Raw genomic sequence first — 139,746 nt, 5'->3', positions numbered from 1 at the left:
GAATCTCTCTTAAGCTGGTCTGTGTGGTCCCCCACGGGCTCATGCCAGCTTCTGTTCTGTAAGAGTACACTGAGACATAGAATCTGGGTGGCTTCCTGGGACCTCACAGTAAAAGGTCTTCCTAGTCCCAGGGTGCACCCAGCCAGGAGTGCTTGCCCTAGGCACTGGCAAATTCAGATCAAGAACAATGGGGTTCTAGAGGCCATGCTCCCTGAAGCCACCTGTTGGAGTGTCAGGGCTGAGACCATGCCCAGGCTTCAGAACGGCAGACAAATTGGCTTCAAGACTGATAGAGCCTCACCGTATCAGATTGGATACTGAACCCTATGTGGCCTGGGTCCTCATGAAGGCTGGCAGCAATACCTCTAGCCTTAAGGAAGCCTTCCCAGAAGGATCACTGGATCCCCACTAAGGCCAAGTTGTCCCCTGGACATCCAGTCAGCCCTCCATCCTTTGTAAAGGTTAGAGGACCTTGGGAAGGAGAGGGATAAGGGTTCCTTGAACTAGCTGCTAAGATAACCTGGAGAGGAGTAGGTGGGAGTAGAAGTCTATGTTCCCAGAAGGACGAGCTACTTGACCAACCAGTCAGGTATTCTGCCTCTACCTCCCCAGTATGTCTGGGAGGTGAGGTAACCTAGGCACAGAGACCTGCTTGGGAATCCCCCAACGTTCCAGGTGGGCTGGGGTAGACACATTGCCTAGCAAAAATCTGCCTAGTTGCTTCTCTGAAAGTCAAGACTCTAGCTTTCTTTCTGTCCATTATCCTTTAACTGGCTCTCTGACACAGTCCCAAGATCTTCAGACCCCTGACAGAATCCTAGCACAGCTGCTATGATTTTTCCTTCTGGGCCCTGTTAGCAGAAGCTCTACATGATGACCTTCTATGGGGAGGGAGAAATGCTTCTTCAGTACAGAGATATTCATGTCCCTGCACGGAATTCACTAGCTCCCGTGCAGCTGAGGGGAGCTCCAGTCCAGTCAGAACTCAGACACCCTACTGCCTCTTTTGCCAGCTGTTGGCAGCTGTCACCACCTGACGGCCCAAGGCCAGATGCCTGACGGCTGTTGCAGCAAAGAGCGGGGGTCAGGGGGCAGCTGCTTTGGGGCATGAGAGCCTCAGCCCCCTCTCACTTACCTCCACTCCTCGAACTTAAGGCTACTGCAGACCCAGGCTGAGATCTCATTTCTGGAGACTAGGCCTCCCGGGGCAGGGAAGCATGTGGATGTGGGTGGTCACATTACTTTTCTCACCCAGTGCTCACCCGTTCAGATTTAGGCAGCTGATGCAGCCGTCTATCAGTCTGTGCTGAGGTGAGCAACAAGGCGGGAAGCTACAGGAAGAAATCAAAGTGTTCTCACCCAGGGGATCCTGGATCTCCCAGGGCTATAATTCTCAGGCTTCTGTGCTGGCCACTGAGCACACTGTGCAGTATGCTACCTTGTTCCACACCAGACGAACTCCAGAGTAGAGATCTCTAAAGGAAACACCTTGCCTGAAGAAAATGCCTGGCTCACCCATCAGAGTGTAGGATCAACTACCTAGGTCTCTCCCTGTGCCCATCCTACATCCCTGGGCAGCCTGGGGCTTTGAGACCCTTCTCCCATCCTCTAGACACAATCGCTTCCAAATCCAGCAGCACTGGGATTGCAGGCAGTCTAAAAGGATGACCCAAAATTACAGGGCAGAGAGTTGCCTCTGTGTACCACGAGGAGGGGTAAGTAGTCTGGTGAGGACCCTCCTGTAGGCCTTCCATTTACATCAGAGACACTGATCAGGGACTCTCTCAGCAATCCTATCAGTAAGGTCCCAGGAGGAACCAGGGTCCCACAGCTCCCAGTCCTCAGAGGCTCTTTGGAACCCCAACTCCCAGTGGGCACAGGATGCTAGGCGGCTGGGCGTGGTCCTAGCTGAGGATTATAGGGCCAGAGAAGTAACCCTGGACACCAAGCACAGGCAGCCTCCAACTCAGGTATAGAGTTACATGCCAAGCCCGCCACCCAATACTGCCTGGGAGGCAAGGAGTAGCCTACTAGTTCTGGTGGGTTTCATGAGTACCATACTTCTCCTCATCAGCTGACCTGAGAGGCTCTGAGCCCAAGTGAGGATGAAGAAGGCTCATAGAGGCTTTTGATACCCAGATGGGGCTTTATGGGAGGAGAACATGGACAGCCACCTGAGCCCTGGTGGGTGGGGCCATGTCGGGGGAGCCCTATGGGATCAGACCCCTATGAAAAGCCAGTAATTTACAGTGACCAGAGAAGGCAGAGACAGGACAACTGAGAATGTGAGCATGGCCTGGCAGTGACCTTGCTTGGGTAAATGCTGACTGGGAAAGATGAAGAACTGGGGTTTGGCCCAAATATGAAACAGAAAGAGATCCCTGGCCTGCCATTGTATAAGGTGAGGCCATACAAGGTTCCACATAGGTTTCAGTCACTCAACGTTGTAATGGTTCTTGAGGGCCCCTGAGTGATTTGCAGGCTTACCAGGATCCCCCGGTGAAGGGACACTTATCTCCGAGTGGGAATTGTACAATGTTAGGCCTAGGTCCTAGGCTAGTCAGAGGGTCCAGAACTGGAACCAGATAAGCATCCTTTTCTGTTTCTCAGACCCTGTCTCCAGCTCTATTGGAAGCCCCTCCTCTTTAGATCAAGGGAACTCCTATGCAGGCTGGAGTTGCTGTCACAGGGAGACCACAGGGACCTCCCACTCTTTCTCTGAGGAGCCCTGATCACCAAGGATGGCTATCCTGCCCAAACTCAATACAGGGTCCTTGGATGCTGGCTCGGGCAACAGAGGAATCAAATAATCAGCCCGGTACTTGGTCAGTCCCAGCCATGGACTGAGGCAAGAAAAAGTCTCTCTTCAGAAAGAGACGGGTGAGGCCATAATATAAACTGTCAGCTCTGCGACTGGAGGGTGCTACAGAACACACCTGGGTCTTCAAGTAGCTGAGAGAGACCCTGGCTGCCATCCTGCATCTTTCCCCCCAATATCCCAGAAATCTCAGAAGGGGTCTACCAAGTTCTCCTAGACTTCATAACCACAGCTCTGGCACCACAAAGCTGGACTGAGATCCTTATTCTACTAGGACACAAGAAGCATTTGCATGGTATGCTACCATCAGCTGTGTGGGGTGGGGGGGAGCCGTGCCCCACACTGCAGCCTGCGTTACCTACCACACTCTGTCCCTGATGTCTGAAGGCCACCTTGGCTGCATACGGCCCTGCCTTGTGATGTCTGAGAGATCAGGGCAGCTCTTCTGAGCCCTGCCTGATCCTGGCCAAGTCTGTGTTGTGGTGGTATCTCTACCCTGTGCCTCCCTTCTATGTCACAGGTCCTCTGTAGCCATGTCCCAGTCCGGGAGCAAGGCTCTGATCTCTAGCCAGGTCCTCTGACTGCAGGGTGGGGCAGCCCGTGTCCCTCTCCTTTGTACTACCAAGCTACCCTGGGCATTAGCCCCTCCCTGCCCCCAGAGACAGCTGCAGGGCAGCTCATGGACATCCTTTGAAGCTGGAGGAGGGAGGGGTGTCACACCCAAGGGTGTCAGTCTGAGCCAACCTTTCAAGTTTGCCGGCTTTCCCAGTGAATCAGCTTATCACTGCCTAGATGGGTCAGATGAAGGCTGAGGCATGGCTGCCTACTGCATCCCTCACACACCCACCACTCACTGAGCCTCAACCAGGGCACTGAATCTCCTCTTACACAACTTCCCATCAGCAGCCGCTATGCCTGGCCTGGCCTGTGGGTCACCCCAAGGACAGCAGTATCCCCTCCTGACCTGGAAGTAGGGAAGGCTAGGGACATGTCCATGCGAGGAGTTTCCGCAGGAAGGGGTGAGCTATTTCAGCCCTCTCCTTGATTCCTGATCCAACATCCACGCTAGGATTTTGCCCCCAGCTTTCAGTAGCACACCACACTCAACACACCTCCATTCCCTCTAAGCCTGGGCCGTAGGAAGAGTCTGGGTGACGCAAGCTCTTCGGGAAGAAGTGGCCATGTGGACGGGTAGACAGGTGCCTCCTAGCTGTACAGCCAAGATTTAAAGCACCATATTTTGGACACTGTCGGGCTGCCCTCACGGGCACACAGGTCATTTATTCCTACCCGTGTGGCACAGCAGAGCCCTGGACCTGTGGGCAAGATAACGGTTTCCTCTTTGAAAATGTTAAAGCAACAGGGGCACAGAGTGGGGTGAACAGCACGCGCCTCTACAGATAGGAGCCAACTGCAGGTCTTGCCAGAGCTGAGCTGGGCATGTCCAGCACTCAGGAGGCAGAGGCAGGCAGATCTTTGTGAGTTCGAGGCTAACCTGATCTACAAAGCGAGTTCCTGGATAGTCAGAGCTATTACACACAGAGGAGAAATCCTGCCTGAAAAAAAAAACCAAAACCAAACAAACAAAATGACAAAAGAACTTCTATACATATCACCACAGGAGTAACTCAGAGAGCACTCAGCTGGAGTCCCAAGAACAGAGGTCACTGACCCTACCCCAGCTCTTACCAGCTTCCCTGCTAAGGCCACAAAAAAAAAAAAAAAAAAAGGAACAACAAAAGGTAGGTTCCCGCTAAGGGCAGGGGCATACACAGAACAGAAGTGATAACACTCAGCCAGATGTGCAGAGCGCCCCTCTGAACAGGCCCCAGAGTGGTGCAAACACACTTCACATCACCTGCTGCAGCCACTCCAGGTACATCATGAGGTTCAGAGATCTAAGGTCCCACAAGAAGACAAAGCCTAGAGAATCCCAAGCCTGAGGCCTGGGAAAGGCAAGGCAGGAGCTTCCCCAGAGAGAAGACACACAGGCACAGCATCAGCATGTGTGTACATGCAAGCTAACACACGTATGCACACACGCACACCAGTAAACATATGTTAAGTAGACACAGAAGAGAGCACATGCGGGTACTCATTGGCAAAAGCACACAGACCAGCCCCAGGTACAAACACCAGAATGAGAAAAAAGAGGCACTTTCTTGTTTAACAAAATAAATTAAATATATGAGGCTTCAGCCCAAACTCTATATAAAATTACAGAGGCCAGGCAACCATGGACAGTGAGGATACCCAATGTAACCACAAGGCTAGGCAGGTCCTAGGCCCCAGGGCAGGTCAGAGTTCCTGTGTCCCAGCCCTCCTTACATCATTATTAATATTATTTTACTTCTTAAATATAAATATTGAGGCCCTTCTCTCTAGCAAGGGGAGGGTGGCTCAAACCTCCAGGCATGGTCGCACTGCTCACCCCATCCAGGATGCTGGTAGGCAGACTCCTGGACACCCAGCTTACACGGAGGCAAAAGTAGCCACCAAGGCCAGGCAGGGGCACAGGTGGGCAGGGGTGGGGGGGAGTGGCCATGACCACTAAGACTTGAGGGAGATTCCTTCAACTAGCCATCGCTACATGTCACTGCAAAGTCACACGACAAATCCTCCTGAAGGCTTCTCAGGTTGTGTGTGCACATGAGCACACATTTGCATTTGTAAATGTATGTTCGTGGGTCTGGCTGACTGGGTGTATGTTCACCAGGCAGTACATACATCTATATGGCTGAATATGTGAGTACCTACCACAGGGCCCTAGGATACTCTCCCTCCACTGCTTTCGATCCTCCCAACCTGTTGCCTTGGCCCCCATATGCCTACCTCAGGGCACAGTGCTTGGAGATTCGCTGCATTTAGCACTGACAGTGGACATGCTGGCGCTGGTGAACCTTGCCCTCCACATGAGAGGGTATGTGTGCATGTGTGTGTGTGCGTGTGCGTGTGCACATCTGTATACAGCTTGGGGTACAACTTGGGGCCGGCAGTCGAGCCAGAGGCCAGGACGTGCTGGGGGGCCACGGCGGATCCGTGCTCCTCACACAGGCCCACAGCTAATGAGGACAGGTCTTTGTCCCCACCGCGGTCTCGGGATGTCCCTGGGGGACGATGTCCAGGCACAGGAAGCGCAGATGCAGGGGCGCATGGCTTCTTCTTGGCCTGGCAAAGCCAGAGCAGCACAGTGCCCAGGATAAAGACAGCACCAGCCGGGATACCAATCACCACAGGCCATGGCAGGCTGGTGGTTGAAGATGAAGGAGACACAGGAGGCCCTGGAGGTTTGGGGTCTGCAAGAGAGATAAAGGAGAGGAGTAGGCAAGGATGACCCCCGGGGAAGGGAGACCCCAGGACAGCCCAGACCAAGGACAGGGACTAAGAGTGAGCGTGGGGTGGGCAGCACGCACACACCTGGTAACACAGTGAGGAAGGCGCTACGGAAACTGTAGCCCATGGTGTTCGCACCCAGACAGATGTACATGCCAGCGTCGTCCTGGCGGGCCCGGGAGATGAGCAGCTTGTTGAGGTAGGAGCCGTCAGGCCGTGACCACACGTCACCGGTGGGCAACACCACAAACTTCTGGCCGCCCACATCAATGATGGAGTTGTGGCGGCCCTCGGAGCCGTACTCTACCCGCTTTAGCCACTGGATCACAGGCTTCACGTCACTGCGAACCTTGCACTGGAAGGATGTTGTCCCACCGAAGTCCACTGTTGTGTTCACAGGGTGCGTCCCCGTGAGCACGGGCTTGGAGCGGGTCCGCTCTATGGCAGGCACAAACAAACACGTCAGCAGAGTTCTAGGCACCACCACAGGCACCTTATCCTACCCCAGACCCCGGCACTCACGGATCACGTCCACTTTGTAGGTGGCATTGATGGCACCCGCCCGGTTGGATACACGGCACGTGTACTTGCCACTGTCTTCAGGCCTCAGGTTCTTCAAGCTCAGCGTCCACTTCTTCTTCCTGTGCTCACTGGCCTCTGGGCGCGTCAAGGTCTGGTCATCCTTCATCCACATGATGTCTGGCCGTGGGTGCCCACTTGCCACGCACTTGAGCCGCACGGAGCTTCCTACGGGCCGTGCGATCACTCGGCGCCTCATCTTGGAGGGCTGCGTGAAGCGAGGCCGTGCTGTGGGGCAGAGCAGCATCGAGGTCAGTGGGAAAGGGTATGTGAGGGGTGCCAAGAGGATGGCCACTGCCCTGTTCCAAGCACAGAGCCTCCCTGCCCCATACATACCCCACTGCTGGTTGGCTGGGTCCTCCTGGCCCCCGGAAGAGCCACCTGGTCCAGGGCTCTCCTTCCCTGGATTGACATCATCTGCAGAGAAACGTCATAGGGGGGTCAGGTGAAGGGTACAGGGGAGCCCCTTACTAGTGCCCAGCATGGCCTGGATGAGACAGCCCTAGAACCCAAGCAAAGGCCATGGACACACCCACATGTCCAGGATTCAGGGACAGCTGGGCAATGGCTGCCTGCCAGCTCCCTCACTGGGTGCAGGTGACCCTGATAGGCATGGTGGGACTGGAGAGCCGCCCCCCACCCTGGCTCCGGGGGGTCTGCAGGGCCTGGGAGGAGGGGGCCAGGCCCAGCCAGCAGCTGCAGTAACCCTAGCCCACATCAAGGGGCCGAGTGCTTGGTGCAGAGACGTGGCTTACATACCGCCTGGTCATCATCCTCTTTGAAAGGATGGGGGTAGGGAGGGTGGACAGCCGCAATATTCCCATTCCAAACCCTGAGAAGGCCTTGGGGCTTGTACTGGGCAGTGGATGGGGGGGCAGGGTGTGATAAGGAATGTCCTCCCCCCTTGTTGCCCTACGATAGCCGCCTCTTCCACTCAGCGTGGGACCAAGGACCAGGCTGTCCCAGGCCACCACCTTAGATCTCCACTGCAAAGAGAGTCATCCTGGCCCAGGGCCCCATACTAGGGAGCCCAGCAAAGAAGGTGGGCTGTGCCCGGCTACCAGTGTATGGAGGGTGTGTGACCAAAGACACCTGCCCATTCCCTACCGACTGGGAGCCAGGGACAGTAGGGAACAGAGGCCATTCATTTCTTGCGGCCCCTCTGAACTCTGAAATCTGAGTCTCAAAGTCATGGCTGCCAAGGCTGGCCCTGCCAAGTCCTCAGCCCACTCCACCCTACCCCACCCAGCAGCTCTTTAGTGGAACCACTGCCTGAGCTCCCCCTCCCCACGCCCTATCCATTTCGGCCACCTGGAAGGAAAGGCCTAAGGCTGGCCTGGTAGCAGGGGGGCCTAGGCTGCCCTCGGGCCCAGGCTATAAATACAGATAGGGAGGACCTCCTGGATCCTGTCTATGTCTAAGTGGCTTTGGTGCAGGTTGGACAAACAGGGTGGAAGGAAGAATCCAGGTGGTGTCCGCTGTATACCTTGTGCCCAGCCAACACCGGCCCCACCATAACCTCTGACTCGCGCACCAACTGACCCATAATGATGAGAGTGTAGTTGACGCTGAGGCTGCCAAAGCCGTTGGTGGCCTTGCACACATAAACACCCGCATCCTCGGCCTCCACCTCCTTCACCTTCAGCCCCTGGGGCAGCACACGGAAGCGGCTCCAGCCACTGTGGATTGTGCGGCCATCTTTGGTCCACATGGTCAACGGTGGCGGGTCCCCCTCCACCGGGCACTGTAGCCGAACCGTTCGGCCCAGGCGGGCCACCTGCCGTGGGACCACCTTGTCTGCCATCCTTGGGGGTCCTGCAGGAGTTAGAGGACTTGGTTGGAGAAACATGAGGGGAGCCGGGCGGTGGTGGCACACGCCTTTAATCCCGGCATTCGGGAGGCAGAGGCAGGTGGATCTCCGTGAATTCGAGGCTGGGCTGGACCGACAGCCTCCAAAACAATAGAGAAACCCTGTCTCATAAAACCAAAAAGAGAGACAGAGAGAGAGACAGAGAGAGAGAGAGAGAGAGAGAGAAAGAGAGAGAGAAAGAGAGAGAGAAACATGAGGGGAGGGGAACAAAGACTTGACACAGGTGCTGGGAACCCCACTGGACTCCACTAGGGAAGTCTGTTTGGTATGGCAGAGGAGGCCCCAAACACAAACCCTACTTCCCAACCACAGCAGTCCATGTACAACACGTCCCACTGTGTCAGGCCCAAGCACCCTGCTAGTGCATTACCATAGCAGACAACCTCCCTGGGAAGTTAGATGGATAGGCCAGAGGGGCCAGGACACAGCCAAAGTCAATAACACTTTTAAAATTTCAAACCAAGAAAACAGGGCCATTCCTTTGTCTCACCGGAGAGGACTACATGTTCCCTGGTCAGAAAGGAGGGGGCCACAGGAACAGCTCAGCAGGACGGGCTTTTGGCTAGTCTCTTTTTATGCACACACAGCCTCATACGATACCTTACGTTTCTATTGCCCACTGTGCAAGGGAGAGCCACCTTACACCTATTTGCAGATGGAAATGGGTCAGCAGGAGCAACCACCCAGGATAAACAGCCAGGTGTACATCTGTCGGCACTCACTGCCATATATATGCCCACTGGAGAGGGAAAGATGTGTGTGCGCCCATGCGTGAACTGGTTGTCCTGCTCGTGTGCTCCGTGTCTGAGTTCATGGTCAGAATCCGTTCTGGGCTGACAACCCGCCCCAGGGGCCCTGACCTGCCAAGCGGCTGGACCTCACAGGTACACAATCCCATGACAAGTGTTCCTGAGAACAAATGTCCAGAGGGTTGGGGCTCAGTCAGGTGCCTGGGATGCACAGGGTGAGCAAGGGCTAGGCACAGGCACTCAGTACCTTGCCTGGATTCCATTCAGGGGACCTGCTTCATAAAGACGAAGCCACTGTGTCCTGTCTATGTGGGTGATAGCCCCTAGGTCATATCTGGGAGGCAGTCTGTCCTTAACAGACAGGCTCCCAACAGGATGTTCACAGGAGAGGTCCATAGCAAAGGCTCAAGTCCCACGACCAAGACCATCCCAGAAAAGGCCAATTCCTGGGACCCGTAATTCTAATAATCAGAATCGCATTCCCAATCGCAGCAACCCACACCAAGCATCCTTCCCCTCAGCCTCGACCATCAAGGTATTTCTGGACCGGAGTGCAGGGACCGGAGTGTGACTGGGTGTAGCAGGCAGATGGTGACCACTTGGCTGGGAGGATGAGTACGGAATGCACAGAGCCTGCAGGTGTCGCAGAGATGTAGGGCTGCAGGAAAAGCACTCTCACGAGGGAGGGTGAACTGGTGGGAACCGTAGTTACTGCATCCACAGTCCCACATCCTACCTATATGTCACATCTCTAAACTGCTAGTGAGAGGTGTCTACCCAGGACATCAGTGAATTCCAGTGAGGACGGTCCTGGGCAGAGGACACAAGGTTAGCTGAGCACAATGGTACCAGCAGGCAGTCTGTGCAAGCTCAGTGGTGATGCTCCACAGGGTCTTGGGGCACACGGGCTTCTTACAGCCAGCTGGTACTTCCTCAGCATGCAATAACCCTAGCTATGTGGCCACCTTCAGCCCAGGAATGATTCTATGGATGTCTTCGCACTCCCAGAGGCTGCTTTCCAACTTCCTACGGTGCATCTACCTCTCAGGGCCTACCCTGAAGTACTAAGGTGGGTTCTAAGGAGGCAGAAGAATGGTCATCCCTAGGGAAGGGGGCCAGCTCTCCCAGTGAAACTCCTGTTCAATGGGGCAGGGAGTCATGGAGGAATAGGTCCTCCTACGCCTCTACTTGCACTTATAACCACATGGCACAAACCTTTCCCATTTGTCTGAGGCCCTCTTCTCCAAGCCCCATCCCCCCCTTCCACTTAGTTCCCCTCATCCCTGCCCTGGGCCTGAAGCTGCTACCAACTGAGATCTCAACATCAGCCCTCTTCCTCGTCTTCCTTCATGGAAATGGGCTGCCAGCCCATCTCTCCCATAATCTGTTCTGTCCACAGACCACCTCAGGCAGCAGGGCAAGGCAAGTACAGTTGTCTCAAGACTCTCCTCCTGCATCCAGTTTACAGTAATTAGAGGCTGCTGGGCCCTCAGCACATGGGCCTCCTGAGAGCCCTTCCCTATACCTTCATAGGTCGCAGCCCCATTTCCAAGAAAACTCTGCCGCCACCTGTCGCTGTCTGAAATCCCACCATTCACAGTGCCTCCCACACTTCAGGTCAACGAGAAGCTGGCCAAAGGCCTGCCTGGCCTGGTGGTCCCAACCAACCTGGTATCTGGGGCCTCCAAGCCCGACCTACACACGCAAGCATGTACATAAACATTCAGCTGCCTGTAGGTGTTTGGGGGCATACCTGGGGAATGCCCAATGACCAGGCTAATCTATCACCCTACACCACACAGGAAGATCTCCAGAGAAACCTAGCCTCACTATGCCTGCAAGAAGCATAACCCCTCCTGGCCTCAGACGGAGAAAGCAAAGCCTAGAAGATGAGGGTACTCAGAGGCAGGAGCCCTGCCATGACCACTGCTGAGGGACAGGGCTTAAGTGATCACCACATGGCCGGAAGCTTGGCCCTTGGAGCCTGCCTGCATATACTGCTGGGGGACAGGCTGGCGACAGACTGGCCGGAGGAGCCGGCCTTATCCTAAAGCAAACAATACCCTGCTAGCCCTGCCCCCAGCCTGGGTTCCAATGTACCCTACTGTGGGGTTAGGCCCCAAGGCTTGTTACAGAAATCCACATAAGGACCCTGCCCTCAGGAGAAAGCCCAGCCCCTAGAATTCTGGGAATTTGGGCGATGATATGGCCACCTTGGATCTATATTTAACTTAGGAAACACAGGCCCCTTTGTTCTACCTGGACAGCGATCCACTCTACCAGTGAGGAAACTAAGGACTTGAAAAAAGTCAAGGGCGGTGGGGGGCATCACTTCTCCACACTCTGCCTTAGGATAGCCACAGCGGGCAGGGGGGGAAGGGGGCTCAGTTCTGTGCAGAGGTTGGGGCCCAATGGCCATGCCTGAACTTCCAACAGGGCTGTCTGACCATCCCACCCAGGCTGGCTTCTTTAGGAATCCAAAGGATCTGAGAAAGCTTGGATCCTGATTGGATCCTGATGGCTGGAGGCTGGTGAACACAGGGAAATTGAAGGTGGATTTGTCCTTGCTCCTCTGATAGGTAACATGGAGACCAAACATTGGGGTTGGGGGATCGGCTCACAACCTGAAGACCGCAGGCCAAGGAGGAAGCTATTGGTCTCTCCACAACTTCTACGGCCAGGGCCATCAATGTCCATACCTCTAAAAAACCCACATAGTCCCAGCCAGGTCAAACTAAACATTAATCCAAGAGGGAACAACCTGGGGACTGTCTAAAGGAGACACGGTCTGTGTAGAAGTTCTTAGCCTGAAGGATGTGGTAGTCACTGTCAGGTCTAGATGCCAGGCTAGGGACCACAGCGGGAAATGCCTAAAAGGTCAGGCCCAGAGCCTGCGAAGTAGAACAGGCACAGCTGAAAGACAGGGTTCCAGGCCTGCCCACCTGAACTCCCCTCCTCAAAGGGCTAGTCTAGGCACCAGATAGCAACTGACCCAGGACAAAGTAAGAGTGTGACGTGTGAGAACCATCTGACCAGCTTAGGCCTAGTTTGGCCCTGGTGAGCCCTGCATGGCCCTAGGAATTTCCGGCCTGAAAGGAATTCTCTGGCCAGGCAGTGAGCTTGGCTATGGGGCTGGGTCAGCTAGCTCAGCTAATCTCTTCCTGGAGACGCAAAGTGGTTGAGTAGGGTACTCAAGAGTATAGTGTGATTAGCCTCAAATCACAGAGGGATGGAATAGGCTCACCTGGCCCTCTAGATTATCTTGCTCTAAGACCCTGGATGGGTTATAATAAGAGCCAACCCAGGTAGAGTCCCAAGGCACCTTTCCAGTGACAATGGGCCCACCAAGTAATGACTGGTACGACATGCCCCCATCAAGGCACTGCCCTGGCCCTGGGCTGTGAGGACATATATCCCACAATACTCACAGCTGGAATCCCAGGACAGGGACAGGCGAGAAATCCAGAGACAGTCCCCTAGGGCCGGCACATGCTAGGAGGCCAAAGCCCAGGAAATAGCAGAGATGCCCCTTCAAGAGAAAGAGCACAGTTGACAGTCGCAAGGCCCAACTTCCCATTAAGTGTTCAGGGCCAGGCTCTGTCTTGTCTTAGAGACCAAGATCCTTGAAGGTATATAACTGCATAGACACACACAGGCATACATGCACATTTGTGACCGATAACACACGGGCCCAGCGCTGGGAGAGGGCTAAGGCTTGGCAACAAACTGAAGGCACCCAAGGGCCACACCCATAGGCTCTGCAGCCAGATTGACAGGACCCAGGCAGGTGGCCGTCCTAGAAACCAGGCCATCGAGGCACCCCAAAAAGACATCATGCCCCAACAAACTACTTAGTGGAGCTAGCTTGCCTGTTGCCCAGCAGTGGCAATTAGGCAACCCAGCAGGATGTGGGGGACAGGGTTCTCTGGAGGCACAGCCTGGTCCCCTAGGTCTGTATCTCTCTCTCTGGAATACCTCAGCTGCCACATCCGTATATTGCTAGCTCCCAGACACTCCCTGACCCACTAAGACCACACATAGTAGCATGAGTATCATCAGTTAAGGTCACCACCCTATAGGAGCCACATACACACCGGCCATGGAAGGTAGCTTGCCTTAGGATCTACTGAGGGGGGCTCGCCTGGACGTCCAGCCCCTGACCCTCTTCTCACAAACACTACGAGCAATAGTCTAGCTTCAAGTTAGGGAAACCAGAGGGTTCCTGTCCCTAAACCAGGCCTGACTCTGATCCTGGAAGCCCCTGATAATCCCCCCAAAACTGTCAATGAGTCTATTTCCTGGACCCCAAGCTCCTGAGACAGGGGTCAAGTGTTAAGGCAACATGCCACCTAGCCCCTACAATGGCTGAAGGAATGTTGGGACAGCCTAAACCAAATAGTCTAGGCAAACCCATCCAAAATCCCACAGCACTGCTGACACAGAGACTTCTTATGGAGAGAGTTGAGGGTGTGAGGGCTCCCCATGGGGGCCAGTTGCCTGCAGCAATGTGTGGCACAGAGCCTAAGCCCAGATCACACTGCTACCACCAGAAGCTAAAAAGCAGCCTACAAGGAATATGGGGGCAGCTCAGTAGAAGGCTCTGGCCTATTGGCCCTGAACAAGAAACCCAAGTTCTCTGAGGGACACCCTGGACTGCTGTCAAGAGCTGGAATCTTCCCCTGCTGTCCAGCCCCACACCTGAGCCAGAACAGCACTTCTGGAGGCACCGCCAATTATCTCTCCGGGCCCTTGGCAGCCCAGACAAACCTCTCAGGAAATAAACTCCTGGTGGAACGTGGGGTTGCACTTCCTGTTCAGTGGGGAACCCTTGCTTTTAACAGCTGTCCAGCGGCGTGTCGCTTCTGTCTACCTCTCCTAGGGCTACCCAGCCCACACCCGCTCCGTGAGTCTACTCTGTCTGCACCTCAGCCTGAGGTTCTAGCCCCCCCCATTCCCAGGAACCCCTTGATCTCTTCCTCCTTGTGATATAGGCAGGAGTATTGGCCAGAAGAGCAAGTAGCAGGTAGAGGAGCGTGACAACGTAGTAAGGGGACAGGGACTTAGACACACCTATGCATTCTGAAGTCACACCACATTAAGGCAAAATGAGAGAGAAGAGGCCACCATGGGCCAGGCATCAGGCCCTGACTACACAGAGGGCAGGTGGCCAGTAGGGGGAGCAGGGCTGTTGGGCCATAGCCAACTGCCCCCGGCACTACCAGCAAAGACTGAGCCAAGGCCAGGAAAGCCAGCGACTAGAGGCCTCGGCTGGGGAAAAACCAACATTTCCCTAGTAAGGGCCACAGCGCAGTGCAGGCTGAGTGAAAGGCAACTCTGAGAGCCCGGCAGCCCATTGATCCTGCACAAAGGATAAAGGAGCCTGTGGACGGCATTTCCAGGCCTAGCCAAAGGCGACTTTGTTCACCGCTCCCTCCCCACCCCCAGGGGGACAGTGATTTATTTTCCCTTCCAGGAATAGGGGCCCCAGATGTGAATGGGAGGCTGGCCCACACCCCTACCTCACAGGGGCTAGGCCTGGCTCCTGAACACCCACCCACCTCACTCCAGCCACGCTCTGATCGATCGGCCCCTGAAGAAAAGAGGCCTCCTACAGCCTGGTTAGAAGCCAGGGTCAGCTCCACACAAACGGCCAGCCATCATCGCCCACAGCATCCCACATCCTGCTTCTCTGTAAGATTGCGGACACTAGGCTGCACTGGACAGCCATGGCAGGCACCCTAGCTGCCCATCAGGGCCAGCTCACTCCAAACACAAAGGTCGGGCACAAACGACAGGGGGTGAAACCTGTGCTGGCTGCTCACGTAGCTGATCCTGGAGCCACCCTCATAAAAGCTCCAAGGTGGCATCTCTCAGAAAGCACTACACTTACAGGTTTATCCCCGAGAACGGTATTCTGCTCTGAAACCTACATCCTCGCTGTGAGAAATACAACAGAGTAAACCAAAGTTTGTCTTTCTTCAAGTTTGGGGTGGGAGGGGGGAGAATATCTTAAGGCAAACTGAAGGTTGTGAAACTTAGGGCAAAGGGGAACTTTTAAAATATGATCCGAATCTAGAGATGTACGGATTCCAATAACTGTGACACCCCAGGGAAATGGCTTTCAAAACAGCCCAAACTCTACATGCAGTTCTCTGGCCCAACTTAGGATAGAAATTGGGCCTGCTCACGGAAGAGCCACTGGAGAAGGAATGCATTTGGAATAACTTTGCCCCTCCAGTCCAGATTGTGCCTGAAGGAAGAAGTCAGCATAATTCAGGAAACGCCATTCTTCCACCCCAACCACAGGGCCCTTGCCCTTGGAAGGCGGCTCTTTCCAGCTCCCTAGTGCTGGCCAGAGGCCTCCACTAGCACAGCCAGGGCCAGATATAAGGCTCAGTCCAAAGGCTGTCACCAAGGGAGACAGGGCAGAAGTGGTGGCCCCTCTAGGGCCATCAGCAAGAAGGTAGGGGGCTGCTTGCCCACTGTCACCCATCAACTAGCCTGAAGGTCCAGCCAGGGATCGTGGCAAAACAGAGGCCTTCAGAGCCTCCCTGGCTGACCAGCCAAAGAAGAGGCAGGTGCAGGGATGGGGGTTATCCAGATAAAAGAGCTATCAAAGGCTGGACCACCAATTGAGGGGGGGTGAAGAGACAACTCACTCAGCATGGCCCAAGTGCCTTCATGCCCAGGACACCGTCCAGCCCAGCTGTGCCTGGACAGCCCCCACCCTCCGGCCAGCCAGTCCCCAAGCAGAAGGGGGGGTGGTGTTATAGTGGCATAAGGCCCACCTGGGCCGCCGCCCGCGGCCCAACACCAAACGTGGCCATATAAGGCCAGGTTGGGCTCAGTGCGCCCGCGCTGGTGGCGGGGGGAGGAGATGCGAAGCCTGGGAGGACTGCTGGACAGAGCAAGGACAATCGTGAATGGTCAACACACCCAAAGGGCCCGCCTGGCCGTGAGTCCTGCCTAACCATAGAGGAGGCCAGCACCACGTCCCGTGACACCGGAACACGGTGGGCAAAAATCCATGGGCATGTATCACTCATCAGTTATGGATGCCCTTTGCCAGGGCTGGGTCTAAGGCAGAGCTCTCCACAGGACATCTGATGGGTAAGGCTGTCTCAAAGCTGTGGTGTGGTGTGGTGGACGCTACAACCAAGTGGGTGTGTGGCCCTGAGGTCGAATATCTTCATGCGTCTTTGTCAGAGACCAGCCCTCACTGGGCAGCGATGCCAGGTGTTCTAGGGACACCCCCCAGTCTCTACACCATGCTACCTGTAACAGACAAGCAAGGCAAGGCTCCAGGGCTGGGTCAGCTGAGGGATGGATCGGGGCGAGCTCCAATTGCCAAGATGTCACCAACGTTCTCTACATTCAGCTAGCCACCGTGTGAGCCTCTACAGGTTCCCAGGGACCCAACCAGGCATTCTGTGGCCAAAGAGTCCACTCTCCAAGAATCTACGGGGTGACCACCTGCCCTCCACCTAGATATGCACCTGAAAGTATGTGTATGCAAGACTATGAGAGTCCCTTGGAGGAGACCCAGGCAACGAGTTAAATGATTTGGGGGCCCTTTAGGTGAGGTACCAGCCAAGGAGGGTGAGCTGGGAGTACCAGAGCGTGAGCCGGGTAAACCTATGAGTGAGCTGGAGTCGTGTGAAGCAGTCAATACTTCGGGTTAAGGATCAGGAGTGGGAACCCGCTGCGATGGGGCAGACAAGGAGAAGAGGAGTGTGCCAGGCGGGCACTGTGGCAGGGTTCAGGGCTGGCGGGAAAGGGGCGGCGCTGCCGAGGCCAGAGCGCCAGACTGGGCGCCAGGACTCACCTCGCGCCGCCTCAGCCGACGGGAGGGCCCCCAGTAGCAACGGCGGCAGCAGCAGCAGCAGCGCCGGGCTCCCAGTCATCTCGCTGGTCGAACCTGGAGTAGGGGCGCGGTCACTGGGAGCTGAACTGGACGCCGCTCAGGGCTCAGGCCGACAAGACCCAGGTCGTGGCCGCAGAGCCGGGGTCCAGCCACCCTCGGCGCTGAGCTCCAGGCAAAGGAAGCGAGGCGCGTAGACGCTGAGCGTATCAAAGGCAGACAAAGGGTTTACACTAATTACCAGCCGCCCCCGCCGCCCCCTCTCCAAACACCGTCTGGATTCCTGGCGCTTGTAACTCCGGCCCTGCCCGCGGGACACACAACACCGAGCGGCCCCGCAGATAATCGCCTGCGCCATTAGCGGACAAATTTGCGCTGGGGGGGCCCACGTGGGGCGCGGGCGGGGGCGGGGCGCGGGGCAGGGCCGGGGCCCCACAGGAGCAGCTACGGCGCGAGCCCGGCCCCCACCCCGCAAAGTGATCGCGGCTCTGCCCTTCGCACCCCGCACTCCGACCCACTCCAGCCCTCCCTCCGGGGGTCGCGGACGTACAGCCCGGCTCACCTAGACAGGGATCGGCACGCGGGCGCGCGGCAGGCAGCAGGGTCAGGGCCGGGCCCGCGAGCAGCGCGCTGCGGTCATCGCTGCCTCGGGCGCCGCATCCCGCCCCCCGCGCCCCCGGGCCCGGCCTGGGCGGGGCGGCGCTACCTGGGCGCTGGCGGCTGGGGCCGGGCTGGGGCGCGGGGTGCGCTGTCCACTAGGATGAACGGCGGGGCTAGGCGCGGGCCTGGGTGAGGGGCGGCGGGGCGAGGGGCCCGGGGCGCCGCGCCGCGAGGCGTCCTTCCCTGCGGGGCTTTGTCAACTCTCCCGGAGCGAGCGCGGAGCAGCCGTGAGCTCCGCCCCGCACAACTTCCGGCCAATCTGCGAGCCCCAGTCCTCCCAGTGCCCCGCCCCTCCCCGAAACTTTGCTCCAATCCGCGCACGTGCCCACCAGGCTCGCAGCTTAACCCTCGCAGTGATTTCACCCTTCACACCAGCGGCTTCCCGGAGCGCGCTCAATCCTCCCGGCCTCGCCCGTGCCGTGTGCTCTGGGAACGCGCGGCCCCGCTAGCTTCGAGACCAGCTCGTGGCTGCGGAGCCCCCTCCGTACCCTCACCAGCCGGGCTGTACTCATTTCCCCTGGCTCCCAGAGCTGGCCGCTACTGCCCTGGTTCTGCACCCCAGGGAGGAAGAGAACTGGACAGCACAAAATACTACTTGGCTTTAAATCTTCGTCCCTTGGAGCTTTTGTGAGTAGAAAGGGCAGCTGAGCTGCTCTGGTTTGAGACAGAGGGAGGTGTCCTCTGCTGAAGTCCAAAGAGACCCTGACTTGAGCATCTAGTTTTACCTGGTGACCTTAGGAGTGCAGAGACAGTCCTACGACTTCTTTCTCTGCACCTCCCCTGCTCTGTGATAATCATTACTGGACGAGGGTAAATCAGCATACCCTTTTGTCTTTGCTGCTTGGCAGGTGTCTTGCTGCCCCCTGCACCCATCAGTCTGAAAAAAGACTGGTCAGTTACTCGTGATCACATGGGGTAAGAGAAACCATCTGATTCCCAGGCCCCACAAGCTCCCTCCAGCAGCAGAGGCAGCAGCAGCAGCTATGTGACCCATTCCCTGCATTCTCCGCCTTGAGTGACCCAACAGCCACCCCCACAGATGCCTGCCTACCCTCATTCACCAGCCCCAAAATTCATCAAAACATGGGTCACTCAATACAAAACCTATAATCATTTTCGGGGCCTTAGAAGCCTGGGAGCTACCCAACAGGTCCCAGGAGCACTCGGTTCCCCAAAAGGTCACTTCTATGCTCTGCTCTCAAAGACCCTGATCCAAATAGCCCCTCTTCTCTAAGTCCCCCCTTCCAGGAAGCCGTCCATAGGAAAAAAAATGGAACCGGGGAGTCCTTTAGTGTCCCTAGCTCCAAATTCTTTTTCTGGGCCTGATGGGCAAGTGGAGGTGAGCTTACCATGCTCCCTGTGCCTCCTCCGCTCCCCGCATAAAGGTCCAGAGACCCATCTAGTAATTCTATCTCACCTCCAAATCTCTGTTTCGGCAGAGCCCAAAGAAACTTCTCTGGGCTACCAGAGGACTTGGGCTGGCATTGGTGTCACAGACAGCATTTAAAACAGATGGGTAGAGTGGTCCTGGCTAGTCTGAGTAGGCCCTGGCTCCACAGAAAGTTTTGTGAGGAGGACCCATTGAAGCATGAAGAGCTCCAACAGGTGTGTTGCTGCCAAGGGCAGGTGTGTGTCAAGGTGGCTATGAAGTGTGGGGAGGTTAAACGCAGGAGGTGAGCCCAAGGGACCGGAAAATTGGGCAGTGGGGAGGAGTTACAGGAAGGTGCAGAGACCACAGGTTGGGTGAGGCTTTTTCAAAGACGTAGGTGTCAGAACAGGTGTGCCAGAAAGGGGAAACACTGCCCTTTGACTCCCTTCTGCTTCCTGGCTCCTGGCCCCTAATCCCCTGGTCACCGCCTCCAGCCCGAGTCCCCCTTCAATCTCACTATTCCCTGCTGGGAAGACTGCCCTCCCCTGCACCTGTTCCCGGTGGTCCGCCCAGGCTCTCCACTCCCTATCCCTGCCCGGCGCAAGAATACGCTGCCCCCTGGCGGATGTGACGGGTCCAGCGGTTCCCGAGGGAATTTAACCAACCCCTCCCCGCCACGTCCTGCTAGAGCCCACAGGGTGCCCATTCCTGCTGTCCGGAAACCGCAACGCAGCTCTGGAACCTGGCTCGCCTCGCTTCACTGCGTTTGGAACCCGAAACCAAAGTATACTGAGTGCAAGCCCTGCCCCTTTAAAAGTGAAACCTAGGCGGTTGGCGGTGTCCAGTAGGCAATCCGCTCTCCGTAGCATCACGGGTTTGAGTTTGTTTGTGGCATTTGCCAGCACAGATAAGTCCCCGCAGTCTCCAATTCTCTGTGGTCCTCATTCTCTGAGCCCTGGTAAGAACAGACTCGGTGATGGCCTAGAAACGTGGCTGAACAAGGTAGACAGTCAAGCCGTCTGTGAGGAGGGTCTCTTATCAGCTGCGTAGGCTGAAAAGTACACATGACCCCAAAAAGATCTGCAGGGAACTGAGATGTAGTGGGGATCAGATCTGCACTCTCACCTGAACCAATTAACAGTGGCAAGTGTGTGTGAAAGTCACTGAAGGCGTGAGACATGGATGCAAAGGAACACAGCACCTTTTGGAAGATGGTGGCCAACTACTGTCCTTCCTCATCACCCTCAGGCAGAGCCCAGATGAGACGCAGGTAGAAGGCAAGAAGACAAAATCCACAGAGCTCCAGAGACTTGGGAGAACTCCACCCAGCACAGAAGGCCTCCGGAGAGGAGCGAGAAGGCTAGGGAGGGAAATACCGGGAGAATAGAAACCACTAGGGGTTAGTCAGATACAGTGTCCACCGCCCAAGTCGGATCTCAAAGCTCAAGAGACAGCAAGAATAAAAAAATAAGCTTGCCTCAGCTGAAGTGGGGGAGGATCGTTCAGACCAAGTAGTTTTGCCCCCTCCTGATCTGTGAAGACAAGACCCAGAGGATCTCCCAGCTTCCAAGTAACCCAGCCGCATCCCCAGAAGCATGTGCAGAGATACAAAGACTCAGCATAACCCCAGATATCCCATAAAAACACGAAAAGAAATATAAAGTTATAACTCAGATGGAGAAGGTGGGGGCAGTCACTCATAATTGACCAGAAACAAAAGGTAGCCGAGTTAGAAAATAGAAACATTACATTCTGTGAGTATTTCTGTACTTTAGCTGCTGTAGGAAGCCAAGAGTGGTCAGTTATATAAGCGCAGGAGCCTGAGGAAGGAGGAAGGAGCATGAATTCTAGGCCAGCCTGGACCACAGTGTGTGTGTGTATGTGTGTGTGTGGGGGGGGCGCTACAGGGAATATGGAGATGTTGCATACAATAATGGGGGCGGGAGACTTGCAGCTGCAAATCCAATTTCTACACATGAAATCAAGTGCCCAGAATTAAGGTGATGGCTGTTGGCAAAAGCAAGGGTTACTGGACTTGAATGCAACAGAACTGTGCAAAGAAAACAGAGGAAGATGGCTGGGTAGAGTGGAAGAAGCATCAGGGGACGTCAGTAAATTCCAGTGGGAGGTACAAATAAAACTGGAATCTCTAGAAGAGAAAAGAAAAGACAAAAGAAAAAAATACCCTTAAGGAAAATGGCTAAAGGGGCCTGGAGAGATGGCTCAGCAGTTGGAAAGAATGTCTGTTCTTCCAGAGGGTTCAATTCCCAGCACCCACATGGTGGCTCACAACCATTTGTAGCTCCAGTCCCAGGGCTTCTGAGGCCCTCTTCTGGCCTTCTGGAGCACTAGGCACACATGTGGTGTACATACACATACATGCAAGCAAGATACCCATACACATAAACTAAAAGACAACTGTTTGAAGTAAGAAATAGCAATGCATTTAAAGCTTACATGAAAAAAAAGATTGTTTTTGTTTTTGAGACAGGATCTTGATCTGTAGCTCTGACCAGCCTGGAACTCACAAAAACAAAACAAAACAAAACAAAACAAAAAAAAAAAAACCTAAGCTGGCCTCAAACTCAGAGATCTGAATGCCTGCCTGCCTGCCTGCCTGCCTGCCTCTGCCTCCCAAGTACTGGGATTAAAGGAACACACCACCACCACACCCCACTTACATGAAAGTTTAAAATATATAATCACAACAGCACAAGCTCTGCAAAGAAAAATGGAAATGTAATGTTGTGATTATTTTCTGTTTATGAGGCAATATGCTGCTACTTGAAGCTAGACTGCAGCAGGCTAAAAACACGTACTAGGAAGCAGAGCTTGGTGACACCATTCTCTGCAGCTGTAGCTACTCCAGTGGCTGAAGCAGGAGAATGACTTGAGCTTAGGAGTTCAGACTGGGCCCTGGGCAATCTAAAAAAGTAAGTTTAGTATAAATTCTCTAAAGCATCAATGAATTACACACAATGAAGCAATACAGGAGAAAAGGGAGGGGGAAATCATCCCGAATAAGAAAGAATGAAGGAAAAAATTAAAAACCAAGATAGCAAATATACACCCAATTTTATCTATAATGACAGTAAATATAAATATTCTAAACATTTACAATAAAATACAGAGACTGTTCAGATTTGGGGAGGAGGGCTAATTATATGCAATCTAAAAAAACATTCTTTAAAGACACAAGTAGGTTTTAAAAAAAGACAAATCAAGCTAATTCTAGTCAAAAGAATCTGGACAAGTCAGAGTGGGTTGTAGAACAAAGAATATTGCCGGAGATCAGCAGGGCCATTCTATACAAATAAATTGGCATGAAACCCTAACAACAGGCAAACATCTCTGAAGCAAAAAGCTAATAGAACTAAGCAGAGAAATGGTCAAGTCTACAGTTACATCGAGAGACTGCAGCATTCCCCAAAGATATCTTGTGGTGATAGTCCTTAGATAAGATACCAACAACAATGTCAATTTATTTAGCATAATAATGTTTACCATTTGGGGACAAGGCACAAGTCTCAATATATTTAAAAGGTTTCAAATAATACAAAGCATGTCCTCTGATCCCAATGGAATTACTGCAGAAATCAACAACAGGGATGAGTGTCACTCAGTGGTAGAGCACTTATCCAATATGCATGAGTGAAAGGGGTAGGGAAATTTATAACAATACTGATTTAAAAAGTCCTTCAAATGAACCTGGAGGGATGGCAATATCATGCCACAGAAGTTACAGAATCACAACAGAAAAGTTGTAGAGAAAGTAGAGGAAACCAGAACATGATTCACTGGAAACAACAGCAAAATTGACAAAGAAAAACACAGAGGAAGGACAAAAGTTAACATATACAAACAGCCCTGCAGAAGCAATTACAAGAATAATAGAGAATAAAAATCATTTTATGTCAGTGGGTTTGACAACTCAAACAAAATGGATAGCTTCCTTGGAAGACAGAAACTACCAAAACTAACTCAAGAAAAAAATTTTAAGGTAACTTTAACAGTCCATGTGTATTAAATAACTGGAAGCTTTGATTAAAACCTTCACACACCCACACACACAAACACAGTAGGCAACATTCGTGTGCCCGTGCACACACACACACACACACACACACACACACACACACACAAAATGAAAACCTAGACCCCTTGAGAAACCACACCAGGCATTCAAGGAGGATGATAAGGTTCTACACATACTCCCAAATGTAAGAAAGGACACTAAGTCATGATCAGGAAAGGGTTCTTTTTCTACAGTTGCAAAACTGGCTGTACCTCCAAAAACCAGCCACTTCAGGAAAGCCACAGTAATGGCCACAAGGACACAGAGAAACACAAGACAGGTCAGCACACCTTCCTGACTCTCAGAATGGACACTTTCCAAGACTAAGGACAGAAAGGAATTTTTTTTTCGAGACAGGGTTTCTCTGTATTGTTTTGGAGGCTGTCTTGGAACTCGCTCTGTAGATCAGGCTGGCCTCAAACTCACAGAGATCCACCTGCCTCTGCCTCCCGAGTGCTGGGATTAAAGGCATGCACCACTAATGCCTGGCTCAGAAAGGAATTTCTCTGGCCTGGCAAAAGGTAGCTATCAAAGTAAAAATGTAAAGAAAAAATTATCATCCACCTCACACATAAGGGAAAGACCACTACTTTCCCTCAAGATGAGGCACTAGATGCTTACGTTCAGTCTTAACTTCTGTTCGTCCTTCACCTGTCGCCTTTACTCAGTGTACACCTGTGATCTCTTGCTAAGGAAAGGGGAGTATGAGTTTGAGGTCAACGTTGACTACATAGTAAGGCCTTAACTAAACAAAACAAAAAAGTGAGAGACCCAGATTGGAGGGAAGAAGTAGAACATTCCCTATTTGTAAAGGACAAAGATAACTGTGTGGACACTTCTGTGTCCACTACGACTTGTGTGTTCTTGGCAAGGTGGCAAGATAGAAGATCACGATATAAAGGTCCATCACAGTAGGAATAGCAAACTGATTGTCACATGTGCTGGCTGAGTGTGTAAATTTGGAGACGTTTAACAGGTTCCTGAAGAACTGAGCCTGAATCTAATGTATGCTCTGGCCATCATATACCCAGGCCCACACCTAACAGAAATGAATGTCCACAAAAGATATATACACAGATGTTCACAGCAGCTTTATTTCCAGCTGAAGTCAGGCAGTGTTGGGAAGCGGAGTCCCTGTGTGAAGGCCTTAAAAGGACAAGTGGCTGTGAGAGGCCATTGCATGAAGCTGTGACATCTAAGCTGGGTTGCAACCAAAACCCCAGGATGTTGGAGATGCTCAGCCATGAGGCATCTGCCAAGGAGAGTTGTGGGCAGGGACTGGAACCGTCTCTAAAAGAGATGTATGTTGCAGGCAGCAAAGTGTGGGAGGCTGTGCCATCTAAGCACTTTAAAACAAAAGTCCTGCTGGGCATTGGTGGCACACGCCCTTAGTCCCAGCACTCGGGAGGCAGAGGCAGGCAGATCTCTGTGAGTTCGAAGTCAGCCTGGTCTACAGAGTGAGTTCCAGGACAGCCTCCAAAACAATACAGAGAAACCCTGTCTCGAACCCCCCCCCAAAAAAAACAAATAAAACTAAAGTCCTAGGCACCAAACATGGAACTATAGGATTTATTGTTTTCCTTCCTGGGTTTCAATCTTACTTTGGTCTGGTATTTTCCCTCTATACCCCCATTCCTGCCCTTTGGAAGGTAATACATATTCCATTTCCTTGTATATTGGAATGTACATAATACATATGTGTATATAACGTAGTACTACTTTTTTAATTTTGAGATGGTGTTTCAGAAGACACTCCACTGGAGGCAGGTTTTTGAGAATTTCTGCCCTCACCCTACTTCCAGCTCACTCTGTCTGCTTTGTGTGTGTGGTTGAAGATTTGTGATCTCTGTTTCCTGCTCCAAGGACCATGTCTGCTTCTTACTGCTATGCCTTCCTGCCAGGGTGAACTTTTATCCCTCTGAAACTAAGCCAGAATAAATTCTTCCATAGATGCCTTGGTCATTGGCGTATTATCATAGCAACAGAAAAGTAACTAATACAGCACCCTGAACGAAAATGAGGACATGATTGCTCCAAGGTGTGGTTGAGGAGAAGAGTTTTATTGTAGATACGAGGGAGAGTTCAGACAGATGCATCTGGAAGGGTCCAAACTGAACAGGGCCATGAGTGAGGAGGAGCAAGGGAGGAAAGGAGATATGGCAGTCAGACCAAGAGAAGAACCAAGGACTGACTATGCCTGGCCATCAGGGCCAGAAGTGGCATTATGACATAGACCTTCTATCATTATTAGGTTTTGTCAACTTGACACTAGCTAGCATCATCTGTGAAGAGGAAACCTCAACTGAGGAATTGTCTCCATCAGACTGGCCTGTAGGCAAGTCTCAGGAACATTTTCTTGATTAATGATTGGTGTGAGGACCCAGCCCACTGTGGATAATGTCACCTCTGGACAAGTGGACCTGTCTAATATACGAGAGTAAATTGAGCAAGCCTGAAGAGCAAACTGGTAAGCTGTTTTCCTCAACAGTTCCTGCCTTAACTACCTAGGGCCTGAAATCTGTGGTGTGAGCCTGAGTACCTTCAGTGTTCAAAAGTCAGGATGAGTGACCTGGACAATACCCTACCTGCACATACTGTGGCTAGGAGGCTTGTGATACCCCCTTCATGATGTACACAGGGACAATCGTCAGTATACCAAATAGTATCCAAAGCCCTTTGGAAGCAACTACACCACAGGCATACAGCATGCCTTAGAGCTGGCTCTCGAATACAGGTATTACTCAAGCACTTCCACAACAATGTGCCTGCAGAAGTCTGTGGCACTGAAGGGACCAGTAAGATAAGACACCATGAACAAGATGAGAGAGCCTGAAATATTACCACAGAGTATAGGCTGCAGAGTGGACATGAGCCCACAGGACCCTTTGCCAGCACAAATGATCACAATGTTTTTCCAGGGCCTCATATTAATTGCTGACACAGAACCTAGAACAAGGGGGGCTAGGTCCCACCTGAAAGAGTACATTGGATAATGGGTCCAAGTGTCTGCAGTCCTGTCACCTGAAAAATAAGTGACCTACTTTCCAGTGAGGCTTAGGGACATCTGTCAGTGGGCCACGTTGACTTGTTCTGAAGACCACCCATGAGGCCCTTTTTTTAGTTTCCAGGACAGAGTGGGAGATTGAGAGGTCTTCCTCCAGATCCTCATAACCTGCCCCAAGGATATTAAATGTTGGAAGTTCACTGCATTATGACCATGTCAACACTCACTGTATCTGAGGACTGGCTGCCTGACACATCAGCTTCTCCTCCACTGGAAAGTGCTCTTTGTCTCATTAAGAGCAGTCTATTTTCCCATAATGGATGTCCACACACCTCAAGTTTTGTCTGTTGACATCATTCTTCCAAAATTAATGCAATCTTCTGGTCATACTCACTGGGTTTGGTGGGCAAGAAGTTACATGCCCTGAATGGGCTTAGTAAAGCATACTTCTAAGAGGTGGAAGATAAGCTCTGAAAAGCTCAGGATCTTCCTGAATGACCCCATGGCAGTGGGAAATGTCATACTTTATTTCAAGTGAGGGGTCATGGTGGTAATCACCCGTAAGCACTGGGGTGACCTGAGACTGAAGAGTCAGGGGTTCAAGGGCCCACAAAGGGATAAAAAGCACTACAGAAGGTCATTGTATGCCATTCACTCTGCCCACTTTTAAGAGGCACAAAGCCAGGGGAACTCTGAATTTGGATGTAGCCATTGCAGTATGTGCAAGCATTCCATTCAGACTTATTTCCTGGACAGTCGGTAATCCTAACTTGGAAAAGTTTGACAGCAGAGGCCTAGGCTGGGCTTCCATGGGCTGCTGGAGAGAAGGGAAATGTGCAGAATAGATTAAGGAGATGTGTGACCAGCAGGCCACCTGGAAGGGATGTAAGTAACTGTATCTTAGCACACCAGGGGCCGATACTGAAAGAGAGAGGGTTCTTCCAATGGCCAGGACCAAGGTGATATATCCAGCTTATTTTGAATAGTAAATGTATTCCTCACCCCCAAAGGCTTACATGTTAAACAATTAGTTTCCAGGCAGTGGTTCTGTTCCGAGAGATTCTAGAAACTTTAGGAGGTAGGGCCTAGTTGAACAAAGCAGATCAGTGAAGAAGTGTTTTTGAAGGTTACACTTACTTCTATCCTTACTTTGCTTCCTGTTCCCCATGAGGTGAACACCACCCCCAACACAAGTTGCCATCTTCATGATGTTCTGCCCAAGTGCATGGGACTAAGAAACAAGGCACTCAAAGTTTTCTGCAGCTATGGATGGCCCAAGGGTCCTCAACTACCCTTCAAGACCTTTGTGTGATCCACAGGATGCTGGCTTAGACAAGAATTACAGTTACAGGGTTATGTAGGCTTCCAGACAGATTTCAAAGGAAGAATTGGGAGGCCAGATAATATGTGGCAAAGCTGGGATAGTTTTATGTCAATTTGTCACAAGCTAGAGTCATTTGGGAAGAGGGCGCCTCAATTGAGAAAATGCCCTGACAAGATTGGCCTACGGGAAAAACCTGTGTTGCATTTTCTCAGTGGTTGAGGTTGGAGGGCCCAGGCCATTGTGAAAGGTGCCATCTTTTTGGCTGCTGGTCTTGGGGTGTAGAACATAGTCTGAGCAAGCCTTGGAATCAGTAAGCAGAACTTCTCTATGGCTTCTACATCAGTTCCTGCCTCCAGGTTCTGCCCTGACTTCTTTCGATGATAGACTGTAATGTGGAAATGTAAGTGAAATAAACTTTGTCCTACCCAAGTTGCTCATGCTCATCATGTTTAATTACAGTAATGGAAAACCTAAGACACCAGCCTTGGAGAAAGGTGATAGGGGGCTGTAAATGGCAGCACCACAAAGACAGAACTGCCTAGCACATTAGAGTTCAAATCATAATAACGTGCCCCAATTCTGGGAATGAACCTGCAGGGTTTTATGTTTGTCTTGCCATGTCTTGGTCTTGCTTCAGTTAAATCCTTCCTTGTCATTTACTTTCCTGTTGAGATGGAGATGTATACCCTGTGCAATTGTATTTCAGAAGGGCATAACTTTTTTTGATATTACAGAATCTCAAGGTAAGAGTTTGTCTTGAGTCTCAGAGAAGGAACTGCTGTGTGTGTACATAGTGCGACATGTGGTGCATTTGGGGGGAGTGATGTGTGTGTGTGTGTGTGTGTGTGTGTGTGTGTGTGTGTGTGTGTGTGTGTGTGTGTGTATAGACCAAAGGTCAATACTGAGTTATCTTCTCTATAGGTCTCTATTTGACTTTTCTTACTGAACCTGGAGCTTGCAGTTTCAGGAAGACTGGATGGCCAGTGAGCCCTGGCCTGTCTCTGTATCTCCTACCAGCACTGGGGTTAAAAGCATATATCACCATGCACAGTCTTTATATGAGTGCTAGATATCTGAACCCAAGTCTCATGATTGCACAGCAAGCGCTTTACCCACTGAGTCATCTTCCCAGTTCCAAATCTAAACTTTGAACAGTTGGGAAGAGGGAAGAAGGTGGACAAAGGTCACTCCATCTGGGCCCTCTGTGATGTTCATCCACGAAGGTAAACCCCAAGACTGAGGTAGAGGAAGATACCTTAAAAGGAAATGGGGGAGCAACAAGAGGAGCCCATAGTCAACTGACTAGCTAATGGCAGTCTAGCTCAACCTGGCTGACCCCATTCACCAGTCAGCACAGGCTCACCAGTCACAAGGAGCCAGTGACTCTCATGAGGCAGGGACATCCAGGTAGGTCACAGGGTCTGAGAAGGGGCCTGGCCGGGCCCAGTAGTCCAATGCTCGTACTCGATAGGAGCCAGAGACCATGGCTGTGTCTGCAGACACAAAAGCACATGTTTTCAGAAGTTCCTAAAACCTCGGACCCACCCGACATCATACTGTACTGAGGTCCAGCAGTACAACTTCCAAGGTCAGGGTTCTGGCGCACCTGGGCTATACACAAACAGGTTAAAAGTAGACGGCCTCCTGCTGATGGGCGCATACGCCTCACCCTTCTGGGAGAACTGGATCTCATATGTCCACAGGCACCTGGGAAGGGCTGGGTCAGTACTGAAGCTGGGACCAGGCAAACCCTGAGGGCCTATATGAGCAGGGTTAGGATGAACCCACAACCCTATACCCCTTAGATCCCTTCCTGGCACCTCTAAGGTCCCTGGGTATTCTCACAGTTGTGACAGGTCACAGTGAGGGGAGAACACTGGAGACTGCCACTGTAAACGATCTCCAACTCAGACACAAGTGGATCTGTGCAGGTGTGTGCAGAGCGCAGAGGCACATGGCAATGGAGGAGGAAGACGGAAGATCACAAGGGTAATGGCATAGGGGAGGATAACCACCCCCACTCACGCACTTGGAGCCCACATGCTCATCCGACCAGACCAGAACCAACTGCCCATGTGTCAGGGGCAGTGCACGGAGCCGGCTAACCTGTGAGGAGGGAGTATCTGTGAAGGGATGAAACCAGGCAGCCTCACGGGTAGGGTGGGAAGCTGCCACTTGCCTGCCCTGGTGGCTTTGAGGGGCGTGTGCATACATGCACCAGCAGAAGTGATGGCATAGAGAGCTTCCGGTGTAGAGTCAGGCGGCCCCCAGCAGGGAGGGGACGCGGTGCCTCAACCACCGGGTCCTGTGGACAAGGGAGGGGCATGTGGTTGGCAAACCTCCCCACAGACTAAGGAGCCCCTTCTCCCTCCCTCGCTACTGTCCCACAGACCTCCACCATGCGCATATGTCGGAATTGTTCTGCAGAAGGGAAGACTGGCTGGCCCATGTGCTGCCACTCATGGTAGGGGCTGCAGAGTTGATTGTCGAGGTAGTATACTACATAGACAAGCCCTGTGGACCCAGACACCATGGTTTACCTCCCTCTGCCCCACCCCTGCTGGGATGACAAACTCCTTCAGAATCCCACTCACCCAAGCCAGGGGGTACCCCACGAAGTTGAAGAGTCACGGGGATACTGCGGTTGAGGTGTGCATGGGTGTCATCACTAGCGTAGATCAGGACCGTGGTACGCCAGGCCTCTGAAGAGACTTCAGGGCGATGGGTGCTGGCCAGGACACCCACTGTGTGATTGCTGTCCAACACAGCCCCAGCCTGTGACACCTCTGCCCAGAGTTGTTCTCCATCTGCAGGCCAGGCAGAAGACTGGGGCTGTTAGCTTCCTCATTCCCAGCTCCTGGCTTCCTACACTACTGCCTGGCTCCCACTATTTGTATACTGGGAGGTCCTGCCATACTGTTCAGCCTACAGAATGGGAGGAGGAGATGGCGTAGAGGTTAGGAAAACAAGCCTAAGAGACCCACCCAGCAGCTAGAAGAAGTAAGTTTGTCCCTGCCCGGCATTTCCATGTTCACAAAGACCCTTCTATGCTGATCCTCACCCAGTCCGGGACATGCCAGGCTACCGTGGTATTCTCACACTGACCCCGCACATGCAGAAGCAGGGTCATTACTCACCCAACAGGGCCATCAGCCCCATGACTGTGAGGACTGGCTTTCGCAGGAGCTGCACATGGGGTGGGCAAGTATTGTTGACCTGAAAGCGGGCAGTAAGTGTACGCTGGGAGAAAGGGTGTGGGTGGTAGCTCAGGAAGGCATTGTCGTTGCTCAGGAGCTCATAGCGCATGGAGGAACTGCTATTGGCAAACAGCAGGTTCTGGTGTTGTGCGATGACCTGTGGACATCAGGGCAGTTGGGACCTGTACCTCTGGGCAACCTTTACTGTTCCCATCCCCCACCAGAGGGAAGGCAGGGACCCACCTTCACCACCAAGGCCGCATAAGTCACATCAGCTCTCCAAGGTTGTGGCAGTGACCAACCCACCAGAGGGTCTGCCTCGTCATTGTAAATAGGGGTGTCCTTGAACTCAGGGAAGAGCTGCTGGATCTGGTCCACAGCTGCCCTCTCCTGCTCCAGGATGTACATGGAGCTGCCTGCACCCTGCAGCCAGCCCATACCTCAGTGTAGGCTCAGCTCAGAGCAGGCACGGAGGGGGCGGGGGAATCACACATACCTTCTTGTGCAGGGAGATATAATCCAGACGCACGCCCACCTCGCCAGTGAAGAAGTTGGTTCCATTGGCACAGTGGTTCAGGAGGCTCCAGCACAGTGGTGACTTTGGCAGGGGGTGGAAGGAATCCCCAGGGCCACCCAGCCTCAACATGGGACTGGCATCGCGCAGCCCCTCAGAGCAGGCATCATAGTAGTTCAGGAAGCCTAGGGCAGAAGGGTCTTTAGGGCCTGGGGTTGTCAAGTTTCCCTCTCGTGCAGCCCACCCAGCGGGATCTGGAAAGAAACCCTACGCACCTTGTGTGGTCATGGACACATTGTCAAAGTCGTGGTGGTCTGGTTCGTTCCAAGTCTCGAAGTTCCACTTGGACACATGTGCCAGCCCATACCTACCTGCAGAGTGTCTGTGCTGTTACACTCAGGAAGCTCTACCTTTAGGACTGGGTTTTGGAGCCTACCTGGTGTCTCCTGGGAATTGGGCCCCATGGGTGGGATTTCATTTGATAGGGAGTTACCTGGTTCCCACCCCCATCAGGTGAATCCCTCACCTATCAGGCATCTCTGGCTGGGGTATGGGGATGTCTGCGACAGGGAAGACCATGAGGTGGCCAGGGTGATCGGGGCGGGGAGGAGGGCCTCCCTAGGACAGCCGCTGCAGCCACCGCCCACCCCACCCTACCCCCGCCCTGCCCCACCACCCGATTTCTCCCCCTATGCACCAATGTATCTCCTGGCCAAGAGAGAAACCAAGTCCTTCCATTCAAACACCTGCTGCTTGTCCTCAAAGTCCGTGAAGTGCCCAGAAGGACTGCCCATCAGCTCAAATCCTGAAACGCACAGGGGGTAGCTGCCCCACTACCCAACACACCAACCCCAGCAGGGCTACATCTCCCCAGTGCCCCCTTCAGTCAAGTGCTGAGATACCACTACCCACCCGGGACACAGAATGGCAGAAAACAGGGTCACTACTCACCGGGGAGGAGCTGGTTCTCCATGAGGAGGTCCAGGAATGCATCCAAGTGGGTGAAGTTGTACATCAGTCCCTGCCCAGATGGCTTTCTGTGGAGGGAAGGTCAGTACTGGAGAGAAGCAGTATTTCACCACACTCTTTTTTGTTTGTTTGTTTGTTTGTGTTTGTTTGTTTTTGTTTTTCGAGACAGGGTTTCTCTCTATTGCTTTGGAGGCTGTCCTAGAACTCACTCTGGAGACCAGGCTGGCCTCGAACTCACAGAGATCCGCCTGCCTCTGCCTCCCGAGTGCTGGGATTAAAGACGTGCGCCGCCAACGCCCGGCTTCACCACACTCTTGATCAGAACTAGGACCACGTTTAAGCATATAGGTGACCCCCACGTTCCCAGGGAGACCCAGGCTTCTAGATGGGCCTTCCCTTTGAAAAACAAAAACAGCACTGCGAAAAGTCTGTCACAGCATGTACAAGTCTGTACATACTATGTACAAGCGCGTGCACATAGAACCCCACACTAAGCCTTAAAGACACTGGATATTTGGGACTAGGGAAGCTTCTACCACTCATAGGGAAATATGAGTGTGTGTGTGTGTGTGTGTGTGTGTGTGTGTGTGTGTGTGTGTGTGTGCATGAAACCTTCAAGAGATCAAGTAGGGCCCAGGTCAGTCACCACACTGAGGTGGGAGGGACAGGGAGGTTTTATAGGAAAGGCGTAAGATAGGGATGGGGCAGGGAGGTGATGAGACATCTTAAAGACAGCTGACATGGGGACAGGGGTATGGGACAGCAGCCAAGCAGAGACTGTTAGACACGACCCTCATCCCCTACACTATCAGAGACCAAAACTCCAAATCTGACCCAACAGTCCCTTTCCCTGTCTCCATACTAAGAAACAACATGGATGGACAAGAAGACACAGGGCTTCCTCGATCCATACTGAGCCCTTTCTTATAAGGGCTCAGTTTCTGAGAGGCTGGATCTTTATCAAAACATCACAAGCCTGGCAAAGGGGAAACGTCAGAGCGAAAGGGGAAGATGACCAGGGAGAGGAAACCACTCGGAAGAGGTAATCAAAGATCTGCCAATCGATGGCATGAGCCTGTGATGAGACTATCTGTGGAATAAGCAAGCACAAAGGCCCTTAAATAGGAGCAAATTAATGGTGGCCAAGCAGTAAAGGCAGCTAGCTGGCCTGGAGCAGAATAAAGGTGCAGAGCCAGGAACGGGGTTACACGGGGGCTTGTGACCACATGAGGATGGGATATGACTTGGGTCACACAACTCAGCAAAATAGGAAACCTGTAAGGTGGTGATCAGAACAAAGGTCCTGGTGGTGGCTGATTGAGGTGGAAGCAGGAGACGTCAACAGGAATGAAATGAGTGATGCCAGGAGAGTGTCTACTGTCAGGTCTGAGGTGAGCTCAACAGGACAACTGCATGAATTTCAGCACACTGATGCTTGGGGCTGCCTCTGGCTTAAAGTTCTGGGGAAGGGATGCAGAGAAGACCTGAGGGCTGAATATGCAGCCTAGGTAGCTTGAAGGCACCAGCCAACAAGTACAAGGTGTCAGTCCTGCCAGGTTCTGAGAGTTTACTAAAGACACGTTGCCCCAGAGATATGTAACATGGCTCATAGGTTTATCTGGGGTGGGATGGTAGGTCAGAGACAGTTTCTACTGTGTGTGATAGAACCACCTCTACAAGAAGCGTCAATTCTAGGCACATCACATTGGCTACTGCCACCAAATTCAGGCCCTGCTTCTCCCAGTCTGCCCTCTGTGCCTGTTGTATGGGAGCCGCTGCCTAGAGCTACAAAACAAGACACGCTTGGCCCTTTCCCTTCCTACCCAAACGGTCAAGACCTGTTGCAAACAAACACAATCTAACAAGCACTTGGATAAAGATTAAACACATGTTCCAAAGTCCCAAGTTGTTGGGGTCAGTTAGAAGCTGTCACCAGCTCCCCGTTTTCACAGACCAGGCAGAGCAACAGGGCTGTTTCTGAGCTAGAGTCTTTCACATCAGAGATGTCCCAAGACTGCAACCTTGTATGGACCTGACTGTCTGCCTGATATCCCCGTCAGCCTCAATAGTGATGCCTGCCAGACCATCCAGATGCCCCCCATGCCCAGGAATCCTTTGTCCTCACTGGGAATTAGTTCCTTTCTGCCTGCTGCCTTGGAGGGTGATGGTGTTAAAGATCCTAAATTGGGGAGGGGACAAGTCAGTGAGGTGAAGTGTAGGGAAGTCTGCCATCTGCAGAGCGGCCTGAGCCATAGCCCAGCGGCTCCAAAGGTGCAGCCACACTAGCAAGGCCACACAAGGGCCCTTTCATTCTGGGCCTCCGCCCGCTAGAAGCGGAGCGCATGCGCTTAGAGGATGAGGCCCGCAGCGGCTGGTGAGTGCCTGGGTGAGAGCGGGGGAACCTGAGCCGGCTGGGAGGCGGAACGCACCTGCAGAGGTGTGCACCAGTACCCGGGCTGCACCAAGGTCGGTGCATGCAGCAGGCTTGGGAGGATCCGGGGAGAACACGGTCTGTGGACGCCGACTATGCAGAATGCCAAGCGGGATGGGGGTGGTGCGTGGAGCTCGGAAACGCTCAGAACCGGCTGAAGCCCCAGAAAGATGCGAGCCTCAGAAAGGTGCGAGCTCGGCCGAGTTTTGGGGCAAGACATTCTGTTTGGTCCATCATTTTCAACTGCTGGACAGGGTATAATGTTTTCTTCCCAAATAAAATGTATCCAAGATTTAAATGGTGGATTTAGAAACAAAAGAAGGAAATCACTGAGCCGCATAGGGAGACCTATGGGCCCCATACCCCCCTGCCCTCTATGTGTCCAGCAGCAAGCCAAGAATCCTGCAGCTCAGTGGGCACATTGGGACAGCGGGCCTGGTCACACCCATTGCAGCACCACCCTGAGCGCACAGAGCTGTAGAGGCAGAAGAATGAGTAGGGCAGGGAGCTGATGGCAAGTCATGGAAGACATGACTTCACCTACATTTCAATTGGCTGTGGACACCCGGCAGGCAGGGTGAGAGTGGAGGATGGGGGGTGTGAGGTAAGGCCCAATCCCTCCCACGCGGGGCAGTAGAGAAGGGAGGGACCATTCCTACAAGGTTTTCTTTGCTTCGAAGGGAAGGTGAATGGGCCTACCCTCTCCTTCACCCCAGCACCTCCGTCTTTACAGGTGCATCCATTCCGCAACTTCAGCTCTGCCTTTCTCAAAGATGTAGCAACAGCACATTCCCCAGGGGCCCCTCTGTGGACAACTGGGTAGGCTATCACTTTATGGCACCCCCAGTAACTATCCCCACCACCACTAAAGGAGCCTTTTATCTGACAAAAGAGGAGCTGCTCTGACTAGTCCCACCACACCCATTCATAACTGCTCCTGTAAACCACATTTCCCAACTGCTGTGCAAACAGTGGCTCAGGGCTTGTTGTAAGGGAAAAAGGAGGCCCAGTCCTACGAAGGTAGGGCATAACAAGTTAAGACCCTGGGGCCCTAAATAAGTTCTTCCAGGTACAGCACACCCACTTGGGGAGATAGGACAGCATCCAGGTGGGGATCCTGAGAACAAAGGCGGAGGAATATCTAACCCACAGAGCATCCAGCCCTGCCTAGTCTCACAGTCAAGGCTTCCCACTTTGCCCATCCCACCCACACTCCATTTTCATTTTACCCACAAGCAGGGTGTTGGCCAGGCCTGTGACGGCCAGAAACTGGACCGCCAGGCTTGCAGATGTCCCAAAGGAGTTGTCCAACCTGTGAACTGGAAGGGACTCTGAATTCTTATTGTCTCCTGACCTGGAGGAATGGAGTCTCAAGGTCCCAGCTGGTTCTGCAAGACAACTGTTGATCCCAAGCCCCTTCTCAAGAGCCTGGTGGATAAGAGCAGCAAAGGATACAGTTTCACTTTGTCCGGTCCTAAGGCAAACTGCCCACTGTGCGTGGGCCTGTGGAGACAGCACACCAGCCTAGCTGGGCCTTCCAGCCATAATGAAGGGACCATCTCCAGGATGGGAAGGTATCCGGGTTACAGCAGCCCACAGAAGAGAACTACTTACTCTCAAGCACGTGTGAGAGACTCGTTGTGGGTCTGAGGTTCTGACCAGCCTTACCGAACTTAGAGGCATTCCTTAAGTCTGAGGGCACTGCTTAACTGTGCTAATGTTAAGGGGCCATTTGTCTATAGGCAAATCCCATGTCCTGCAGAGGTACATGGGGGCCGAGTACCTGACCATGATCACAGGTGGTCAGTACCAGGAAGGAGAGGAAAAGAAGGCACGGGGGGGGGCAGGAACCGAGGCCAATCCAGGATCCCTGCCTCCAAGGGAAGAACACGCCTGTCTTGATGCTGACAGTCCTTGGGCTGTGTACAACGCAGGCGTGTGTTCACTCACTCAAGTATGCACACACAAGCAGTAGCCTTGTGCATATACCCCACACAGAGACATGGAACAGAGACTGAGCTTCAGCCTGCCCCAGTTACAACAGGCTCCATGAAGGTAGACACAAGAGAACCAGCATCTGGGTAGGTGGAGTCGGCTGTACATGACCCCAGAACCTCATAGATTAAGCGTTTTACTTGGATCCTCTGGGGACTCACACCCAAGCACCCTGCCTCACCACTCCTGTCCCCACCTCCTCTCTCTCCTAACGAGACAGAAGCTGTTGCACCTGGAGCACCCACCCCTTCTGCAGAGGGGTGTTTATCAGAGGCCCACATAACCATAATTATTTGTGAGCCTCTGATTATAGTACAACTCGCCGGATTAGCTCACCGGATTAGACGCTCAGGTAACACTCATTTGGCGGGAGAAACCCATGACTCAGCTATTTGAGGAGTAAATAATTTAACAGCAAGCCCAGCACATTATTCCCACAGGTCAGTCTCAGAAGTGCCTGCCAACCTTGTTCTCCGCCTGTTAACAGAAGTCAGAGTGATCGGAAGTTCAGCCCATTGCAGTCCCTGGATATCGCAAAGCCTACAGAACCAGCCAGGTGTCCCAGGTAAGAACCGTCCCTGTACCCAAACAACAGACCCCAGAAGATGTGGCTTACTGGGCAGAGGCAGGAACCTAGACTGCTATTTCTCTGGGGACTGCTCAGATACAAGGCAGGTGACACTTAAAGTCCCTCCTCCACACACACGAGCCCCTAAAGACGTGGGGTGAGCCCCGGAGTGTCCAGTGGCTCTTGTGTATCATTGTTCTCATGTTCCTCAAGAGCTAGGATGCCTGAGAGACCACGCTATCAGGGAAGCTGCTGTTCTAGTACCCAAGCCAGGCACAATGGGCTCCAACAGTCACCACCGTGTCCTGAGTCCCAAGGGAACAAGGACTGTTTGATTAATATTACAAACAAGTACTTTGGAACCTGTAAACAGGACCCAAGGTCACCACGTGGTCAGCATGGCCTGAGAACCAAGGCAAGGTCAGAAGGGGCTAGGGCAGCTAGGCCAAAGGTGGACATCCGTGGAGCAGTGGTTGAGCCTCTGAGAAGAGGCTCGGCACTCGGAGTAAGGGGCATACTAGTTCCGGAGCACACTGGTGCCTGGCAAGGCACCCTCTAAACCCATGGGGAAGGGTGTCACAGACCGGGGGCCCCAGCACACACAATATACAAGGCCTTCTGCCAACCGCCAGGCCCATGGTGTTCACAGAACAGGTGATGGCTTAGGAGAACTCGATGTGGAAGTGAGGTGACTGGCAAAGCCGCTTGCCAGACCAGATGGATGGAGCTCAAGCTCAGTCAAACATGCATCAGCCTCTCTTGTCCCTGGCCTGGGCATATGTGGGTGTCCTTGTCCCTTGTCTCGGTGGGTGACCTTCAGAATGCTCTAGATGGGCTGAATTAGGTAGACCACAGGGCACAGCTAGGGCTGAGGCTGGGTAGAATGGCTCCCTGAAGCACACTGCTGTCACGAGTACTCGTACCATAAAACTAGCTTTCGGAGCTCAAGGCTTCACATCCATCTACACAGAAAAGCGAGCCCTTGATGGAAGGACGACCTCTGATGTCTGGTGCCTGTGTCCGAGTGGACAAACACTCGCTGGGAAGCTGGCTCATAGGCTCCGAGAGCCTGAACTCCTAACCCATGCCCATTCTCCCTTGCAGGTTGGCCAAGGAGCCTGGGTGTGACAGGATGGATGCTTCTCCTGAGCCCCAACAGAAGGGTGGGACACTGGTGCTGGTCCGACGGCAGCCCCCTGTGTCCCAGGGCTTGCTGGAAACCCTGAAGGCCAGGATGAAGCAGAGCTGCACCTGCAGTACGCCGTGCGTTCAGGCTCTGGTGCAGAATCTGTTTCCTGTCACACACTGGCTGCCTCAGTACCGCCCTAAAGAGTACCTGGCGGGTGACGTGATGTCTGGTTTGGTCATCGGCATTATCCTGGTGCCACAGGCCATAGCCTACTCCCTGCTGGCTGGGCTGCAGCCCATCTATAGCCTCTATACTTCCTTCTTCGCCAACCTTATCTACTTCCTCATGGGCACCTCACGCCATGTTAACGTGGGCATCTTCAGTCTTCTGTGCCTCATGGTAGGTCAGGTGGTGGACCGAGAACTCCAGCTGGCGGGTTTCGACCCCTCCCAGGATTCTCTGGGGCCTAGGGACAATGGCAGCACCCTCAACAGCTCAACTGCAACTCCGGTGTTTGAGCTACAGGACTGCGGACGGGACTGCCATGCCATCCGAATCGCCACTGCCCTCACTCTGGTGACTGGGCTTTATCAGGTGAGGAGCTATCCGCATGGCAAGCAGGCTAGCCGGCTCGGTCTTTAGGGCACCTAAAGGCGCTTGCCATCGTCACCATGAGAAGCCTAGAGTCCTGTGGAGGAAGAATCCTTCAGACTCAGAGAGAAAACAGCACAGCAAGGGCAGAGGTGGAGCACAGGCCTAGGTACCAGAGGGACATAAGTCACAGAATGGAGGGATATGTGGGGCGTGGGGCTGGCCTGGCCAGCTGTGGTCTTAGTAGGGCCACTGGGCCAGATGTGGCCATGGTTCAGATAAGCTAGACTACAACCCCAACGTCCACCTTGGCTTTCTGACTTGGGCAGGACCCAGGAGTAGACACGCATTCCCCTGGCCTCCCCACACTTGGCGCTTTCCTGCTGACCTTGTCTTCCCTATCCCTCTTGTCTGCTCTGTGGCTGCTCAGGAGGGGTCTGGGTGGACAGAGCTGTGTGCTGCATACAAGGCACAGAGGAAGGACCTGCCTCCTTATGCCTACAGCCCCGATTCTGAAACCAAACCAAATTCCTGCATTCAGGGGAGTAAGCAAGGGCAGAAACCAGGCTCTGAGCTGTAACCCTAACCCTTTTGGGCTATATCGATGCTGGCTCCCGTCTCACGGCCTACAGAACTGACTTTACTTCCTCTACAGGTCCTCATGGGCGTCCTCCGGCTGGGCTTTGTGTCAACCTACCTCTCACAACCACTGCTTGACGGTTTTGCTATGGGAGCCTCCGTGACCATCCTGACTTCTCAGGCTAAACACCTCCTGGGTGTGCGGATCCCTCGGCACCAGGGCCCAGGCATGGTAATCCACACGTGGCTGAGCTTGCTGCACAGTGTGGGACAGGCCAATATCTGCGACGTGATCACCAGTGCCGTGTGCCTAGGAGTGCTGGTAGCAGCTAAGGAGCTCTCAGACCGCTACCGACGCTACCTGAAGGTGCCAGTACCCACAGAGCTCTTGGTCATTGTGGTGGCCACACTCGTATCCCACTTCGGACAGCTCCATACTCGGTTTGGCTCAAGTGTAGCTGGCAGCATTCCCACGGGTTTTGTGGCCCCGCAGGTACCGGACCCTAAGATAATGTGGCACGTGGCCCTGGACGCTGCGTCCCTAGCACTCGTGGGCTCAGCCTTCTCCATCTCGTTGGCAGAGATGTTTGCTCGCAGCCATGGCTACTCCGCCCGCGCCAACCAAGAGCTCCTCGCCGTGGGCTGCTGCAACGTGCTCCCCGCCTTCTTCCACTGTTTCGCCACGAGTGCGGCTCTGTCCAAAACCCTGGTGAAGACAGCCATTGGCTGCCAGACACAGCTGTCCAGCGTGGTCAGCGCCGCCGTGGTGCTGCTGGTGCTGCTGGTGCTGGCTCCGTTGTTTCACGATTTGCAACGGTGCGTGCTGGCTTGCATCATTGTCGTCAGCCTGCGTGGGGCACTGCGCAAGGTGAAGGACCTCCCACAGCTATGGCGGCTAAGCCCTGCCGACGCGCTGGTCTGGGTGGCTACTGCAGCCACCTGCGTGCTAGTCAGCACTGAAGCTGGGCTGCTAGCTGGGGTGTTCTTCTCGCTGCTCAGCTTGGCAGGCCGCACACAGCGTCCACGGGCTGCCCTTCTTGCCCGAATTGGAGACTCAACCTTCTATGAAGACGCTACTGAGTTTGAGGGCCTCCTGCCCCCACCTGAGGTGCGAGTGTTCCGTTTCACAGGCCCACTCTACTACGCCAACAAGGACTTCTTCCTGCGGTCACTCTACAGCCTCACGGGACTGGATGCGGGGCGTTCAGCCACCAGGAAGGAGAAGGGCCCCGAGGTAGGTGTTGATGGCCAGGATATGGGTTCAGTGAGCAGTGGGGCTGGGCTGGTGATACCCCTGGCATTTGGTTTCCACACAGTGGTCATTGACTGTGCACCGCTGCTGTTCCTGGACGTGGCTGGCATGGCCACACTGAAGGACCTGCAGAGAAACTACAGGGCCCTGGACATCACCCTGCTCCTGGCTTGCTGCAGTCCCTCAGTGAGAGACACACTGAGGAGAGGGGGCTTCCTTGGGGAAGACCAGGGAGCTGAGGATGAGCTGCTGTTTCCCAGTGTACACAGTGCTGTGGAGGCTGCACGAGCCCGCCGTGAGGAGCTGGTGGCTTCTGACTCCGCCTTCTAGCAGGACCAAGACCCATGCACACAAGCCAGCACTGAGCTCCTTTGCAGGAGTGATATGAAGGATGGAGTCATTATTAGAGAGATATACCCTTCGACCATCTCTGCCAGGGAACATCTAGCCAAGGAGTCCAAACATTCAGTGATTGACACCCCTCTACCTCTGAGACCACTGCTGCCTCCTGGTGCCTATTCAACCCTGGGGACGCGCGCGCGCGCGCGCGCGCACACACACACGATCCCTCAGCCAAGGCAGTGCCCAGTTGGATATTCTGTGCTACCCTCTTATCTGAAACAGAGTCCTGCTAATTGGGTGGCCCTCCAAGATGACAAAAGGACACTTTCCCTCCCCCCACCCCGCACTACCAGGTATCAGGTATGAACTGAACGTATCAGCCAAGGGGCGAGGGTCTGAATTTCCAAAAGGCCTTCTCAAGCCCGGTGCTCATCTTGGTTGGGCCCTTGCAAAGGCAGTCACCTGCCCCAGAGCAGATGGTCCAGTGTCACCGTCTATGGTGATATGACTGATATAACCCCAAGCTGACCTTCAGGCACTATGTCCCTACACAGCTTATACTGGTGACCACAATGTGACACAGGCATGGTGTAAAGCCAGGCACAGTAGATACCGACCCCATTCTGTACTCTAAGAAACCCTCAAAAGGAAACCACCTGTGCCCCATCCAGGGGCATAGCCAAGCCGACCTTCCCCTCCTCTTCCGCCCAATAGGATGCTTCTAATAGGAAGCAAAGTCCCAGCCCTGTGCCCTGCCTCGATGCTCCTTAACCCCACAGCCCAGCGCTGTACTCCACAGCTGGCCCGACAGGGTCGGATCCACCGACTCGGCATCTCTGTAAGACAGGCTCAGACCAGCAGCAGCTCCCAGGGCACCCACCTCAGCATCACCCACCTGGCTGTAATGAGATCCAGCAGCCAGTGTATCCGGACCTGTTCGATGCCACTGTGAGGGACGGCACCTATGTAGGCAAGGTTCAGTTGCTGGTCCCAACTAAGGTCGTACTGGTAAGCCTGGTCATGAGGCAGTGGGGGGCTGGGGACAGGACAAAGAAGTGCCGTGTTTATCCTATGCAGGGGCCTGCGTCAGACCAGGTTCTACACAGTTAGCCCGTGACTTCCAGGCCCTCGCAGAGGGTTAGTTAGTGTGTCTCTCCACATTCTATGATGAAGTAGCCCTTTCACCAGGGATGTTCTACAGCCTTGTCTTTGGAGGGTGGGCTTCAGCGGGACACAGTACTATACTCTAATAGGATTCCTGCCTGCCATAGAAGAGGATCTGCACATTCCTAGAGAGACTTGGAGGTATTCAGAAACCAAGTCTGGTCCAACACTCGAGATCAGGTCTTGGTACTTTGGGGGAGAGTCCTAGGTTCTGCCGAAGCACCAATCATGATCCTATAGCCTGGGTACCGTGCTCTTGATCCCTGGGAGCCATTCCAGGAAAGTAGAAAGCCCGTGCCACACCCTGAAGGAAGGAGTTTGGTCTTCACTCCTGAAGAGTCCAGGAATGATGGGCAGAGAGCCCAAAGGTGTGATGAGAGGAACCCAGGGGACAAGCAAGAGGCTCTCCTGGACTTGGCAAGAGCGTGTGGTGGGCCTCACCAGAAGCCGGTGCTCCTCCAAAAGGGCAGCAGAGGCCTCAGAGGGCGGGCTGCATCCACACGCACCAGGTATGGGGTCTCAGTCAGAGCCAAGGCCTCCGCCAAGAACGCAGCTAGAAACGCCAGCGTAGCGGAGAGGAGATGCGGGGGACGCATGGCTGAGGTGTCCCGGCGCTCCCGATCTGCAAATCTTTGGGTCCCGGTAGCAGCGGTTCCGCCTCCGGGTAGCGCCCCACGTGATCGCTCGCCGCCAGGCCCGGGAAGGACAGACCCCAGCACGCGCCGCCTCTTCCCCTAGCGAGTTCCGCCCAAGCCGCCGCGTCTCAGACGCTCCAAACGCCGAACCAACACTGGCAGTGCTTGGAAAAACCCTGGCCTTGAGCGTCTCCGTGAGGCCATTATTCTTGGCGATGTCCGGAAAGGTCTCTCTGGAGGCCGATCGGAGGTCTGAAAAGCAAATCAGACACAACTTGTGAGTCTCGTGAGGAGTGGAGGAAAAGAGCTGTACCAGAAGATGGCGCTGCGAGACTGCTCCAAGGATTGGGTTTGAGGAGAAAGTCCAGCGCTTGAGCAGAGTGGATCTATGCCTTTTCCTGAAATGGTGCTGCTGTAAGACAGGCGTGGTCGGAGACGCTTCTAGTGACAGCCAACGGTCAATCCTGGATGTCTGTGAAAGGCGGGGCTGATAGTGCAAGTCTTTAAGATTTGAATTGTAGCCCGGCGGTGGTGGCGCACGCCTTTAATCCCAGCACTCGGGAGGCAGAGGCAGGTGGATCTCTGTGAGTTCCAGGACAGCCTGGTCTACAAGAGCTAGTTCCAGGACAGCCTCCAAAACAATACAGAGAAACCCTGTCTCGAAAAGCCAAAAAAAAAAAAAAAAATAGTGATAGCATAGCATCAATGTTGGTCACTCACAACACCAAACAGAAGTGATTGGGATAGCCTGAACCACATAGCAAGATGCACTAAAAGATCCAAAAGACAAGTGGGGGTAAACATCACCCCGAGCATTCTAGAAACAACGCAAAGACAGGAAATACCCCAGAGAAAACTGCTAAAAGGTTGAGTGGAGCATTTTAAGTAACCTAAACTGTTGAAGTAACACTAAAGAGTCCAGGCTGGAACTAAAGAGGGAGCCAGCAGTGGGGGGGAGATTGTTTCAGACTAACCTTCCTTAGAACAACCAGTGAGGGCAGGATCCTTGGGGATCACAGCTTAGGAAATAGTTTCAATCATGGAAGTAGTGGCCAAGAAGCTGTGAAATTGGGACAGTCTTACGGTGGTTGTGGGACAGAAGCTGAGGGTCAGGCTCAGCACATTATAGGACTAAACTCTGAAAGTGAAGGTGATACAGAAACTGCATTGTCCTCCAGGAACTGAAGTTCAAATCTCCCCATGTCCCTGAGTGAGTGGAGGTTAGTATACTCCACCTGACAGAAGAGGACATATTCCCGCCACTCTAGGAAGCTCAAGCTAATGAACGCTAATGAATCAACAGTGTGTGATTAACTGGTGCTGGAATGGATCCTGGGTCAGGAAAAGATGATTAAGCTCACAGAAAATGTACTGTATGTTGCTCAATAAAATTCTGTCACTCGCAGTTCCAAGGTGGTTAAATGACTTGACTGCGTCACAGTGGGGATGGAGATGCATTTGTTCCTTTCAATTTGGGCTGACATATTTGGAGTCAAAGGATCTTTGTCCAAACGGCTCTGAAGTTCAAACCAAAGAGTAATAATATGAATATGCATAATACGTGAAGAAAAGCAAATTCAGCAAAAAAATGTTAATGATTGGTGGACCCAGGGTAAAAAACATATACCACCATCCTAACTTTTCTGTACATCTGAAAAAAAGTGTTATTGAGACAAGGTCTCCATATGTAACCCTGGCTGGGTTGGAACTTGCCATGTAGATCAGGCTGGCCTAGAACTTACAGGCATCTGTTTGCCTCTGCCCCCTGAGTGCTGAGATAAAAGTCATGTGCTACCATGCCTGGCATTATCATTACTAATATTAGTATTATTAGTATTATTAACTTTGAGACATGGTTTCTCTGTGTTGCCCTGGCTATCCTAGAACTCTATCTGTAGACCAGGCTGACCTCAAACTTAGAGATCCTGCCTCTGCCTTCCAGCTCATCCAGCTGCCTATTTCTTTATTTTACGTGTGTGTGTGTGTGTGTGTGTGTGTGTGTGTGTGTGTGTGTGTGAATGCCTGCATGTGTGTAGGTACACCATATACCTGCATGGTGTTCGTGGAGGCTAGAAGTGAGTGTCAGATGCCCAGGAACTAGAGTTAAAGGTAGTTGTGAGCCTCCAGGTGGGTGCTGGGACCTGAATCTGGGTCTTGTGCAAGAACACCAGGTTCTCTTAACCACTAAGTCATCTTTCCAGCTCCTTGGAATTTTCTCAACATACAAATGTTGAAGAAGGAGCCCGGCGTTGGTGGCGTATGCCTTTAATCCCAGCACTTGGGAGGCAGAGGCAGGTGGACCTCTGTGGGTTTGAGACCAGCCTGGTCTACAGAGTGAGTTCCAGGACAGGCTCCAAAAGCAATACAGAGAAACCCTGTCTCGAAAAACCAAAAAAATGTGAAGAAAATATAAAAACGACATGAAAACTTATCAAGTGGCACAATTTAAATTGGTCTCTTTTGTTGTGTGCACATCATAAAGGCAGCAGAACCTCACTGGATTAGATTAGCTACAAAGCAGATCCAGCTAAAGACAGGAGCAAGGAACTGGAAGATAGATCTGGGAGACAGTTCATACAGAAATACAGAAAAATATTAACAGAAACCACAGGACAGACTTGGAGAAAAGGTCTAATGGTATGATTGAGTTTGCAGCTGGAAACAAGGGGGAATAGAACATGTATAGTATTTGAAGGGGCCATAGTGATAACTTCCTAAAGTTTATTAAGAAATTCAGGGGCCAGGAAGATGGCTGAGTTAGTAAATTGACCTGAGTTTGAGCCCTGGTGGAAAATCTGAGTGTGGTGGCACATGCTGTTAATCACAGCACTGGGGGAGGGGAGGCGTGAATGGAGACAAGAGGATCCCTGGGGCTTGCTGACTAGCTAGTCTAGCAGAATTTGAGAGCTCTGCATTTGAGGGACCTTGTCTCAAAAAGCAGGCGGAGCTGGTGAGATAGCATAGTGGATGTGAACAGTAGCTGCCAATCCTGATGGCATGAGATCAATCTCTGGAATCTACATGGTAGAAAGAAAGAAGCGACTCCTGCAACCCTCTGGCCTCCACCTGCATGCTGCGGCACTCAGGTGATTCTACACATAAATACACAAAAAGTAAAATGCTAAAGAACACACAGGTGGAGGAAGACACCCAATACTGATCTCCATGGACACACATTTGTGCACGCACACACACGCGTGCACACACACACACACACACAGAGAATCAAGCTATCAGATTAAAAAACAAACCATTGTGTGGGCTGGAGTGGTACCTCATCAGTTAAGAGCACTGAGTGGCCAGCGGGGGTATAGCTCAGTGGTAGAGCATTTGACTGCAGTTAAGAGCACTGACTGCTCTTCCAGAGGACCTGGGTGTTATGGGATAACCTTTTTGCATACTGTGAAGATGTGTCACTCAGATTGGTTTAATAAAAAGCTGAACAGCCAATAGCTAAGGCAGGATTTCTGGGGTGCAGAGGACACTGGGAAGAAGGGCTGAGTCGCCAGCCGGATGCAGAGTGAGCAGAATGGGCAATACAGAGATGAGGTAATAAAGCCATGAGGAAGAAGGTAAATTAATATAAACGGGTTAATTTAAGTTATAAGAGCTAGTTAGAAACAAGCCTAAGCTATAAGCCAGGATTTCATAATTACTAATAAGTCTCCATGTCATGATTTGTGAGCTGGATGGTGGGACAGTAAAATCTGTCTACACCCAGGTTCAATTCCTAGCACTCATGCAGTGGCTCACAATAGTCTGTAAACTCCAGCTCCAGGGGATCCAACACTGTCTTCTGGCCTCCACAGGTACTGCACACACATGGTACACAGACATACACGCAGGCAAAACACCCAAACACATAAAGTAAACATAAATCTCAAAAAAATTAAATCACTATAAAGATCCTGGCATGGTGGTGTGTGTTTGTAATCTTAGCCCTCAGAAGCCTGAAGCAGGAGACTCACATCTTAACTGGGACTGTAGTTCAATGGTACAGGTGTTGCTTAGTATGTGCAAAGTCATATTCAGATCTCCAGCACCGGAAAAAAATTTAAACGGAGCTGTAAAGACCAAGAGGAAAAGGATGAAATAGAGCAACAAAACAATACTGGAAGCAGCCAAACGGAAATGAGCTAGTGTCCCAAAGATCCAAGCAATAAAATGAACACTGATTCTTCAACGACAGGACCTGAAGACTGAAAGCAAACTTTCTGAGTCCTGAAAGCAGACGTCTTAGCTTGCTTTCTTTTGCTGTGATAAAACATGCCGACCAAAAAGCAACCGGAGAGGAAAAGGTTTATGTGGCTTATGCTTCCCAATCACAGGTCATCGTTGACAGAAGTCAGGGCTGGGACTCCAGGCAGAGGCTATGATGGAAAGCTCTTATTGGCTTGATCTCCATGGCCACCTGCCCAGGGTTGTACCACCCACAGTGGGTTGAACCCAGCCACTCCAGCCACTAATCAAGAAAATGCCCCCACAGACTTGCCTACAGGCAAATTTGAGGGAGACATTTTCCCAATTGAGGATCCCTCTTCCCAGAAGAAACTAGCTTGTGTCACATTGACAAAAAAATTTAACTATCATGTAAGTAACTGGCAACTTAAAATTATAAGTTCGGCAAAAAAAAAATCCCAGTTGGGTGCTTTGATATATGCTTCAATTCTCAGACACTCAGGAGGTTGATGCAGGAAGATTGTTTGAGCCTAAGAATTTGAAGCCAGCCTGGGCAACATAGTGAGAAACATATCTATATGTCATACATAGTCACACAGATACTTTGAAAAGCAGAGGTTGAATGGAAACATTTTAGAGAAATTGTGAAAACAACTCCTGCCACCCATTTTTATTTTTTATATGCTGTTCTTCAAGAAGAAAGATAATGATCCCTAGTCAAATGCAGGAGAACCAGAAAGAATGGAAAGCAGGGTATAAAAGCTGCGTAAATCTGATGGATTGTGCCTGCAGAAAGCCATGGTGGTAGGAGTGTCTTATGGGGGCGTAAAGACGAATGTGTCTGGAGAGTTACACCGAATGGTAATAGCAGTGCAGGCAGCTGGAGAAGTAGGTATCAGTGTTGGACCTCCATTGCCATAGTGCAATTCTATATCGTCTGTGGTGAAGGGTATTTGCAGGCATAATTGCATTAGGATATTGAGACGTGAGATTATCCTAGATTATCCAGTGGGTCCCAGATGCAACCGTGTGCTTACACATCGAGGCAGCAGAAGATGTGACACAGAAGAGGGGGCCACGGTGGCCTGGGAAGATTGTCCTAAAGCTAAACCGAGACTCTTGTGCCAGGTATGGGGGTTCAGCAGGCGTGGGAGTGACACCCTGAAAGGAAAGAAGGTAAGATATTCTAGCAAGGCCTGGTACCGTGGCCTAATGACATGTATACACTTTTTTTGTGGGGGGAGAGTTTCGAGACAGGGTTTCTCCTTATTGTTTTGGAGGCTGTCCTGAAACTTGCTCTGTAGACCAGGCTGTCCTCAAACTCACAGAGATCCGCCTGCTTCTGCCTCCCCAGGGTTGGGATTAAAGGCGTGCGCCACCAACGCCTGGCAAGTATACACTTTCGATTTGTATTTGAGTACCCAGGGGGCAGATTTCCAGAGTTTTCCAGCCCAGCAGTGCATCATACATGTGAGGGTGGGGCCATGTGTCATTTGAGGGTATTGTGTCCTAAGAGACTGCTTAAAGAGTGGCTAGGTGTAGGCCCATCTGGTACTGGGAACATCCTGGCTGGGAGATGGATGTCATCAGTTCCTCTCTGAACACCATCACAGATTTTGGTCAGAGAGTTGCCAGCAATCCACCAGCTACCATTGCCATCCATTTCAATGAATACCAAGGGTCCCAACCAGGTAGTCTGAGATCTGAGGCAGAGATGTCATCTTACTAGCCTTTGGCAGGGAAGTGGACATGGGGAACTGTCTGCTTCAGGAAATAAACAGGCCAGAGAGTCCAGGTTTTGGCTCCATCCAGTCTTAGAGAAGCCTGGCTGTGGGCAGCAGAAGAGGGATAGGTTATTCCTTTAGGAATAAGTTTAGCTCATTCCTTTAGAAAGCTAACCTCCACTTTTTGTGTATCTTGCTTGTATTAACTGTATTTTCTTACTTTCTGTGTTCTAGATTGGCATTTGGGGCTTTGGTCCTAGATATACCAGTACAATGCCCCAAGGTGGCTAATTCCAGACAGCAAATGGAGTACTTTTGATAGGAAGACTAAACATTTCAAAGTGCAGACTCGCATCAAGTGGGCATTGTAAAGGGCAGCTTTTCCTTGCTAGCTGCTTTGGTTTATCCCCCACCAGTTGCCTGGGCTCTGCTGCTTTGTAGTCCCCAAATAAACACACAGGAGGCTATATTAGTTATGAAGCTGTTGGCCTTGCTTGTCTCTTACTGGCTAGCTCTGCTTTAAGTAATTACCCCATAATTGTTAATCTAAGTATTTCTCTTACCGGAGAATAGTTCCGGGCTCCTATCCCATGGCATTACATGTTGACTCTCCTGTGTTTCTCCTTCCCAGAGTCCTCATGGACTCCTAGTCCCTCCTATCTAGATTCCCTATTGGCCAGACAGTGCTTTATTGACAAATGCACAGGACTTCCCCCAACAGGGCATCCTTTCTCTAGACCCCAAGAGGGTGGACAACAGAACACGCCACAGAGCCCCAGTATGTTATGCCATGGAGTCCCAGTAGGTTGAGATATGAGATTATCCTAGATTATCCTATAGCCCCTATTTCACCCACTTATTCCTTGTGAACCCCAATAAAAGATTGGGCCATATTCCGCTGCTTCTATTCCAATTAAAACTGATGTTGCCAGAGCCTGCTTGGCATATCAGGATGCTTCCCTAAGGAAGTGTAAATTGTGGATCTTTCCAGATGGCTGTCTGCATGGATGCAAGCTCCTTGACTAGAACCTGCCTGGATTTGAAAGTGGATGCCTCTGCCTCCCAAGTGTGCAGCCTAGGGAATATTGCACACAACTGATGGAAGTACTCATTTTAATTTTAGAGTGCGTGTATGTAAAAAACCAGTTCAGGATTATTATGTTTTGAGACAGGGTCTCACTATGTAGCTCTCATTTCACTAGACCGTGCTGATCTTTCACTCACAGAGATTCCCCGGCCTCTGCCTCTCTCATGCTGGGATTAAAGGCGTGTGTCATCATGCCCAGCAATCTACTATTATTTTCTAAAGTGACTATAATGTACCCTGCCACCTCCTGTGCCATCCCAGCCATATTAGGGCATGGGCCATGCAGGCACAAAGATGGAATGCTTATGAGCTGTTATTCATAAAAGTAAAAATCTAAGCACAGTGGTGGTGGTGGTGGTGGTGGCACATGCCTTTAATCCAGGTACTCAAGAGGCAGAGGCATGCGGATATCTGACTTCAAGGCCAGCCTGGTCTACAGAGTGAGTTCCAGGACAGCCAGGGCTACACAGAGAAACCCTGTCTCAGAAAACAAAAGGTAAAAATCTGGTTATGAACCTGAGCTCATTGGCAGGGGAATAATCAACAGTACACACAGCGTCTACATAGAGACACCAGAGCTTACAGCACAATTCAATTTGCACTAGAATTAAAAAAAAAAAAAGCCAAGCGTTGGTGGCACACGCCTTTTTTGTTTGTTTGTTTTTTGAGACAGGGTTTCTCTGTGGCTTTGGACGCTGGCCTGGAACTAGCTCTTGTAGACCAGGCTGGTCTCGAACTCACAGAGATCCGCCTGCCTCTGCCTCCCGAGTGCTGGGATTAAAGGCGTGTGCCACCACTGCCCGGTCCGCTGCCTTTTCTTTTCTTTGCTCAGCCAGCCATCTGCCCTGTTGGTTTCCCTGCCTGGATTCTATTTATGAACTGTATTTACCTGGTCCTAGCTTCTCCATAGGCCATTGACTGTCCCTAGCCTGTTAATCGTTCAGTCTGTGGTCTGTCTTGTGTAGCAAGCTTCAGGAAGACATACTACCATCCCCAGTATCCTGGGCGTGCCCGGAGAGAGGAGTGCGTCCTGAAGCAATGGAGAATCAAGGCTCTCCCAGTTTCCCAGGGGTCTTCCCTCTGCCATTTGGGCATTCTTGAATTATCTTTTCTCCTAGGCAAGCAGAGCTCTTCAAAGTCAGGCATCCCCGTTGCGGTCTCAAGAGTTTCTGATTCATCTCCAGGCTTGTCTTCTGTGGTGGCTCTACCCTGGTGATGTTACCCTTCCCTGAAGGTTCTCTTGCCACCATCTCCTGCCCTTAATGCACTGACCCTGCAGGTCCCCACCGTGGTCACTGGGGACTGGGCTAGGGGTCAGGAGTTCCTTGGACCACTAGTAGGGTCTCCCCAAGTCCAAATCAGGGCAGACCTACAGAAGCAAGGCCCTTGAGAACCGCTGACATTGGGGGCAGAGCGACTGTAGGTCCAAAGTCACAGGCATTATCTGGACAGCACAAAACTGTGGTTACTGTGGGTGCCCTTCCCTTGCATGCAGGTCCTCAAAAGCCTGGGAACACACTGAAGGAGAGTCTTGCCATGGGATAAGGGAGCTTGTGAGAGCCCCGCTGAAGTTTCCAGCTAACTATGCATGTTCCCCTAGATTCTCTTCTGCAAAGGCCTCATATCCAGTATCCTGAGACCCTGTGGAAAACCTAGTCCATTCCTCGTTTTGCTTATGTGGCCTGGAGGGCGTCTTGAATCCTTGCGGACCACCTTGCCCCTCCGACTGGTGCAAAGGCCCCGCCTTCTGCAAGACGGCACCGCCCCTTTGGAGGCCCCAGCCAGTCTCCCCGTTCGGGCCCCGCCCACGCGAGCCTGCGCGTTTGGTAGCGCAATCGGAAGCCGGGAGCGGGCACCTCCGAGGGTCCTCTACACTGCCGATCTGGCTTTAGCGCGCAGCTGGAGCTGGAGCGGTCCGCTTGTGGATGGCGGCGGCAGCCGAGTCCGGGGCCCGGACCTGGCCGGGCAGCGGTTCCCCACGTCTCGGCAGCCCGGCTGGCAGCCCGGTTCTGGGAATCTCAGGCCGCGCACGCCCGGGGTCAGGGCCAGAGCGGACCGGCAGATCTATTGGCCCTGCAGCGCCCGGCCACAGCTTCCGCAAGGTGACACTCACCAAACCCACCTTCTGCCATCTCTGCTCGGACTTCATCTGGGGGCTAGCCGGCTTCCTGTGCGATGGTGAGAGTCCACCCTGCGTCCTGAGGCCGCTCCCAGCCTCCTCCCTGAGGCACTGCCCTGACCTTTGAGCCCTATCCCTCTTGGCAGTGGCCTTAGACAGTCTCTTGTTTGAAATGGACCTCCTAAGGAGGTGACGCCGGCTTTTAGAGGTAGGAAGGAAGGGTTTCCCGGGTCTGGCCCTCTTGGCCTGGGATCTCAGGATTTCCTAGGGGAAGGTGGAGACAGAGTCGCCATAGTGCAATGCTGTGATTGGAACTCAACGGGGTTGCAAGAGGCAAGGTGTGTTTGAATCAGTTGCTCGGCCTGGGCATAGAGATATGACGGTAGGACTGAAACCTTATGCAGTGGGAGTCCCACCGGTGTTCTGTGTCTGGCTTTCTAAGCGAAGGGGACACTAGGAATAGACAAACAGGGCTGGCCTGAGCCATGAGTCTTGGTCATTCTTGTCCCGAGTGCAGGCTGGTGCACAGAGGGACTAAAGGCTGCTCTGCTTAACTCAACTGCTTGAAGAGCCAGGCCCAACCTTCTTTACAGATGTGGCATGTCCCGACACAGCTCCCACCCAGCTGCCAAGCCGGCTGGGCAGGGCAGAGGATGGCACCCACCTCTTCCCCTGCTCCTCGGGTAATTCTGTGGCTGGCACTCTTAGTGTTTCTCCTCTTGCGAGGAGGCGGGCCCTGAGACCCACAACCCAAGTCTGTGAGGGGCATCTGGGCCTTTGACAGTGTGTCCTGACTAGGGACTGAGGTGCGACCAGTTAAGGGAGCATCTGTCCTGCTCAGGGAGACAAGCTTGTGCTCTGGGCAGGATCACCGAGGCCATAGCTCCTCACAGAGGAGTGTCTTCTAGTGGGGATGTCTAGTTGTCTCGGCACCTCAGCCTTACCAGTGACATAGAAGTGGTCACCTGGTCTTCTCTGTCAGATCAGAAATATTATGCTGCCTTGCTTGCCTTTCTGTAACATCAGAGCCCCACTGAGGTGAAGGCTGTGATGTGTGTGCTGACTTAGCTGCAAGTCTGAAGCTATACCCCAAGTCCTTCAAGGGTGCCATAGGCAGGGCTTCAGGTAGAAGGGTGGTGGTTCTCTGACTTACTTTATGCGTGAAAGTCACAGAAAGCAAAGCTTGCCAGCCTAAGTCTAATCTTGGTAGTGGAGGTAGGCCTACAGGTCAGAGGCTAGACTTAGGATTTCTGTAAAACTGAGAGATAATGAAAGCAGGCTTGAAGTCTAAGGAGAGACTCCTGATACCCCTTACAGATATGAACCCTGTGTAAGGAAGTCAGGAAACCCAAGCAAAATCTGGTGTATAGCAAGCCCTGGAGTCTAGTCCTCAGGCAAAGGTGAAAAGCCCCTTCTAGGCAGCACTGTGAGGAGTGGGCTGGGACCCCAGCAGATGTCCTCACAAAGGTATGGGCAGAGCCTTTCTACCTGCAGGAGCATGTAAGGTGTTCTGCACACAACAGACACTGCCTCAGCCCACAGAGGAGGCAGCAGACAGACAGTAACAATGTAGGGCGCCTGGGAAGACTCCTGGTGGGTCACACCACTTTCTCATCTGCTTTCCTCACCAGCTCTAGTCTCCTGGTAGTTTTCTCTGGAGCATCCCATGGGGAATTGCTATTTGTCTCCTCCTAGGATGGAGGTGTCTGGGGGGGCCTTAGCAGCTGGGACCCTCTGGATAGGTTCTGGCTCCTCAGGCTGCCTTAGTGATCACGTTCCTTTGTTTCTACAACCTCCTCCGCAACATCCCACCTGTGGAGTCCATCCCAGGTCCCCCATTCTCTTGTCCTCCCCTGGCACTGATAATGTTATACAGGCTTATATCCCCTCTTGTGCACCTCCAAGTTTGTATCACTGCTGAAGCTCTGTTTGGGCTGAGACCTGGAAACAAATGCCTCCCTCCCCAACCAGGTGTGGCTTTTAAGTCCCGAGCCCCTCCCACAGCTGTCTATGTACACTCTGCCTTTGGAGACTCATCTCTCTGCTCCTCTGTCGGCCTCAGAGACAAGGGAGTTCTGAGTCAGTGTGAGGGGCACGGGCCAATCCCAAGACAGCAGTGCACAGTCATGGTCTCACTGTGGCATCTGGCCCTTGGGCTCTTGAGGATGGTGTTACTGCCTGCTTCCATAACCATGGCGAGCGCGGCAACGGCATCCCTGCCACTGAGTGGCTCAGGGCTAGGGTACCACACTGACTGGCTCAGCTCAAGGACTTCCTCCACCGGCTCTGGCTGCCTGGCCTCTTTATGATGGGCTCCTAGGCCTGCTGTGGAATCCTGATGTCTTGATATGCTGACAAAAGGCTGAGTCTTAGGACCTCTCGCCTCCTTAGTGTGTGCATGGGTGGGGCTGCTTAGCGGGGTGGGCTGACTCACCGCTCTCTCCCTGCAGTCTGCAACTTCATGTCCCATGAGAAGTGCCTGAAGCAGGTGAAGACCCCGTGCACAAGCATCGCTCCAAGCCTAGTACGGGTGAGTGCGGGGGCGGGGGGAGGGGCAGTGCACATGGTAGGCTGAGTGGGGGGAGGGCAGTGCCCATGGCTCTCATGGGGCTTAGGTGCTGACCTCCAGCTGTCCTCTGCGTTGTCAGTTTAGCCACATCATAGTTAGGAAGCCAGGGGCAGAGTCCTGCTCACAGTCGGAAAGAGCCATTGATGAGTTGAGCACCCTGAGTGAATCTCTAGGGAGCTATATTGAGAAAAGTCAGTGTCATAGACAGGGCACACACTTGTCTATGGAACATTCTGAATGAGGAAGCCAGAGGAGCACAGATCAGAGGGCCAAGGTAAGAAGGTGGGTGCGGCTGCACAGGGGCCAAATGAGGGGTCCCGGAGGCTGGGTGCTTAGCTTGGGGGCCTGTGTGTACTCTCGGTGCTCTGGCTAGCGACACTGACCCGTGTCTTAAGTTGTTAACACTGGAAAATGGGTAAAGATCACAGGGGATCTCTGGATGTTTCTCACAGATGTGCATCAACCCTTAGAGGTTGTAAAACAAAAACAAAAACAAACAAAAAAATCTCAGAGCCTTGGAGTAGGTTTGGCGATTGACCTTCCTCCACAGGGAATGTAACGAGGCTCCTATGGGGCCCAGGGACTTCCTTTCTGTGAGTGACGGCAGTGGTGACAGCAGCATAGCGACACACACTTCAAACAGGTGGGCGTGGTGGACTCACTTTCCGTATCTGCATTCTCAAGGCCTGTCCACTCACTGGCAGCTCTGCTGCTCAGAGCTTGTACTTGTTCGCACTAGGCAGGCAGGTCCTGCCTCCCGGCAGTGGAGGAGACAAGTGAATTGGGGTGTGCTGAGGCACCGCAGTAAGAGAAGTCGGAGCTGGCAACTGTCCTTAACACTGCCATCCTTCTCTTAACATTGCTGCTTGATGGGTGCTTGATCACTAGGTGTGAGTACAAAAAAAAAAATCCAAGGATGCTGGCTGCTGTCATCTCGGGATGCTATGCTTGCCAGAATGGACCCTTGTGAACAAGTTGAGGCTATAGCTATCTAAAATGATCTCAGTGTTTTCTTATTTTTCACTTGAGAATTAAATGCTAGTATGATTTCAATATTCTCAGAGGATATAGGTAAAGAGAAAATAAAAACCATCTTCCATCCTGACATACATACTACCGTCTGGAGTGCAGTTTTTTTTTTGTTTTTTGTTTTTTTTTGTTCTTTAAGTCTTAAGACCTTACCCCTCCAATCTGCGTTCACTAGGAAGGCAGTTTACCGGCACATGCTCACCTCCAAGAGGGCAGATCTGGGGGGCGTTGGAAGCTCCTCTATCTAACAAGACAGGTGCCGGGTAGCTGACAGTCTTGCTGGACTATGGAGTAAGGAATGGATGTTAGGTATCCATTACCTGGAGGTGTGAAGTTACAGAGTCCTTTTTCTGCTCCCCTGTCCCACAGTCATCCGGCCTGGCCCCAGTCCAGGTCTCATGGTAGAACAGCTGGATTGAGGTAGTCGCTCTCCAGCAGGATCTGAGCGTCAGATCTGTGAAGGTGAAGGAGCAAAGGAGATGATCTCCCCTCTGTCCAAGCAGTTAACCAGCAGGTGATGCTGGGCCAGTTCACAGGGCTAGCAGAGAATAAGGGTACAGGACCAGGCAGGCCCAAATCTGAGTACTGCTCTGCCCCTATAGGTCCCTGTAGCCCACTGCTTTGGTTCCCTTGGGCTGTACAAGCGCAAGTTCTGCGTGGTCTGCCGCAAGAGCCTGGAAGTGCCTGCACTCCGCTGCGAAGGTACCGTTGGGCCCGTGGTCCCTTTTGGAACTGAGCCCATTGCTCAAGGGGGCCTGGTCTCTGCTGCCCTGGTTTGTCAAGTGCATGAGTAGTGGTCGTCCCAGGCTAACCTTGGGGGCCTACCAGGCAAGACGTAATCAGCCTAAAGGAAGCTGGTTCAGGATGGCGGGGGGTTGGGGCTGGAGCCAGCCCGAGCTAAGAGGTCAGTGAGGAGAGAGAGGGGTACGGCAAGAAGCCCCTAACCTTGCCCGCCCCCCCAGTGTGTGAGATGCACGTTCACCCCGACTGTGTGCCCTTCGCCTGCAGCGACTGTCGTCGGTGCCACCAGGATGGGCAGCAGGATTATGTGAGTGTACGAGAGCTGGGGGTAGGCGTGGTAGGGCTGCTGGGCTGGCCGAGCTTCTGACCGGCCCCCATCCCCAGGACACGTATCACCACCACTGGCGGGAGGGGAACCTGCCCTCTGGTGCGCGATGTGAGGTGTGCCGGAAGACTTGTGGCTCCTCCGATGTGCTGTCTGGCGTACGCTGCGAGTGGTGTGGTGTACAGGTGGGCGTGGGGATGGCATGGGTGGGTGGGTGGGGGGCCTTGGGCATGGGACAAAGAAAAAAGCGGGAGCCATCAGGTAGGGGTGGGCTGCGTGGCAGGACATATGATGGCGGGGAGTTCCTGTCTTTCAAATTGTCTACGTCCTTTTGCTTTCTGGGCTATGGAGTAGCACCTCTGGCTTTGTGCGCCATCTAGATGGGTGCTTGGCCTGGTAGGTGTGGCCAGCTTTCTGCCCCGGGGTGCCGGATTCATGCCTTTATCCTACCAGGCCCACTCGGTGTGCTCCGCAGCGCTCCCACCAGAGTGCACATTTGGGCGTCTGCGCTCCATGGTACTGCCTCCCTCGTGTGTGCGCCTGCTGTCCCGAAACTTCAGCAAGATGCACTGCTTCCGCATCCCCGAGACTGTCGCCCTGGAGCTTGGTGAGGCAGGGAGGTGGGGCTGGGGTGAACCCTGGCTAGGTCAGGTACTGAGTGCAGAGGGCTTTGTCTACCCTGCAGGTGACGGGGACGATGGCCTGGATGGAAGTGCTGCCACAGGTCTAGGCAGAGAGATGCTGACAGCTACGGAATCCAGTAGGTGCCCCCACTTAGTTCCCTCCCTCTTTCCCGGCCTGGTTCCAGTCCCCCAGGGTTCTTAGCCGCTCCCCTCTGGCCTAGCCAAACAGACCCTGAAGATCTTCGACGGCAACGACTCCATGAGGAGAAATCAGTTTCGACTGGTTACAGTTCCCCGCCTGGCTCGGAATGAGGAAGTGACGGTAAGAGTAAGCCTGTGCACAGAGGTGTGGTACACACTTCTGGAGACCTCTGCTTACCCGGCCCTCCATACCAGGTCCTCTGTGCACCTGGCCCCACGCGCTTGACTCTGCCCTCTGCAGGAGGCAGCACTTCGGGCCTACTATATCAACGAGGACCCTAGGGACTTCCAGCTGCAGGCGCTGCCCCTAACCATACTATCCGGCAATGCCCAGGCCCCGGGGAAGGCTGGGACCACTGAGGAAGAGGCTAGCAAAGGCTCTGGGCCCCGAGATTCCATGCCCGAGGCCTGGGTCATCAGGTCTCTGCCTCGTACCCAGGAGCTCTTGAAGATATACCCTGGCTGGCTCAAGTAAGACTCAACGCCGCACGGGGTTTGATGGGGGAAGGTTAGGGTGAAGACCCAAAGCCCAGACTTTGAGCCTGTCCCCCACAGGGTGGGTATGGCCTACGTGTCCATCCGTGTGAACTCAGAGAGTACAGCACGGTCAGTGGTTCAAGAGGTTCTCCCAATGCTTGGTCGACAGGTATGTACACTGTCCATTCCCAGCCCAGCTGTGGCATCCATCACCTGCCCAATGGGGCCAGGCTACTACTCCTGAATATCCTGTGGATATGGGGGTTCTGTCCTAGGCCTGATTTTGCCCATGCTGTATAGGTTGAGGATCAGGAGAGATTCCAGCTGATTGAGGTGCTCATGAGCAGCAGACAGGGTAAGCGGGCTGCATTTTTCAGATCCTTTTATGTAGTAGGTCTGGGTCTGATGCTCTGGGAGGCCTACGAGGACGCTGGGGCTAGACCATGCCCTTCTGATCGGTGCCACCTAGATCTGCTTGAATCCCCACATGCCCCAGAGGCTCAGAGCAGCTCTTTGTAGAAGGGAGTAACCCTTGCTGACATGTTTTGTCACTCAATCCTACAGTCCAAAGGACAGTGCTAATGGATGAGGAGCTTCTGCTAGACCGACTCTGGGACATCCGACAGGTCAGTGGGTACAGATAACACTTCTGGGAAACTTCCAGTCCTTAGCCATGGCCTATAGGAGAATGCCACCAAGGCTGTCCACTCACCTGCCACTTCACCAGAGGGACATTTATTTCTTCTCCTCCACAACCATCAACTGATACCCCTGGCTGGCAGTAACCTCTATATCATGTCACCTATGTCTAGCTGGGAGGCCTTGAATCTCAAGAACTATCCACGTTAGTTCCCTCACGAGCTAAGTGGGGTGATGGAGAAGTGTTGCTGGCAATGCTGCCCAGCATCCCCCATTCCTGTTCTTCCTATAGACATCTGTGCGCCAGGTGAGCCAGACGCGGTTCTACGTGGCTGAGAGCAGGGCCATGGCCCCACATGTCTCCCTGTTCGTGGGTGGCCTGCCACCTGGCTTGTGCCTCCAGGATTACAGCAACCTGCTGCATGAGGCCATGGCCACCAAAGGTGTGACCTTGGGCTATCCAGGGCTCTGGCTGGGAGAGGGTCCTGACTGGGCAGTGGGGCTGTGGTGCCAAATCTAAGTTCTCTTGCCTCTTCATGCACCATCTGAAGCCCGTGCTCAGTTCCTACCCCAGCCAATCCATTGCTGGTTTTTCCAAAGTCTATGCTTCTAGGGGGAGTCCCTGTACATTCAGGAGTCAAGGATCTTGTTTGGGAATAGGGCATGGGCTATTCCCAGAGGGCTGACCCTAATGGATGGGTCAGGGCTACTACTTGGGTGGGCTGTACTCTGTATATAGATGCCCTTAGAAGGGAGGTTGGTCCCAGATCGGGAGGTCAGGTCTAGGCTTCACTATGCCACTCTGACTGCAAACTGTCTATGCAGCTGCTGTGGTGTCTGTGAGTCACGTCTACTCCTTACAAGGTGAGCTGATGTCTGGTGGATGTTCCTGGAGTGGGGGTGGAAAAGCCTTCCTTTACCCCTTTCTCTAGATCCACATACCTGGAATCATCCCTTGGTTTTGTTTCCTGGTTCCCATCTTTTGTTTTTGTTACAATATGGCTGTTTTCTCCAATCTTTGTCCTTTCTGGGCCAGCATCTTTTACTGGGGAAGAACTTGCCATGTAAGCCCAGGATACTCAGAGATCATGCCGTGCTCATGGTATTAGATTTGGGTGTATGGTTGGTGAGGGAGATGAGCCTCTTTACCCATGGCTGGGTCCTGAATTCAGCCTGCCCTCTGTGGGAAGAGTAGTCCCTTACTGTGTATGCTACCTAGAATCAGCTGACATGAGCTGACTGTGGTCAGAGCTGTGGCTGGAACTGGTAGCTGAGGCTCTGCCTGGGTGCCTGGTTGGCAAGATACACAGGAGAGAGTTTGTGGGTGTGATACCTTGGGGGTGGATTTCATAGGGTAGACCCCGCCCTGAATGCCATTTTGGTAAGATGCACAATGCACACCCTTCCTTGGACCCCTGGGGGGCAGGATACACAGGATTCCTCACTGAGTACCTTGTGGATGCATAGGACACTCACCCTGACCTTTGGCCCACATGTGGCAGGTGCAGTAATTCTGGATGTCACCTGCTTCGCAGAGGCTGAGCGACTCTACATGCTGGCCAGGGACACAGCAGTGCATGGCCGGCCACTGACTGCATTAGTGCTTCCAGACGTGCTGGTAAGTTGTTAGAAAGAACTCTGTGACCAGCTTAATGCCCCAGGACCATGTCCTCATTGCCAGGTGGCTGGCACGTGCCACATTGGCCTACCTTATAGCAGCCCAAAAGGGACAAGGTTGACCAATTTACATCAGAGGGTCAGAGGTCAGAGAGTCAGTGCTTGTCCAAGGTTTCTGAATGAGTGAGACATGATGCTTAGGACCAAGGCTGGTGGGCTGGAGGGATGGCTCAGAGGTTAAGAACCACCAAGAGATCTGAGTTCAGTTCCCAGCAACCACTTGGTGTCTTACAACCACCTATAATGAGATCTGGTGCCCTCTTCTGGCCCGCAGGCATACATGCATGCAGAACACTGTACACAATAAATCAATCTTTTTGTTTGTTTTGAGACAGGGTTTCTCTGTGGCTTTGGAGGCTGTCCTGGAGCTAGCTCTTGTAGACCAGGCTTGTCTTGAATTCACAGAGATCTGCCTGCCTCTGCCTCCCCAGTGCTGGGATTAAAGGCGTGCACCACGAATGCCCGGTTATAAATAAATCTTAAAAAACAAACAAAAAAGAACCAAGGCTGGTTTCACATTAGTAATGGTGAACTTCTAACTTATTGGGATTGCCACAAGACACAGCTCCACCCCACTTAAGGCCAGAGTGTGCCTACATCCTGCCGGGCCCTGTCCTTTGAGTATGATGCTGACCCCAACATTTACTCAAGTGGCCGTGTGCCTAGGGTTATTTCTGGCCAGTAGGTGGAGCTCCTTGACTAGATACCACTCTTATGACCTGGTAATGGCTGGGAAGAGGTGTACCCAGAGGGCAGAGGAGTTGCATAGGAGTGCCCAAAGTATTTAAGCCTGGGCCCCACAAAGTACTCGCAGGGGTCCACAGCCTCCTTGTACCCTGAACCCTGATCTTGACTTCAGACTCAAGTCTAGGAGGAACAGAATTCAAGTGGAATGAGTTGGGGAGGCTGGCAGGCTCAGGCTGTGCCTACCAGTCCCTCCTGCCCACTGGTCCCGCCCTGGAAGTAGCTGTTACCAATGCCTCAGGATATAAGGCTCCCAGGATGTTTTACCAGGCACTGTCCTCCCTGGCGCTGTGGCAGAAGCACGAGGCCATACTTAGTTTCTGTTTTCTGTCAGCTGCCTGCCGTGGGGCAAGTGAGTAGCTATTGAGTGCAGGCAGCTCTGCCCATCCAGTGGTTATCCCATCTCAAGTGTTCCCTTGTCAGGCGTAATGCAGCCCCTGTGCTGATGCCCACCCTGTGTCTGTGCCTGGCTTGTATGTCTCCTGTTACCCAGCACCGCTGTGGGGACCTGAACAGCCTACTGTGTCTGGGGACTATCTCTTGGCATTATGTATGGGAAGACTGATTTTGTCCCCGTGACCAGCATGTAAACTTAGCCCTTTGGCTGCCATGTAGCAGGTGGGACATGGAAGCTGCTGATTTCCAAGGGGTGGGTATGTTGGTAGCTTTGCAAGGGCCACGCCTCACTCCAGCTGGCTGGTGGTGACAGGTGGGATCTATGGGTTTCCAACATGGACCCGTAGCTTCATGGCTAACAGGGTATGACTGGTTCCTTGACATATGTCATAGTGGATATGTCCCTGGCGTTTGTCCTTAGAGCGTCAAGCAGCTATGGTGGTGCTCTCAAGGGAAGAAATATTCTAAGAGGTCAGTAATGAGTTGAGATAAGTACGTGGTCTGCTTAGCCTCAGGGAGGACGATGGCTTTAGTAGGATTGGAAGCTGAGGCTGGACATGGTTGATCTCAACATAATTCAGCCCCCCACTTCTCAGCACACGAAGCTGCCTCCTGACTGCTGCCCCCTCCTCGTGTTTGTGAACCCAAAGAGTGGGGGCCTCAAGGGCCGAGAACTGCTCTGCAGTTTCCGGAAGCTACTGAATCCACACCAGGTCTTTGAGCTGACCAACGGGGGCCCTCTTCCTGGGTGAGTCTGGAGTTTTCTGGCATGTGGAAAGAGCAATCCCCACCTGTCTCTAGCTAGTCGGAACTCCAAATGGGACTGCTGGGATCATTAAATCCTCCATGTGGCCAGACATGGACATCGGAAAGGGAAAGGGCTGCCCAGGGCAAGCATGTGTGGCCAACAACTGGCCTGGGCAGCCAGGAGGTAGTGGCAGAGCAATGTCTCCCACACAGGTTCCACCTTTTCTCCCAGGTGCCCTGTTTTCGGGTACTGGTGTGTGGTGGAGATGGCACCGTGGGCTGGGTGCTCGCTGCCCTGGAGGAGACAAGGCGCCATCTGGCCTGCCCAGAGCCATCTGTGGCCATCCTGCCCCTGGGTACAGGTGGGCTTAGTCATCAACTTGAAGGATGGGGTCTCAGGGCTGTCCCTACTATGGGTTTTGCTGGAGGTTTATGGTGGTATGTGGATTATGCTAGCTTTCCTGTTTCCTAGGGAACGACCTTGGCCGGGTCCTCCGTTGGGGGGCAGGCTACAGTGGTGAGGACCCCTTCTCTGTGCTGGTGTCTGTGGATGAGGCTGATGCTGTGCTCATGGACCGCTGGACCATCCTGCTGGATGCTCATGAGACAGACAGTACGGAGAACAGTGTGGTAGACACGGAGCCCCCCAAGGTACCAGTGTGGCACCTGCTAGGATCTTACATTTGACTCCCCCTTTGCTGATGGGAATCTTTCCTCCTGAGGCAGAGCAGGACCTTGCCAACTCAAGCCTCTGGGATTGTGGGGTTCTGCCTTCTCTAGGGGTGCTGTGACATTTAAGCACGGGATTAGTAGGAAAGGGTATTGGTGACAACAGTTAGGGAATGCTGGCACTCGGGAGTGGCTGGCCAGCATCCTGGTTATGCCCTGTCTCCAGATTGTTCAGATGAATAACTACTGTGGCATTGGCATCGATGCGGAGCTCAGCCTAGACTTCCACCAGGCACGTGAGGAAGAGCCTGGCAAATTCACAAGCAGGTACCAGTAGGGCAGGGCCGGGGGACCAGGTCACTTACAGCAGCCAGCGGTTTTTACCTGGTAATGCAGGATGCCTACCTCCCCTGTGGCAGGTTCCACAACAAGGGCGTGTATGTGCGAGTCGGGCTGCAGAAGATCAGCCACTCTCGAAGCCTACACAAGGAGATCCGGCTGCAGGTGGAGCAGCAGGAGGTGGAGCTACCCAACATTGAGGGTCTCATCTTTATCAACATCCCCAGGTGCTGGGGCTGGGCTCTCAGAGACTCTGCAGTTTGGGCCAGGTGCTAGGTCTGTGTCTGGTCTGTGCTTAACTTTGTATTTTCATCTTTTGGGGGCAGCTGGGGCTCGGGGGCTGACCTGTGGGGCTCTGACAGCGACTCAAGGTTTGAGAAGCCGCGCATAGACGACGGGCTGTTGGAGGTGGTGGGTGTAACGGGTGTCATGCACATGGTGAGCACTCACTAGCAGGCTGGTGGGCAGGCCCTGTGGTACCCCTTGGGCCCCAGTAGCTAGCTCAGCTTTTGTCTTGTCCAGGGCCAGGTCCAGGGTGGGCTGCGCTCTGGAATCCGCATTGCCCAGGGCTCCTACTTCCGCGTTACGCTCCTCAAGGCTACTCCAGTACAAGTGGATGGTGAGCCCTGGGTTCAGGCCCCCGGGCACATGATCATCTCTGCTACTGCGCCTAAGGTATGTTGACAAGGCTCAGAGCAGAGGAAAGATGGATCAGGGTTAAGGCCACATTGGCCGATGCTATATAGGAGCTTTGGCCTTCTGAGACTCCAGGTGTCATGGAACAGCCAGCTCTTTGAAGCCATTGCCACTCTTTTGCGGAATAGAGCCAAGTATTCACTGGTCCAGAGCTACCACTTTTTTTTTTAAAGAATTATTTATTATATATACAGTGTTCTACCTACATGTATGCCTGCAGGCCATAAGAGGGCGCTAGATCTCATCATGGATGGTTGTGAGCCACCATGTGATTACTGGGAATTGAACTCAGTACCTCTGGAAGAGCAGCCAGTGCTCTTAACCTCTGAGCCATCTCTGCAGCCCCAGAGCTACCACTTTTTTTGGCGGGGGGAAGGGGGTTTCAAGACAGGGTTTCTCTGTATTGTTTTGGAGGCTATCCTGGAATTCACTCTGTAGACCAGGCTGGCCTGGAACTCACAGAGATCAGCCTGCCTCTGCCTCGCGAGTGCTGGAATTAAAGGCGTGCGCCACCAACGCCCGGCTTCAGAGCTACCACTTTTAATGTTACTCTAGCCCTCTGACCCTCCATCCCTACCTTGGAACAGGTCCACATGCTGAGGAAGGCCAAGCAGAAGCCCAGGAAGGCTGCCAACATCAGGGATACCCGAGTGGACACCTTGCCTGTTCCTGAGAGCAATCCTTAATAGAAAGAGGAGCCAGGATGAAGGGTCTCAATCACCCAGCCTTCCTTGTCTTTGGTTCTGTTCCAAGTCACACACATTGGCTGGCCAACAGATGGACTTAGCTGTACCACTGACCATAGCACCTTCATGGGTCTTGGGATGTTTCTATCCCTCATCCTTATCCAATGTCATGTGCAAACTTAGGAGCAGGTAGGTAATGGCCATTGTCAATTCTGCCACAGAACTGATCTATATGACATGGGCATGAGGCTCTGGCTAGCCTATCTTCTGCACAAGACTGGTCCTTATGGGGTAAGTGGAGCTGGTCCCATTAGTCACACTCCTTCCTTTGAAACCTCAGAGCCCCTTGGGCCCAACACTTCCTGATGCAGGCCATCCAGGTAGGCCCTCTGATCTTGTTTTGTGTTCTTTCAAAGCAGCTAGCCCTGTTAGGCCCTTGCCTAGCAGATACAGAATGCTGCTTGTTCCTCCTGTCCCTGTTGGGTGAGTGTGGCATCCTCAAGTCCCCAGGGATTGTCATGAGGCAGCCTTTTGGGCTGAAGATATTAGTTGCAAGGTCTTATCTAGCTGGTGGCCGTGAGCTGAAAAGCTGTACCTAGGGAGGGGAATCTTCGTCTACCCTGAGGCTAGTTTAGGTCACAGCTGGAGTATGTGCCAGGCCCTCAGTGTCCCTTCTCAGCCCTGGAGTAGACACTTAATGCCCAGAAGAGACCCGAACAGGGCAGGTGGTACCTGGTTGAGGAATGTGTAAATAACACCTGCTATTGTGGAGTGGCCAAAACTCCATTAGACTCAGCTTCTAGCACTTTATATACATGCTGTTTGCCAGCCTGCAGCCCTACCTTGTAGATGTAGAGCTTCTACTCTGGCTCCTGCACACACCAAGGCAGCTGTGATGGCCAGGCCTTGCTGGGGGCATCAGGGTCACAGAATGAGACAATGCTGTCTCTTTCATGCACCCAAGAATTCATCACACCTCAGACCCCAGAGGAATATGCCCCAAAACAAGCTGTCTAGCTAAGCCTGGTGGTACATGCCTGTAATCCATTTCTTGGGGGCTAAAGCAAGAGAAGAGCACGTTCAAGACCTGAGTGGGCTATAGAGCTAAAGCTGCTCTGGAAGAGTAAAAAGGGAAAAAGAGGGCTAGCCCTGGGTGGGAGAGGACCCGTGTGCAAAGTATCCTGTGATGCTTACCCACACAAACAAGTAAATAGGTCTTGAGCCTCCTGTCTGTTATCACTGGGCTTGCGCCACTTTCAGAAGTGGCTATGGAGTAAACCAAGGGGGGGGTCTACCTGGCTGGCAGCTTCATAGGGACCATTGTGCCACACCCCCTCACCTGCTTCTGCCAAAAGTGCATACAAGTGCGTCAGATAGCCATTTGTGTTCTCAGTATAGATGTTCCTCGTGTTTACATCATTCTCTGTGTTCAAAGAAATTGTGACGTAGTTTTTCACTTTTATTTCAATCTGGAGGAACTGTTTGTAAATTATGGTCAGTGTAGCATGTCCTCTGTATTTAAGTGAGACTGTCCTTTGTGGAGTGTGTCCTGTCTCTGTGTGTAATTTATCACTACCTGAATGTGAGCTAACTTATATCTGGGCCAAATACATTGTGGGCTTTGCTGTCCTGTAGCTGCCTCTTGTCTTTGTCCAACGCCTGGTATGGGAACTGGCAGATAAGCTGCCAGTCCCACCAGGGAGCTCTGTGACTCCTCAGCCGGACTCAATCGCCCGAAGCCTTTGAGCACAAGGGTGGCCTGTGTGGCCACACGCAGGTCACAGCAAGGAAAAGGGATGGTCTTCTCGTCTTGGCTGGGCACTACTGCCTCAAACAAGACCTTAGTGATGGCCCCATGCAGCTTAGTCAGGTTAGTCAGACAGGTAAATTCTTTTGGCAGTGTTGTGCACGGGGGTAAAGAGGAAAGTAAACGGGTAAAAGCAATAAAACTGTTCCCAGGAAACCCCTCACTGCAAAATGTGAACAATGTTCATACTCTTGAAATAGATCTCGATATTTGACAATGTACATAATACTCAGGTCAATAAAACCATAGCCCCGGGTCACAACACTTCTACCAAGCCATCCCCATAGGACCCCTTACATTGTGCCTGGAATGGGCACATGTGGCTTCCTTGGCATTAGCAGGGGGCAGGCAAGAGCTGAGACTGTGCCTCGGGTTCACCCTGGCCTGGCTGAGGGTGCTCTGGCCGGAGGTCCCACAGGACTTGAAGGCCTGCCAGGGTGAGGCGCACAAGGAGACGGAGCAGCAGGAAGGCAAAGGGCACTGCGATCTGCATGAGGTGGAAGATGGCTGTGCTGAACCGGCTCAGCAGGCAGGTGGCAGCAAAGGCCAGCAGGCTCGCACAGGGGTACAGTGCAAGCTTGGCAAACATGAAAGCATGCTCCTGCCCACCAAATCGCACAGCTGGCTGCAGTGTTTCTGTTTGGCGCAGCAGGGCTGCAGTCCAGATGGCAAACTGGAAGATGCTGGCAAAGAAGATGATGGCGCAGCTGACACGCACACGCTCAAGTTCATCACGGGGTTGTCGGGCAAAAGCTGAGGTCTGCTGGTAGGCCAGTGGGAGGCCACCCACAAAGGCCAGTGACAGTACGTTGAGTAACCCCATGGTCTGTGTAGCCTTCCGGACATGCAGGAAGAGAGAATGGTGGGCAAACCAGAGCAGACCCACTGTGGCGAAGGAGCCGAAGTATGCCAGGAATTGTGGCCCATATGCACCCAGGGCAGCCACGAGGCTGCCACTGAATTTCTCTTGAACATCCTTGGGATCCGGAACATTGTCCTCACTGGGAAGTATGAACAGATGCCATTTTTAATAGCCACAGGGGTAGACCAAGCACCATAAGGGAATTTGAGATTAATGATGTGTGATCTTTAGCATACAAATGTTCCTTATGTGCCACATATATTTAGCATACTAAACAGTTTATGCAAATTTAACCAGTCCTGTATATTTTCTGTGAACTGGTGGCCCTATCTGACAGCCAGGAATTGACAAGTAGTTCTGGTTCATTGGCCAGGGCCAGCCTTCTGAGGGTAGGACACCTAAAAACAGAGAGCCCCACAGCTATCCTGAATCTTGCAGGCTGTAATAGGAGCATAGAGTCTAGGGATGGGAACCCATTACTTGGACATGAATGACAGCACACCCAAGTACCCACTGTTTTCTCCAGCCTGAGGACTGTCATAAGAGGTAAGACTCCAGGGAAGAGGAGGTGGCAGCCTTCTCTTGGCTAGAATTTCCTGCCCTAACCATGGCCTCTTAAATGTGAGTCCTTTGGCCCTGGCTGCAGAATGGAAGCAAAAAGGCCTGAGGAAATCAGGTACTAATGAATATTTACTTTTAGCTTATAAGAATTCACAAATCATAGTAGAAAAACCTACTCAAAACTATCAGAATCATAGTGTTAGATGCAACATCTAAAACCAGAATTGTAACATGTTTAATAAAGTAAATGCAATGGAGTATGACTGAGGAACCACAGGCTTCAGTGGGGCAAGAGGCTTTAAAAAAAAAGGTGGTGGGGGAAGACACTTAGAAATAAAAGTGAGCACCCAAACTAGAGCTCCAACAGTACTGTATCAGAGCTAGGCCATATAGAAGAGCCATATAGGTATGGAAGAAGATAAGGCCTGAGGGAGGTGCCTGAGTAATTCCAGGACAGATAGCACCTGTGCTTTCAGGCTGAGAGCAACTGGATGGGAGACCTTTAGGGAAGAGGGGGCCTACATAAATCTACAGGTACCCAAGGGGAAGCTGGTACTGAGTAATACCTTTCTGGAGTTCCTAAGGACAAGACACTCAAAGACATACTAAAACCTGGGAGATGGGCCAAAACAGCAGAGTTGGGGTCCTCACCAGATGTCCAGGATGAGGAGTGTGGCCACGATGGCATAGACACCGTCGCTGAAAGCTTCCACCCGTTCTTTGCTGAGAGGTGCATGCAGATCAATACTGAAGGGCTCCACACTGTGAGCTGGAGACTCCCTGTGGCCTGTGGACATGCCAAGAGAAGGAACTAGCCTAGGTGGGGGACTGTCAGGCCGGTGTGGCTATCACTGCCCTCTTCTCCAAGGACCAGGAATATATAGGCCAGAAGGGGAAATGATGCAAAGATGTTTATGGGGCAGGACGCAGCCAGGGCCCAGCAAACTCACCACCAGAGCTGGGCTGAGCCCAGAAGGGCCAGCCCTGAGTCATCATACACTGATGCCTTGTTCCCACTCCTTGGGAGTAGCCTGAAATCCAGTGAAACCTTCCAACATGCTTATTGTAGTGCTGTGCCTGGTCACCTACCCATGAGCTTGTCTTTGCACCAGGTGGTAGCCTTGCTGATATGAGGGAGGAAGATGACAGTCACCATCAGCACATATGACTGCAAAAAGAAATAACAGGTCAGGGTGTTTCCCTGGGAATGGGGGACACTCACACCTGAAGTCTGGTCCCACTCTTCTGCCATAGATGGAGGGGCGGCAGGAACAACAAAGGGAAAATCCAGAGAACTGTCCTTTATGGAAATGAACTGTATGTAAGGGGACAATCCCAAAAGGAAGGACTATCATAAAGGAGAAACGCAGACTTGCCATGTACTTTGTGAGAATTTAGTATCCCGAATACATAAAGAATGGAAACAGCCCAACAACAAAAGATAAGAATTCCAACTAAGCTGGACATTGGTGGCACACGCCTTTAATCCCAGCACTCAGGAGGCAGAGGCAGGCGGATCTCTGTGAGTTTGAGGCCAGCCTGGTCTACAGAGCGAGTTCCAGGACAGCCTCCAATACAGAGAAACCCTGTCTTGAAAAACAAAAAACAAAAAACAACAACAACAAAAAAAAGAATTCCAACTAAGAAACCCATGGGAATAGACTTAAAACTTCACTTGAGACCTCTCCAGTCAAGATCTGGTTGGCTAGATGCTTCCCATACACAGTTCTGTTCTAGTTTGTAAGTCTTTGGGTTCTCTGGATCCCACCTACACAAGAAGATGACCTCCCAAGGCTGTAAGGATGGCATCTGCAGTGCTCACAGGCTTTCATCAGTTCATCTGTTTAAAACCTGGAATGTTCTTGAAATGCTTATTCATTAATTTAAATTACATTTCATCATTTTTTTGTTTATATGCATGTGTGAGGGTGCTCATTATGCCTGTTACCAAACATTTAAAGTAACTAGCATTTGTTACTTTCCCAATTCTTAGAATACTTTGGTTTAAAATTCAATGTATGGGCTGGAGAGATGGCTCAGTCGTTAAAGGCTAGGCTCACAACCAAAAATATAAAATTCAGTGTACATTCACAGTACTTAAGTTTGACCCTGCTCACGCCAGCTCCTACAATCTGCTCTAAAAAAAATTGTTTCAGCACTGCCTGTTCTTTCTCCTGTTAGCTATCCTTGATTTTTTTTGACTGCGCTAAGACTTCCTCTGAGATTCCCAGTGCTCACCAAGGGGAAGAAGAAGAGGGAAAAGACAGCTGCGACAAAACAGAGCGCTGGGCCACGGAGGACGAGGCGCAGGATGTGCCGCCGGGACTGGGCCCTGTGTGGAGAGCACTGGATCTGTGGATTTAGCAGGTGTGGGAAGTGGAAAGCATACCCCACAATCAGCGCCTGTGGTCAAAACAGAACAAAACAAACAAAACAGGCTATAGGGCACCAAGAGCAGGTAGAGGGAGCACCAGTTAACCCTTGAGCCAACATACACCTTTTTAGGGATTAGGAGCAAGAGGGTCCTCCTTGATAGCCTCCTACCCTGGGATGTTCTGAGAGGCTGGGGTCAAGAAGAGGGTAGAAACTCTCATCCTATTCTGAGACTGTGAAGCCCTGGGCATGCCAAATCCTGGGTGCATTTATGGGTAAGACTGGGCTACTCAAGATGTAGATCAGGATATTGGCACTTAGCCTGCACACCCCATGGCAAACACACATCCATATCCTATGCCCCTACCTGCACAGATCCAATGGCAATCACACACACGCAGAACAGGAAGATACCCAAGGGCACATCAGGGAACGTCACCATTAGAGAAAACTGTCAAAAGAACCCAAAACCCCCCCAAAGGCTATCAGAGCTAGGCTCTGAGGTAGTGTAGAATGAGCTCCCTGCCTCTGTACTGAGCACTGGGAAGAAGACTGCCCTAGTGTGGGGACAGCGGTATGGGGCTGGGGATGGGTACACTCAGCTCTCCATCAGAGAAATGCCACTCACTGCTTTATGCTTTTCAAGCCAGCATCACTAACATGTAAAATCCCTCAGATCTGCATTATCTGCATTACAGCCTACATTGGAATTTTAAATGCTTATTCATCGGCTAGTGGGGGTTATGGAGAGACAGGTGGGAGCAAGGAGGATGAGGGACACTCGCGGTGGCCTCTGCCTCCAGTAGCCCTAACTCCTTTCTCTACTCAGTCCCAACCACCAGTTCCCTGGGACTCTCTCCCATCTGTAATTATAGTCCAGGTCTTGAACCTGCACTTCTGAGAACTACCACACACCGATGTGTTCAGTGAGGTGTGCAGAGATTTTATCTTTACTCACTGTGTAGGGCAGAAGGGTGATGGTCATCATACAGGCCTATCGTGAAAGAAAAGGAAGAAGGTCACAGTCACCAGAGAGCCTGGAGAGTACGGGACATTCCAGGAAGGCAGTAATATACTATAGGAATGTGGGGCTAGACCCAAGAAGCCTGTGCCCCTGTCCTGGACAGACTGACCCCATAGGCTGAGGAGCTTCCAGGAATGGGCAGAATCCAGGCTAAATCATACCTAAACACCAATAACTCACCAGGTTGAGCAAGGCAAGTGTATCATCTATTTTCCCAACAACCTGGAACAATCTAAAATTAGGAAAAAGAGAAGATGGGCCATCATTCAAATATGGCTCCAATAATATTAAAATTCAAATGCACCTCCCACAGTATTTTCTAGTTAAAATATCACTGAAGGTGTCACTTTTGGTCAAATTTAAGATACTACCTAGTGGGACTGATGAGAACACTTAGTAGGCAAAGGTTCCTATTAAGTCTGAGAACCTGAATTTGATCCCTGGACCCACATGACAGGAGGAGAGAACCAAATCTTACAAGCTATCCTCTGATTTTGGCACGCATACACCCGCACACGTGCATACACTAACACAAAATAAAACTAAACTTTAAAAAACTATAAACATTATCTAGTCTATGAAAGTCAGAACACTCAATAGCTTATGTGGGGAAGCATGTATCTTTTCCACACATTCTTCCCATTATTTAAGGAACAGTTTATAGAAATCACTTGTCCAGTTGGTAGCTCTTAGGGACAATGTTTTCATAGAAAGCCTTGAGGAAGACTTCTGCACAGAGGTAGGGGATTTTTAACTGTCCAGGGAGGTCCTGCTAACAGCAGGACTAGCAGGGTGGCTGTGGCCACCTGTCCTGTGAGCTTTGTGCAGCCACACTTAATGGGAATCAGCCTCTGGGGATATGGAGCTAGAACTCTATTGTACAATACACTTGATTTTTAATTATGTCTAAAATCCATTCGGAAGAAAGGGAATATTCTTTTCTCAATTTTCCCCCTAAAGATTTCATACACTACACTGTTGGAAGTTGCTATTTAACAGAGAGGTGATTTTATGTGGAGATACTACAATGTAAATAAAAAGCAAAATGGAAATAAGCATAGGCTGCCAAGAATCCCGAAGCTTTCTCCGATGTCTTTGACTGTGGCTCAGGGTACCACCCATCCAATTCTGAGCACATGGCCTTTTCTTGGACTGGATTCAGCTGAAATTGCATTCTCACTCTAGAAGCTACCTCTAGTTCATGTCATGACACAGGCTCATTTGGGTTGAAGTCTTAATATGCCAAATAGAGGGAGCTGCAATCCCAAAGAGGAGTTCTGCTGCCTACTTGATGGTACTAAGACCATGTGTGTAAATGAGCACCCAAAGCAGGATGCAGAACAGATGTATAAAGTTCCTCACAGGTTCCTTGGGCCTCAGAAGCCTGCTGTTGATGTTTTCCCAGCATTATCTGAAGAGTATTTCCTTTGAACATGCTGATCTGCAGCCAGGAAAGCAACTCTGACATGCCCAGCTCTACCTAAGGAAGCCTCCTGTCCCTCCTTTGCCTACCCTGAGCAAATCATGACAATGAGAACCTTGTGTTAAAGGTCTGACTCCTTACCTGGTATGTGCTGCCCACGCCACGGTTACGATTAGAAATGTCATCAGGTAGACAGCAATCCTAGTTGCTAGAAGTTTCTGTATACTTTTGTCAAACTGCTGTATGAAAAGAACACTGCCATTAGAACAAAGTAACACATGTGACCCAACAGTGGTCATTTCAACACCAAGACTTACCCTAATGCACAGAGACATTTAGGCAGTTTCCCAGCCTCAAAGTGTACACAGTCTGTGCCTGTTCCCAGGCTAACTTCTACCACACTTATCCCACCTCCACCCATAAAGGTGTCTTTTGCAGGCAGTTTTCCTAAAGCAATAGATTCCTTGGGTGTCACAGGCTGACACCATCACCTCAAGTGGAAAAAGGTCCTGGCTGTCAGCGGGTTTGCTGTTGGGGAGAGTCTAGCATCTCAACAATCACAATATAAGGGATATGAAGGACAAAAGGCATCAGTCCTTTTAGAGGACCATTAACTGCCTTCTAAAGTGTTCACTTTGGGTTTAAGTTCCAACATGTGAATTCTGGAGGCACATAGACATCTAGGCTATAGCAAGTTTAGATTTAGCACAGTCACAGGCAGGGACACTCTAAACGTCCCCAGTGAGATTACAAGCAGCATGGGTCAGTCATAGACACCACTCAAGGGGTCATGGCTAGAACAGAAACGAGTGCACTGAAAAGAAACCTCAATCTTCAGAGGCAAGAACTTTATACCTTTTAAATATACTCAATAAACCGACTGGTTTATTGGCTTTGTTGGTTCTTCTTGTCCAAGTATTTCTTTGGATCAATGACTTGAAATTTCATTTCAGAATCATGGTATCAAATGCCCTTGCAAACATTTGTTTGTATGTTTTTATTTTTTCTCCCTTCTTTCCCTCCCACCAGCACTGGGGATGGAACTCAAGGCCTCATACATACAAAGCAAGTATTCCACCACTGAGCTATACTCTCAAATCGCTTTTCACTTCTGGGTTTTTTGTTTGTTAAGACTGAGTCTCTTTAAAAAAAAAAAAAAGCCAGGCAGTGGTGGCGCACACCTTTAATTCCAGCACTTGGGAGGCAGAGGCAGGCAGATCTCTGTGAGTTCGAGACCAAGCCTGGTCTACCGAGCGAGTTCCAGGACAGGCTCCAAAACAATACAGAGAAACCCTGTCTCGAAAAACCAAAAAAAAAAAAAAAAAAAAAAAAAAAGACTGAGTTTCTTTTTGTTAAGTCCTGGCTGTCTTGGAACTTACTTTGTAGACCAGGTTGGCCTCAAACTCACAGAGATCCACCTGCCTTTGTGAGTGCTGGGATTAAAGGCTTGCACCACCCCACCCAGATTTTTTGTCTGTTTTTGAGATAGGGTCTCTCTACAATAATCCTGGTTGTCCTGGAACTCACTGTGTAGACCAGACTGGCCTCAAATTCACAGAAATCTACCGCCTATGCCTCTCAAGAACTAGGATTAAAGGCACAAAACTCCCACACCGGGGCTTGTATTACTTTTTATTTTGAGACAAAGTCTAAATTGCCCATGCTGGCATTGAGCTTGGAAACCTTTTGCCTCAATCTCCAGAGCAGCTAATGATCATAGGCAATTTGCCACCAGGCCTGCAAGTTAAGTCTTCTTTTTAAAAATTGGACAGAAGCCAGGCATGGTGCCACATACCTTTAATTCCGTACTTGGGATGCAGAGGCAGGCAGATCTCTGTGAGTTTGAGGTCAGCCTGGTCTACTTAGTGAGTTCCAAGACAGCTAGGGCTATACAGTGAGACCCTGTCTCGAAAAACAACAAAGACAACAAATTTTAAAACTACAGCCTCATTTATGTAGGCTAGGCAAACACTAAGTATCTGTTCACTATGCTTTTTAATTTTTTTTAGGTTTTTGGAGACAGGTTCTCAGTATGTAACCTTGACTAGGCTGGAGCTTGCTATGTAGACGAGTCACCAGCAGACACTTTCTCATCAGAACAGCTTTAAGCACAGTACAAGTATAGTCTGATGCTCAGGTCTCTAAAGTTTAATTTTTCATAACACTACACCAGTGTTGTAATGATAGCTCAAAAGAAAAACCTCAGTAGTGCTGGGGCCTCCCCAAAGATCTACCTCAGCTTGCAGGTATGGCTAGAAGCACACCTCACCGTTGTGGGACCAGCTAAGTAGAGCTGCTGCAACCTGCCTCCTTGAGGCTTGTATGGTGGCATGCCAATTACATGGATGAAACCAAGAAAGGCAGCTCAGTGCTATCCAAGTCTCAGAGTTGCTTCACTGAGGAGCTACATGTTGTTGACTCAAAGCCCCCTCCATCCCCAAAACCCATAAAGTTGGATATAAATGGAAACACTTTTAAAAGGCTCTTTGCTACCCACACAGGATGGTTGGTGGGGTGGACATGGAGGATATCACTACCTGTCCACCTAGATAGAAATGTCTCCTTTGCAAGACCCTGTGCTTGGGCACCCCCCCCCGCCCTGACTCTAAGTGCATATCCTGCCAGGAGGAAACACAGATGTCCTGCCCTCTCAACAAATACCCTGCCTTGGGCTCTGTTGCCTGCAGATTGGGAGGTTGGCTCTCCAAGTCCAGATTGGGTTTTCTTATTGACTCACTGTACAAACCAGTCTGTTCCTGTTACCTGTTCTGGTGAGATCTCTGTGTGGGTCACAGGCAGGATCTAAAGGAATAAAGACAAAAATAACCAAGAGATACGTCTTGGGTTGTGGATCCTCAGAGGCAGAGGTATGAGGGCTCTTGACGATTGCTGGGCAGCCCCACCTTCATGAAAGGCTTGGGCATCTGAGGCTGCTGTAGAAGGCAGGGGTGGGTTTGAGGTGGGCCCCACACTGACCATGACAGTGGCAATGATGGATAGCAGTGCATCACTGAAGCCCAGCATGCGGTGGGAGCTCTGGGTCCCTTCCTCGTCTCTCCTGTGCAGGGATGAGTCTCCCTCAGAATCTACTGCCTGCTCCTCAGTCTGGGGCTTGGACATGGTGGGGCCACCAAGTTGTCACAGCAGCCTGGGAAGAAGTGTAGCTCTCAGCGTATCAGTGGGATGTCCCGGGTGGCCAAGCCTGTGGACTTCAGTCATTTCAATGTAGAGACAAGGGCTAGGTATGGAGACAAAGAAAGAGACATTTCACAAGGTAACCCCTTCAGATTCCCAGCCACAGGCTAAGAGTATCAGCATCAGACTCATCAGTGAGCTCTGTGATTGGGATGATACATTCTCTGTCTCAGTGGGAAAGCACTGATGATACAGGGTATATGCTCAGCATACCATGGTACCAAGGAAGGCCTGAAATCTGACTCCAAGTTTCTCCTACAAGCTGCTTTGTCAGGCTGGACCATGTATCCTGGCTAAAGATAATGCTGCTGAGGGTTGCTACTACCTTAGCTCACAGCAGGGTCTGGGATGTTTTTAGGTTGTTCAAAAACAATTCTGGGTAGACAAATGAGATGGCAGATGAACCATTCATTCTCTGGGGAGGGGAGATATTTGTGCCACAGGAGCAAAGGACTAAAGTACAGCCTTGGAATCCATCTGTATTCTATACTGAAGCCAGCGGCACAAATACTGAGAACCACTCAGCAGCTATAGGATATGGAAGGGTAGGCCACAGGGAAGTGTTTTCAAAGTCCCCATTTGCAATCATGGGAGAGAGGATAGGAGTGTGGCAAGGATGGTCAGAGGGATGAAGCTGTGACCAGGGGTAAGGTGGAATATGTCTGCCCAAGCAGGGTACACTGGGAAAGCAGGTCCCGAGACTATAAGACGGAAGTTAGTGCCTGGGTGCAGGAGGGCAGGCCAACCAGCCCAACAACATAAATGTACCTTGCTTTGGACACGTGTACTAAGACATGGGAAGGACAGCCTCAGGCAGCAGAGGTGAGAAAAGGAGGCTGTAAAGAATGCAAGACTATGGAGTCACCAGCACAGTTAGGGGAAAAAGGGACAGTCAAGGGTAGGAGGTAGTGGCACTCTCTGGGAGGATGGGAAAATAGGAGCCAGGGACTTGAAAGGTCAAGCTTTAGGAAGGGTGGTCACAAGCACGATTCCTTTAACATAAAGTATGGCTGGCTTGCTCTGAGGAGGATGCTGTTGACCTAACATCAGGAACCACATGATCAGAGGCAAGGGGGCGATGTGGCATGTGGCCCTAGCAATCAAGCACAAGTCTTCACCAAGATGGTGCATAAAAACAAAGGGGTCAAAGAAGGCAACTAGCAATCTCCAGATAGGAAAATAAAAGTTGCAAAAAAATATGTATAAGGCATTCAGGCCAAGTACAGCTCAGTGGGAGACAGCCTACCTTACACATATGATGTCCTGGGTTCTATCCCCAGCACTGCAAAAGAAAGAAAAAAATTTCAACTTTACTAGTAATCAAGGAAAGCAATGAGGTACCAATTAGAATGGTAAAGATCCTTAGTCAAAAGCTAGCTAGAATGTGAGGAGGACACTTGGCTATATTAGGGAGCAACAGGGGTCATATTTAAACTGGCAGTCAGTAACAACTCTAGAGGTACATTGAACACCCTTACAGGGAAGCAGCTGGATCTGAGGGGCATGACTAGACTCTGCACTGAAGCAAGGTTTGTTACAACAAAAAAATAAAAATATGAGAATTATTAAGCCATTAATGTTGTGAGGGATACAAATAAAACACAATGCTGAGAAGAAACAAGAAAAAGCAGCTACAGAAAGTAAGTTCTATGTCATCTTCCTTGTTGTGATAATGAAAATATGTATGACAAACAAAAACACAAACAAGAACAGGTTTATTGTTAGCTCCAGGACAAGCAGCAGGTGGTGCCTGGCTGGCAAGGGCAGGCATGGGTAGCAGCATGGCTTTTGGTTGTACTTCTGGTTTACTTTCACTTAAGGCTCACTCTTTATATCAGTGGTTCTCAACCTTCTTAATGCTGTGAGTCTTTAATATAGTTCCTCATATTATGGCAGTCCCCAACCATAAAATTATTTTCATTATTACTTGATAATGGTAAATTTGTTATTGTTATGAATATTAAGTATCTGTGTTTTCTGATAGTCTTAGGTGATCCCTGTGAGTTCAAGGTCAGCCTGGTCTACAGAGTGAGTTCTAGGACAGGCTCCAAAGCAATACAGAAAAACCCTGTCTTGGTAAAACAAATAAACAAACAAACAAAAAGTTCTGTGGTACTCAAAGACCAGCCATGTAAAATGGTCAAAATGTCTGCTTCAGAGACTGGCAATCATGATCATTCCAAGGTCCACCTGGTTGGCAGTGATACACTCACTGAGATGAAATATAAAGATATCTGCCTATCAACTCCTAACAAGGATGTCCCTACTCCTAGTTGACGAGCATCTGGGACGGGTACCTATACCTGCTCCAGAACAGTGGGAAAAGTATGAGGACTTTTATCTGCCTGAGGGAGACCTTGCCAAGGAGACTGAGAAGTATATTTGTGGAGAAAAGATCCTAAGTCTGCCATGACAGATGAGGCAGCTGTTGCAATCAAGGCCATGGCAAAATAACCGGCTCCCAGGATAGGGTGGCAGTGGTGGCAGCAGAGCCTACAGAGACCCCTTCCCCAGCATGGTTCTGCTCTGGCTGGGCCCTTAGCTGAACTCTTTTTTTTTTTTTTTTTTTTTTGATTTTTTTTTTATTGATTCATCACATGTACAGTGTTCTGCCTACATGCCAGAAGAGGGCACCAGATTGAATTGTAGATGGTCGTAAACCACCATGTGGTTGCTGGGAATTGAACTCAGGACCCCTGGAAGAGCAGTCAGTGCTCTTAACCTCTGAGCCATCTCTCCAGCTCCTCTTTTTTTTTTTTTTAAAGATTTATTTATTTATTATGCATACAGTATTCTGCCTGCATGTATGTCTGAGAAGAGGGCACCAGATCTCATTACGGATGGTTGTGAGCCACCGTGTGGTTGCTGGGAATTGAACTCAGGGCCTTTGGGAGAGCAGTCAGTGCTCTTAACATCTGAGTCATCTCTCCAGCCCCTACCTGAACTCCTATACAATATATTTTTGTTTTCTCACTCTTTCTAACTGTTGGGGAGACCCTGCCTTTCACCTAGCCTCCCTGACCAGGAATGAGGGGAGACATGGTCTTGGTGCACCGACCTGCCTCTTTCCCTTGCAGCCCTGGTAGGAGAAAGGGAGTGGGTGCTACTCGCGGTTTGGTTTCCCTCCCACTTCTTTTAAATTCAGTTCGGATCCAGAAATCTGTGGATTCTGGAAAATGGTCTTTGTTCCCTTTCTCCCATTTAGCCCAGGTCTGAGTCGGAGTCCTTGCTCTTCATAAGCCTTTACCCCAAGGACCACTTATACAGACTGGGACCAGTCCACTTCCCTGCCTCTGTCTCTTCCCAAGCCCCTGCAGGGGCAGTGAAGAGAGGAAGAAAAGGGAGGAAACACGCTCCTTCCTCAGGCATCTGGGAGGGCCCTACCTGCTGCATGGGCTTCACTGTTTCCTGTGGGCTCTCTCCTGGACACACTTGTTAAAAATCAAACCTAAATAAAATTCAAGTTTAATAAATAAAAAAACCCAATGGCATTTTTAAAACGAACAAAGGGTGTACACATTTTGCCAAAGAAGTTGTCACTGACCAATAAGCACATTAAGAGAGACTGAACATCATTGTGTTGCATTAAGACCATGATGAGACATAACCTACTAGGATAACTGTAATAAAGATGGAGATGAGCAGTGCTGATAGGGTTGTTGGCAAGTTGGAACCCTTGTATTCTGCTGGGGGGAACATCAAATGATGCAGTTACTGTGGAAAACAATATGACAGGTGATCAAAAAAAGATAGGATTACTACAGGGTCAAGTGACTTCACTTCTAGGTATTCAAAAGAATGGAAAGCCGAGAAGCAGAGACTTTTAAAGTATTTGTGTACCAGTGCTCATAGAAACTTATTCAGAATAATCACAAACATCAAATAAAATGTAGTATCCTTATATACATATAGATCTGTTTACAACAGACTATTGTTCGGCTTTAAAAAGGAAGTTCTGACACACAACACGGATGTTATCTTAAACATTTTATGCTAACTGAAGCAAGTCAGTTATATAAACACCAATTAGCAAGATTCCATTTAATGAGGTCCCTGGAGCAGTCAAACTCATAAACAAAGTAAAATGTCCAGAGGCTAGGACAATGGAGTAGTGTTTAAATGAGAACAAAACTTCGGTTTTACAAGATGAATTGTTCTGTAATGGTGATGGCTGTTCAAGAACGTGAATGTGCTTAGTACCTCTAAACTGTACACTTAAAAATGACTAAAATAGGGAGGCAAGATGGCCAAGTGACCAAAGTGCTTACTATGCAAGCATGAGGATCTGGGTTCAGATCCTCAGCACCCACATAAAACCCAGGTGTGGGAGCACACTCCTGTACCCCAGCACTGAAAAGAGAGGACCCTGGTGGTTCACTGGCCAGCCAGCATAGCAACGCCATGAGCTCCAGGTTCAGTGAGAAATGCTGCATCTAAACAAACAACAAGCAAACAAACAAAGATGGAGAACGATAAAAGAAATCCAGGGTTGACTTCTGGTGTACACATATGTATATGCTTGCAGCACACACAAGATGGTGTGGTGTGTGCATGTATGTAGGGAAGAACCCATGTTTATAATCTTATCTAAAAACAAGTCCGTTTTTTTTTGCATGCATGCATGCATGCATGCATACTTTACCATATTACTCATAACATAATTGGTACTGAAGAGTTGGCTCAGTAGTTAAGAACACTTGTTGCAGCACAGCGTTGGTGGCACATGCCTTAATCCCAGCACTTGGGAGGCAGAGGCAGGCGGATCTCTGTGAGTTCGAGGCCAGCCTTGTCTACAGAGCGAGTGCCAGGACAACCTCCAAAGCAATAGAGAGAAACCCTGTCTTGAAAAACCAAAAAGAGAACACTTGTTGCATTGCTCTTGCAGAAGACACAGGTTCAATTCCCAGCACTCACTCTGCAAGCACAAGTAATCTAAACCACCAAGCCACCTCTTCAGCCCTGATATATCCTTTTGAGGACACCATCCCTTCATCATTATAAGATAATTCTCTTACTCTTTTGGCAATACCCTTTACTATGAAATCTACTACAAGAGAATGTGTTGGTGGAGTAGGAGCATAGATTCAGTTTCTTTATTTGTATATGCCCATACATGAGCTGAGATCAGGAGAGAAGACATAAGATGCTCTCAGTATGGCATCTACTACAATGCCATAAAGGTGATCTATATTTATGAAATAATTAGTCTGCGAAGACTCTGGTTTCCAAAGTAATTATGGGATTTAGAAATTTCCACCGCTGGGTGGTAATGGCACACACTATTTAGTCCCAGTACTCTGAAGGCACAGGCAGGCGGATCTCTGTGAGTTCTAGGCCGGCATGTTCCAGGACAGCCAGGGCTACACAAAGAAAGCCTGTTTCAAAAAAACAAAACAAAAGGAAAAGAAAAGGAATTTTCAACGTATCCTAGGTCATGCCAGCAGGGGTTTACGACCTCAAATTCCATTATGCATTCCAGTGAATTATTTATGAGGTATTTTCATAATAGCTGTTTTGGGTCTCTTGAACTCTGCTTAAGCCTTGGACTCCCTACTTTTTTTTTCTTGCTTTCAGATTTCTTTTCCTTCTGTATAGTGACATCTGAAGCCACCAACAGACTCCTTCAACTTCACTTCATTAAAAACATGAAGTTACCTGCAACGGCAAGCCCTGTTTCCTCCTCTCTGCCTCTTAGAAGTGCTTTTCTTACAGAAAAGTACCTTTTTCTATGCCAAACACTAAATATCCCACATCTGGAAGTGACTTGACTGTCCTAACTCTTCTACAGGATAATACTGCTCTTCCCTGCTGTACCAGGAAGGCTTAACTCCCATTGGCTTTTGGGCCTACGAACATGTCAACACCACAATGCCCTTTTAGCTCCCACACTCTGCTCCACAAACCTCCTCAGTTACCTCCAGGTACCCTCTCTACTTCATCAGCTCTTTATTTACGCCACGTGTGGTCCATAGCTTCCACCTCACCATTTTCATGAAACCCGGTGCTCACCTACCGCCTACGTCACGGTGGCTAACGACCCCTCTTCTCATTTCTTTCCTACTTGACTTTTTAAGAGAGCAGGCAGTTAGTTCCCGAGGGTTATCTTTAATAACGTGCAATCCCGGGAAGGTCTTAAGATGCTGACGTGAGCTCTGAGGGTCAACTTTTCAGTCCCAAAACACATACTTCTACACAAGGGGCTGCAAACTCATGTAGCTTCAGGAATCACAGAGGTAAGGCGATCCCAAGACTTTGTCTCACCTGAAGCGGGCAGTTCTAGGTGGCTGACATCACACAGGATTCTGGGTCCAGTACCGCCAGGTGTTTTTTCTACACACGTGGTGAAGCCTTGTTTCTTTTAAAATTAACGTTTTTTTTCAGTTTTAACGTTGGCAACTAGTTCATTCTCCCCCAAGCCTTATGTAAACCACATAAGGACGGTGTCTGTGGTTTACAGCGACTGGGTGCTCGCCTGACAGATAACCTCCTCTTCCCAACCGGGTATTAAGGGACCCTAGGGTGGGCTCCAGGCTCGCTTTTACCTTGAAGCGTCAGGCGCGAGCGGCGGGCTCTGGGGCTGTCCGCAGCACGCGCCCAACGTCCCGAGACGCCCCCTCCCCTCCCCCGGAGTCACCGAGCCTGGACCCGGCAAGAGCGGTCGCAACTCCAGCCAGCGGAAGCGACGGGACGAGGTGAGGGCCAGATGGAGACCGCCCACCCCCCTCCTCTCCGCAGCTGGACCCCCACCGTGGGACCGAAGCCTCTGCGCCTGCGCGTGCCGCCGCCTCTGCGGAAACGCGCGCCCTTCCGCTTGCTGCGTCGGGGGCGGGGCCGCGGCGTCGCGACGCTACTTGCTCTCGGGTTTACGTCACGGCGCGGGCGGAAGATGGCCGGGTGGTTCTCCCGCAGCTGCTGACCCGGCAGTGCGGAGCCGGAGCCTGGCTCCCGCTGCCGCCGAGTGGCCGCCGCCATGTCCCTGCTGCAGTCTGCGCTGGACTTCCTGGCCGGCCCTGGTTCTCTCGGCGGAGCTGCGGGCCGTGACCAGAGTGACTTCGTGGGGCAGACGGTGGAACTGGGCGAGCTGCGTCTGCGGGTGCGGCGGGTCCTAGCCGAAGGTGAGGCGTCGCCAGGCCGCGGGGAGGGGGGGGGACAGGAGCGGCTGGGGAGGGTCGCTGCTGGGGTGTGGCTCGAGTCAGGGCTCGCGAGGGTCACCGCTGGGGGCAGGGGAAGCTAAAGGATCGTGTCCGGGATCCTATGAGTCAAGCCCGGACCCGGGAGAATCGCTACTGTGGTGTGGGTCCGAGCAGGGCCGCGGGGAGTTATCTCTGTGGGCAGGGCCGGTGGGAATAGTCACTGCTGGCATGTGGATCAGGTCATCGCTGTGCAAGGGACACTGCTGGGGTGTGAGTCAGGTCGGGGTGGGGCCTGGCAAGGAAGGGTGACCACAGGGTCCTGTGGGTAAGGACCTTTGGAAATGATTGCTGAGGGTAGGCTGCGTCCTGATTAAACACTTCCTGGAGGGTGGAGTTAGTACTAGGGTCATGCTAGCAGGTGGTTTTCCGGTCAAGGAGGCCTGGGATTGGAGGGACCACCTCTGTCTGGGGCTAAGGCTGTGACTGGGGCGTATTAAAAAAAAAGTTCAAAAGGTTGAAAGGTGGAGTCAGGAGGTGAGCCCAGTCACTCCCGGGTCATACGCTAATTATTCTTTGTATCATATCTCGGGTTGCTGTTGCACCTAGGGGACTGTCTTGAGATGGCAGGGTTCTTGGGATCCCTATAGTTCGCAACAATCCCCCTGCTTGGTGAGGGAGACTGTGGGGCCTTGTAGTCTCGTTTTCTCGTATGGCTTAGTGTTTGCCTCACCTCTTGAATCTTTCTGTATGTGACATCTTAAAAGTTGCAGGAAGCAAAGCCAGTAGCTGTAAACATTAAGAACCTTGCTTGATAAACAATGCCATAGTCGTGTGTCCTGAAATCAGTCTAGTTTGTAGCTTCCTGAACCTCCTTTCTGTTCCTCACACAGGATCTGTCACTGGTATGTGTGGAATCCTGTTCTCTCTTCTGTGATTTCTGTCTGTCCCTCCCTCCCTCCCTCCTTCCCTCTCTCTCCCTCCCCCCCCCTCTGTTTTATTTTTTTTCCCCTGTGTGTGGGTGCCGGCTGTATCTCTGGGCATCCTCCGTGTGTATTGTCTGCTGGGGCCAGAAGAGGGCATTGGATCTCCTAGAACTGAGTGGACAGTTGTTAACCTCCGTGTGCATGCTGGGCAGCACATGCTGCTCTAGCCTCTGCAAGAGCAACAAATACTCTTCACTTCTGAGCCATATCTTTGGCCACTGTGCCTTTTTTTCCCCCATCCATTACCCTGGAGTGTGCCCGGCTTCGTTAGCTGTGAAGTTTACCTGCCAAGCATAGTTAACGCTCTGCCAAATAGCTTCAGGGAAGAGTGGCTTGACCAAGTCTAAAGTAGCTCTCAGTATTGGAGAATCACCCTATTGAAGTTGTCGGTGCCATTCATGCTTAGTGGGGGCAGGGAACTTGTTCATTGTTCTTTACTATGGAAGGGCAGAGGGGATGTTTTGGCAGTAGCTTTGTCCTATGATTTTCTCTACTGTGGACATCAACAGATTTGAATGTGCTTTGGTGAGAAGACTTCTGGCACTTTTTCCTTCAGAAATGGATTTAGTACCTCCACTAACAGCATGGTATGTTGTGATGTACCCTTTCATCTGTCGGAATGACGAAGATGATGCCAGATCAGTTTGTTCATTCTGAAGATACCAGGCAGTGACCTTGATTTTTCAGGAGATTCAACCCTGGACTGATGGCACAGGCCTATAATCCTAGCATCTTGGGAGTCTGAGGCCGGAAAAATCCCAACTTCAGGGTCTGCCTGACCTAGGTAGAATTCAAGGTCAACCTGGGCCAGTTAGTAAGATGATGTCTCAAAAAGTGAAAAGGGCCAGGCTGTGGTGGTGCACACCTTTAATCCCAGCACTCGGGAAGCCAAGGCAGGCAGATCTCTGTAGTTCTAGGACAGGCTACAAAGCTACAGAATAACCTTGTCTCCAAATAAAGAAAAATAAACCACAAACAAACAAAAGTAAAAAGGGTTGGAGATATAGCTCAGAGATATAGCTCTTGCTTAACATGTATGAGACCCTGGATCCAATTCACAAACCGAGAAGGAGAAGAGGCAGACCTGGTTTCCTTTCATGTGGAGGAAAGTTAAGACTTATGTTCAGATACTGGAAGGAAGAGGCAGCTTGGGGTGGGACAGTTACAGTAATGTGAACTATAGGGGAGCTGGGAGGGCTGCCCTATAGAAGGGGCTAGTGGGGCCCTTCTGTATACCCACCTGGCCGGGCGGCCAAGAGGCCCTTTCTGGTGGGAGGTGGTCCTGATTGGCAAGAGGGGGAGATTTGTATAAAGTAGGACGCTAACCCAGGCCACACAGAACCCAGGATGAAAAACCAGAAAGTGTGGGCAGCCACTGTCTGTGCAGAACAGCTCATTCTCTCTGCTCTCTGGCCCAGAAAGGAATAAGAATAACCAGTGTATAGGGGGGGAATTGGCAATAGGGTGGGAGGATGGGAGGGATGGTGGGGGGTGCAGGAGGAGGGGAGGGAGAGGGAACTGGGATTGACATGTAAAACAAGCTATTTAAAATTTAAAAAAATTTTGAAGAAAAAAAAAAGAATAACCAGTGTAATTGTAAGCCATAGATTTCTTCCTTTTAGGCTTAATGTGGTATTTTACTTTTTTTTTTTAATTGAGACAGTAAGAAATCTGTAGTATTTTGCATATATTATTTAAATGAGTTTCCTGAACTTGGGTCATTGGGATCCAAGCTGTCTTAAAGGAATAGGAGGAAGGTCTTAACAACTTCACAATTCTTCAGGTTCTGAAAGATGACTCAGGGCATGAGCTTGTATCATGGGATGCTCCCAGAGGGGTTGAGAAAAATTTTCTGTAGTCAAATATATTGCTATGTCTCTTTAATATTCTCATTGTAGGCAAATTGCTCCTATCAGTTTATGTCAGGTTTTGTCATAGAGGAGTTTATGGTACACCATGCTTTGTTGTCATAGTTTTTATTAATTTGATACTGGAGTGTGAAATAGGCAGAACCATCAAGCCAGATAGCTTTCTACTCGTTTTGGAATTTGTTCTAAGTCTTCACTGATTTTTTTAAATTTGTTTTATGTGTATGACTGTGCCTGTATGTAAGTACTGTGTGCATCCATGGTACTCGTGGAGTTCAGAAGAGGGCATCCAATCCCCAGGAATTGGAATTAAGGACCAACCATAACCTTGGAATCAAACCTGGGTCCTCTACAAGAGCAAGAGTGCCTTTAACTGCTGAGCCATCTCTTCAGCCTCTGGTTTTTGTAACTTGTTTTTGTATCCTACAGCCTTCCTAAAGTAGTTATCGTCACTTGTTTCTTCCTTCTCTTTCTTTCTTGGGAGGGTGGGGTGGGGGGATGTCATGCTTAGCATGTCATCAGAGAATGACATGCAGTAATCACTTCTCTCTTTCCACAATGCACATTCTGGGAATTGAGCTTGGGTATCAGGCTTGGTGGGAAGTTCCTTTATCTACGGAGCCATCTTGCCAGTCTGCCTTTTTTCTTCTCTTCCCTTCCTTCCTTCCTCCTCTCTTTTTCTCTCTATTCTTTTCTTTTTGAGATTTTTACCAGATTTGCTACATAGACGATCGCTTTACACATCATTATAATTTGTCAATCATGTTTTTTTTCATCTTACTATAAAGGCTTACTTTTGTGTTCTGGGTGCCATTGTTGATTTTCTTTTCCTTGTCTAATTGCATTGGCAAAAGTCTCTTGAATAATATTGAGTATCAGTGATGTGAATATGCACCTTAGCCTTCTTCCTGTTGTCATTTTACCAGTAGCATTGCTGCTGTTGGTCCCACATGACTCTTTTTATAAGGTTGGGAAGTTTCTTTCTAGTCCTGATTTGCTGGCAGTTTAAAATTCTTTTTTCTTTTTCTGTCTTTTAAAAAGATTTATTTATTATATAGACTGTTCTGTATGCATATATTCCTGCATGGCAGAAGAGGGCACCAGATCTCATTATAGATGATTGGAAGCTACCATTTGGGTGCTGGGAACTGAACTCAGGACCTCTGGAAAAGCTGCCAGTGCTCTTAACCACTGAACCATCTCTCTGGTCCTGCAGTTTTAAATTTTATGATGGGACTGTCTGTTTAAATGAATCATTGGGGAGGCTGAGGTAGAGAAAATGAATTCAGAACCAACATAGCAAGACCCTGTTTTAAAAATCCAAAATATCACAAACTTACTGAGTTCTTAGATTCATCTTTATAAGTGGTACTGGTCAGTTTTTTCTCTTTGGATGTTAGGGCAGCAAAATTCACTTTCTTCTTTTGGATGTTTTTCTATTTGCGTTAGCCTCCCTTGGTGTTTGATAACCCAGATAGAATTCATCAGTTTTATTTACTTATTTTCAGGGTACTTGCTTTTGGTTTTGCAGATTTTCTGTTTCTTTTTATTTGCTGGTCTGACTTATACTTTCCCTCCCTATCTCTGAGCAGAAGGTGTAAAGGGCTGTGACATAGAAATTGGGCTGCAGTTTTTTGTAGGAAGTAATTACTATCCATGGCCAAAATTTGGTTTCTATTTTATTCAATAAAGGTTTTTCTAAGTTTAAGTGGTATCGCTGACTGACAGTTTTTTGTTTTTTTTTTTTCAGGAGGATTCGCATTTGTTTATGAAGCTCAAGATCTGGGAAGTGGCAGAGAGTATGCATTAAAGGTAAAAACTGATGAGCTGAAATTTTATGGAGATTTTAGTTTATTGTAAATATATCTTGGGCTGTTTTCAAGGGTGCATCTCTGTTATTCTGTGCATATCGGTCAGTTTCAGTCTGTTAATCCTGTCTCCTCAGTTGTCTCAGGGCTTGCTCTTATGCCCACAACTCTAGCTTACATTGAGAACTCTCTTGGTAGCTCCCTATCGTACCTGGGGAGCTGGTCTGTTTTGGAGGGAGGAGTGGGAATGACCCTCTGTGGATTTCATCCATTCTGCTCCATGTGTCAAAATAAGGGCCAGGAATTTGAAGAGTTCAGAAGCCATTTATCAAATTAACATTCATAGCATGTTTGTAAGTAGGATTAAAGTAATGTGGTGGGAAGGGATCTCTAATCTCTAGATCTTGGTGTCCTTGAGACATAGTGGGTCCAGTTCTGCTTTAATAGGCAAGCCTAGACTCAGGCTGGTTTTGGCAGTCCAAGATGTGTGCCCATTTTTGCTGAGTATATACTCTTCCTCCTTGTTTGTCTTGTTTTACTCTGGCCTATTTTTACTTTTTCCTGGTTCTTTGGAGTATAAAGGTCATTCAAGTCTTCTAACATCTGTGAGATCAGATGTTCAAATGCAGGTAAATGGTATACTATCCTCTGAGACTCAGTGTTCCTCGGAAACTGCCTGTAATCTCCAGGGTGTTTTATCTGTTAAGCAGAAGGTAAAGACCTCAATTTTCTTGTGTGCTGTTCCCTGACAGAGATTATTATCCAATGAAGAGGAAAAGAACAGAGCCATCATTCAAGAAGTTTGCTTCTTGGTATCCTTTTCCTGGGACTGAGAGTTATTGCCATCACTAAATGTGTCAGGCTCGACAAATTACCAGGAGGTTCCTGTGATATGTTTAAAACTCAGCTTTTTGCTTTTACTAGATTTCCTATAAATATTTCTCATACAAAGGATTTTTCCCTGTTACTCATTCTCATAGTTGAAGTGGAAGTTTCCTAGGTGTTGGGAAGTGGGTCACTGTTCCAGCCTGTGAGGTCTCCATGTCAAACAGATGGGTCCGTTATCACAAGGAGAGTTCCACTTTGCCTGTCTGATGACCTAGGCATGAACTATATGAATGCTACCATATCGGTGAGCCTTAGTGTGTACCCTGCTTGCATTCCTCAGCCTGTACATATGGTACATGACAAGACCTTTCTTGCCTATTCTCTTCTACCAAACGATAAGGCATACATAGTCTTTACTGCAGATAGAATTTGTTTCCTTTTCTTTTTAAGCTCTGTGCTATCTGATACCCCAGTGACTGCCTGAGTTTAAGTAGACACAATCACTCCTGACCACCTTCCTGTCTGTCTCTGTGGCCTGCTCATATCTAGCATTTCCACTAGCTTCCTGCCACCATTTTTACCTTCACACTGTCCTTACTTGCCTCTCCCTCAACATTATTTTCAGATGTCCATGTGTGTTGAGGCGTAAGGCAATTTGAGTATCATGACTTGGTTTCTTAACACTTATGAATGTTTATTTTTAAGTGTACAGAGTTGTGGACATACTTGTTCATATTCTTCTTTAACAAGACATGTAGAAAAAACTTTCCGGCCATCCCAATATTGTCCAGTTCTGCTCTGCAGCATCCATAGGAAAAGAGGAATCGGACACTGGGCAGGCTGAGTTCCTCCTGCTTACAGAGCTCTGTAAAGGTAAAGTGCTTTCTGACATGCTTGAGTAGTTGTTGCATAATCCCAAGATGTTCTGAAAATACATTGGTCTTGACTGAAAGAACCAGACAGCTATCCACTGGTGTTTGTGTTGTTTGGAATATGCTTTTGTGTGTCCTTGATGGATTGTAGGTTCTTTGTATGTTTTGAAACAGTTTTATTTTGTGGGTCTGGTTGGTGTAGAACTTGCTATGTAGATCAGGCTAGATACCTACCTACTTCTGCCTCTCAAGAACTGGGTTTAAAGGTGTGCGCTACCATACCTGGCCTTAGGCTGCAGAATCTGAAAAGCAGCATCTCATTATGTATGTCTCCTGAAACAGGATGAGCAGGCATGCAATGGAACACCAGTGTCCTCATATATTAACTGGAGAGGATCAGTCAACATAGGTGCATAAATGTCCTTAGGTTGTACAAATAGTGCTTTATTTTGAAAGAAATGGAGGGAGCCCTTAGTTGGCATGAGGCCATACCAAGGTCAAACCGAAGAAAGCATCAGGAAGACTCTTTGATCTACTGGTAGGCCAGAGGATAGGACACACCTCAGGTAGATATCTAGGGACAGAAGAGTTGCATGAGTGACTATGGGTAATGCTTGAGGAAAGTCTCCCCTTGCTGTGGTATTGTACTCCTGCAGTCCTAACAATGGGGAGTTGAACCTCATACTCTAGCTATGAGGTAGAATTGACCACTCAAAAATAGCAAACTCCATCATCAACTGCTGAATGTCTGCCAAAAAGCTGTGTCATTTCCAGTGTGTTCTGGAGTGTACGATGTCTATGCTGAGGGAAAGCTGTGGTACAGTTGGCTGTTTATGTGTCCACCTGAGCTGTGAGTGCTGGGAGAGAAGAGGCCAAGAGAGGCAAAGGAGTAGCAGGGGAGACTGAAGCAGGGAGCCCAGGGAAGGAATCCCGGCAATGTGAAAGCTGCTCGCCCATGAGCCAGTCCCTACTCAGTAATCCTGAGAAACTATATTGTGATGGCTGGAGTCGGGGCAGGCCAATAGCAGACAGATGAGGATAGGGGAGAAAGCTGGGGACAGTGAGTGGATAGATTGGCAAAAGGAGCAAAACAGGAATATATAGCTGATAGAAAGAGGTGTGGTATAGATGCCAGAAATGAGGGTGCGATCTGTGCAGGTCACCTGTAGACTCTTAGTTGTCAAAAGCAAGAGATTAAACGTGTACAACAGACTGTTTCCACAGGGCCAGAAGCCCTGGGATGTTAGCTTCTAGGGACAGGGCATTCTCCTCCAGCCGCCTCCACCTATGTCCTCGTGTGTCTGCAGGTCCCCACCTAAACCCTGTCAATCATACCAGTGCCCTGGTCCACCTGTCTTCCTAATATCTCATCCCAGTCCTCAACAAAATCCTTCATGATTTCCTAAGTTACAGTCAGTCTGAGTCTGTTTCTTATGATCTTTGTTCTTTGGGAAGCTTTAGGCTTTTTCAGTGGAGCATAGTATCTGGGACTGGGTCTAGGTACTCTGGGCCATTTCTTTTCAAGCTAGGAAGGTGCCAGCTCTAGTGGTTCGGCCTCCAGTTTAGAACTCTTGGGATGGAGAGAAGCACTGTCCCTGTGCTCAGCAGTGTAAGAGGCAGATTTGTCCAGTCTGCTACATTTTGTCTTCATGGATGCCTATTGTTCCTACTGTATTCAGTTACAAAAGAGCACATGCTTATTGAAAAAGTAAATGCAGGGCTGACCACTGGTATTGGATAATCAATTAAGGGCTCATCCTGAGTGTCTTAGTTATGGTATTTATTGGTATGAAGAGACACCATGACCACAGCAACTGTTAAAAAGAAAACATTTAATTGGGGTGGTTCGCTTACAGTTTCATAGGTTTAGTCCATTATCTTCATGATGGGGAGCATGGTGGCATGCAGGCAGATGCAGTGCTTGAGTAGTAGCTCTGTGTCCTTCATCTTGCAGGCAACAGAAAGTCGGCTGAGACACTGGGTAGTATCCTGAGCATAGGAAACCTGAAAGCCCACCTCCACAGTGTCGTACTTCCTCCATCAAGGCCATGCCCACTCCAACAAAAACCATAATCCTAATATGAGATTGTGAACTCCCTATGAGATTATTGAGGCCAATTACATTCAAACTACCACATCCCACTCCCTGCCCCCCAAAAGCTTGTAACAATATCATAATGTAAAATGCATTTAGTCCAACTTCAAAAGTCCCCATAGTCTATCACAGTCTCAACAATATTTTAAAGTCTTCTGAGATTCATGCAATCTCTTTACTGTAATCCCCTATAAAACCAAAATAAAAAACAGATCACATACTTCCAACATACAGTGGCACAGGATATACATTATCATTCCAAAACATAGGCAAGGGAGCATAGTGAGGAAAGATTGGGCCAAAGCAAGACCAAAAACAAGCTAGGGGAAACTCCAAACTCTATATCCATATCTGATGCCAAAATGCATGCCTTTAATCCCAACACTTGGGAGGCAGAGGCAGGTGGATCTCTGTGAGTTCGAGGCCAGCTTGGTCTACAAAGCTACACAGAGAAACCCTGACTCAAAATAATAATAATAATAATAATAATAATAATAATAATAATAATAATAATACTGCTCTTCAGATCTCCAATTCCTTTCAGTTTTGTAGACTACAACACACTTCTTTCGCTTGGGCTGGTTCTGCTTTCTGTTAGCAGCTCTCCTCAGCAGGTAACCCATGGCTCTGGCATCTCTAACATCTTGAGTTCTTCAAGGCAATCCAGGCTTCAAGTTCACAGCTTCATGCAATGGCCTCTCTACTGGGCCTCCATTCAGAGACACCTATGATGGTCAGAAGAGGGTATCAGATCCCCTAGAACTGGAGTTATGGATTTGGGGAAGCACAGATGAATGCTGGAACCAAACCCAAGTTTCCTTTGAGAGCAATAGGTGCTCTAACAGTTGAGCCATCTCTCCCAAATAAATAAATGCTAAAATAGTCTTGTGGCTTATTGTGGTGGCATACACATATAATCCTAGCATTCAGAAAGTTAAAGCAGGAGAGTGGCAAGTTTTTGGAACCCTGTCTCAAAATAATAAAAATCCCTTAATTCTTACCAAGAATGAACTATTGAATGGGCCAGTTAAAATTAACATTATGATCAGTCTGGCATAGAGCTTAGGTGGACATATCTGCTCCTGCCCTTTGGAGTCTGCCCCTGTTTCACCAGGATCCCTGTTTCTTTGGAAGACCACTGTTCTCTGGGTTTGTGTAGATTCTGGAAATCAAGTGTGGCTTAACTCTGCCAGGGTTAGAAGTCAGAATGGAGCTGCCGGCAGGGCATGGTGTAGTTCTGGACAAGAGAAACTGTGCTGAGGAACAGTGGTGAGGGTTAGGGTTTCTGCTCTGCCTCTGCTGTGCTGTGGATATCAGCCTAGAGTCTCTGTTTTGTGACTGTTCTTTCAGTGACCTTGGTCACTGCCTCTGTCTTAACAGCTAGAACTCTTACCCCTGCCTTCAAAGCTTTCTCATGATTGTTTTTGCTTCTTGTTTTGTCCCAGGGATGTTCCAAGCCATCTCCTGCCCCTAACCCTCCCTGGAGCAGGGATGGTCTTCATACCCAAAGTTATAGAGAACCCCTTTTATTTGTCTTCCTACAGAAGTTTAAGAATGCCTAGAGGGGTACTGATTGTGTGTGCACCCTGACTAAGGCCTTAGAAATGCTGCTCCTGCCTGCACTGCCGTACGCAGAGACAACCCAAACCTGTTTAACAAGTAGAGTACAGCATTTTGAGCCTCAGGGTGACTAAATTCACTTGTCTCCTTTAGGACAGCTGGTGGAGTTTCTCAGGAGAGTTGAATGTAAAGGCCCTCTGTCCTGCGACAGCATTCTGAAGATCTTCTACCAGACATGCAGAGCAGTGCAGCACATGCACAGGCAGAAACCACCCATCATCCACAGGGATCTCAAGGTACCAGCTGGGTTGCATTCCTGGCTGCATGTCTTCACACTCTGTTCTCCTACCTTGGGACAACTCCCTGCTAGTCTCTGTGCCCCTCATGCTTGGTCAGAGCCCAGTGCTTTCTGTTCAGCTGTTATCCAGGCATTTTAGGCTTCTCAGTTGCCTTTGCTCTCAGAATTGTGGCCATCCAGGTGCAGTTCTGACTTTGGTGGGGAGTCACTTACATGGAAAGACTTCTGTTGTGTGTCTCCAACTGTAGGTGGTATGAACGTACCACAGCCTAGCTGAGGGTGGCACCTGCCTGTCTGAATTGTTGTGTGTAGGTGGTGTAGCTTGGTTGAGGAGTGTAACCATATGAGTTTATTTCACCTTTTCCTTGTTATTAATGAAGTTGAGTACTTATAGCTATAGCACCTTATTCAATTTCTTTTTATTTTGCTTTTTTCCTCTGTTATTTTGCCTTTACTTATATATTTGGCTCACTGGAATTTCTGGTATATTACTGAACAAAACCTCTAAAGTTGTATTGCTATTGCCTAGTATTCCTTGTCCTGTCGTGTCTTTAAAAAAAAAAAAAAAAAGCCTAAGACTGGATTGGTGCTGTGGAGTCGTTTTCTACCCAGCCTGAAGTCTTAGTTACTTTTCTGTTGCTGTGAGACACCATGACCAAAGCAACGTATAGAAGAAAGCATTCACTTGGGAGGGTTACTTATAGTTTGAGAGGGTGAGCCCATGACCATCATGGCGGGGAGCGTGACGGCAAGAAGGCAGGTGGGCAGGCATGATGCTAGAACAGAAACTAACAACTCACTTGCATCCTGGTCCTCAAGTTGAAGGCAGAGCTGGTGTTAGAGTAACATAGGATTTTGAAACCTCATAGCTCACCCTTAGTGATACATCTCCTCCAAAAAGGCCGCACCTCCTAACTCTTCCCTAACAGTTCCACCAATTAGGGACCAACCGTTCAAATATGTGAGCCCATAGGGCTATTCTCATTTAAGCCACCACACTGACAACTTTGAGTTGAGAATCAGTCACCTGCCCACTGAGGTGTCTGCACAGGTGAAGTCTGTAGCCTTCTGCTTCAGGAGCCCCAAGAGCTGCCTACCCCTAGTCATTGCTTGCTATGGAACAGGCGTATCAATGTGCTTGTGTACCTCATGTGTGGCATGTCTGACTTGTGCAGCAAACACTGCCTGCTTTCGGTGATCATGTTCTTGGTTTCCTTGATGCTACAGTTTGTTTTCTGTGGTGGTGTGTGTCATTTGAATGTCCCTGCACCTACACATTCTTTTGTGCCTTGGTTTTTGCTCATCGTTACATTTAGAATCACCTGTATTTCCGTGTAGCCTTTATCTCATGAAATATTCATTGTAGGACTTTCTCATTATGTATCCTTCTGCAGTGGACAATGTGGCACATCTGTTTTACTTCCCTTTTTTGTAGCTGACTCTACTGGCCAGTGTCCTGAGAATAGTCCCATATTGCTCATCTATGGAGTACCCTCTGTGATTAGAGGGTACAGGCACTAACTCTGGGTGTTCTGGAGACACACAAGCTCCAAGTTCTTCCCTTTGCCAGCTTGTGTTATTACATACACTTCAACCTTGACAGATCTTACAAATAGCTATAGTTTATTTGCCTTTTCATTTTGCAGGTTCCTACCTCCTGAAAACTCTGACTTTTATTAGAATTGTTATGACTCTTCAGCATGGTTGATAGACTGTCAGCAGAGAGCTAGACTAGGAATGGTAGATGGCTGGCTGACCTCTGTTAGTAGAACACTCTACTCTGATGAATGCACAGGATACTTAATGTACCTAGAAGGAGGAACGGGATGCCAGTAAAGCTATGGACTGGAATTAGGATTGCATGTAATTTTATGAGTCATGGATTTAGAATTGGGCTGAGTGTAGTAGTGCATGCCTTTAATCTTAGTATTTGGGAGGCAGAGGCAGGTAGATCTGTGTGAATTTAGGGCCAGCCTTATCTACATAGTGAGATCCTGGCCAACCAAGGCTACATAATAAGACCCTATCTTTAAAAAACAAAAAACAGAGCCAGATATTGGTGGTGCACGCCTTTAATCCCAGCACTCTGGAGGCAGAGGCAGACGGATCTCTGTGAGTTCGAGGCCAACCTAGTCTACAGAGTAAGTTCCAGGACAGCCTCCAAAATAATACAGAGAAACCCTGTCTCGAAAAACCCAAAAAAACAAAAAACAATTATTTTAAGGCCTTCTGCACAGGAAGTCTTTTTTACTTTTTTGAAGTCTTTTGTCTGTCTTTGTTAGATTTATTCCTAAATTAATATAGATATAAGTAGCATATTTTGTTCTTTCTCTTCTGGCTTTTCAGAAGGCTTATTGTCTTTAATTAGGTTATCTGTTTGCTGGGTAAGTGGTTTTAACTTTAAGAAAATTTATAGTGGTCCCTAGCAACCAGCAGCCTAGACCTTGGTGCAGAGGGTTTTCCTGATAGGGAACTGATCGTGACTAATACCCCTGTTTGTCTTTGCTGAGGTTTAGGCTCCATATACACACTAAGTTCACAAGAACCTCCTTTGGCATTTTGCAGGTTGAAAACTTACTGCTTAGTAACCAGGGGACCATTAAGCTGTGTGACTTTGGCAGTGCCACAACCATCTCCCATTACCCTGACTACAGCTGGAGCGCCCAGAAGCGAGCAATGGTGGAGGAAGAGGTGAGGCATGGGTTTGAGTCTGCATTCTTGGGAAACTGCTTCTCAGTTCCTTTCCCTGTCGTGCCCTTTGTGTCCCGTGGAGTCTCCAGGTACAAGTCTGAGTATGGCTGTATTAATGAGGATTCTTAACGGACTCCCGGGTACTGTATCCTGGAAGCATCATGTACTCTGCTAGTTTGTGGCCATAGATTTAAACAGAATGGAGAATTCATTTGATCTCATGCTCTTCTTATCAACCTGCCTTTAGATGTCTTCATCCTGTTTATTTCTTAGAATTATTTTTATTTGCCTTATATGTGTAACAAATTTTATTTTACCATTTTAAGTCAGATTTCAGTGGCATTAAGATACACACATTAGCACTGTAGAGATGGCTCAGTGGTTAAGAGCACTGGCAACTCTTCCAGAGATCCCAAGTTCAATTCCCAGCAACCACATGGTGGTTCATAACCACCTATGATGAAATCTGGTGCCCTCTTCTGGCCTGCGGCAAACATGCAGGCAGAACACTGTCTGTATAATAAATAAATCTTTATGAGAAAAAGATACATTACTGTTCAGCTATTTCCAGAACTTTTCTGTCATTATAAACTTAGAATTTTTTATGTGTCCATTTTTATTTGATGTTTCCAAATGTAAAAAAGAAAGTCAAGATTCTTACACCAGCTCAAATGAGACCATCTCAAATGAGACCATGCAAAGCAAGTCTTCCTTTTCTGCTACATACAATGTGATTGACAAAGAACTGGATAGCATGTGCTTGGTGGGAAAATACCATTTCTTTACAAAGCACCACACAGGGCAGTTTCTATCTTTCTGCTTTGTTTTTTAAACTTAGGCACACGGAACTGAAGAATTTAGCTGCCCCATTTTATTCAGCGATTCCACAAATGAGCTCAAATAGCAGTTTCAGCACTACACACCGCAAAGGGCTGAATTGGCAGACGTTACTTTTAGTAGATCCAACTGATTTTGAAAGAGAACTGAATCACTCGCCCTAGTTCTTTTCCTCTATAATCTTGCTGGTCTGGGACCCAGAGGAGTAATGGGGAGCCCCCATGTGACATTGAAAACGAAGCTGCATTCTGTACATTCTTCACTATTGCATAGACTAAAGAGAGTTGGTTTGCTACATGGCACTGAAGAAAGTTCTGACCCGGGTGGCCTGGCTTAATCCAAATGTTTCTGACCAAAGAAATTATACAGCAATATTTATAGGATAACTTTAAAGAGATGGTTGACATTAATACTGTACATATTTTACATAGCAATACACAGTCCAAGAGTTTATAAAATAAACCCATGCACTATTACCGCTCAGAATATCATATACATGAACCCCAAGCACTTGTGATGGTTTGTTAGCTGGAAGCAGTATTCTATATAAACAGTCTGTAAACTTAGAATTTTTTTATGTCATTTAGGCAGCTGAAGATGTGACTCAGAAATAGAACACTTGCATAGGATAAGTCCTAGATTCAATCCCTAGCATAAAAGAATTATTTAGAAATACTCTTTGTTGAGGGACCCACAGGTTAGTTCAGGTGGCTCCTGTCCCTGCAGAGAGACTGCATCCTCAAAATGTATACATAATTCCACACTGGCTAACATTCCTTAGAACTTTATATGAATTGTATATATAAAACAATACAGAGCAGAGGAATAGCTACAGTGTTCAACAGAGAGGTCCCAAAGTGTAAAGATAAGTAAGGGATAATGAGGGACCACTCCTGCTGTAGAAGGACCATGATTCTGACAGATGGCCCTACATTTCTAGACTGTCGGGTGCTGCCAGGTGAGCTACATCAAGGCCAGATTGCCTTTCGTGGTGGGATACTTGCTTCCTAGGGATGCGTCTGTGGAGGAAGAGGCATAACTACCCCAGCATAATGCCTGTCAGGGACAAGTGTGTTTGTTTCTTAGCATGGTGCAGGCCTTACTAAAGGCAGGGTTTCTGGGCTACTTGGAGGTCTGTCACTACATCAGAGCCATGCTTGTTAGACCAAGTGGCTCCTCCTCTTTGCAAAGATCATGCTGAGTTCTGTATGAGGCTTCATTCTCTACCACTGTTAAAGAGTTTGAAGCTCAAGAAAAATTCTGGCCAGAGCTTAGGAAGAAAGCCCTGCCCTTGCTGTTCAGTGTTTGTCCCATTTCATAGCCCACTGTGTATTCAATATTTCAGCTTTCAGTATATCAGAGTTGTCAGCTTCCAACACTATGAGTAATGAAAACCATTTAGGTCAGTGTTTATTTGGATTATTAATCCAGTCCAGTTCCTTTTGCTTCATGATCCTTTTCCAGTGCCCTGCCTGTCTGTGGTACATGAGTACTGTCCTGCTACTGACTGTAGTACAGTGCCCATCACTGAAGTGGGAGCCCCAAGACTTACTCATGAATTTGTTATTCATAAGGACTTGGATACCATTTTTCCCATGGTCACGATTCAGTATGTCTTTGTTTTGGTGGAAAAATGTCCCAGATTTGTTTCTGGATTCTTTTGAACATTTACCATCTGGTATGGCTTTAATATGTTTTTATTTTTTTCCAGACTTATGCTGAGCTTAATCCTCATTGTGAGATATTCATAGTGTGGAATCTTAAATCAACTATGGTATTTAGAAATGGACCCTTTTAGCCGGGCGTTGATGGAGCACGCCTTTAACCCCAGCACTAGGGAGGCAGAGGCAGGTAGATCTCTCAGTTCAAGGCCAGCCTGGTCTACAGAGCGAGTTCCAGGACAGACTCCAAAACAATACAGAGAAACCCTGTCTCAAAAAACCAAAAAAAAAAAAAGTAAGAAAAAGAAATAGACTGTTTTAGAGCCCAGTGTTTGAATTTTGGAGACTTTCTAAAAAGGGAAATCAGAAGACACATGGGCATTACTTCTTTCTGCTATATGGTGTCCTGTGCTGCCTTGGGACAGTGCCAGAAAAAAAGACTGATACCACATATAGGCTCTAGACCAGAATCGTGAATCAAAGCAAACCTCCTTTCTCATAGTTTACACAGCCTGTGGGGTTGTGTTATTAGCAATGGGAAAACAGACCGACACACCATTGTTGTGGAGCACTTGTGTCTTTATGATAACCACATTCCTACTTTGCTCTGGCCCTGGGATCAGCTCCTTGTCTGAGAAGCATCACTGCCTTGGAATGAGAAAGGAATAACGACTCTGGTCAGATCACAGGTGTGTCTGTCCCTGCTGGGCCTTTGTGTCTAGGCCACCTATGTAGATATACTTACTAATATCGTGCAAGCAGCTGTTCAGATGAGCACATACCCATTCTTAGAGAAGCAACTACCAATCTGCACAGCACCTTCACCCAAATGTATCTTGAGTGAGAGTCATCCTGTCTACAGTGTGACTGCTCCCTGGTCAGCCTCAGAATCACGTGCCCTCAGCACTAAAGATTCTACTGGAAGTTTGGGATTGTTTTGACTTCTTTCCCAAGTTCTGTGTGTTAAATAGACATATTGTCCAGACATCCCTGGGATTATTTTCTCCTTTGTGTGTTCCTTACTCATATTTAGTATATTTGAGTTTACTTAGTGGTATTTCCAGAGCAATTGTCATGTCCCTTTTCATAACAGCTTCTTAGATCTTATTTAGTATTTTCCTTTCTAAGCCTCTTTATTCAGAACTGGGCAGCACTAGCTACTCCCTTTTCTTTGTCCCTTTGGGTCTCTTTTTGGGTTTGTGTTTATTTTCTAGTCCTGGACTCTGCTGAAGTGAGTCTGCCTTAGTTCACTCAGTTTGCTCAGTTTCTGTAGCTGCGTGCATCCCCACTGTGTGTCTTCATCTATGTGTCCTTGTACCAAGTGAGCCTTCAGCGTGGACACCCGGGAGGGAATGAGCTTGCTGGATTGAAGGGTCAGTGCTCTAAAGTATATGCAAATCAAGTTTTCATGTGACTTGGTGTTGGCCCTTTACAGTGTAAATGTGCACTTTACATTGCCTCTGGCCTGACCTTTTGTCCACTCTTCATCTGATCTCTCTCCATCTCTTGGATCATTGGTGTTTCATACCTTCCTGCAGGCTCTGATTGGAACTGCATCTTGCCTAGATTTCCCTGTCATCCTTAGGGAGGCCTCTCAGGTTGGCTTTCCACTGTCTAAGAAGTCGTTGCCTGTCTGAGGCCTTGGTACCTTTTTGCAGTGTGCAAAGCATATTGACTTACTCTTGTTTGAATCATAGTCTGGGGATTGGTATGTGAGTTTTCTATGGATTTCCCATGTTGTGTGTCTTAGGGTTTCTATTGCTGTGAAGCGTCACCATGACCATAGCAGCTCTTATAAAGGAAAACATTTAATTGAGGGGCTGGCTTACAGTTTCAGAGGTTTAGTTCACTGCCATCAGCCTTCAGTAGAGAGCTTAGAAAATTGTAGGGCCTCTGTATAAAACAAAAAATAATGCTTATGTGTAACTTACCCTGTAATATTTGTTTTCTTTAGATCACGAGGAATACCACACCCATGTACAGAACGCCAGAAATTGTAGACCTGTATTCCAACTTCCCCATTGGCGAGAAACAGGATATCTGGGTGAGGCCTAGGTGCTTTTCTTGCTGGTGCCTAGTCAGTTAGGTCATGGTAGGAGCTGCATAGGCCTCTAGCCTGTCCGTCTTAGGCCCTCATGTCCCATCAACTCCTCTTATTCTTTTCCCTGCCTTTCACCTTCATTTTCTCAAATATCACTTGTGACTATTACCAGGGGTGAATTAACAGAGCAATTGTAGGCGTGGGGGGTGTGTGTGAGGGGAGTGGAAAGATAACTTAGTGGTTAAGAACATTTGTTCCTCTTGCAGAGGACCCAGGTTCGATTCCCAATGCCCATATGCTGGCTCACAACCATCTATAACTCCAGTCCCAGGTGATCTAAAGTTCTCTTGACCTCCAAGGGCAAAAGGCGTACACATGGTGCACAGACATACATGTAAGCATAATATTCATACATATAAAATAAATAAATCTTCCAATAAAATAATAGAGCAGTTGGAGTAACAGCATGCCTTTGAGTCTACACCGGCATCACATGGCAATACAATTTCTACACCTGTTCTACTTCTAGAGTCTTGAATTCCATACCCAGGGATGTCTCTGCAAGGATACATGCAGATGGCCAGCAATCAGCAGTTCCAAGAATTTTAGGGGTTATCTGGTAGGAAATAAAGAAGACTAAATATATTATTTTACACATGACCCCTGTTTACACACTGAGCTGGGCCCTCCTTGTTGTGACCAGAACCATCATTTCCTAGGGACGGGGACTGTAATGGCATGGTCAGCCCCCCAGACACTGTCAAGGACTTACGTATTTGAAGTTTATAGGGGCCAGTGCTAGTGCCATTAATGAAGACACATCTTCATTAATTTCTTGGTCCGCCCTAGAGTATTCTCAGCACACTCTGAACACGTCTAGGTGTCCTGTATGTGCTATTGTCTTTGGATAAAATCCCAATGTTTTGGTTACCCCCTTTTCACTGTTGGCTATGGTAAGTAGAACAACCCATAAGAGGAGATTGGGTCTGTGGGAATCCCCAGCTTGCCTTTATGCCCTCCCCACCGCCCAATCTGTGGCAGTTACATGCATGATGCTCAATCCTTAACATCTGCTATGCCCTTATATAGTGAGGTTCTCAGGGTGCTAACCCATCTACAAAACCTGTGTTTGAGTAGGAACCATGCAATTTTGAAGGGAGCCTTTTGATTTGAATAGCAAGAGCATAGGACTCATTGCTAAAACCTAGAAAGTTCTTTGTGGAGGGGGTGGGAAGCTTCCCATGGAAGGAATTTCTGTCACTAGCCCATCCTGCCAGGTTGACTTTCTAAATTTTAAATTATGTCTATGTGTGTGTCTAAGGGGAGTTGTGTGCATGTAAGTACTGGTGCCTAAAGAGGCCAGAGGCGTTAAATCTCCTCGGAACTGGAGTTTATAAGAGTTTGTGAGGTACCAGACATGTGTGCAGGGAACCACACTTGGGTTCTTAACCATTCAAGCACCTCTCCAGCCTCTAAGTTGACATTTTTCTAAATATATGTCATAACCCATGTGTGACTCTTTGAAACCAACAAAGGACTGCAGCCTGATTGGTGCCCTCCAAGGGTCACCAAGAAAAGGCAGTTCTTTTGTACTCTCTGCTGATGGCCTTGTCTCCTAGGTCCCTGCTCATCCTCTCCCTTGCTGGTCCGTGTTCAGCCTGTGCCCTTTTTTCCTTGCACAATCCCTCCCCATCCTCAGTGCTCAGCCTTGTTCTCCCGCATGTTCTCCTTCAGTCTTTAATCTGTCCCTCAGACCCTGCTCTCCGTTTTTCCCCACAGGCACTGGGCTGTATCTTATATCTGCTGTGTTTCCGGCAGCATCCTTTTGAGGATGGAGCAAAACTTCGAATAGTCAACGGAAAGTACTCCATCCCTGTGAATGACACTCGCTACACAGTCTTCCATGACCTTATTCGTAAGTTCCTGTTATGAATTTGCTTGATTCAGAAACTTGAGGAGATGAGCTTCCCTGTTGGGTTTTAGGTTCTGCTCACCCATTGGCCATGTGGTCCCACATTTGCCTCCGTAGCTGCTGTTCTTACAGCATTCTAGTGGGGACTTTTCCATGGAGCTGTTACCTGCCTACTCCTTTGCTGAGCTTACGGCATTCTGAGTGGCCACTTCTGATAGACTTGTTAAATGTTTGTGGTCGTTCTTCCATTCTCTCCTTTGCTTCTGAAGTCAGCACTATGGGTAAAGTATATGATCTTTGTTCTGTAACCTTTCCAATAGCAAGTGGTGCTATCAAGCTGAGGCCCAAGACTGTAGGTGCTATGGGTCTAATTTATGTTGTTGCTTTGCCTTAGGTGCCATGCTAAAGGTCAACCCAGAGGAGAGACTGTCCATTGCCGACGTGGTCCGACAACTTCAGGAAATTGCAGCAGCCAGGAATGTGAATCCCAAGGCCCCTATCACAGAGGTAAAGATATCATGAGGCTCCACTGTTCATGCCTAGACCTAAGGTCTGTGTGGGGGGGGGGGGGTTCAAGACAGGGTTTCTCTGTGAAGCTTTGGAACTTGTCCTGGCACTCACTCTATAGACAGGCTGGCCTTGAACTCACAGATATCTGCCTGCCTCTGCCATCTGAGTGCTAAGATTGAGGGTGTGTGCCCCCACTGCCTAGCAGTGTTATGTATTCTTGGCATTAGCCTGAGGCTCCTTCATCTGGTCTAACTGAAGTTACAGACCCTTATAGGCTCTTGGCTACCACAACAGGAACTCCTGTGGGTCCTGGCTCAGATGGTATCAAACTCTGGACACACTCCATCAAATGAGCCAAAAGAGTGGCTCTATCATAGCATCTAGTAGGTTTTTTTTTTGTTTTTTTTTTGTTTGTTTTTTGTTTTTCGAAACAGGGTTTCTCTGTGGCTTTGGAAGCTGTCCTGGAACTCGCTTGGTAGTGTTTTTTGGTTTTTCGAGACAGGGTTTCTCTGTATTGTTTTGGAGGTTGTCCTGGAACTCGCTTTGTAGACCAGGCTGGCCTCGAACTCACAGAGATCCACCTGCCTCTGCCTCCTGAGTGCTGGGATTAAAGGCGTGCGCCACCAACGCCCGGCTTTATCTGGTGTTTGTTACTATCTGCATCTCATAGTTTCTGGGGGTATGCACCCAATCATGGCCTGTGGTTGCATTTGCACTCATCCTCAGGCTTAACACAGGTCCAGTGCATATAGTTGCTGGTAGTACTCTGCCTTATGGACTGTTGGACCAAGGCACCCTATGCTGTATACTTGTGAAAAGCAGGCAGTCCAAGTAAACATTGTTGCCTGTGGGCCAGGAGGCATTCTTTTTTTTTTTTTTTCAAGACAGGGTTTCTCTGTGGCTTTGGAGGCTGTCCTGGAACTCGCTCGGTAGACCAGGCTGGCCTCGAACTCACAGAGATCCGCCTGCCTCTGCCTCCCGAGTGCTGGGATTAAAGGCATGCGCCACCACCGCCCGGCCAGGAGGCATTCTTAAAGCAGCCATAAGTCTAGCCCACACCTTCAGGGCACAGACAGGTCCCTGGGCATCTGTAAGCATCCAACACCCATGTCTACTTTGCTGTGCACACACAGCTCATGGCCAAGCTAGATTCTGCTGTCCTACCTTCTAGCTCATTCCTGAGGTGAGGCCTCTTCTGAATCACTCTGCAAAGACTGAATGCTTGTTCTAGTTTTGTCTGCTTCCTGTTGGGCTTTTCACCTCTAGAAGCAGAGCTTCCCAGGGGCTATTAATATTGGACTGATTATCAGGGTGGTTAAGGTCAATGCTGCTGAAGAGCAGGAATTCAATGTGGAAGAGAGGACGTTTGGAGATACTGATCTGAGTTCTCATCTGTAGATAGGGATCCTCATAGAAGTAGTGGGTAGAAGAAATCTGTGACTCCTTTAGGAAACCTGCTGAGAAGACCCTTTCTATTGGTACCAGAGAGATCCCAAAACTGAGGATGGCAGGTTTATGGTACATGTGCTTCTGACAAGTTTCTTCGGTTGATGAGGTTGATGGTAATAGGTCAGAAGCACAAAAAAGGCATTGGGGGATGCTGTGTGGCAGGGCTACCTTTGGGCCTTCGCAGGAGTGTTTGCTGGCTGTCTTGGAGGCCACTGGAAGGTAGGAAGCAGGACTGTGGGCCTTGTCCTTCATGGTGTATCAGGGAAGTAGTGCTGCTGGCCAGTGAAGACATCAAGAGTTTTATGATTGTAGTGCTTAGAGAACCCATGAACACTTACTGTGGACTGAGGTCAAAGAATAATGCAAGCTTGGTCCAAGGAGTTATGGGAGGAGCCACACACAGCACTAAGACCACAGGTATTAGAGTTCTGGGCTGTATATGCGCCTGACACATCTACTCAGGATGGCCCAGTAGATTTGGGAGGGAATGAAATAGGAAGAATGAATTCTGTGTCATAAAGATTTGGGTTTGTCTTCATACGGTTAAGGTGTTAGCATTTGTGTGATGTGACTCCCTAGGTTACCCTTAATGTTGTTTTAGAGCTGTGAATGCAAGTTTTATTTCTATCCCTCAGAAGACTCCTGGGAACTTACTATCCTTGCATGTTAGAGTTAAGCAGATAGAGGTTGGCTCATCAGCTGAGAGCACAATACTAAGTGCAGGTGTAAACCAGCTCTGGCTTTTGTATAAAGCTGACACCATGACTTTGAATCTTACAGCTGCTGGAACAGAATGGTGGCTACGGGAACTCAGGGTCTTCCCGGGCACCACCCCCTCCTGGGGGCCCTGTGAATAGCAGTTACAGTGGAGGTAAGTGCTCCAGCCTAAACACTAGTCTTTTCCCACAGGTTGTTTACCCAATATGCATCAGAGCAGATATCAAAACCCTGTTACTTGGAGGATTTTCAGCTGGTAATTGGGTTTACCATTCCAAGGAACTCATAGTTCTTTTGAGCCATTGTGCTCAGGGTAGAATGCAAAATTTGATGGGGGATTTGGATTCAAATCATCCAAGGGCAAGGGCAAGATCCAGGAGAAACCAGCCTGGAGCCACCAGGTAGCCCTGTCCCATAGAAGTTACATTACCACTTCACAAAGCAAGGGTTAATTCACCTGCCCTTCAGGATATAATGAAATAAGTCTTCGGGCATGATTGACCATAGTCTCTAGCTCCTTTGGAGGTGTCCTAGACATCTGCACAATTCAAAGCCTATGGAAACCCTTCTTAAGAGAACTCCCAGGGTGCCTCACAGAAATTGAGTATCAAGGCTAAACCTGATTTAGACAAGTTTGGCAGATAATATCTTAAGGTCACAGAGCACTAGAGGTGCCTACTGGGAGAAGAGAACCAGAAAGATGGGGTTCATAGGAGCTAGGGTGCAATTAGGAAGGGTCGAGGGCTATTCCTGCTGGTTTGAGAGAGCCAAGCCACAGAACAGTGGCCTTCCATCTCATGTGGAGTGGCCACCTTAAGAGCACCAATGAGGGAAAGAACTCTGAAACAGATATAATCATAGACTGACTGTGGGATGAGCCATTTTCTAATCTTTTTTTTTTTATGTCAAGGACTAACTTAAGACCTTCTCTAGATCTTTGTTTCCTAGAGGAGGTTCTTGTCTCTGGTGATTGGCCACCCCAGTGCCCTGGTATTTGAGGTTCTTACTCTATACCCAGCACGTGTGGTACAGTTGTAGACCTTGAAGAGTGGGTTTTCAGGGTGTCTACTTTTACATCCTGCTATGTGGGCTTACTATTTGTGGGGCTGTTCAGAGCTAAAGTCTCATCTGTGTTAGCTCTACCACCACAGTCTTTGAGGGCGTCATTCTGTGGTCTCAGCCCGCTTTTGTGGGTTTCACCTGCACTCACTTCAGAAAGGGTATCATGTCCTGCAGTTACCATTTTGAGACTGTGTCTCATAGTTGGTATAGTTCCAGGAAGAAACTGGGTTTGACATGTTCACATAGCCTTCTGTGCCACATTGCCTATGTCTTGGGTCTCTGAAATGACTGGAAACAACAGGCTGGCACCTGCTAGTGGGAAAGATGGCTCACTGGTGGTTTTGAGGGAATCAGGGGAAGCAATGAGGCTTCTTGGGGACATACTCTTGACCTACTGTGACTCTTTCCTGTAGTTCTGGCTCTGGCAGAGTATGACCAGCCCTATGGTGGGTTTTTCGACATCCTACGGGGCGGGACAGAACGTCTCTTCACCAACCTCAAGGATACTTCCTCCAAGGTCATCCAATCTGTGGCTAAGTAAGTGTAAGGGTTGTCCTATCCTGTTCTTTGACAGTATGGAAATTCCCCAAGGCAGTGTTATGTTGTTACACTCTGTTAGGGTGAAGCCAGATACAGACTTGAGCCTGGGACCTTGTCTTAGTTTGCCTTCTGTTGCTGTGATAAAACACTGACCAGAAGCAATCTGGAAAGGAAAGGGTTTATTTCAGCTTACAGGTTACAGTCCATCATCAAGGGAAGCCAAGATAGGAACTTAAAGCAGGAAACTCTGGAGGTAGGAACTGAAGCAGAGGCCATGGAAGAATGCTGCTTACTGACTTTCTTTCTATAGCTTGTTCAGCCTGCTTTCTTATGTAGCCCAGGACCACCTGCCCCATAGGCCAGTCTTCTGGAGGCATTTTTCTCAGCTGAGATTTCCTCTTCACAGGTAATCCCAACTGTGTCAAGTTGACTAAAAACTAACCAGCACAGACCTGAGGCCTCTGTCCATAGGACCCCAGACATATCTGGCTTTGTTCAGCATCAGCTCAGGATCTCCTTAGCTTTGCCAGTACCTGGCATGATGGCACTGTTCTTTTTCTTTGGCATCAAATAGATGAAGCAGTTGCAGGGCAAAGTGGCACTTTCCAGCATACTCTCATTACTAGAAGTCAGTCACTATGAAAGACCTGGGCCACAGTGGCTGTGAGTATATGCTTAATTAAGAAGGTCAAATCATAGTCCAAGAGCCTTTGGTGAGTGTTAAAGGTTACTGCATCAACTTTTCTGGAGGGAGTTGTGACTGAAATGCTTGGGCAGTCTCACTGACTCTTACCAGTGTGGATACTTCTGCTGCCCACAGGCGTCTGCTGCTGTAGTAAGCAGCATTGGACCATAGTGCTTGTGGTCCCCAAACTTCTACAGTTGAAGGAGCATCCTTTCCTTAATTGTGTTGTGACTGATTTGTGTTCGGAGCCTGTGTGTGTCCTGTACCAGTGAGTGAGTGCACATGGGTGTGCGACATTGTGGAACTACGTTTATGTGAGCATACATATGCATGTACCTTCTGCCTGGAATATATGCTTAAACCCCTAGGCATGTCCAACCTTTTGATATTGTAACATGATCTCTGTCTATATTAGGGCTCTTTAAGGGAACATAACTGATAGAATGAATATTATATATTTATATACAGGGTTTATTGGATGATTTGCAGCCTATAATCCATGTAGTCCAGTGATGACTGTCTCATGACAGAAAGGCCAAGAATCCAATAGTTGTTTAGTCCACATTGCAAAAAAGTCTAATGAGGCAGTCACTCCAGTATCACCATTTGGTTCTGTTGGGTCTGTCTTCCTTTCTGAGTCTAGACTCAGGCATGACTTTTCCTTCTTTTCTATTTTTTTTGGGTGTTTTCTGGAACTTTATTTAGTACTTTGGGATTTTTTTCTTTCTTAAAGCTCCACTCCCTACCATATGGCTGCTTGTTCCCCATGTTGCTGACCTCCATGCCTAACTCAAGTGGCATGTCTGTCTGTCTCTCTCTCTCTCTCACACAACTTTGAGTTTATAATAAGCCTTAAAACTAAAGCAACAAAGCCAGGCAGTGGTGGCGCATGCCTTTAATCCCAGTACTTGGGAGGCAGAGGCAGGTGGATCTCTGTGAGTTTGAGACTAGCCTGGTCTACAAGAGCTAGTTCCAGGACAACCTCCACAGAGAAACCTTGTCAATCCCCCCGCCCCCCATGGCCAAAAAAAAAAAAAAAAGCCTCAAGATGTTTTAAGTAAGTTTATGATTTTTTTGTTGAGCTATATTCATAACTGTCTTTGCATGTAACCTGTAGGCTGCAAAGCAGACATGACTGATGAGAGTTACATAACTCCTGTGTTTATTAAATTGGCTTAAATTAGCAAATACCTTCAATTTTTTGGCTATGTCATATGTGCAAAGGTCCAAGTGTGGTGACAGGTGGCAAAAGTGACCACTTTAGGCTCTCCTGATTGCTTTAGAAGCCAAGATCTGGGCCACCCTGGTCTATGTTAGGTACAAACCTAATGTGCGCCGGGCGGTGGTGGCGCACGCCTTTAATCCCAGCACTCGGGAGGCAGAGGCAGGCGGATCTCTGTGAGTTCGAGGCCAGGCTGGACCGATAGCCTCCAAAACAATACAGAGAAACCCTGTCTCGTAAAAACCAAGAAAAAACAAACAAACAAACGAACAAAAAAAAACCTAATGTGCATACCCTTGAACTTGTGCCAAGAGCTAAACTGTCAATGTCCTCTGCACTTTCCCATGAACAGACTAGAGGTTAGGGTATAGTGTGTATGAAGCCCTAAATAATAATACTCTGTACTCATTGTACTCCACTAGGTGTCTCTCATGTGCTTTCCTATACCTGACCTGATGCTAGGGCGTGTTTGTCTGCCTTGAGGGGTCAACTAAGTTATTTTCATTCTGTCTGCTTTATATTTGCACCCTTCACCCTGTTCACCTTTGTAGCATTAACTCAGTATGTAGACCAGGCTGCCCTTGAATTCACAGAGATCAGAAATTTGCATGCCTCTGCCTCCAGAGTACTGGGATTAAAGACATCTACCCCGTATACCTGGTATCTTTGTTACTATTGGGTTATTAATTTTTTTTGTAAAGAAACAGATTGGAACTAGCAAGTTGTTTAACCTCCTTTTCCTACAGAAACTTAAGCACCAGATAAAGCTGTACTTTAGTACATATTTTAAACTATTAAGATAGTAATAATGAGGTTTTATGTCAGTGATTTTGTAGTGTATGTCTGTTCTTTTTTCCACCTGACCCTCTGTATTGACCCCTTGTTGACAGCTGATACCAGCTGTCTCTGACTTTCCTATCCTGACCTCACTGCTCAGCTATAGTATGCTACTCAAAATAGTTATTCAACACCATTTACCTCCCTCTCACCTCCATTCCAGGGTATCTTGGCTGTTCTAGCATAAGTGTTTTTTGAGAGGAATTATATGTAGAATAAGTTTGTCAAGTTCCTGCATAGTTGTTTAGAATTTGATCTGTATTTTTGTCAGTTTTGTGAACCAATTTAGGGGATTGGTTTCTCAGAGTTTTTGGTGGCCATGAGCAGTGGTATACCTTAGAATTTCTCTGTTTCCCTCCAGCAGTGTCTTCTGTCTCCTTTCAGGCCTATATGTGTATGTGTGTGGGTGGGGGGGGGTTATAAGGTGTGCTCCCCTTAAGTTGCCAACCACTGTTCCTGTCCATCCCCCTGGAGCAGTGTCTACAGCACCCCTGCCTTTGTTACTGTCAGGATCAGCTCTCAGTGTGTTTTGCCTTGGAGAATACTTCAGAAAGCAAAATATGGCTAAAGCCCTTCTGGGCTGCTCTCTCCCACTTCCAGGTGTTTTATGCCACTTTTCATTGGTTGTCAGCTCATACAGCAAAGTTACACACAAGACCTGTGCACGCGCATACACACACTTCTCATGGGATACAGCCTACCAGCACGGTTACCTCAGCATTCTAGGACTTAGGCTCCACTTAGAGTTCTTATGATGTAACTGCCAAGTGTTTTCTGTAGTGATGGAGTATTCTTTTCATTCCAGCTATGCAAAGGGTGATCTGGACATATCTTACATCACATCCAGGATTGCAGGTATGTCTAATTGGATAGACATCTGTAAGGGACTTAGACAAGGGGCCAATGGTGGTAACCGAGGTGCATCTTTAGCCTCTTTGGTAGCCATAGATCCATCTGAGGTGTGAACTGGACACTCTCCAGATTGACAGTGGGTAGGTGGCTTATGTCAAGTGTATTTTTTGGTCTATGCAAAGGGCAGGACCAGTGCCAATCCAGCTTCTGGTGTGACTAGAAAGAACTCTTGAGGGTACAAAGGGAGTAATGTAATGGTAGGGCCATGCACATTCAAAACATGCACAAAAAATAATCAGAAAAGCTGATTGTGGCCCTTATAGACCATGATGTATATCAGGTAACCTGGACAGCTTTCCCAGATGTACGTGATTAGCTTTGTGAAATTTCCTGTGTTATAAGTCTCCACACCTCCCACTTCACAGGCTGAGGGACTTTAAGAGGGTGAGAAGAGTCTTTGTTTTGCTAGCTACCCAGCTGGGAGACAAGCACAGCCCAACAAGGTAATTCTTTAGCAGCTAACTTGAGCCTACTGTGTTTCAGTGATGTCGTTCCCAGCAGAAGGTGTGGAGTCAGCAATCAAAAACAACATAGAGGATGTGCGATTGTTTCTGGATGCCAAGCATCCAGGACACTATGCTGTCTACAACCTGTCTCCAAGAATATACCGGGCTTCCAAATTCCACAACCGGGTAAGTGGCTTTGACTTATTATGATTTGGGCCAGTCTTTTCCCACTAAATTGCTGTTTTAAGTGATAAATCTGCACTAGCCTGATGTGTACAGTGCCAGGCAGCTACAGGGAGCAGACCATAGCAGCTGCTAGGGAGGCTAGGGCTAGAGGTGTGGCCAGGGCTAGAGATGGACCAGAGTTTGAAGGGAACTCTGCAGCACACACACACACACACACACACACACACACACACACACACACACACACACACACACACAGACTGCCTATGGAGTGAAAACCTTGGGAAGATTGTTGCTTTCCAAGGAACTAGATTGCCTTCCTTCCCTTCACTGCTCCTGGCTTCCAGGACTAGTCACTCATGTAATCTGCTTGATGACATTGGACACAGGACTTTTCACATATGTAAACTGACAGGAAAAGGTAGTTCTTTTTGCACCATCAATGATCAGTCTTGTGACATAGGTCACTCATAGCCAAGAAGGATATCACATGAGAACCCCAGCTGAGAAAAATGCTCAGAGACCCAGGCCACCACATTTGTGGAATCATTCAAAAAGGACAGTTCTGGGGGGCCAGTGAGATGGTTCAGCAGATTAAGGTGCCTGCTGTCAAACCTGACAACGAAGTTCAGTCCTTTGGACCTACATGGTAGAAGGAGAAAATCAACTCTTACTAGTTATTCTCGTGGCATTTCTGTGTATGTACATATGTCGACATACATGCACTGGTTAAAAAGTAATTGTTTACAAAAAGGACAATGTTGCCAGGTGGTGATGGTGCATGCCTTTAATCCCAGCACTCAGGAGGCAGAAGCAGGCAGATCTCTGTGAGTTCAAGGCTAGCCTGGTCTACAGAGCAAGTTCCACGACAGCCTGGGCTGATACACAGAGAAACTGAGTCTTGAAACACACACACACACACACACACACACACACACACACACACACACACACACACACACACACACACACGGCAATCCACAAACGGACTTCAGGTGCCCGTTCCCTATGGAGGCTTATTCTGTTAGCCTAGATACACGAGGGAGGACCTAGGCCCTGCCCCAAATGACTTGACAGACTTTGATGATCCCTTTTGGAAGGCCTCACCCTCCTTGGGGAGTAGATATGGGATGGGGGAGCTGGTGGGGCATGGGAGAATAGGAGGGAGAGGGAACTGCAATTGATATGTAAAATAAGATTTCTAATTTAAATAAAATTTATTTAAAGGGGGGGCAATCTTGTAAGCAGAGACATGGTAACCATGTGGAGATGCCAGCCAGGTTCACTGGACTGGTGCAGAAACTCAGTTGAGTGGACTTTTTACCCACAGGTCTCTGAATGTGGCTGGACAGCCAGGCGGGCACCACATCTCCACGGTTTGTACAGTCTATGCAGGAGTATGCATGCCTGGCTCCGGGAAGACCACAGGAATGTTTGTGTTGTGCACTGCATGGTGAGTTGTGCTGTCTGCATACAGTGAATCAAAGCAACACTGGTTCTGGGTGCTGTAGGGAACACTGACCAGAGGAAGACCCCTGTGCTTACAGCTTGGGCTTAATGGGCATAGACTCCCTGGTGGCCCTGCTCCATGGGATAAAAAGCACTCATGAGGGCCCTTTTTGGTGATCTGAGCAGAAAGAAGCCATTCCTCTGAAAGAGGGTTATGCACTTTGAGATAAATGAGTTTTACCTCAGGTTTTCCTAACCATAGAGTGAGGGAGAAAGATTGGGACACCTTACATGCAGTGTGACATCCAACAGGAAGCACAATTGGGATTCAGCCTTGCTGTACTGCAACTGTGTTTCAGTTTTGTGAGATAGTTTCTCTTCATACCCCTAGTTGTTCAGAAACTCACTATGTAGACCAGGCTAGCCTCTAACTCACAGAGATCCACCTGCCTCTGCCTCCCAAGTCCTAGGATTAAAGATGTGTGACATCACATCTGGTACAACTGTTAATAAATATTGCAACAAGAACAATGGTAAGATGAACCTGGTGATACTGGACTGTAATCTCAGCTACTTGGGAAGCTGAGGCAGAAGGATCACGAGGTAAAGGCCAGCCTAAACAACCTAACAAGACCCTGTTTCAAAATAAGTGATATTGCATTTACCTAGCATGTAGGAGGCCCTGGGTTCAGTTCCTGGTAACACAAATGAAGAGAATGGTGTTGATAAGAGGTTTTGGGAAGGGATTAAACATGGTGAGGCCAGCAGACCAGCCTGAATGGGAGGTCAGCCTGTGTACTTTGTTACTGACTCTTTATTATCTTCTGGGCTCTGAATTCTCATTGCACAAGCATAACAAACCCAGCATGAGGTCCTTCTATGAGCCACATAGACATTTGGGAGGCTCTCATCCTTTTTGTGCATGGGCCTCTGTAAAGGAAATCTGTTTCTGTATTCTAGGATGGGAGAGCTGCATCTGCTGTGGCTGTCTGCGCATTCCTATGCTTCTGCCGTCTCTTCAGCACTGCAGAGGCTGCTGTGTACATGTTCAGCATGAAGCGCTGCCCACCAGGCATTTGGCCATCCCACAAAAGGTACCAGGTGATTCTTGCTGGGGACAGTGATGCCTACAGCTTATTTGGTGCTGCCTTCACTGTGTTGGACCTGAAGTCAGGTACTCTAGCTTGTTCTTGGCTAAGTTAGTACCACTGTAGTTTCTAGCTCAGCCCCAAACCTGTGTGCACAGGTACCCAGCAAGTGTAGACCACAGTTGACATTCAACTGCAACTCTCAAGCTATGGTGGCTTCTGACTTATGATGGCAGCCTTCGGTTGAGTGCCTGGGTAAATGTGAACTTGGTGTGGACATGTGTTCTGTGGGATCCAGCCTTGTGTGGTTTTGGAAGGTTATTTGGGAATGCTCTGTGAACCTTCACACTTTGAAATATGACGTGTTACCCTGCTTGCTTTGAGGTCACAAAAATGCTTGTAAGACACTCAGACAGTCCTGTTGGCATGAAGTAGGTCATTCACCACCAGTGTAAAGGAAAACATTCCTTTTGTTTTTCTTTTTGTTTTTTGCTTTTTGACATACGGACCCACTCTGTAGCCTCAGCCTGGCCTAGAATTCACTATATAGGCCAGACTGGTCTCAAACTTGTGCCAGTCTCCTTGTCTTAGCTGCCCTCGTGCTGAAATTATAGGAATGAGTTGTTGTGTCAGGTTAAGAAGTAAACTATTGAGGCTGTGCCTAGCTTTGCCACCTTGTCCATGCTCTATAGGACTGCTTCATTTGCTAGCTATGTTCACTCATGGTTACTATTCACCATTCCCCTAGAGCAAGAGTTCACATGGAAGTCCAGGTCTAGAGAGATACTGCCTATCTATCATAAATGTCCTCTGCCTTAATAAGTACTTGGAAGGACATGGATCAGCCTCCTCACTGAGAAAGAGAGTGGGCTTTGGTGTGTACAACAGAGCTGCTGATGATATGTGGGGCATAAAAAAAAAGCCAACATGGATGCCAGTGTGAGGCAAAGATCCAGTCCAGTAACGGGTCCTACATTTTGGCAGTGAGAGTAGTGCATGCTCTTCTCACCGTATTCAATTCCCTTAGGAATGGGCCCGCCTTAGTTGCTGACTGCCTGGTGGGTAGAGCATCATGACTGCAGCGTGTTCCTCGGGTTGTATAAAGGCAGTGGCTGTACATCTGTGTCTCTGTTCTAGGCTCTGTTAGGAGTGGCTGAAAGGATTTAGTCGTGTTCAGCTCTTAGCCATTTGAGCTTCTATTTCCCACATGTTGGGACCTGCTGGGCTGGAGATGTGGGCAGTAGGGCTGTTGAGGGTGCATAGAGCATAAAGCGAAACTGTCTCTGGGACTCTACCAGGAACCCTGGGACCTCCTGGAGATACTGTGACATAGTGCCGCTCTGTCCTAACAGTCCTAATAGTGACTAGGACAGTTTCACAGCTGTACCCTTTTCAAACCCCTTGTAAACTGGGATCCTCATGCCATCAACTTGCCCCAGATCTACAGAGCACTGAAGAGATGCCGTATGTGTTGTCAGGATGTTTTTCACTGAGTACCACATGGGAAGCCCCAGAATACTGTGGTGGAATGGGTAAAGCCTTGGGGTATTTTAACAGTGTCCATTCCTTGATGACTATTCTCCACAGCCTCCAGAAAGCAAGGGGAAGAAAACACCTGCAGTATCTAGCCCTTTCTCTCTTGAGGGTAAAAAACAGAACCAAAGAGCACATTGAAATTCAAAAGGAAATTTAAAATAGCTGATAAGTCTGCCAAAGACCCTAGCAAGGAAAGCAGGCAAGATTGTGAAGGGGTGTGTGTGTGTGTGTGTGTGTGTGTGTGTGTGTGTGTGTGTGTGTGTGTGTGTGTGTGTGTTTGTGAGGGGGTGGGTATTCACATTAGTAGAACTGCACAGTAGTAGTGTGGAAATACTAATCACCTGGTGTTGCTTATCTAAAACCAATGACAGGAGCTCTCAGACTGTTGCAAATGTCCAAGCGTACATGTAAGTGTATCCCAAAAGAAGGGAAAGTATAGAATGAAACACTGAAAACATGAGCATCTCCAGGATTCACAGCAGCCACTGGCTCAAGAATCTGTGAAGACATAAGTACAACTAAAAACAAACAAACAAAATGTATGAAAACCATCCTGGCATCCTGAACACAGAGAATCTGAGCCACAGGGAAGGAAGCTACTTGCAAGAAAAAAGGAAAGCATGAATTAGACTGTCAGAAACCTTTAAAGAATTCTCTCTCTGGTTTTTTTGTTTGTTTGTTTGTTTGTTTTTGTTTTGTTTTGAGATAGATTTTCTCTACATATCCTAGTACCCACATGTAGAGTAGGCTGACCTTGTCACAGAGCTCTACCTCCTTTTGCCTTCTGAATGCTAGGACTAAAGGCATGCATGGCCATATCCACCCACGTGTACACACACACACACACACACACACACACACACTCACATACGCACACATACACACACCTTTTTTTTTCTTTTGAGAATGGCCTTTGTATAACCTTGACTGGCTTGGAATTTGCTGTGGAGATCAAGATGGCCTCAAACTCCTAAGAGCTCCTTCTGCCTCTGCCTCCCAAATGCTGGCACTAAAGGTGTGCTCCACCACTCAAGGCCTGAAGGTTATTTTAAGTGCAGTGACATCCAGGAGAGCTTGTTTCTCCATCAGTTGGCTCTGCTTCCAGTCTCATTTCCATTTGCCTTTGTGCTAATCATAAGGTGAACACAGACTTAGGTTTTTGTTGCTACCACAGTTCCCAGTTGCCCAACTCCTGGGCAATTGAGACAAGTCTACAGGAAGATCCCTACAGCTGTGTTGATAGAATAAGACAGCTGCTTCTCGTCCTCTTCCCCAGCCAGAGGACACACTATTGGTGGGAGCCTGATACAAATGTCCCATAGAGACACGCCCCAAAAGAAAGTCAGAGAAGCTCTATCATCAGTAGAAAAAACATATTCAAGTGGAGCATGTTGATACACACCTATCATCTCAGAACTGGGAAGTTAGAACCAAGAGGACCGTGAATCAAGGCCAGCTGGACTGAATAGCAAACCTTTACCTCAAAAAAAAAACAAAAACAGCAACAAAGCTGGACACATATCTGTAATCCCAGTACTTGGAAGTTAAAGGCAAGAAGATAAGAAGTTCAAAGCCAGCTTCAATTATGTAAGAAGTTTGAGGCCAGTCTGATCTATGTGGCCTTTGTTTTAAATAATCAAAATTTATAGTTTGGTAAAGCTGGAGAAATGGCTAAGTGATTAAGAGCACTTGGCTTTTCTTGCAGAAAAAACCCTGGGTCAAGTCTCAACACCCACAGAGTGGCTCACAACTGTATATAGCTCTAGTCCCAGGGGACCCAGCACCCTCTTCTGGCCTCCCAGGGTACCAGATGTGTAAGTGGTGGGTAAATCAGTATACATGCAGACAAGTGTTAACACATATAACATAAAAATAAACAAATTTTATAATAAGAATCTTATAGTAAGGTCAACTCCCATCATCCTTCTCTCAGTAGTCAGTAGAATAAGAACACACAAAATTAGTGACTCCCTAGCACTAACTGGCTGCTGTAGAATATTTCACCATATATACAAAAATATATTTCTTTCAAATGCATATAGAACATTAAAGCAATGTTATTTTGAGCCATAAGATGTGAGTGTCTGTGTGTCTGTGTGTGTGTGTGTGTGTGTGTGTGTGTGTGTGTGTGTGTGTGTGTGTGTGTGTGTGTATTTAATTTCTCTGTAACTGGAGATAAAGGTCATTCTGAGCTGCCTAATATGGGTGTTGAGAACTAAACTAGGGTCCTCTGAAGAGCAGCAAGTACTTTTAACTACTTAGCCATCTCTTCAGCCTATATATTTTTTAAAAAATTAATTGAAATTATACATACAAAAATATGTTCTCAGGACCCAGGGGTTAATAAAACTAGAAATCAATTGGGCGTTGGTGGTGCACACCTTTAATCCCAGCACTCGGGAGGCAGAGGTAGGTGGATCTCTGTGAGTTCGAGAGCAGCCTGGTCTACCGAGCAAGTTCCAGGACAGCCTCCAGAACAATACAGAGAAACCCTGTCTCAAAAAAAAAAAACAAAAAAATTAGAAATCAGTAACATGATCCAGAAAAATTCCTAAATATTTCAAAATGAAACTTCTAAACAACGAATGGGTGAAAAGGAAGTCTCAAGGGATTTAAAATACTTTTAAAATATAGTATCAGATTTTTGAAGAGCATCTAAGCCTTCAAAGGGAGATTTATGGCATTAAATACTTTATTTGAGAAGGAAAAATGTCTGATGTGTTATCTATCCCCTGAGGACACAGCACATACTTGAGTGACAAATGCATGTCTGCCTTAGGTATATTGAATATATATGTGACATGGTGGCAGAGGAGCCCATCACACCACATAGCAAGCCAATGCTGGTGAAATCTGTTGTCATGACCCCTGTGCCATTGTTCAGCAAGCAGAGGAACGGCTGCCGACCATTCTGTGAGGTCTATGTTGGGGAGGAGCGCATAACCACCACATCCCAGGAATATGACAGGATGAAGTGAGTACAGATTTGGGATGTCTTGCCCCTTGATGTTTTATGTCCTCTTGCAGACTTCTGAAGTAGAAACTGCCTTGTGTTCTGGTTGACATGTGCTAGGTACAAATGACTGCATGTTGAGCTGAGGGTGGAGAAGAGGGGTGTATGCGCAAGAGTGGCCTCTTGCGCTTAGGAGGCAGAGACAGGTGGATCTCTTGAGTTCAAGGCTAGCCTGGTCTACAGAGCAAGTTCCAGAATAGCTGGGGATACATAGAGAAACCCTGTCTTGGAAAGCAAGCAAACAAACAAAAAGAAGAGTGACTTCTTAGAGTAAATATTCTGCCAGTAACCTACACAAACAGCTAGAGAAAGTGGATTCAAATGCTGGCTAAAATCGTAGAACTCTTGTTTTATTTATTTGTCTGTTATTTATTTATTTTAACTTATATAAGTCAACTTCTTAATGTATTCCAGGGAATTTAAAATTGAGGATGGCAAAGCTGTCATCCCCCTGGGCATAACAGTTCAGGGGGATGTGCTCATCATCATTTACCATGCCAGATCCACTTTAGGAGGGAGGCTACAGGCCAAGGTAAGTGTTGCTAGAGCTGCTTACTGTGTGTTTTGGCCTCTGGATTGACTTACTATCCAATGAGCTGTAAACTATGGTTCCATAAGTGTTTGGGCCAGTCCTCAATGCTCTCTGCGTGACATAGGGCAGAGGGGATTTTATCCTGAAAGGTCAAGAATTTTCCCCATGAGCGTAGGGCTGTAGTCTCCATGAAAAGCTGTTGTGCTTAGCCTTGGTACATCTCTTGCCTTAACCCAAGCTGCTCTGGCCCAAATGCAGGCATCTTCTCCACTCTCACCAAGCATTTGACAAGGAGTGCCAGCCTCCAGATAGTGTGACCCTATCTGTCCTGTGCCTTAAGTTGTGTCTGAGAACAGATTGTTGGACCCCTTCTAGCAGCTTATGTCCTTGGGGAAGAACTCTGATCCAGGATTAGTATGTACTCTCAATGGGTCTCCTGCTGGTCTTCTTGTAGATGGCGTCCATGAAAATGTTCCAGATCCAGTTCCACACTGGGTTCGTGCCTCGAAACGCAACCACTGTGAAATTTGCAAAGTATGTTGGTGTTGCACTGTGCTGCTGTTGGAGAGGGACAGGTACCCAGAACCACTAGCTGAACACATGCGTATGGGTCAGTCCAAAAAAAAAAAAAAGACCAGCCGGTGAGAGGCCTGCCACATGATGCTGACTGTAAATGGACATGGGCCCTTGCTTGCTTGTGTGCTCTGCCCCTCGCACTTTACAAAGGGTCCAGTGGCTTCCACTTTGTACCCTGATGCCTTTGGACTGACCCTATGCATCTCTTTTTAGGATTTAGCTAGTTAAATCTGGATGTGGATATAACCAGTGAGTTGGCAAAATTTACTCTACATTTTGCTTCTTTGCTCTGTGAACAGGGCTCTACTAGGTACTGAATTTGGAGGCAATGTGTTGGTCCTACCTTCTAGAAGCTTGGTCTGCTTTTACAGACAAAAGTATAAACAAGCACTGCTAACTAAGTAACATCCCCTTAGGCTGACAGAGGACTGGTGGGACACTGCTGTATGTATTGGCTTGTGGTGGGCACCTGGCATCACTCACCAGTTCAAGGCATCAGGATATACTTTCAGATTCAGGTGTGTGGGTTTTGCTCATGGACTCTCTTCTCCACTGAGCACACTTACCAGCCCTGGACAGAAAGGAAATGAGTGTTCCAGAAGTGAGCAGAGAATTGCCAGGTTCAATGGCACCTGCCATGTTGTACTCTTGTTTTTTGCCGCCCCCCCAAGGGAAGTACGAGACTAGGCCTACCACAGGTCACAATCCAGAGACTGTGTGCATATATGTGTGTTTGCTAATCTCTTACATGTGTGTCTCTTGGTATTGATGCTTCACTCTTTTTTTGTTTGCGGCAAAATCTCTTACTCAGTAACTTAGGCTCATACCAACTCTGTAGCCCATTCAAGCCTGAAACTCATTTCGATCCATCTGCCTCTCAGTCTCACAAGCACTGGGATTACAAGTGCCTCATTCTTTTTCTTGCAAACAGTAGTTTCTGTAATTTTAAGCCACCGTGGAGGCATGATTAATGTTTTTTAAGACCAAATGACTGAAGTCCAAGAAAATATGGGTGAAAGATTTATATGATTCAGGTATGAGAGTTAATGAACAAGAACTTTTAATAGTTCTGACTAGTATTACTGTGGTTTGAATGTCTCCACAAAAATTCATGCTGTAATTTAATCCCCATTAAGAGTTATTAAGATAAAAAAAAGAGTTATTAAGAGAATGAAGACTTCATCTACTTATGCTGTGTGAGAGTCTAGCTTTTGGGAAGCTGTTAAGATTAAATGAGGCCATGAAGGTAGGACTCTGTTCATTAGCTTTATATAAGAAGATGAGGCCTGGGCTAAGACACTGTGCATATGATGCCCAGTGCCAGGTAGAGAAGCTGCAAAGCTGCTGCCAGCCAAGAAGCCCTCACCAGATACAGCCACCAGTCTCAGACCTCTCAGCCCTCAGAACCGTGAAAAGCATAAGCTTTTATTCTCTCTACATCAGTCATATTATTACAGCAGCAGAAAATGGATCAAACAACCAAATATTCAGGAACTCAAAGGGAGGGCCGGCAAGATGGTTCTGAAAGTAAAGGTTCTTGCCACCAAGCCTGATAACTTCTGTTTGATTAGAAGGAGAGAACCAGCTCCTGCAAGTTGTCCTCCAACATAATTCAGGTTGACTTGTGTGTGTGCGCACACACACACCCATACAAAGTAAATACATTAAAATGTAATAAACTGTTTTTATAAAAGCAATCAGAGGGGGAAATGGAGGTTTTGAGGAGACCAGGAATTTTGAGACAAGACAGATGTGAATTCTAGAACTGAAAACATAGCTGCCATGAAGAATTTGGGAAATGCCAAATGTTCTGTTGGCAGCAGAACAGGCACAGGCACATTGAATTGTAAAGAAAGTGTTCTTCAGACTGAGCACAAAGGAGATGAGGGAAGATTGAACCTGAAAAGACAGATAAATGCCAGATCTGAAGTCAAAGGAGAAGAACAGATTCAGTTCCTGGAAAAGTAGTAGACAGGTCTATGCATACCACACAGGGTTTTCTAATAACAAGAAGAGAAACCCCTGTCTCAGAACATAGTTAAATTGACAAAAGCCAGACAATAACAAACACACGGTAGACAGATGTCATGATTGTCATAGTGACACAGCTAACTAACATCTTGTAGTGAGATATCCACCCTGCCCACACCTGTAGCACTAACCATGCCCATTTGGGTATGTGCCATATAATGTGTGGGAATCAAGATTCACTAGACTCAATACAGGTTAAGCGAAGTTTATTGGGGAGAATGTACTTTCATAAGAGGCGGGTGACCGCCGCAGGTTCCAGCTCCAAGGATCCATCCAGCCTGTCCTCTGTGACCCAACCAGAAGCAAGAGAGAGCACTGGGGTCTGGGATCCCAGATCTATTCCTATCCTCCTTCAAGTCCACACCTGTGACCACATCCAAATGGGTGTAGTCAGTGCTACAGGTATGGGCCGGGTGACTATTTCACTACAACATCTGTCATTGGACTGAAGGGCTAAAGACCAGAAGTCAGTGCAGTAACATCTTAGGAGTGATGGAAGAAAAGTATGAAGATTCTGTATCTAGGGAAAGTATCCTGTGGTGTGATTAACTTAGCAGATGTGTTCAGGGAAATAGGGTGGGATAGTTTATTACCAAAGGTCAGACAGAACAAACTAGAAGCAAGCCTGAAACTAGCTATAAGATATGAAGAAAATTGGGACACTCACTTTAGTAGGTAAAGTTTTATGTTGACTACCCAAAATATAAGCAACCATGCATTATCATGGGCTTTAAGATTTGCTTGGAACTGGGCATGTTGGTACATAGCTTTAGTCCCCGCATTCAGGAGACAGAAGCAGGTGGATTCAAGACTGGCCTGATGTACTTCGCAGTTCCAGGACAGCCAGGACTGCATAGAGAGTCCCTGTCTCAAAAAAAAAAAAGATTTGTTTGTAGTAAAATACATGACAGTAGCACCAAAGAGTCAGGAGAGATAACCAGTGAAATGTTTCATTAACCTCTAAGGCCTGGAAGTCAGTAATGTGCTAATTGTAGGCCAAGGAAGTATGTTATAATCCCATAGAAAGCAATAAAGAGCTTAATAAAGATAGAGGAGAAGAAAGATAGAACACAGGACCTGATTAATCTAGGTAAGATCAGAATGGAGAAATGAAGAAACAGAACTAGAGGAGATGGACAGAAAATAAGTAAACTCATCTCCAGTGTGTCAGCCTGATTCCACATGTACGAAGTATGCCACATGAATGATAATGCTATCAGGTTAACAAACAACTGACTAAATAAAAAAAAAAAGGCCTCAGATGTGTGTAGTTTACAAGAGCCATGTTTCAGAAATATACATGTGAAACAAAAAAGTCTAAAAGTGGTGGGATGGCACCCACCACACAAACATAGGCTAAAGACCTAGTCACTGGCAGCAGCAGCCGTACAGACCAGGGAGAGATGCCCCGAGAGGGAGCAGTGTAGTGTGCTGAAAGGCCAGTGAGGCAGCAGCAGACCATTCACCTGCTTGTGGGCAGCCATCAACAGAATGGATAAACTAATTTGATGTCATTTCTTTTTCTGGCAAGCAGAACAAGTAAATAAATTAGTATGTAAATTTTTTATGCAATGACTTGAGTTTTTCAAACTTCGGTAACTGATAAAAAAGAAACTGATTTCTCTTTTTTGAAGTATCCAGTGTATGGTACTGTTGCTTGAGTTTGGGGGAGACTTCAGACCACAGAAATATGTTTTGCTTGAGTATACTGGCTACATAAGCCTGCAGTAAGGCAAGGGCGTTGACTAGAGAAGCATACATACATGTACTGCTCTTCAGAGCAGCTGAACTATAGCTGTAGAATTGGGAGCAACACCATCAGATGAGCTTGAATGGGTCAGTCTGGTCATGGAATACACAACAGATCTGAGGTTTCTGTGAATACTACACGTGTGAGCATCCCCTTTACTTCCCAGACATTGGAGCCTAGACATACTGGTTCCCAACCTCCAGGGCCTGTGACCTGTGTCTTGAGGCCCAGCTCCTAGCCCCCCTGCTCACACACCCTCATTGTGCCCTCACTGCCCTGCTGACTAGGCTGGACAGTCTCAAGGTTAGTTGGGCCAGGAAACAAGAAATGAGCTGTACCCAGAACTGCCATCAACCTGTCTTAGAGTCTGAGCCTGCCAAGTGCACAGAACACTCTCCGGGGGTCCTCCTGCCTTGTCCCTCCATCCTCATTGATGGCAAGTTTCAGCCTTTCCTCCCTGTCACCATCAGCTACATGTAAGCTGTTTCTGCCTAGCTCCATCTGGTTACTGAGTTGCGTCTCAACTGAAAGACACATGGAGGGAAAACCCCTGTCAGAGAGCCACCTTGCGGTGTCCTGTGCTCTCCAGTATGCAGAGGGTTGTACCCCAGGCAGGAAGTAATAAACTGGGTGTCTTAAGCATTACAGGCTCACCTACATGCTTATTTTATAATAGTAAGAACCAAAATGAACCATTGCTTTGCCACCCAGATCACTACTCTTTCCTCCCCAGCCTTTTTTACACAGTAGTATTGATAACTACAGTCACAGATTGAGAGAAGCCCTTGGGACCAGGAATACATGGCCTTCCTTAGCACCCAGCACATTCCTGAAAATGGGTCACCACTGCTGTGTGTGTTTCTTAGATTTTGTTGGCAGTGGCAATGGTATTGTTGTTAGGTACAAATTTTAGTATAATGTACAGAGATATTATGTAGTAATTGATTTATAAAACCAAGGTGTGTTTGTGACTCTGGACTGTTCAGAATGTAGGATGTCTTAGAGCAGTGTGGAGCTATCACATAGGGACAGTTTGTTAAATGATTAAGGTTGCTGCCTGTAGGGTGGTCTGGCTCAGCTTCCCCTGCTCCCCATGTTCCTGATGTCTGAAGACCCCATGACCTCCCTGTTTGCTGCTTCCCGTCTGGCTCTCCTCTCACAGCCCAGGTTGCTTCCCTGAACCTTCAGCAAGTCTTGTTCCTACTTCTAATAACAACCCCAGAAGTCTTGGTTTATGATTATCTAGTTGGGATTTTTTGCCAAGCTGGATATAGGAGTCATGCCATGGCAGCTGTCCTGTGGTCACTCAGAGCACCTAGCCTCCCATAGACTTGGGGGAACACAGAAGTCTAGCTCAGTAGTCTGCCACATTAACAGTCAGGGAAACCCTGCCCTGACACTAGGGGAGCTGGGCAGTGATCCTGGGTGCATCAGCCCTGCTCTAAGTGCCCACGTCCCACAGTAGGGATGGTTTCTGCTACCTCTGCCTCAGCAGCAGTCTTTTATCCTTTCTGTGGATGCTGAAGAACTTCTGAGACACCCTGACCACACTCACTCATTCCCTCTCGGTGCCTGTAGGTATGACCTGGACGCCTGTGACATTCAGGAGAAGTACCCAGATCTGTTCCAGGTGAACCTGGAGGTGGAGGTGGAACCTAGAGACAGGCCCAGCCGAGAAGCTCCACCTTGGGAGAATAGCAGCCTGAGGGGCCTAAACCCCAAGATCCTCTTTTCCAGCAGGGAAGAGCAGCAGGACATCCTGTCTAAGTTTGGTAAGATGTGCCTTGGCTCTCAGTGTATTTGCTCGGGACTTACATTCTAGGAAAGATGTATAGGAAGAGGTACCCTTCCCCTTGGCTTGGGTATCCCTACCTGCTCTGTGCTTATCTAGGTGCTACAGAAGGTAGCAGAAACTCGTTGTTGGATAAAGACAGCCATGGTGGGGAAGGGAGAACACATGACACTATGATCCTGAGGCCTTTCATAGTTCATAAGCCACACGAAATACCTAGGCCTCACATGGGCCCAGCAGGGAAGTCTGTTCTCTTGCTCTGCAAAAACAAACTCTAGAACAGTTGTTCTTGACCTGTGGGTCTTGACCCCTCCAGCAAACCTTTGTCTCCAGAAATATTTACATTGCAATTCATAACAGTAGCAAAATTACAATTATGAAGTTGCAACAAAAATAATTTTATGTTTGGGAGTCACTACAACATGAGGAACTATATTAAAGGGTTGAAGCATTAGAAAGGTTGAGAACCACTGCTCTAAAGTGAGGGGCTTTTGCTCTCTGAGTACATGAGCCTGGTCTACCTTTGGGGTCAACCTGAAACTATGACTGGGAAGGATTTCCTCCAAAGTTAGGTTTGTACCATATGACCATACTCAGGTCATATGCTCAGGGCATGTTCAATTTCAATGCCACATTGAGGGTGGGACATCTTACTTTAAGACCTGTGGTTTGGGCATGACTCTCCACTAAGTATAGGTATCTCCTCTGTTTATGTCAGCCCAGTTCCTACCAAAAAATGGAGTGTGCCTTAGCAGGTTGGGTTTGATCTGCTGCCTATAGCTCTCTGTGATCTGGATTTGTACATATTGTATTTTTAATCTGTGGATAATTAAGTATTCTTGAAAGGAATATATATGTTTGCATGTGTGTGTATATGTGTCGTATATTCTGTGAGTGTGCTGCGTATGTTCATGGATGTGGCACAGCATCTGAATAGAGGGATGGTTGGCATCTACTTGCAGCCAGACCTTGTTTTCAAGGAACTGGTACAGGTGTCCCTATGGCCTACCTGCCCTGTTGCTCTGGCTGTGTCTTGTCCGGTGTTGTGCCTGGCACAGGTAGCCTGATGCCAGCCCTTTCCTGGCAGGGAAGCCAGAGCTACCCCGGCAGCCAGGCTCCACAGCTCAGTATGACGCTGAGGCAGGGTCTCCGGAGGCTGAGATCACAGAGTCGGACTCAACGCAGAGCAGCAGCACGGACACCAACCACTTTCTTCACACGCTGGATTGGCAGGGTAGGCATAGGGCATAGCTAATCCTTCATCCTTCCATGGGGTCCAGTCTGTCACATACTCCTGAACTCACTTGTCACCACTAATTTCTGGCATCAGGCTCTATTAACCACACAGTCGCAGCATTCTGCAAGGACTGTATTCTCTGGTCAGATACTTAGAGTGAACTTCATGGGGACAAGCAGAGTTGAGGTCTCCTTAGAGAGACTGCAGATCTTAACACACTGGCCTGTTGTGGAGGAATTGTGTCTGAAGATCAAACCATAGGCCTCATCATGTCAGACAAATCCTCTACAGCTTAGCTACACGCTTAGCTCTGTTGCTTGGCATATAAATTAAAAACAGTTTATATGTTCTTTCAAGATAGAAGTACACACACACACACACACATGCATGCACGCACACATGCATGCACACACACACAGGCACACACACTAAGCCTGAGGCATCAACTTCATTTCGTTATTGACTTAAAGTCATTTGCTGACCAAGTACCTATATATATAGTCTTATTAACAGGCCCAGAGGTTCATAAGGAACAGAAGAGGTGCTTCAGTAGAAGGATAAACTGAACCATGGTGGTTGATAATATCTCCATCTGAAAGTTACTTTATTTCTTACTGCCTCCAGTTTCTACTGGGCTTCTTAGTCCCTTCTTCATGTCTCATAGCCTAGTTGTTACAACTAAACACCTAGGGTCTTCACCTTGACCATTCACCTCCGTGATATATCCCAGAGTATACCACTGCCACTCACTCAGCAAAGGATATTTCCCCAAGAAGTGCTATGGTATGTCCCCTGATAGGTTATGGTTTACCAAGACTCCATAGAGATGGAGAGGCTAGCAGGTGGACCTGTTTGAGGTTGGGCTCGGGGAGGGCCTGGGAGAAAAATCCTAGAACCTTGGCTTCTTTGTTGTTGGATAGAAGCCAGTATTATGGCTCCAAGGTGATCTGTGAATGTTAAACCTCAAGAAGTGCTCTGAGGCCCAAGGTTGGCCACTGGGGTGGGCATGAGGATCCCAGTATTGGCTGTGTGGTTGCATCCTGGGCCCTGCTGAGGCTTCTGGTTATATCAGCTTATTCTGCCCTCTTATAGCTACCCCAGCATGTGCATCAATCAGCCGATGGTTTTCTTTCCACAGAGGAAAAAGAATCAGAGACTGGTGCAGATAATACCTCTCCTAAGGAGAGTCAGTCTGTCCTGGTTGCAGAAAGAGATGGAAGTGAAGTGTCAGATGAAGAGGAGCCTCCATTCCCTAGTGAGGAGAGGGAGCCAGGATCTGGAGAAGACACACCGAGGCTGGCAGCTGGGACCAGACAGCAAGACTTAATATTTGATGTGGGCATGCATGCTGCCCCACAGGAGCCTGCACACCAGGAAGAGGGTGTCGATCTCCTGGGCCTACACTCTGAGGGTGACTCAGGGCCTGCTGCCCCCTTGCAGGCTTGTAGGGTCCCCTCCAGCAACACTGACTTGTTGAGCTGCCTTCTTGAACCATCTGATGCCACTCAAGTGGGGCCTCCTGGTGACCTGCTCGGTGGTGAGGCTCCTCTGCTTCTGGAAAGCCCAGTTTCTCTTCTTGGGGTGCAAAGCACCCAAAAAGGAAGAGTCCCTGACCCTGGTATGCATTTCAGTTATGCATAAAATTGGCCTCATAGTAATGAGTAAGGGTTGACCATTCCTGCCATGTAGAAAAAGGATCATCACTGTTATGTTGACATCTGGAGGGAGGAAATTATCTACTGGAGAAACTGCATGTGGCTGCATCAATTCCTACTCACAAGCCAAGACTGCCAGTTTTGGCTTCAGGGGTGATTCTGTGTCCTTGGAACAGTCCTGAGCTGTGGGGCATTGGGAGTTCCATGAATACCTGGGTGGGCTGCTCATGGTTTTGAGTCCATATTGCTGAGGAAAGTGGAGGCCTGAGGGCAGGGCAGCAGGGCTCCCAGGATGTGGGCTAAGGTATAATGCTTGTCCCTGCCCTGGCTCTGTCTCCTAGTGGACCCATTTGACCAGCTCCTACTGTCATCCAGCTCGGACACCCAGCCCTGCTCCAGGCCTGACCTTTTTGGAGAGTTTCTAAACCCTGACTCTGTAGCTTCCTCAACTGCCTTCCCATCCACCCACAGTGCCCCACCCCCATCCTGCAGCACTACCTTCCTGAACCTGGGTGAGTATGGCCATGATGAATATTACATAGAAGCCACAAGCTTATGCTTGGAAGGACCTTAGGAGCTCCTAATTCCTGCAGGCCCCTGGGGATAGGGTTAGGGAGAGCAGTGGGTTTAGTGCCTTCTGGCTGATGCAGCTCGGATGTGCTAGGCCTAACATACCTCTTAGTGACTTTCCCAAAGTCTAGGGCTTCTCAAGGCCTGGTAAAACACGTTGGTGTCTTTTCCTCGTCTCCTTAAGCTGTCTCCTCAAATCTGGAACAGGTGCCACTGCTGTTTACAGGCCCTGCTAGTGGGCATTTCTCTGGCTCTGGGATTGTGGTTATGACTAGAACAGCTACTCCTGCCAGAAGTTTCCAGGAGTGAGAGGACCAGGAGGTAGGAATGACAAATTAGGGAGCAGACCAGTCCAACTTTAGGAAGAGGCAATAGGATGTATAAAGACTGGTGTGTGCATGTTGGAGCAGCAGACATGGCCCATTTAAACAGAAGTTGGGGGCTGGGAAAGGAGAGGCCCGGGTGTCACTATAGTCATATCTTGGAGAGAAAGCTTGGTTCTTTTTCCTAGCAGAGAGTTGATGATCTGGGGTATGGGGTATGCTCAGGAGGACAGCTGACTGCCCTTAATGGCTTATCAGTAGGAAATGACATATATGACTGTGCCATGCTGGGGTGGGTACATGACCAGCAGAGGACACAAGAACTAGCTTTAGATTCCATGGAGTTCCTGAATATGACTGAGTCCCTTACCCATCATGGGCTGTGTATGGTAGGTTTAGAGAAAAAGGCGGCATACAAGTGTTGTCATCACTGCCCTGTGCAGATGTTGTCTGCTGACCTCTGTTGGTCAGATTAGTGGCTATCTGCTACATCCTCGTGGTTGTCAGGAAAGAAACCATGTATGATGATGACTGAGCAAAGCATGGCCTCAGCTGCCGAGCCTTACTGGTCCCTTGAGTTGTATGCTGGGCCCGCAAGTTGCCTTCTGCTCATTCATGCCTGGGGATGAGAGAGGTTTCCAAGCATCATGTGAAGTGAGAAGGCACAAACACCAAACCTTGCTTTTCTCTGGTTCCTTCCAGGGGATCTCTCTGCAGAGCCCAAGGTGATAGCTTCATCAAGCCACCCAGATCTGCTAGGAGGATGGGACACCTGGGCTGAGCCTGCTGTGCCTGGGTCAGCCTCCATGCCAGCACCAGAAGGTATGACTACCAGCCCCACTGTTAGCTGGGCTCTCAAAGTGATTACAGAGCTGTGGCCATGGAGTGTCTTCATGTCATCTTGAAAAGAGGGCTTGCTTACTACATTCTAGTCGGCCCAAAATTTGGTGACTACAGAGTTCTGTTATTTGTTCAATGGGAACACAGACATTCTGTGTTCTGCTTCTGCTTTTGTTGAGTGGCATCAGTATCTTGTCCTATTCTTCCATGCTGTTCCTTTTTCATGAAGGCAAATATTTTTTTGGAACATAATTCCTTGCCTGTGTATAAATGATTGCCCTATTTGATTGCCCATGTTGTATTTTCATGTTTTTCTGTGTCCTCTGAAGGGCCCTCAGAAAGGCTGTCACATGTGTGCTATTGCTACTGGCATATGCCCTGTTGGTAACATGGATTACAGGAAGTAGTTCATGTTCGTGAATATCCATCTGAGCTTTTTGCTTACTTACAGTTCTATCTTGCTTGCACATTCTGATCCTGTTTGCAAAGTCTTTGACACACATCTCCCCTATGAATACTGTTTCCTCAATTGATTTGCTCAGGAACAAGAATTCCTATTTTTTTAACTTTTTGTTTTGTTTTGTTTTTGTTTGTTTGGTTGGTTTTTTTGTTTGTTTGTTTTTTGTTTGTTTGGGGTTTTTTGGGTTTTTTTTTGTTTTGGTTTTTGTTTTTTTGGTTTTTCAAGACAGGGTTTTTCTGTGGCTTTGGGGCTTTGGAGGCTGTCCTGGAACTAGCTCTTGTAGACCAGGCTGGTCTGGAACTCACAGAGAACCGCCTGCCTCTGCCTCCCGAGTGCTGGGATTAAAGGTGTGTGCCACCAACGTGGCTTAGTAAAATTTTTTTTAAGTTGTACATTTATTTTGATGCATGTATGAGTTGGTGCTTGTGTCAGGATGCATTTGTGGAAACCAACGGATAATCTGTGGGACTCAGGTCTCTCCTGTCATGTGAATTCCAGGGATCAAATGCAGGTCATTAGGATTGGCAACAAGTGTCTTTACTTGGTAACCCTTGTAGGTGCTTTTAGTTTGTATTTATTTATTACAAATGAGGTTGACTATTATTTTGTATGCTTTTGGTTGTGGGCTTTTTGTTTTTGTTTTATGCAGGATTATTTCATGTTCTTTATTCCCTTTTCACATTGGAAATTCCTTTTTCTTTTAAAATTTTTCTAATTTAATTTTTAGAAAGTTTTTTACATCGGGTTTATTTTTAGGGGGATGTGGGAGGCAGTGTGCCTGTCAAGGAAGGCATGCAAAGGTCAGAAGACATCTTGGGTAACTCCATTTTCTGCTTCCACTGTCCAGGCCCCAGGGATTGAACTCAGGACATTAGGCTTTGCAGCAAGTGCCTTTACCGACTATGCCATCTAGCCAGCTCATTTTTAAAGATTATTATGTGTGTGCTTGTGTGTGAATACTGTGGCACATCTGCATCCATGGTACACATTTGGAGGTCAGAAAACAACTTTTTGGAATCATTCCTTTCCACTTTGTTGAGGCACGGTCTCTCACTTCTGCACCAGCTGGCATGCAAGCTTCTAAGCAATTCTGCTGACTTTGCTTCCCATGTCACCAAGTGCCAGGGTTACAGATGCACATATCTGCCTCCAGCTTTTTCAGAGGGATCAGTCTTAGGTCATCAGGCTTACATAGCAAGCATGTTTACCTGATGAGCCACAATAGTTTTGTTTTGTTTGGAGATAGGATCTTACTATGTAGCTCTGGCTGTCCAGGAGCTCACTAGACCACGTTGGCCTCAAACTCAACAGATATCTGCCTGTTCTTTATATATAGATAACTCATTTTTTAGAGATTATTTATGGATGCAAATATTATTACATGGATACTAGAATCTGAACTTGGGTCCTCATGATTGAACAGCAAGCACTCTGTTTTTTGTTTTTTGTTTGTTTGTTTGGTTGGTTGGTTGGTTGGTTTTTGGTTTTTGGTTTTTCGAGACAGGGTTTCTCTGTGGTTTTGGAGGCTGTCCTGGAACTAGCTCTTGTAGACCAGGCTGGCCTCGAACTCACAGAGACCCACCTGCCTCTGCCTCCCGAGTGCTGGGATTAAAGGCGTGCGCCACCAACGCCCGGCACTCTTTTTTTTTTTAACTTCCTTTTTATTTATTCTTTGTGTCTTTCACATCATGCATCTCAATCCCATCCATCTCTCCGTATCTTCATATCCACCCTCTGCCCTTGCAATCTCCCTCTCTAAATTAAAATAAAATTTAAGAGAAAAAAAATCTTGTCATGGAAGCTGTAGTGTGACACAATGAATTATGCCATAAACCCTTTTATCCATATATCTTTATTCAGCAACCACTCTTTTTTTTTTCTGTATTGTTTTGGAGGCTGTCGGTCCAGCCCAGCCTCGAACTCACAAGGATCTGCCTGCCTCTGCCTCCCGAGTGCTGGGATTAAAGGCATGCGCCACCACCACCCGGCTTCAGCAACCACTCTTAACCGCCAAGCCATCTATCCATCTCCATAGCCATCATTTTTAATGACTGGTTAGGGTTAGGGTTAGAGTAGTGAACAATAATTATTTCAAGATTTTATGCTGCCGGGCGGTGGTGGCGCACGCCTTTAATCCCAGCACTCGGGAGGCAGAGACAGGCGGATCTCTGTGAGTTCGAGGCCAGGCTGGACCGATAGCCTCCAAAACAATACAGAGAAACCCTGTCTCGGAAAAACCAAAAAAAAAAAAAAAAAAAAAAAAAAAGATTTTATGCTTAGGCTAGTCTCAAATTTACATTATTATATCTTAAAGGACAGTCACATTGTAGATAGGATATAGCAAGTGGTACTATGAAGTCAGAACAATGAGGACATTTTCTGGTTCTTAGTAACAAATGTTCAGTGGTTTCCATGAGTAGCAGTGTGGATGCTGGAAGCAGTCACTCTGCCAGGTGTGTGCTGTGTGTTCCTCTCAGAGAATTACCAAACCTTGAGTAGGGCCTTTAGTACTGAAAGGGAAGATCAGGGACTTTGGAAGACTGTTTCATCCTATGCTGTGCAAGTCTAATGGCCTTTATCCTTTTTCCAGGTACCCTCTTCTCTTCTGGAAGTCACCCAGCCCCTCCAGGTCCCCACTCCAGCCAAACCAAGTCTCAGAACCTAGACCCATTTGCTGATCTCAGTGATCTCAGCTCTAGCCTCCAAGGTAATGAGGGGCCAGCCCTATGTGCCAAGAGGCTCATTTCACGTTGTACTATTTCATAATAAATTCCTCAGAAAAGGGAAATCCCCAGGCTCTGGTCAGTTCACTGGAGAATTTAACCAAATGTTTATATGACCAATTCCACATAATCTCTTAGAAATCTTAGAAGAGAGAAAACTGACTTTCCAAAGTACAAATGCCAAATCAGACAATTCAGGAAAGAAAGTTTCAAGCTAATCCCCTGAAGAATAGACATAGAGCCGGGCGGTGGTGGCGCACGCCTTTAATCCCAGCACTCGGGAGGCAGAGGCAGGCGGATCTCTGTGAGTTCGAGGCCAGCCTGTTCTACAAGAGCTAGTTCCAGGACAGCATCCAAAGCCACAGAGAAACCCTGTCTCGAAAAACCAAAAAAAAAAAAAAAAAAAAAAAAAAGAATAGACATAGACCCTTAGAACATTAGGGCACAGAATTTTTCAAAAGATTAAAGAGCAGCAACTCCCACCAAGTGGGGCATATTCAGGGAGCACGAGTCTGATTTGCCTTTCCAGGCATCTTCTATGTTTATCAGCCAATGAACAATGACATGCTCTTACCAGTGCTTCTGAAAGGGTGATTGTTAGAACCCAGCAGCAGCTAAGAGGTGGTGGTGCACACCTTTGATCCCAGAACTCAGGAGGCAGAGACAGGCAGATCTCTGGGTTCAAGGCCAGCTGATCTACAGAGTGAGTTCCAGGACAGCCAAGGCTGTTTGATATACAGAGAAACCCAGTCTCAAAAAAACAACAAACAAGCAATAACAAAAATATCCAAAAAACAAAAAAGCACAGCTGCAAATGATGAGTGTGTCTTTAGTGCAGGCACACAAGCTGTATCAAAAATGACAACTGGGAAGGACTCTTGAACTCAGGAGCAAGACGGTTGTCCCATTAACATTCTACTTACTGGGAGACCCAGCTACCAACTTGAGGCAAGAAAAAGAAGTGGAAATTGCATATGATAGAAGGAAAAAAAGTTAAATTGTTCCTATTTGTAGGTAGCATAATTGACTGTCAGACCAGAGGATATCTACAAGGCTTAGAACACACAATACCTAAGATCATAGAATTGTATGTAGTCTGTTGCAGTTAGGTTCCTAGAACAGCTCAAGGAGACCAAAATTATACAACTATATGACACTGTGTATAGTTGATATTTGCAAAAGCTTTCAGACCAGTCAGAGGTAGAGGCTGATTTATAGCTGTAATCCCAGCACTCGGGAAGCTGGGGTTGGAGGATCAGGAGTTCAAACTTGACAACATGAGATGCTGTCTCAAAACAGCAACAGAAGAGCCTTTAACTACAAACATAAGGAAACACCTAGTGCCAGTGTGGTGGAACTACAATACAAACATGGCAGTTGAGATTGATAGAGACCAAATGTTTGTAGATCACAAGACTGGCTCAGCAAAGGTGCTCCTTTGCCTTGTATCAATTGATCTGTAGGTCTAATGTGCTTTCTACAAAGATTTTTGTAGACTAGCCAAATTCATCGTCACATTTATTTGGGAAAGCAGATCGCCTGGAGTGATTGGGGCTTGTAATTGGGTGCAGGAGAGAAGCTCCACCCTGACTTTGAGGTGCACTTTCTGGCCACAGAAATCAAGACTGGTGTTGGCAAGCTGCCAGGCACTAGTACATAGATTGGAAGAGAGCATCCAGGTGTCCACCCAGGGAAGTCAATGGTGTGAAAGTTTTAACAGATGGAGCTGGAGCCATTGGACTTATGCAGGCAAGAGGAGGAGGCTTGGCTATATACTGAGCCTCACAGCCTATTTCAGAGCAGCTTCACCAGCAGAGGAGAGCACAGACCTGAGACTTTGAACTGTGGAAAGACTAAGCAAACTGTGGGAAGAAAACATATCAAAAACTATTTGACAAAGAACTCTTATAGGATATATAACTGGAATGGAAAAACAAAGGGTAATCTGGCAGAGAAATAAGAAGAGGAACCCCCATCAGCAGTAATTCTGGCAAGCCAATAAGCATATGAGACACTGTTGAGTCATCAGCTACTATAAGATTTAGGCAGCAGCCACACATCACCAAGGATGATAGAAACTGGGTTTATTTTGTGTGTGTATATATATATATATATATATACACACTTGTAAGAATGTGAAATGATACAGCCACTCCTGGTCTGTTTCTTTAAAAAGTAAACATGTAGACATCATAGGACCCAAGTGTTTATCCCAGAGAAATGAGCTTATAATTCTACAAAAATCAAACAAGTGTTCAGAGAAGAAGTGTTTGTAATAGCCAAGGGAATAAACTCTAAATAGATGTTCTTTTGTGGAAGAAGGTTAAACAAGCAGCAGCCCCTTTTATACTGTGAAATATTCCTTGGCAATAAAAAAGGCATCAGGAATTTGAATCAGCTGATCACACCACATTTACAGTCAAAAACAGAGAAAGATGAATGTATGCATGCTAATACTTAGCTTACCTTCTCTATTCCATACAGCCCAGAATCCCCTGCCCATGGAGGATCTTACCCACAACTGAGATGGATTTTCCCACATCAATTAATATCATTAAGATAATCCTCCATGATGGGCGTGGTAGTGCATGTCTTTAATCCCAGCACTTGGGAGGCAGAGGCAGGCAGGTCTTTGAATTTGAGGCCAACCAGGGCTACCCTGTATCTGGGTGAGGAAGGGCAATTAATTCCCCACATTATCATCTCCTGGGTGATTTTAGATATTGACAAAGTAACAACAACCATCACAGGATAACTTCATGGCTGAGGATATTATGTGACGGTACTCTAGACTTAACGTGAGTCTTGCAACTTCTCTGAGTTCAGTTATTTCACACATTTGAGAAGCTTTGTGAGGAAATGTTCACACAATGGAATAGTCCCCTAGACTATTCAGCAGATGGGGATACCAAGCCCCTGTAGAGGTGCATGTATCATATCCTAGCATCTAGTCTTGATTCAGAAAGTGCTTGAGCAACACAACACTTGTGTTTCCCTGGCTACTCAGGACTTTTTTACTTTTTGGGTAGATCTAAGTGACAGCAGTTTATTTTGTGAGCACATGTCCCAGAAACTCAGCCTCAGAAGCAACTCATAATTTGGCTAAGTGACTTACAAGTGTCCTGTGATGTCTCCCTAGGCCTGCCTGCAGGGGCCTTTGTTACCACATCAGCCTCCACTACCAAAAGCAGCAGCTCCTGGCAGACAAGTCGTCCCATGGCCCCTGGAACCTCATGGACCAAGCCAGCCCCCAGAGCCTCTGAACAGCCAAGGTCTCACTTCAGTGTGATCGGGGCTCGAGAGGAGAGAGGTATCCGTGTGCCCAGCTTTGGTAAGTCCTGTGTCTGCCTGGTGATTTACACAACTACCTACAGGTTTGTGGATAGAGCACTTTATTCCTCCCGTCAGAGCCAGCTAAGACTATGTTGCTCGCTGAAGTTACATCAAGAAAGCAGATTTGGATTTGTGTGCTGGTGTCTTCAGGCCTCTCTGTAGGCCTAGCCCTTCTCACAATTCTCAGTGGCCTTTAACAGATGGCCCTGAAGCCATGTTTTGTTTTCTTTTCTTTTCTTTTCTATCCAGGTATCAGGATAGATCATACCCAGGGAAAAAAGTAAAAGGCAGAGTGTTTATAAAAAGTATCTTTTTTTTTTTCCCCAGCCCAAAAGCCAAAGGTCTCAGAAAATGATTTTGAAGATCTGCTGCCTAATCAAGGCTTCTCCAAGTCTGATAAGAAGGGACCAAAGACCATGGCAGAGATGCGGAAACAGGACCTTGCCAGGGACACAGACCCATTGAAGTTGAAGGTGGATACCCCAGGGCCCAGACCATACTGTGAAGTCCAGTGTTTCCAGACAGACTTGCTATATATGGACCTAGCACCTGGGATAGAGCAGAACCAGGGCCCCCATGTAGCCACACTCCTGGGCAATCTGATATACACTTAATTTTTGCATTTCACAATGCTGCTCGTGGGCACTGGGGATCAGTGAGGGATGCAGGCACCACATAGGGCTTCTGGTACTCTGGTGATGTTTGACCTTAGTCTTGAGCTGGCAAGAGGGCATATCCCAGAGTACCCATCCAAACCAAGGTTTATTTGGCTTGTTTCAAGACATGGTTTCTCTGTGTAACAGCTCTAGTTGTCCTGGAACTCACAAAGATCCACCTGCCTCTGACTCCCAAGTGCTGGGATTAAAGGTGTACACTGGTGTGCTGCCACCGCCACCCTACTTATTTGACTTTTGAGGACAGCAATTTGTTTGGGTTTTGCCCTGGAGTACTCACCTGTGGGATAAGAAGGAATCAGCATAGCACAGTGGTTAGGTTGTTCCACTGTAGATCTTAAATGCATCCATTTCTTTAAGATTGTTTGGTGGTCAGTTCTTCAGGGTATAGAGTAGCCGTTCCCTTAAGAACTACCTGAGAGGTTACAAGGGACCCAGCTGTCCTCTTTGAACCTTGTACATGGATCAGGAGGCTGTACTGAGGGATTAGGGTTTTGTCTTTGCCTCTGACTGAAGAGTCTCAGCTCTGTCCTGAGTACCTTCTCTCCACAAGGTGCTCTAGCTTGACCCACCTGGTCTGTATGGTCTGGGGTGGGCCCAGTGATGGAACAGAGGGCTAGGTTGGGGGTCCTTCTGGGTGGTGGAGAGTAGGGCGAAGCCGTGGCTTCCCTACTCTTCTATAGGGATAAACAGAGAGGTACTAAGCCATGTTCTTAAGGGGCCTCCACAGAAGCTCATTCCCCAAGCCTGCACAACCAGGACCATTGAAATGATGAACCCACGCTCTCCAGCATCTGAACATCCCTCAGTACTTGCTTTGCTGCTTACCTTGATTTTCCCACCCCACACTCCACACAGCAGGGAGGGAGGGCTCCTAAATTACAGCTCCTTCATGAGGTTCTGTGTTGACTGGTGTCCGCAGCTTTTGGAATGGATTGAAGGCAAGGAGAGGAACATCCGTGCACTTCTGTCCACACTGCACACAGTGCTGTGGGATGGGGAAAGCCGCTGGACACCTGTGAGTATGGCTGACCTGGTGACTCCAGAGCAGGTGAAGAAGCAGTACCGCCGAGCAGTTCTGGTAGTGCATCCGGATAAGGTAGGTGTCTGCTGGGGCAGTTGCAGGATACTAGGCTTGGGCTTCTGGGCCCTGGGCCTATGATCGGGTTGTCTCTGCCTCTCATCCTCTAAGAGCCTTCTGCCTGCTGGCTGTATCACATGAAAGGGGCTAGTGGAAAGTAGGCCAAGTGGTCAGTTTGGCTCTCCCTCTACTGCCCACAGGCCACAGGGCAGCCATATGAGCAGTATGCCAAGATGATCTTCATGGAGCTGAATGATGCGTGGTCTGAGTTTGAGAATCAAGGCTCAAGGCCCCTCTTCTGAGGCCAGATATTGCTGTGGCTGCAGGAGCTGCTCATGAAGCCCAAATGCTGCTGACCTGACTGATGTACACATGGGACCACAGCAGGTGTGGCAGGTGATACGGCCCCAGGGGCCTGGACCATCTACTCCCAGCCATCCTGCATTCATCATGGACAAATACCATTCCATGGCTGGGAGAGAAAGCATTCCTCAGATCTGATATTTGTTGGTTTGTTTTTCTTTTTCTTGTCCCAGAGGAAAAGTGTTGATTTATACTCCTTCCACAGCTGTCACAGTTTGTGGTTTACTTGGTGTCTGGTGACTGTTACCTCTTGAATGGCACATGTCGCTGGCTCTGCTCTCCTGTCACTTCTTCAAATCTGGGGGTGCATTCACACCCTATTCTGATCAGTTTGCCAATCATCTGTACATAATTAAACTATTTTCTGATGGCTGGTGCAGTCTCTGGCTTGGAAAGTACTTCCTACTTGGTACCTGGTAACCTGTTTGTTCCTCAGTTTTTACCCATGATGGATTAGAGGATCTTGAAGTTGACCAAGAACTGACTGCAAAGACCACTGTGGCCAGCATTGATACTATCTTCTCTGAACACTTTGCTACAGGAAAGTTCTGGAATTGGGTCTTTCCCAGGGCCTTCTTCATCTCAGTTCATAACTAGAATTCATGGAGGGTCAGCACACATCCACCTGCCAGGGGCTGCAGAGTCATGTACACTAAGACACTTGCTTTAATGGCTGGATTTCACTCGTTCTCTAAGGAATGACAAAAAAAATGCTGGCATGGGTGCGAGCGCAATGTTAGGCCTTGGTCGCTGTGTAGGCAAGACACAGCCATGGGGCGGGGCGGGTGGCTTGATGTTACCCCTTGGGCTAGCCATCCATGGTCAGGGTGCAGTTTGGAGTGAGCAACGCTGCTTGAGAACAATCACAGCAAGCAGGCAGACAACCATAACTGCAGTGCTGTTTATTGGGAACTCAATAAAAGAAGGCAGCAAGACCCCCCCCCAGGCCCCAAAATTTGGGTCTGAAGCATACAAGTATGTATTAATTAGGATGACACTGATCAAACTAGGATGTCCCAGGTTTATCTTAAGTTAATGTTGAAGTCAGGCACATTGCTGGTACCAGGGTCTGCTTGTAAATCACTCTGTTGATCTGTTCTGTTTGTAATTTGCTGGGGAACTGTGCAGGGAAAGCCAACCATGTTCATGTGTCATGGCAGACACTTCACTGTGACTGCAGTCATGTCAAATTGGATCCATACAGATGCAGAACTCAGAGCCCCTTCTGCTTCAAGTCTGAGATTCCTCTACCCCATTGGATTGTCCTGGAACTGAGCAGGATTAGAGCAAGAACTTTGCATTATTATTCAGGGAATTTAAAACGTAATTTCAACTGCTCCCATCACAGGTAGATGGGCTTCACCACAGGGCTTTTGGACTACAGTTCATGGATGACCAATTCATCTTCCTCTAGAGGTCTGTTAGTAGCCCAAAGAATCATCTTGTTGGCAGACCACTTGCCACATGCCTGTGTGGCCTCTTTAACTAGAATGTAAGTCATCAAATCAGTATGATGCCAGCTGGGACCTAGGTAGACATGCAAGTCCTGTAGGGCATGGTAGCCCTTTGATTATAACAGATGTGTATGTGAGAGGACTTGTCTGTGACAGTCCCAGTGGCATTTCTATGGGTACAAGTTACCTTGTG

The 139,746-nt window shown here is 48.8% G+C and overlaps 6 protein-coding genes across 27 annotated transcripts; 3 read left to right on the top strand and 3 right to left on the bottom strand.

The window, feature by feature from the left end:
• Positions 1–4,959: 4,959 nt before the first annotated feature.
• Fgfrl1 (fibroblast growth factor receptor like 1) lies at positions 4,960–29,133 on the bottom strand. 2 transcript variants are annotated; one of them, XM_013118605.3, is made up of 7 exons: positions 17,773–17,901; positions 17,175–17,267; positions 8,273–8,545; positions 7,067–7,147; positions 6,674–6,958; positions 6,236–6,589; positions 4,960–6,114 (listed from the first exon to the last, which is right to left on the bottom strand). In XM_013118605.3, the coding sequence occupies exons 2-7, from the start codon at positions 17,251–17,253 to the stop codon at positions 5,585–5,587; spliced, it is 1,602 nt and encodes a 533-aa protein (XP_012974059.2). In that variant the 5' UTR covers positions 17,254–17,267; positions 17,773–17,901; the 3' UTR covers positions 4,960–5,584. The 2 variants fall into 2 exon arrangements, with proteins under 2 accessions (XP_012974059.2, XP_040589559.1); XM_040733625.1 differs by lacking the exons at positions 17,175–17,267; positions 17,773–17,901 and adding an exon at positions 29,006–29,133.
• On the bottom strand, positions 25,354–43,396 carry Idua (alpha-L-iduronidase). Of its 9 annotated transcripts, none has more exons than XM_040733622.1 (15): positions 42,815–43,396; positions 42,090–42,245; positions 32,305–32,390; positions 32,051–32,158; positions 31,629–31,724; positions 31,336–31,538; positions 31,083–31,262; positions 30,780–30,996; positions 30,237–30,449; positions 30,035–30,156; positions 29,822–29,947; positions 29,672–29,748; positions 29,249–29,349; positions 29,006–29,135; positions 25,354–28,027 (listed from the first exon to the last, which is right to left on the bottom strand). In XM_040733622.1, the coding sequence occupies exons 1-14, from the start codon at positions 42,967–42,969 to the stop codon at positions 29,029–29,031; spliced, it is 1,947 nt and encodes a 648-aa protein (XP_040589556.1). In that variant the 5' UTR covers positions 42,970–43,396; the 3' UTR covers positions 25,354–28,027; positions 29,006–29,028. The 9 variants fall into 9 exon arrangements, with proteins under 9 accessions (XP_040589556.1, XP_040589555.1, XP_040589554.1 ...); XM_040733621.1 differs by having other exon boundaries at positions 25,354–28,897; positions 42,815–43,395; XM_040733620.1 differs by having other exon boundaries at positions 25,354–29,135; positions 42,815–43,395.
• On the top strand, positions 38,401–44,413 carry Slc26a1 (solute carrier family 26 member 1). 2 transcript variants are annotated; one of them, XM_040733619.1, is made up of 3 exons: positions 38,401–39,039; positions 39,692–40,849; positions 40,932–41,071. In XM_040733619.1, exons 1-3 carry the CDS (start codon positions 38,401–38,403, stop codon positions 40,986–40,988), a joined length of 1,854 nt encoding a protein of 617 aa, XP_040589553.1. In that variant the 3' UTR covers positions 40,989–41,071. The 2 variants fall into 2 exon arrangements, with proteins under 2 accessions (XP_040589553.1, XP_012974053.2); XM_013118599.3 differs by having other exon boundaries at positions 39,692–44,413.
• A 7,392-nt stretch (positions 44,414–51,805) lies between these two features.
• Positions 51,806–66,309, top strand: Dgkq (diacylglycerol kinase theta). 4 transcript variants are annotated; one of them, XM_040733437.1, is made up of 23 exons: positions 51,807–52,176; positions 54,568–54,647; positions 56,318–56,417; positions 56,678–56,763; positions 56,841–56,966; positions 57,235–57,388; positions 57,467–57,541; positions 57,626–57,726; positions 57,847–58,076; positions 58,161–58,251; positions 58,383–58,437; positions 58,647–58,708; positions 59,014–59,164; positions 59,547–59,585; positions 60,224–60,339; positions 62,120–62,286; positions 62,499–62,647; positions 62,758–62,936; positions 63,181–63,281; positions 63,374–63,520; positions 63,620–63,731; positions 63,816–63,968; positions 64,577–66,309. In XM_040733437.1, the coding sequence occupies exons 1-23, from the start codon at positions 51,924–51,926 to the stop codon at positions 64,673–64,675; spliced, it is 2,826 nt and encodes a 941-aa protein (XP_040589371.1). In that variant the 5' UTR covers positions 51,807–51,923; the 3' UTR covers positions 64,676–66,309. The 4 variants fall into 4 exon arrangements, with proteins under 4 accessions (XP_040589372.1, XP_040589371.1, XP_005077471.1 ...); XM_005077414.4 differs by having other exon boundaries at positions 51,808–52,176; positions 62,135–62,286; XM_040733439.1 differs by lacking the exon at positions 51,807–52,176 and adding an exon at positions 55,237–55,329 and having other exon boundaries at positions 54,567–54,647.
• Positions 66,310–66,668: 359 nt separating this feature from the next.
• Tmem175 (transmembrane protein 175) lies at positions 66,669–82,652 on the bottom strand. Of its 5 annotated transcripts, none has more exons than XM_040733440.1 (12): positions 82,182–82,652; positions 77,167–77,202; positions 75,702–75,963; positions 75,489–75,527; positions 72,867–72,961; positions 71,483–71,534; positions 71,237–71,272; positions 70,646–70,729; positions 70,144–70,308; positions 68,995–69,073; positions 68,557–68,692; positions 66,669–67,483 (listed from the first exon to the last, which is right to left on the bottom strand). In XM_040733440.1, exons 3-12 carry the CDS (start codon positions 75,843–75,845, stop codon positions 66,817–66,819), a joined length of 1,497 nt encoding a protein of 498 aa, XP_040589374.1. In that variant the 5' UTR covers positions 75,846–75,963; positions 77,167–77,202; positions 82,182–82,652; the 3' UTR covers positions 66,669–66,816. The 5 variants fall into 5 exon arrangements, with proteins under 5 accessions (XP_040589374.1, XP_005077468.1, XP_021087089.1 ...); XM_005077411.4 differs by having other exon boundaries at positions 72,867–72,964; positions 82,182–82,650; XM_021231430.2 differs by lacking the exon at positions 77,167–77,202 and having other exon boundaries at positions 72,867–72,964; positions 82,182–82,650.
• A 129-nt stretch (positions 82,653–82,781) lies between these two features.
• Gak (cyclin G associated kinase) lies at positions 82,782–138,478 on the top strand. Of its 5 annotated transcripts, none has more exons than XM_013118613.3 (28): positions 82,782–83,035; positions 87,655–87,716; positions 88,465–88,524; positions 89,299–89,413; positions 93,221–93,363; positions 95,931–96,056; positions 100,509–100,598; positions 102,375–102,510; positions 102,902–103,014; positions 105,247–105,337; positions 106,659–106,782; positions 110,335–110,384; positions 110,925–111,073; positions 112,404–112,526; positions 113,483–113,616; positions 117,926–118,120; positions 118,574–118,691; positions 119,146–119,225; positions 124,627–124,820; positions 125,928–126,074; positions 127,216–127,614; positions 128,074–128,244; positions 129,328–129,447; positions 132,516–132,632; positions 135,788–135,979; positions 136,309–136,454; positions 137,578–137,754; positions 137,937–138,478. In XM_013118613.3, the coding sequence occupies exons 1-28, from the start codon at positions 82,891–82,893 to the stop codon at positions 138,036–138,038; spliced, it is 3,819 nt and encodes a 1,272-aa protein (XP_012974067.1). In that variant the 5' UTR covers positions 82,782–82,890; the 3' UTR covers positions 138,039–138,478. The 5 variants fall into 5 exon arrangements, with proteins under 5 accessions (XP_012974067.1, XP_005077467.1, XP_012974068.1 ...); XM_005077410.4 differs by having other exon boundaries at positions 127,216–127,695; XM_013118614.3 differs by lacking the exon at positions 125,928–126,074 and having other exon boundaries at positions 127,216–127,695.
• The last annotated feature ends 1,268 nt before the right edge of the window (positions 138,479–139,746 follow it).

The sequence above is a fragment of the Mesocricetus auratus genome, unplaced genomic scaffold (assembly GCF_017639785.1).
Source record: "Mesocricetus auratus isolate SY011 unplaced genomic scaffold, BCM_Maur_2.0 Super-Scaffold_100031, whole genome shotgun sequence".
Lineage (NCBI taxonomy): Eukaryota > Metazoa > Chordata > Mammalia > Rodentia > Cricetidae > Mesocricetus > Mesocricetus auratus.
This window is presented reverse-complemented; position numbering and strand designations above follow the sequence as displayed.

Coding starts and splice junctions, on each gene's coding strand:
- Fgfrl1 (XM_013118605.3), bottom strand. CDS start 17,253: ATGACTGGGAGCCCGGCGCTGCTGCTGCTGCTGCCGCCGTTGCTACTG. Junction 8,546..17,174: donor GTCGGCTGAGGCGGCGCGAG/GTGAGTCCTGGC, acceptor TAACTCCTGCAG/GACCCCCAAGGATGGCAGAC. Junction 6,115..6,235: donor CTTCCTCACTGTGTTACCAG/GTGTGTGCGTGC, acceptor TCTCTCTTGCAG/ACCCCAAACCTCCAGGGCCT.
- Slc26a1 (XM_013118599.3), top strand. CDS start 38,401: ATGCCCATTCTCCCTTGCAGGTTGGCCAAGGAGCCTGGGTGTGACAGG. Junction 39,040..39,691: donor TGGTGACTGGGCTTTATCAG/GTGAGGAGCTAT, acceptor CTTCCTCTACAG/GTCCTCATGGGCGTCCTCCG.
- Idua (XM_040733622.1), bottom strand. CDS start 42,969: ATGCGTCCCCCGCATCTCCTCTCCGCTACGCTGGCGTTTCTAGCTGCG. Junction 32,391..42,089: donor GCCAGGTGGGTGATGCTGAG/GTGGGTGCCCTG, acceptor TTCCCTCCACAG/AAAGCCATCTGGGCAGGGAC. Junction 32,159..32,304: donor GGAGAACCAGCTCCTCCCCG/GTGAGTAGTGAC, acceptor TGTGCGTTTCAG/GATTTGAGCTGATGGGCAGT.
- Dgkq (XM_040733437.1), top strand. CDS start 51,924: ATGGCGGCGGCAGCCGAGTCCGGGGCCCGGACCTGGCCGGGCAGCGGT. Junction 58,438..58,646: donor GCTCATGAGCAGCAGACAGG/GTAAGCGGGCTG, acceptor TCAATCCTACAG/TCCAAAGGACAGTGCTAATG. Junction 63,282..63,373: donor CCTGGCAAATTCACAAGCAG/GTACCAGTAGGG, acceptor CCCCTGTGGCAG/GTTCCACAACAAGGGCGTGT.
- Tmem175 (XM_005077411.4), bottom strand. CDS start 75,845: ATGTCCAAGCCCCAGACTGAGGAGCAGGCAGTAGATTCTGAGGGAGAC. Junction 75,528..75,701: donor CCATCATTGCCACTGTCATG/GTCAGTGTGGGG, acceptor TTATTCCTTTAG/ATCCTGCCTGTGACCCACAC. Junction 67,484..68,556: donor CTCCTCATCCTGGACATCTG/GTGAGGACCCCA, acceptor CATACTTCCCAG/TGAGGACAATGTTCCGGATC.
- Gak (XM_005077410.4), top strand. CDS start 82,891: ATGTCCCTGCTGCAGTCTGCGCTGGACTTCCTGGCCGGCCCTGGTTCT. Junction 87,717..88,464: donor GCAGAGAGTATGCATTAAAG/GTAAAAACTGAT, acceptor GTTCCCTGACAG/AGATTATTATCCAATGAAGA. Junction 88,525..89,298: donor TTCAAGAAGTTTGCTTCTTG/GTATCCTTTTCC, acceptor CAAGACATGTAG/AAAAAACTTTCCGGCCATCC.